We start from the raw sequence: 128,396 nt of genomic DNA on the forward strand, positions 1-128,396 counted from the left end.
GCGTTTGGAGGAGTGAGTGAGAGACTGTGTGTGAGCCCCAGGTTTGTTTTTAGCACGGGCTCGGATCACTCCTCTTCCCAGTTCCCCACCCCCAGACAGGCCTTTTCCTGGAGCCTTGGGGGTGGAGGAAGCTGCAGCAGCCATGCCTCTTGGTGGAGGCCTGGTGCTCTTGACACCATTTCCTCTTTGAACCCCAGGGAGAAGACTGAATGGAGGCGAAGCACCCAGGGAGATAGATGCTCTCGTTTCCAAAGGCACCCCCATCTCAGAAGCCCCTGGGCGGTTCCAAGCCTGTCTTGGAGATCCTAACCCAAGACCCGCTGCCTCCCCAACCCTGCTTCAACTTCCCTGAGACCACCAGCCTTTGTTCCAAGACTCAGAGGCAGTCTCTTCACTTTCGAAGCCATGAGACCCAACAGCTTCTTTCCATCTCCAATGTTATTGTTTCGTCGGTGGTTTTTGCTTGTTTGATTTTGATGGGGAGTGTCATGGAGTCCAAGCTGGTCTCCAAGCCACTATGTGGTGGAGGATGACCTTGTAATCCTGATCCTTCTGCTTCCACCTCCCAAGGGCTGAGATTACAGACAAGCATCCCCATGCCTGGCTGATAAAGACTTTGCATTGTTGGGAGAGTGGCCACAATACTCGCCCCAAAAATATCCACCTTGACTCTGCTATTATACGCCCACAGCACCATCCAGATGCCCCTACAGGCACTGCTGCCTGCCAGAGACGTGCTCGGGTGTGGAGTGGGAGACAGGGGCTTTGGCCTCTCACTGGGTGGATCACAGTAGATCTCTGGAAAGCAACTCTAAAGCATACTCAGTGTGGCCGCTTCCTTAGACCTTTCTGGGAAGGGAGAACCAGGGGAAGGAGGATGTTAGAAAGAATTAGGCAGGCTATGCATTACCTCATGTGACAAGATGGTATTACTGCACTACTGTGTATTCACAGAAGCAGGGAGGGTGGTGAGGGAGGTTTGCCTGGGTGAGGGGAGAGGGTTCAGCTTTCTGTTTCACCTCGACCCAGAATCTTCTAACCACTAGAAAAAAGGGGATTCCCAGAACAACCCCTTCCCAAACCTCCCACCCATAAGGCACAGACAGTTACAGAATTTTACAAAAATATAAAATCTTAATCTCCAGATCGAGGTGGTAAAACTCTAGGAATTTTGTACAGCTCCCCCCCCCCAAAAAAAAGAAAGAAGAAAGAAAAGCCAGCTTCTATGAGCACCACCTTTCTCCAGCTGAGAGAGCTAGAGGGATTAGAGCTTGGCACTATCATACACCCTAGAAAGATCAAGCCAGGTGTTTGCCTCGATGAGTGGTATCATTTCTGCCCAATAGAGCAATCAGAAAAGCTCTCTCAGCTTAGGAAATAGGCCAGAGGATGGACGCCTGCAGGCCCAGCCTTCCAGCAACCAGTAACCTGGCACTTGGACTCCCAGCTGCCTGTGCAGATGGGGGCTGTGGGTGAGGGTTGTAGCTGGGGTTTCAAGAATCCAATCCAGGGCTGGAAGTGTAGCTCAGTGGTAGAATGCTACCTCGGATATGTAAAAAACCCTGAGTTTGATTTCTACTCCAAAGCATGAGTACACACACACACACACACACACACACACACACACACACACACACACACACACACAGGCAGAGCTGGCTTAAGAGGGGCAGGGATGTTCTAGGGAATGGAGAAGGGACAGATGCTTGGGGTGGCTGATGGGTGACAGCTGAGTCTATGGCTACTCCTTCTTGGTACTAGGACTTCAACCAAGAGACTATTGCCATCAGTAGCCCCAGAAAGGTAGTTCTAGGTCAGGTGGCTCTCCCCACCCCTGCCCCCCTTCACTGGTGGCCTTTCCCCCTCTTCCCTCTCTTCTAGCTCCCTCCCACTGGGCAAGCAGCAGCAGACCATGTAAGCACCTTGCTTGTGTCATTCATCACCCCTCAGGGAGTCAGCATCCTAGCTCAGTATTCTGGCCACCGCCAGTCCTCCACCTTTATCAGGAGGCCTCCAGCCCCGGTCCCTGCAACCTCCTCCTCAGGAGGGGACATTTACACAGATTAATCTCAATGTCAGCGGGCAGGTGGAGGAGGCCCAAGGCTTTAGCCCAGACACCTCAGGTCACCACCCAGCCAGAGTGTGGCAAACGCCAGGGTGGAAGACTAGGTTAGGAAAACTCGGACGCATTTGCCCCTCCCCCACTGGCCCCTAGATGTAGACCTGCAGCAGCTGAGGCTGCCTCCCAGCCTCCATGGGTCCCATTAACCAAAACAGCTTCATTATGCCAATTTCTAGCTTTCAATGTGTGGCTGATAGCTGTCAGCAGAAATAAGAATTAATCTGGAATTACTCACATTCCCTGAGCTCCCTGGCTCTGAGGACGCGATAAAGCTTTGGTATAAAAACAGAAGCCCCCACTGCCCAGCCCTACCAGGCACAGGGTCCTCTTCTCCCCAGGCTGGCTGGGGAGGTGCCAGGATGGAGCCCTCCGTGGTGGGGCATTTGAGCTCCTCCTCTCTCAAGCACACAGCTCACACATACCAATGCACACACGCTCGACACACACAGGCACCCCCTACACACACAAAGGCAGTCGCAATTCTCCCCGTACCCCCCACTCCCCATGGCCATCTGAACACACCTACCTCTCCATCCCCTTTACTTTTACTTTGGACTGTGATTAACTTTTTATTTTGGAAAATTACTTTATTTTATATAGATATATAGATATATAGATATGTATGTATATATAAAAAGGTTCCATTTCATTTGCAAAATCTTGGTTTTTTTTTTTTATCTTTTTCTCTTTTTTCCCCCTACAGAAAACGATGACGAGGTTAAAGGAGAAAATAAGTTACATGACAGTTTCCAAAATGGTTCTCCCTTTCCTCTGAAGATGGGGCCACCGTTGGGTTGTAATGCACTCACGGTCCCTGCTTGTGCTTTACAAGAGGAGGGAGTATAACTAGACTGGTTATTTTAGGTTAAAATAGCCAAGAGACAGACGCCTTCGCCTCAAAAATATTCTGAGACACATAAAAGTAGAAGGAAACAAGTCTCTTCAGTCACAAAATGTCGTACATCCGGCATATACTAGATTCAATTAATTTAATAAAATAGAATATACATAGAGATTCTGCACAAACGTATTGCTTTCTCCCAACAGCTCCTGGTGTCGGGAGCCTCGGCCTCGGCCACACTGGGCTTCTCCCTCTCTTTCTTCCTGGAGGCGGTGGTGCCAGGGCTGTGCTCTCTTCAGACTCTCCGGAAGTCCTGCTTGTGATCCCCCAGCCTAAAGAAGGCAGGAGCAGCGCCTTGCTGTGTACCTGTGTACTCGGGACTTGTCGGAAAGACTGCCCAGGAGGCGGAGCAAGGATCTGCACCCAGTAGAGAAAGGTGAGCGGGAGAGTGGGCGGGACTCAGGGGTCCAGGTCTGTTGGGTCAGAGGACAAACCAGAGAGACTCAGCGCGTCTTTCTTTGGGGAGGGTGAGGCAGCCGTGCTGTCAAGGGGCCGGAGGCCGAGGGATCCTTGGAGTCACTGGATGGCGCCCTCCTCCTGAGGCAGACACCAGGACTGCACGGGGGCCGAGGGCCCTGGCTCTCCGGGGGATCTATAGAGATACTGGGTGGGCTGAGTTTTTCTTAGGCCGACTCCCAGCGCCCCCAAGAGGTTGGCCCCCAGGCTTGAGGGACTTGGACATAGGCGGGGTTGGGAGCCACTGTCCAGGCAGCTGACCGCAATGGAGTGTCTCCTTTGTTCATCTAGCCAGGACCCAGGCCTGCGCCGGCAGCTCTGCGCCTCTACACTGTAGCACTTCTTCAGGTCCCGTGGGGACAGGGGTTCCTCCTGGTTACTGGGCAGGAGGTCTCCTGAAAGCCAGCTCAGCTCCGTGTCCAACTCTAAGCTGCTTCTGGTCTCTTGAGGGTCCTTGGCCCAGCCGGGTTCCAGGCCTGGGCAAGCGGCTGGCGGGCGGATGTGCTTGGAGACCTTGCACTGGCTGCGGGAGCGCCGCTGCACCTCTATGCTCGACCCGCCCCAGAAGGATGAGGATCGGGTCAGAGGGCAGGAGGGCCCACTCACCTCTGACAACAGGTCTTCCCGGCTACCCAGGCCCTGCACATCCAGGGAGTCAGTCCTTATTGCTGCCTGTGGGGAGTGGGGGCAGGGCTCAGGTCAGGGATTTCCTTTCCAACATGGATTGCCTTTTATCCTGTCAGGCTGGGTGATCCAGACCCCTGTGAAGCTCCAGGACCACCCTATTAACTTCTCTTATTGAGAGAGGGGGCCATGAGCCCTCTGAGATCCACGGTCCATGCCTCCCCCACTTCAATCAACAATCCCCCTTCCTTCTGCCCTCCGTGCCCCAGTTCCTCATACCATGCAGGAGGAGCTCTGTAGTCTTTAGGCCCTGGGAGGCCAGAAAGAACCCTGCTTCCTAAGCCGGGTCCCTTTGTGCCTCTAGCCTTTAGGGAGAGCAAGGCAACAATTCCCTTGGCCTCAAATCCCTTCCCAACAAGTGTCCCTCACTCTTCTGAGCATGGGTTTTCTGTGATGAGTGCCTGGTAATCCACTTCAAGTAAAACTAACCCTTGTCTCTTCTGGATTCCCTGCTACAACCCTCACAAGCACCTTGCAGCTATAGCCGGTGGCTGCAGTGCTCTGGTGACATGTGTGCCTCCATTCTTAGACTGAGCTCAGAGAGCAGGAACTGTGTCTCAGTATCTAGCAGCAGGAAGCTGCTGGGTGAGTGGGTGCAGAATGAGGGGACCATGCCTGCTCCCCAAGAGCATGGGACTGAGCAGATAGTCATCTATCTGTGCTCAGGAGCCACAGACATCAACACAAGGGACACAAGCCTCACGTGGCTCCATTGGTCACTCTTCTGGTTCATGGAAGGTGGATTCCAGGGTTGGCCAAAAGTACAGATACTTAAACCTGCCTTATATCCCTGAGTTTAGCCCAAAGTGTGAAGAATTGAGGGAAACTCTGGGTCTGGGATTGGGAGCCTTGGTACCTGGGTACCACATCCACTGGATGTCTGTTGCCCTGGTAACAATCAGTAAAACAAGGTATGTGCATGGGGTAGAAGGCAAACTCCTTTACCCAGTACCATGTTTCCAGTACCTAGAGCTGATGTATCACTGGCACACATTTGCTGGAAGAATGAAGTGTCAACTTTAGTCATTACCAACAGCATAGGGGTTCCAATACAGACCCCTACCCCAGGGCCCAGGGCCAGCCCTCCATACTTGCTCACCTGGCGCCTGAGTGGCCTCTGAGCCAGAGGGGAGCGTCCTGGTGGGGGTAGTTTAGGGATGGCACCCCAGATGGGAGCTCCATGAGGTTGGAGCAGATAGGGTGCATCTTTGGGAAGCTGTAGGATGCAGCTGGTGTCTGCTGGTTGGGAGTGAACAGACAAGATGGAGCCTGTGGGGAAGGGGCATGGAGGAGTGAGTACAGAGGAGTCTGGGAGGCAGCCCTTCCAACCTTCCTACCCCTCACTTCCCTGGGATGAAAGCTACTTCTTCCAGTTTGGGTAGCTTCCTTTAGCTTAGGGTTTCTTCAAAACAAGAAACACATCTTTTGTTGGTCTTAGGCAAGGTTGGTCTCCCTGTGTGAACTAAGCTGGTTTGCCCCAGCCTTGGTACCTGACTGGGCTTTGGGGAGCCCCCAGCCCCTGTTTCCTAGGGATCTCTCAGCAGTGCTCCCATTGCGGCACATGTAGCTGTCATTGGGCAGAGAGTGTGTCCGGCTGACGCCAGACTTCCTCACGGTCAGCAGGTCTGGTCCCAGGGGGACTGGCACCTCCGCAGGATGGGGTACCATCTGCAAAAGGATTGGGGGACGGAGTGAAGAGCATGCAGTTGGCTTTGATGACTGAGGGAAAGCTAGACAGCAAGAACTAAGCCCACAGACCCACAGTCCTCCCCCCACCTACCCACACCCCCCTCCGCACCCTCCTAGGCCAAGGTGGTAGGCATGAGCATGGTAGGAGATGGGAAGACATACGAGGAGTTTCTACATACAGGGAAGAAGGATTGGAGAGGCCCCACCCTGAGAGCATACCCACAGGATCACCTGTGTGCCTCTGGGCTGGGGGTGTTGGAGGACTAGGAGGGACGAGAGAAGAGAGAGCAGCCCCCAGCACTGAGTGTGGTCCTCTTAGAGAATCTGAACGTTACCCCAGGGATCAACAGGGGGCAGGCCTGAGCGAGACTCATGCAGGTTAAATAGCAGGTGAGCACAAGGGGCGTGTCCCAGCCTGGTCTCCCGTTCTTTCACCACACAGAGACTCAGGAGGGTGGAGGTGGGTAGCAAGGCCTGAGCACTGGGGACTCAGTACCCCCTCAGTGCACAGACTTGAGGTGGGAGTGGGTTTGGGAAACCTGTTTCAAAGAGAGGCAGCGATCAGCCCTGGGGGGAATAGGAAGCCAAGGCCAGCTAGAAAGAGTTTCTGTCCCCCTTTAAATCCCTTTTCCTGGACCACCGATTCCCAGTTCGCAGGGAGGCTCTTCTCCCACACGGGCTCGGCTGGTTTCAGTCCCAGCAAGTGGAAGATGGCCGTGCTGAGTATAATCTGAGTCTTTCCCTTCTATGCTCAATCCCAGGACCCGCTGCTTCCAGCCAGCCGCAACCTCTAGAGACCCTCCCAGCCTTTGATCAAGATCCTGCTTCAGCTGGCCCTGCTCACACAACAGAAGGCAAATGATAAGACAAGGGGGCTGCTCACTGTCAGAGGGACAGAGGGAAACTGAGGAAGAGTAGAAAGGTCAAAATACCAAGAAACCCCCAGAGCTTGTTGAGGACAGAGCACAAGGACACACAGGGACAGAGAGAGGAGACGGGAGCAGTCCCCCAGAGGGGAAGGGCATGGTGGTAGCAGCAAAGATGTGACTCTCACCCAGGACGACATGAGTCTTGTGAGGGAGAGGCGAGAGGAGGGGGGCAGGGAGGGAGGGCTGGCTGGCACAGGGCTCCAAACACAGAAGCCGGCTCCCAAGCCACTTCTGTTTGGGGCTGTCATTCCTGGAATAACCCCGTCACCAATGATGTCCCTGTAACCCTCCGAACAGGGCCTTGGCTTTATCTTATCTAATTCAAGGAAGAATTCACGCGGTGACAGCAAATCCTGGGGCACCTTGTGCCCACAGGTGAATGAATGCCTCAGAGCAGGACCTGGGCACAGAGGGAAAGTGCATCTGGAACCCTGCAGCCAGCCTAGCCCAGGCTGGGGGGAGCAGCAAGGGATGTGTGCATGTACATTGCTCTCCAGGGCACTAAGTAAGAGTGTGTGAGTGTCATCAGGCAAAGAGTCATCCGTCAGAGCTAGAGAGCAGGACGGTTCAGACACAATCTCTGACGTCAGAGACAGAGCCTCCATCTCAGCTAGAGGGATCTAGACAGGAGAGAGATGAGCAGGCATGAGAAACCAGGACACACACGAGGCACACTCACAGCCCCCACTTCCCCTTTCCACATGGCAGGGAGGAAGGTATCCCGTTTCGCTCCCCACCCACCCCTTGCCAGATAGACCCACAGCACCACCCCCTCCCACTTCAACCCCCTGCTCTGATCAGAGAGTCTGCAGCAGGCACCAGAGAGACAAGAGCAAACACTGGCAAAGCAAAGAGACCGAGAGACACAGAAACACATTCTAAAGATACCCCAGGCATCTTAGCAGCCCCCTCCCACACCACCACCACCCAGAGAGAGCGCAGAGGAGAGGGCTTCCACTCTCATAAAGATGATACCAAACAAAAAAAGAAGGAAGAAAGGCCAGCAAAGCCCCGTCTCCTCTATGCAGACAGAGCAGCATGGGGGGCGGGGGTGCACTGGGGACAATGCCGACAATCTGACGGCTGTTTTCTGCCTATTCTCTTTGCTTCCAAAAGCCTAGCAGGACTTGGCCTGCCCCCAGATTCTGGCTTATCCCCTCATGGGCCTTCCTCCGCCTGCCTGCCTGCTTGCAACCTGCTCCCCTTCTCCAATGTGGGTCTTGAGAAGTGTTCTCCCAGCTAGTCTGAAGGGGGCGCACTCTGGCCACCACATCATCTGGCTGGCTCACCTAGGAACTCCAACACCATTCTTTGCTGGGTGAGTGGTGTTCGGGTGAGTGGGCTGCTCTTATCATTGTCCTGTGCCAGCCTCCTCCCTCCATCTTCCCTGTGGGCCTAGTTTAGAATGGGGGAGCCTGGGGAAGGGCCTGGCTGTATTCCTTTTCCCACTGATCATTCTAGGCCACTGCCAGGTCTGAGGCTGAACCCTAGCAAGAAGCACCGGTCTTTTATCATGTGAAAATCACTGTCTGTTTTCTACCAGGCTAAAAGCTGCCTAGGAACCTGGGGGGCTATCCCTTCTTCCAGCAGGCTTTGACTCCTGCTGGAGTCAACATCCATCTCCTTGGTCCATTTGAGGCCTGTTGTCCCTGACTTGGGGTGGGAGTCTGGAAGGGATACTGGGCTAAGGGGAGGAGAGCAGGGCTGGAGGGACCAAGAAAGCAACAGCTCAGGGTAAGCTGAGTCTGCAGAAGAGCACCCTAGGTGTGCAGGAAGGGATGGCATTTGGCGAGGGAACCAAGCCTGCGTCATGTTTATGTCCCAGAATTCACTTCCATTTCCTCGGGCCAGAAAACTGCCTACAACAGCCCTTATCCGGTCCAGTGGGTTCTGCACTTACAAGGCCACCAGAGGAGTGGGGATGGACTGGCTAAAACAGGCCCCTCTATGGGTCGCACAGCCATGTGCACTAACCTCAGAGGCCCTTCTCCCTGGGACCTGACACAGCCTCCTTTACTCCTAAAGTAAAGGTACTCCACGGTCCCCTCTCTTCTCTCTTCGAGATTCTTCCTTAGGATCTCCATGCCCATCCCCCATCCCTTCCCTCCCCTGAAAGGGTAATTTCAGCCTCTCTACCTTCCAGAGCCTGGAGCATGACCCTCCCCACCCCACCCCACCCCGACCGGCCAACTGCCTCCTGCCAGGTGCAGTCTTCAACTGTGGCCCTATAGTTGCTCTTTCTCTAGATACCCACCTATTGGGCAGGCAATACCCCCAGCCACCCCAGAAGCACAGCATAGCATGGCACAGCTTGGCACGGTCAGAGGATGGGGCACATGACAGGACACAGTAACCTGTGGGTCGGATCCGCCCGGGCTGGGGGTGGAAGGGAAGGCAGAGGGCTGGCCCCCTGGGCCTGCCAGCTCGTCCATCAGCTTCAGCTCCCCGTCCAGGGAGCCCTGGATCAGCAGGGAGATGGTGTCAAACATCTGTCTGTCCTGGGAGGACCAGCCCATAAAGGGAGCCGGAGAGCCAGGGGAGCAGGGATCGGAGGGGCAACAATGAGAAGTGTCGGGGCAGGGGATTGGAGAGGGGTAGAAAGAGCAAGGGAAACCCATGTGGCAGGTGCACAGAAAGCGCCAGTGGCATGCATGCACGCACACACAGACACACACACACACAGACAGACACGCGCACACACACACACAGACACGCACACACACACACACAGACACGCACACACACACACACAGACAGACACGCACACACACACACACAGACACGCACACACACACACACAGACAGACACGCACACACACGCACACAGACACACACACAGACACAGACACAGACACACACACACAGACACAGACACGCGCGCACACACACACACACAGACACAGACAGGCACACACACACAGACACAGACACGCGCGCGCACACACACACACACAGACAGGCACACACACACACACAGACACGCACACACACACACACAGACAGACACACACACGCACACAGACACACACACAGACACAGACACAGACACACACACACACAGACACACACACACACACAGACACAGACACAGACAGGCACACACACACAGACACAGACACGCGCACACACACACACACAGACAGGCACACACACACACACAGACAGGCACACACACACACAGACAGGCACACACACACAGACACAGACACGCACACACAGACACAGACACGCACACACACACAGACACACAGACACAGACACGCGCACACACACACACACACAGACACAGACACGCACACACACACACACAGACAGGCACACACACACACAGGCACAGACACACACACACAGACAGGCACACACACACACAGACACACACACACAGACAGGCACACACACACACAGACACACACACACACAGACACACACACACAGACACAGACATGCACACACACACACACACAGACAGGCACACACACACAGCGACAGAGAGATGAGAAAGAGGAGGAGAATGGGGAAAAGGAAGGTGCAGGAAGGAGAGGCAGGAGAGGGGAACGAACAGGGTTCACACGGGGGAGGGAGAGACAGGAGAAGATGAAAGGACAGGGAGATGGAGGGGAGTCAGGAAGGCAAGAGGATGGGTAGGAAAGAGGTTTGACAATCAGGTAAAAATAAAAAAGAAACAGGAAGGAAACAGAGAACTTAGCCTTGAGCTTAAAGCCTCGAAGGGGAAGCCATACCAGGCTGGAGGAGCTAGCTTGTCTGCCACCATACAGTGACTATGGGCGGCCATTCTGAGAAGGGGCAGGTGACAACCAGTCCCTCAGCATCGAGGTAAGAGGGCCAGGAGGATGCAGGAGAAGCCCAGGTGCCTGCCGGGCTCCTGTATGCCCCCAGTAAGCTTTCCCTGCCCTCCCTGCCCCTCTCCTGCCCCGTGGCCCTTTGGAAGGGGCACTGTTGCTCACCGTAGGGTGCTCAAGGGAGAAGCCCGAGGCTGCTCCAATGTGGGCTGTGGTGTGTGGAGCCCCAGGGTTAGGGCTGCCAGGGCTATTGGCACCCTCTACCCCAGGCCAGAGGAAGGGGCTGCCCAGTGGGGAGTGGGGCTGCGGGCTGAGCGGCTTCATCTCCAGCTCCAGCTCCGCCTCCAGCTCCGCCTCCTCCTTGGCCTCTTTGTTGCTTTCTTCCAGGTGCTTCATCAGCACGGCTATGACCACGTTGACCAGCACGAACTGGGCCGTGAGCACAAACGACACGAAGTAGATGGGTGAGATGACCGTGTTGTAGCAGGTGGACTCCTGGTCACAGTCCCGGAGGGTGTCCTGTGGGAGGCGTCAGGGGCAGAGGTGTGAGGGTGGGAAGGGCAGAGGATGGGGCTGTCCTGGAAAATCAGAATGCTGAGGGAGAAGGATGTTTGAGGCTGCTAGGCAAGCGTGAGTGAGTCAGAGTATGTCCTGAGAAGACAGAGTCCAGAATGTCCTGACACGAGCCTCAAGGGGACACGCTTTTATTCATGGCTAACACATCTTCTCGGAGAACCTTAGGTCACAGTCTGGCGTGACCTCCCTATTGTTCAAGCCCTGGGAGGCCCTTCATCTGTGTGCTCTCACCTTCATAATGCCATTCCAGTTGTCACCAGTGGAGACTCGGAAGAGGGTCAGAAAGGCCATACCAAAGTTCCTAAAGGTGGCATGCCGGCCCAAGCCCTCACAGGGGTGTGTGTCATCACACTCTGGGGGAAGAAGGTAAAGGAGGGAAGCCATATCAGCCCCAGGACCCCCTTGGTCTCCAGTCCTGGCTCCTCCACAATCCCCAATCTCAACTCACCCAGGTCTCCAAAGAGCTCCACGCCCAGAGCTGCAAAGATGAAAAACAATAACATGAAGAGAAGTCCCAGGTTCCCCACCTGGAGAAGAGGAAAAGAAATGGAAAAGACGCTGCTGGCTCTCCAGTCAGCTTCCCTGAGGCACCTGCCCTTTGGAGGGCACCTCCTCCCCCACCCAGGAGGACCCTTCCCTTCTGCCCACCCCACCTCCCAGCTACCTGGGGCAGGGCCTGCATCACGGTGTCCAGCAGCGCCCTCATGCCCACGGCCATCTTCAGCAGCTTCAGCACTGAAGAACAGGACAGTGTCAGCAGCTGGCCCCCTTGGAGTCTCCCTTTACATAGCTGGACTGTAGCTGGTGGGGCGGTCCACCCATACCCCAACCCACTTGTGCTGGACAAGCCCAAGTGGGCTGGGGAAAAGGTCCTGGGAACCCATAGTCATGCCCATAACCCTCTCTTCACATCTCCCCCTGCAAGCTGATTACTCTGGAAGGCAGGCTCAAGCGCTACAGCCGGACCTACCTCGGGCAATGCGGAGCACTCTCATGATACGGATGATGGTGGGATTGATGGGCAACGAAGCATTGACCTCAATCTCCTCCAGTGTGATACCCATGATGGACAGCAGCACAATAGCCAGGTCCAGCTGGTTCCACCTGGAAAATGGGGAATGCAGCACCCTGAGTGGGGGAAGGGTGTGTGGGGGAGGGTGCCATGGTGGCACAGAAGAGTAGGACAGGGAAAGGCCTTTGCTTTTCATTTTTAACCATTATCCCCCCCCCATGGTTTTTTGCTGTGTTGTTCAAGCTGACCTCAAGATCATAGCAATCCTCCTGTCTCAGCCTCCCAGCATGCTGAGACTACAAGCATGAGTGACACCTGGCTTCCTTTGTCTTTGTTTGTTTTCAGGATTTGTATGTTTACTTTGCACTGAGTACTGTTTTAAGAGCTTTACGTCCATATCACAACTCTGATATGGGGAATGATAGTTTACATTTCACAGAGAGGGGAACTGAGGCACGCCCAAAGTCATCAGCCACTACGTAATGGAACTAGGACTCGAATCCAACCCAGGCAGTCTGGCTCCAAGCTCACAGTGATTTCTTGCTGCCAAAGCCCTTGTCAGATCCCTGAATCCGTCCCATCCCTTAAGCTCTGGATCCCTAACCACCATCACCATCAGTCCAAGGGTGGCAGCTGGACTCACAGAGTTAAGATAGGTCTTTAGGCTCAAAGGCTTCTGGGTATTTCCCCAGGAGACACACCTCTACTTCCTCTCAACTCTCCCAGACCTCTCTCCTCTCTTACCTGTCCTGGAAGAAACGGCGGAAGCCAAAGGCCACAAGTTTGAAAACTGACTCCAAGACGAAGATAACAGTGAAGATGTAATTGCAGATCTTCAGGGCCTCGTCCAGGATCTGGCAGGGGCAGAGGCCAAGTGCAGGGTCTCCTTAGACTCAAGGCTGAAGCATAGCCCACCCTCCATCACCATACTTCCCCAGCTGGGAAGTAGAAGCTGAGGAAGCCACTACCCCATGACAATTCAAACTTCCTCTTAGCTTCTCCTTGAGAAGTGGTGACAGACGCATGAGACCGTGCCAGAAGGCACAGAGCACCAAGACTGGAAAGAGGCTTGTACATTATCAGTTCATCCTCCCCCCTGTACAGATGGGGAAACCGAGGGCTGGAAGGTAGAGGAGAGGGATGCCTGGAAACAGACGTGTTTGGGGGCTGAGTATTTACTAGCGTCTAAGTCTTGAAAGGCAAACGTCCATCTGTCCTTTTCATTTTCCAAAGCCCAGAGTCACACATACTAGATGCTCAATAAAAATGTACTGGTCCCCTACTTCCTAGCTGTGTGATCTTAGTCAAGACAGTTAACCTACCAAGCCTCAGTGTCTATAAAACAAGGGCACACCCACCTCTAAGGAGACTGCTGCGGGTACAAGGGCCCATGCAGTGTTCCTAACACTTGCCTGGCACACAGAGGCCAGGCTGCTGCCTCATCTGGGGAGGTCCCGAGGCTGTTGGCCCGTCACTTGTTCTTACCTGGGGCTGCTGGTAATGTTCCATGGCCATAGTGACCACATTCAGCCCGATGACACCAGTGATGAAGAGGTCCAAATAATGGCTGGTACACAGGTGGTGCACAAGGAGCCGGAAGCGTGAGTAGTCTGAGTAGTAGGGCTTGCACTGGGCTTCTGCAGGGCAGGGAAGAGAGCAGAGCAGATGTCAGGCCCTGCCCCCCACACCCCTCCACCCACAGCTCCTCCCTGCCGCCAGCCTCTACGATACTGCAACATTGCGTGTCACCAGCATCCCAATCGCCCCCACCCGCTGCCCTTTGCAGGTGATGGCTGTTTTGGCCTGCCCCCAGTCAAGCATCTGTCCTACTGCCTGCAGTCAGGGGGAAACAGGATAGGGACATGCAGAGCCCCTCTCCTACATTAGATCCTGGGTGAGCCTGTATCCTAGGGCAGCCTCTAAATTGTGCCAGCTCCTTATAACACCTGTGATTCCGTGTTCAGCAGCAAGGTGGATCAATAAGATGAAAGGTTCTCTAATCGGGCTCAGAGGGAGCTCCAGCCAGAGGCGAAGGCTTCGATGCCTTCTTCACGCTGAAGGGATTACACGGAGCTGGGATTTGCGATAGGACCGGAGATTGGAAATTGAACATCTTGGCTGCCTGCTGACCTACCACAGGGCCCCCAGAGGACAATGCCCTGGACTTCCCACAGCCTTATGTGGGGACGGTAGAGGGGAGGCCCAGGGCGCTGCTCTGTTCCAGACTCAAGCTGGGAGGGTGCCACCCACAGACTCACCCAGTTTCTAATGAGGCAGTACCCAGCCTACCCTGGGTATTGGGGTGGCCTGACTGGAAGTGCTGTCTGAGATCTGTCACAGGCATAGTGTTACTCTTGTAATTAGCCGACCACTTGGAAAAGTCATAGTGACAGGTTATCCTGCCAAGTAGGCAGGAGAAATCTGAGGGCAGGTTTCAGAGGACCCTCCTCCAGGTGCAGAAGAAAGGCCAAGGTGGGGACATGCTATCTGGAAATGTGCCAATAGATTGGTCTCACAGGAAGCCACACAGAGAGAAGAGACCCCACACACACACACTCCGGAAAAGCATGGTCAGCCTCAGGTCCCAGACAGCCCTTCCCCTCTTAGGAGGGAGGTCTTGGCAAAAGCCAGCCAGCGAGGGCTACAGCCTCTGAGGCCCATTCCAGGAACCATCTGGCTCAGGGGTGGCAGAAAGCTTTGGACCCAGGCCAGCTCAAATACAACTATCTTTTCCCATGCAGAGGATTCCTTCATAGAGAAGTAAACTGAGGCAGGGAGTGGCTTGGGGGTGAGTCCCCACCAAAAGCCAAAGGAAGAAGCTTGACCAGAAGTGGCAGGTTTGGGCTTGCAAACCATTCTGCAAGCCCACCCGACCAGTCTCCACATCGGCCTTGAGGTGTGGATAACCGGGGCACAGACTCAAAGAGGCCAGGTGCACCTCAGAGGTGCATGAGGCCGTCTGTTTGTTTACAGAGATGGGCCAGCCAAGTGTGATTTTGCTTGGGCGGCACTCCTGACACCCAGGAGTATGGGGGGTGGAAAAGCCAGAGGGCAGGGGATGCTATGAGACCACAGGCCATCTACACCCGATAGTGGAGCGTGGTTGGGCCAGCCAGGGCCGCTTCCTTCCTTCCTTCCTTCAATACCATGAGAACCAGAGGGCGCTAGTCACCCTGTGTTGCTTTAGCAGCCGGAACTCTTTCTCTGCATTAATCTCCATAAATGCCGAGAACACCCGATCCCATTATGCTAAAATATGAATGGAGAATTAACTAAAATGTTTGAATACAATTAGGTTAAAAGAAGCGGCTCCTTATTAGCCCCGTTATTAGTTGAGACAATGTCGAGGGGAAGGGAGAAGGGAGGAAGTCCCCTTGTCCTCTGTACGCCAACCTGGCTATTGCAGGCACACCAGGGCCAAATAGAGGTAACAACAACATCTCTGCCCTCCAGCCTTGCTTCAGGAGTCTGAGTGGTGGTGGTGGTGAGGCTGTATTCAACCAGGGACCCTTCAGGCAACTCAGAGGTGGTGGGGGGGGGTAGGGAATGATTAAGGTATCTGTTCATGGCTACAGGTTCCAAATACCCTTCTACCCGAACCCTCAGCCCTGACTGGCAGGCATTCAGAAAACCCTCCATTAGAAGACATGTCAAAACAGCACCAAGCCAACCAGAGTGGCCTGTCCTCCAGTAGCCCCTTTGCCATTCAGAGAGACCCAGAGAGTAAGTGGCCCAGCACCAGAAGGAGACACCAAGGCCCCAGCCTGAGGCTTGATCTCCCTGCCTCCTACTAGTATCAAGTGCCTTTGGCAGAGCAGAGCTCAGAGTAAGACAGTGGGAGAAGGGTACCAGGCCCCTAGGGAGGTCCAGGAGCAAACGAGGAGAGCTGGAGGGGGCTGTGAGTGACAGTATAGGCACAGAGAGTTGGTGGAGATCACAGGGAGCCCGAGGCACAGCCAGGGTAGCAGGATTGCCAAGGACAGTGGTAGGGAATGGGCTTTTTAGCAGGGATATAGGTCCCCACAGCAAAAGCCATGCTGCTGTGGGTCCTGGCCTGGCGGGAAGAAAAGAGGGTTAGTGGAGATGGAGGCCGGAGGTGGCTGAAGAAGTGAGGCTGGTGCTGGAGGTTGAGTGTCACAGGGCTGGTCTTGTCACCCAGTAACCACAATCTCTCCCTTCAGACCTAAGTGTCTGCATAGACCTAGTGTCTCGATAATCCAACTTTTCCCTTTCATCTTTTTCTGGGTCAGGTGACACCTCCTGCTGACCACAGCAGAAGGGTGGGTGAAAGTGTTTTAGCAGGAAGCGGGGTTTGTCTGTTTGACTCTCAGAAATCCCAGACTGGAGACTTGGCTTCTCTCCTGTCACCGTGGTAGACAGACTGGCACCCCAGCACCCCAGCGTCTGGGAGTCTATTAGAAATTCAGGGCCAAGATCCCTGCGAGAGACCTTTAGGGTGAGCCCCAGGAAGCCCTGTCTTGTCTCTCCACGTAAATCTTATCCACACTGAAGTTTGGTAAAGTTCTGACATAGACCCTGATGAGATCCAGGCCCTAAGAAGGGGGATGTTAGATGTTATGGGGCCCAGTTCAGAGTCTAGGTCGTTGCTACAACCAAAGAGAGTGATGCATGTGCCAGCAGGAGCAAGCCAGGGCCCCGGGGTAGGGGTGCAGGATGAGACGGCCAGTGTGTGCTGTGGCGTTGGTGTGGTGTGCCTTGATGGCTGTGCCTGCACACATTGATTAATGGGACAGTCCCCAGGGAGCTCAGTGGGCCAGCCCTGTGTTTGGGTGGTGTTTAGGGGTAAAGGTGAGTGTGTGAATTCTTCAGTCTCCACACCAATCTGCTGCCCAGTACCTCAGAAGGGTTAAGCTAAAGGCCACTTCCTCCCACCTTCCCCACATCCCCTCCCAGGTCAGAAATTTGGAAAACAATTCAACCCAGAGACACAGGGATCCTAGCAATAGAGACACAAACCAGCCAGAGACTCCTGAGCATCCCGCTCCCCCCCCCCACAGATGCTAGTCAATGTCAACACCATAGTTCAGGACCATGGCAACAGGAGATGACAATCTGCCAAGGCTCAGAATGCCCCTTGAGTAGGTCTCCGAGCCTTCACAGACCCCACAGCTCATTCCCCCAGGATGGCGCCTGCCTGAGTTGGGCAGTGAGGAATGATACAATCGGTGGTTCCCAGGCTGAAAACCCAAGCCCTCAGCAACAGAAAAAGCAGCCGTTGGGGGCCTTTCATTCTCAATAAAATTTCTCAAGGCTTTAGCAGAAATCATTCATTTGCTCATGTGAAGACCCCATAGACTAATTTAATGGCAAAACAGTTATCTTCACCATCATTTAGTATGTGACCTTCTGCGGCTCAGAAGCTCTGATCAGCAATTAAATGTGCCTTTGATTAGTAAAAATAGTGGAACAAAGCCAGCCTGGTCCACATGCTCCCACTTCAGACAGTTTTCCAAACGGCAGCATCCATGGGAGGAGGCCATAAGGGGAATCCTGGGATAAACAGCTTGGGGACCACCAAGTGGAGACGGCAGGGGATGCAGTGAGGCTCCACAGCCCTTGCCATAGACTCTGGTCCTCCCAGCCTCCATCTGGGACCAGTATAAGGGGACTAGGAGACAGAGTGGGGCACAGGGCGAGGTTCAGGCACTGGGATGTTTTCCCAGACACACACACACAGCTTTTGGAGGTGAGGACTCAACTAGCTCTCAAACCTCTGGCTTTTGGGGGGAGAAGATTGTAGCTAACACAGTCTTTCAGTTCCCAACTCCTGGTGTTTGTAGCGATGATGCGGCCACCGTGATTACTTGACTATTAATGAGTTGGCTCAATTATTCATTGCTACATTTTTAAAACAAATCCTTCCCCTCGCTGCTCCTCTCATCCTCTCTCTTGGATCAAAGATTTCCCTTCAGACAAGAGAAGGCAGAGATTTGCAGCTTAATAATCAAATGGTGAGAGCAGGAGATCAGGGAGGAGGTGCAGAATCACAGGACCTCTACAGAAGACTTGGATCCTCCAAGAACCGTAAAGCCAGAGGGGCCAGGCCCACCTCACTTCCATCCAGCTTATCAAGGGCCTATGGGGCAGGTGGAGGGGAATGGGGTGGAGGACGACGCAGGCTCTGCCCTCTTGGGGGCCCGAGGACCCTCAGCCCTTCACCCCTAGAGGATAGAATCAATGAGCCATGGAGAGGGAGCAAACAGCACGTCCCCACACTCATGAACCCACACCCCAGACGCAGTACCTGACGCAGCGCTGGCTGAGCTGCCGGAAGCAATTACATCGTCCAACATTAGATCTAAAAGAACGAAACACGACATTGGTCATTGACCGGACCAGGTGCGCTGGGCAGGGCCCCTTAGCGGCTCGCTCCCCCTCAGCTCCAACCCTCACTCTGTCTACAAATAGGGTATGCCGAGCACTAGTGATTGGTTCTGAATGCCCAACCCCAGACTTGGACACCTGAAGAAGACAAATGTTTCAGCCAACTCTCCAGGGTTACAAGGGTAGGAAGGTACTGGAAGGGGGCAGGCAGGCTCATCAGAACAGATGTCCACTCCTACCCCCACTGTGGCCTCAGCTGCGCCTGAACAGCTACAGACCCCAGAAGCAGAGCCAGCTGGTCAGGCAGGGGCCACAGTGCCTCCTGCCAAAAAAAACCCATCTGCAGATGCCTTGTTGAAGCAGCTCGCTGCAAGGGACGTGCGGTGGGTGGAGCCGACGTGGGAGCGTGGCCCTGGGGACAGGGTACCTGCTCAGCTTTAGAATCTACAGGGAAGCCAAGGCCAGACCCCAACCCAGAGCCGGGAAGAGGGGTGATGGGTGTATGTGAGAGCTGGGTAGCTGCACCCGCTCATGGCTACCTGGGGGCCAGAGTCCCCCTCCACATCCTCCTGGAGCAAGTCTGGCCTCATCCCACCCTTACCCTTGTCTGCAGCTTCGAACTCTCCCCTTTCTCCAAGCACCTGCCCCCCAGGCAGCGGAAGACGCAGCTGAGAGCACAAGGGGGCAGAGGCACTGAGCCCCTCACTCATTTGGTGGTACTCACATTTCCACACACCACAGGGAAACTCAGAGCGCGCGCGGCACACGTCTGATCGGCGGAAGGCAGACAGTTTGTGAGAGGGTGGAGAGGAGGGAAACCCACAGACCAAACAGGGAGAGACACAGGGAGACACACGAAGGCGTTGAAGCCCACACACAGAGACACGTGGAAGGGCGTGGGCCGTGACTAAGAGAGGCACGGAGATGACAGAGCACCAGGCAGACAGGAGCCCCGAATGGGAGCCAGGTGCACACGCACCTGCACACAGGCCGCCCGAAACAAAGCAGCTACGGAGCCGCTCTCCCTCCTTCCCAACTCTGTGTCTTTCCCGTGTGTCTCAGCCTGTCCACGGCAAGGCATGCCGGTCGGTGAGAGGCGTGAAGCCTCACCCACCCTGTGCAAGAGGATGCTGGAAGCACAGCGAGGCCTGGAGGGGTTCTCGGGCCAAAGAGAGGTTATTTAGCTTTCCTATGAGCTTAACCCTTTCCAGAGACGAGAGAAGACTCTTCCTACTCTTTCCTTTCCCCCTTCTCACCCTTCCTTTCTTTGCTCGGCTTTTTGAGACAAGGCCTCACTGTTTAGTCCAACAGGGCCTCACACTCACTATGTAGCCCAGACTAGCTTTGAACCCAGGATCCTTCTGTTTCTGCTTCCCGAGTGCTCTCTCTGGTCAAAGGCTTGTGCTACCACACCTGGCTTTCCTTTCCTTTCTTCTTTGGCAAGAAAACCACCAACCATCAAGGAGCCAGGTAGTTTTGTTGGAGACAAGGAAAGGACCACAGTTCTGAAACTCATTCTCAAGCACACACTCTCTGCAGGCTCAGCTGAGCCCTGGCTGAGCAGCTAAGGACCCTGAGCAAGCACAGAGATTCGAATACTTGCTGGGCAAGCCTGTGTTGATCTGAGTTGGCACCTAGGCTAATCCCTCGGTCGCTGGACACCAACACAGGGAGGTGTAATGTCAGGTCAGGCGGATGTCCCTCCTCTGAGAGACAGCTGAGATGCTGAGTGTCAGTTTCTACCTGGCATCCTCTGGGGAATAGGAGGCTGAGACCGAGGGAGCCTCCTGGGGGGACAGCACCTTCCCCATGGAGCTGACCTGGTCTGCTTCATGCAGGCTCTAAAGGCAGACATGCTGTTGAGGGGAGGAGATGAGGAGGGGGGCAGGAGCACTTCTCCCAGCCGCCAACCCCAGCTCCCAACCCCCTGCAGTCGCAAGGCCAAGGTCAAGCGCGACCCAGAGAGATGTGGAAAGGCTACCGACCGGCCATCTGTTTCTCCTTACTCCTTCTCTTTTTCTCCAGCCTCCGGAGCCGCTTCTCCTCCCGCCGCCGCGCCTCCTCTTCCTCCTGGTGCTGCCGGCACTTGTGGAAATTCTCCACCACCACGCCCACAAACATGTTCAGGACAAAGAAGGCCACGATGAGCAGGAACGAGATGAAGTACAGTAGCATCCAGGGGTTGTGGTTCATGATGGGCTGGTGAGGGGCAGGAAGGCCATGTGGTCGCATCAGCCTGATGGGAGGCCGTCTCAGGTGACGCCCACCTGGCTGGACTTGTGCAGAGTTAAATAGCTCCAGGGTCTGACTATCGGGTGGCTGGGCTGAGCTGGCCTCAGGCAAGAATAACTATTCTCTATCTAGTAGCTGTTCTTTGTTCTGGCTTGACTCCTGCCCTGGGGGGATGGGAGCCCCGTGTTCTCAGACCTTCAGGCTTTTCATGCCAAATTTACCAATTTTTAACAGTTCGCCCATCACTTGAGAAAGAATTAAACTTCTTGTAGGCCCACAGATGCAACCCCGCAGGAAGCTGCAGCATGCTCTTCTGACCCCTGCTTGCCCGGTTACTCTCAGCAACCACCCCAGGCTGAACCCAGAAACGGTCTTTCTCACCCCCACCTTACCTGCTGGTCCACACCCACAGCATCCAGTCCATCATACATGATGTCAACCCAACCATCCTTGGAGGCCAGCACAAACAGGGACATCAGAGCCTGGGGGTGGGGGTGAGGGCAGGAGAGGAAATAACAGACTGTTTGAAATCTAGATTGTGTCACCGAACTACCCACCACATGCCACCAAAGCACCTCCTGGCAATATCTTGGGGTTCCTACTCCAGGTCCCAGGAGAACACTCTGTCCCAGGGTCCCCCATGGTTGGTCAGAAGCTATGAGAGATAACTAAGTCTCTGGCCTCATCTAGGATGGGAGGCTCCTAAGGCCCTAGAAGATTAGAAACAGAAACAAACCAGCAAGAACCAGCCGCTTCATTTTCTTTCTTTCTTTCTTTCTTTCTTTCTTTCTTTCTTTCTTTCTTTCTATTTTTTTCAGTAATAGGGATCAAACCCCATGAACAGTAGGCAAGCTCACCACCCGGACTACCCCAGCCTGGCTACTTCACTGTCTATGTGTATCTGTTCCTACAGATGGGGAGGAAAAGGGAACCTCTGGAAAACATGAACTCTCATCACCTAAGCATTTCATTTCACTTACACACAAACCCCAAGGAAACCGTAGCACAGACTATTCTCCAGATGAGAAATTGGAGGTCCCTGTAGGTCAGCTGCCCAAAGTCACTGAGCTCACAAAGATGGTACCAGGACTCATATTGAAAATACCCTGCTCTCAACCTCACATATGTTCTCTGCCCAGCCCCCTACCTTCTTGGAGTCTCCACCCCTTTACCTTCGGAGAGCTACAGGGCTTTGGGGTCTGTTCACTGGTTTACTAGCTCTGGGACACAGTGGCGGTGAGCCAGCTGAAGGCCAATCTCTGTGGTTGTCCACTCCAGCTGACTTGGTACACATTACCTACGATGGATGGACGTCCACCCACCCCCTCCAGGATCCCCAAACCTGTCACTCACCTGGCCCAGGTTGTCAAAGTTGTACTTGTGCCGGACCCATCGGTAACTGGCCTCAGCACAATCAGATTTGTTGGTGATGTTCCTGGTGTCCTCACCCTGACACACGAAAAACTTCCCTTTGAAGAGCTAGGCACACACATGTGGGAGACAGAGAGTGAGCCCGGGGCTTCCAACCCTACAGTAGCTCTGAGTCCAGGGATGTAGCATACCCTGGGCTGTTCACCTCTGAGGTCCGTCAGAAACCCTGACAGGAAGCTCTCCTATAGGTACCCTCTTCCTGCTCCCAGTGGAAGGACAAAGAGGAAGGAGGGAGTTAGCCATTCCCCTTCTACTAAGAGCATGGCCAATGGTGCTCTGGATGGAGGAGGGAGAGGCCAAAAGTCACCTGAGAACAACGAGCCTTTAGCCCACCCAGACTTACTGAGCCAGCTGGCTAGGGTGGGCTCCACAGCCTTTTAACAAGAAGCCCCAGTGATTCTGACAGAGGCTCCAGTTGGAGGGCCACACTTAGCTAGGGCATTTAACTCTCCCGGTAACGATGAGATGCCTAGATTATGAGCCCCACTTTAAAGAGAGAAAAGCTGAGGCCCAGGGATCTTCATTCACTCACTAAGACCTTAGCTGGAAGAAAAGGTTTTGATCTGGGTCTGTCTAGAAAGTCTATTCTTGCTCTAGGATAGTCCAGGCCATGCCTGCTGGGGTGGTAGGGAAGGGATCTGAAGGCCAGGAGGATGGGGGCCTGAGGGAACCATTTAGGGCAAGTAAAAACCCATGGGGTTGGATTCAACAATGGTTCACTCCCAAGCCAAGGGAAGTGGGAAAGGGGTGGGCACCAGACCACATGTGGGATGGGGGAAAGGCAGAGGCTCTGGTGAATGCAGCCTGGTCCTTGGGGCTAGAGAATTTCTAGGAAACCAGGGAACAGCCCCTCCCCAGGGCATAGTGGGCATTCTAGAAGCTGAAGGAGGAAGGACGGGAGTGTTAGCAGCCACCCAGGAGTTCCCACACTGCCCAAGAGCCAGCTGTCTACCCTGCAGCTGGAATGGGGGCACTGCAAGACAAAGATGGAAGACTGGCTGAGGGGCTCCCCAGTTCCCTGTGGTGTCTGCTGAACCCTGCAGGCTGCTATGGCTCTTTTTCCTCCAGAGCCAAGTTCCTTCTCTGGGCCAGAAGCCAGGTTTCTCAGGCAGCCCCCACTTCCTGCCTTGTCTAGGGTCTACACCCGCCTGCCAGCACTCCGTTAACCTGGCCCAGCTGTCTGGGCCCTGGATCCCTAGGCCTGGCACACAGCCCACCCTGCTCGGAGAAGCAAAGAAGGGAGGAGATCCCGGAGCAGACCAACATGTGTAATCAAGACACAGGGTGTAGGGACAACAGGCTACAGTTACCAATGGGCTTGAAGCCTCTGTGAAACTGGGGACTCCCCAGGCCACCCACCCCTGCACCCCTGCACACCTGCACCCCCAGAATGCCAAAAATGATGAAGAAGGCACAGCAGATGACCACAATGTTGCCAATGGGCTTGAGAGAGGACATCAGCGTCTCTACCACCAGCTTCAGCCCCTGGGCCCGGCTGATGACCCTGGAGAGCAGAGGGAGGGGGTGGTGAATATTCAAACACTCCCATAGCCTTTGCCCCATAGGACCCTTCCACCTGCCCTAACCTTAGCTTGCTGTCCCTCCTCTCTGCCCTCCCAGCATATGTGGAAGTTCTCTTTTCCCAGAGCTCCCACCGCGAGGACTTCCCCCTCCTGCAGTCTCCAAACAGGCACCCGCAGTTCCAGGCTAACAAGTGTATTTCCTCATCAGGCTGGGAGTGGAGAGGACTCCACTGGAGGCAGGCATCACCCAGGGATCAGTGTAATGAGGTGGGAGCGATGACAACCAGGAGACCGTAGTAGGGGCACGCAGGGAGCAACAGGGAAGGGGGGGATGATCATTACAGACAGAGAAGTAGCACGATTGTCTGGGTATCACCCCCAGTCAGGAGGAATTCTGAGTTAGGTTGGGACTGCCTGCCTGGGGAAGGCAGACCCCCTGCTGAGAGTTAGCAGGAGTGATCCCCGAGGGCTGCAGAAGGTGAGGAAAGACAGCTGGAGGATCCCCGTTACTCACAGGGAGGACAGAACATCACCCTGAGGGGACTCTAAGGGCCCTATGAGCCTTCCTATTGTGCTCCCAATAGAGTGAGTCCCAGCAGAGCCGGAACAGAAGAGCGCACCACACTGGAAAGGAGTGTGCAAAACAGACAGTGGCTGTGTGTCCTGGAGGGAAATGACCAGAACAGTGACTTGAGTGTCATCCAGAGTGGAACACAGAATTACCTGAGGTCCACAGCCAGGAGGTGGAGTGCACAAGGGATTTGGCTCCCTTGTGAGGGTATTGGTTATTAAAGTTGGTTATTAAAGGTGGCAGGGTGGGGGGGAGGGTCACCTGAGTGGACGTAGGGTCCGCAGCAGCCGCAGCACCCTCAACATGCCAAGGATCTTGGTGCCACTGTCGGAGACCATGGATACCAGGATGTCGATGACAGAGATGAGCACCAGCAAGCCATCCAGCACATTCCAGCTGCTGCGCAGGTAGGCCTGTTCCCCAAAGCACCAGCCCAGTGCCACCACCTGGGGACCACCATCACGTCATTGGCACTAGCCACTCTCCCTGCAACCCCCAACCCCGCCCTCCACTGTAACCAGCCCTCCTACCCCCCACTAGTTCCATTATCCCCATGCCCACTGGAGGTCAGAGGACCCAAACCAGGGCTGCCCATCCCCCCCCTACCTTCACGGTCATTTCAGCCAGAAAGACTGCAGTGAAGATGTAATTGGAGAGCGTTAGGAAGATTCGTTCCTGCAGGAGAGAGATGGCAGCAGCGGGAACCACCTATTAGGAGGCCCATCCATGGGCCAGATATGCTCGGCATGAAGAAGTCAAAACAGCTCCAGATATTTGATCCTGAAAGAACTGTCCCGTCATAGTGCCTGACTTGCAACTCTGGAAAGTTTTGCCCCTGCCCTGAACAGGCAAACCTCTGCTGTGTGCTGTAGAGGAGACAGGCTGCTATCTGAATCTCCAGTTCCTTGATTTCTTTCTTGAAACTGGAGCGGGATTGAACTTGATCTCCAACCCTGCCTGCCATTCTACCAGCTCACTTGCTTTCCTGCTGTGAGACCCAGAAACCCGCTTGCTGCGGCAGGCAGGCTCGGGAGCATGGGTACAGACTGTGCCACCTCGGGTACCACATTTATGCCGGCATTGGTGACCCAGTGCCCTGGTATTTACGGGCTGAGGTCATCTCTTATGGCTGAGAGAGGGGAGCTTGAAGGGTGAGCATGTGTGTATGAGAGAGAGTGTGAGTGTGTGAGTGTGTGTGTGTGTGTGAGAGAGTGTGTGTGTGTGTGCACGCAATGGAGGACAGGGGGACAAAGTTGGAGACAGAGAAACTGAGTGGGAAGGTAGAGATAGTGCCATGATGTATGGGGTCTTGGGTGGACAACAGACAGGCATAGGGGTGCACCACCCTGCCCACCTAGTCCTGGTGGGCAGGCCCCTCCAATTCTCAAGCTTTCTCCACCCTCCCCTGGCCTGGCTGAGGCCCACCTTGATGAAAAACAAGCGCCCGCAGCACTGACATCTGAACAGTGACAGGGAAAGCAGCAAAGAGGAATGGGGGGACCTCTGGCCACCTTTAAGCCAAGAGGGGAAATGGGGCCACCTCTGCTACCCTTCTAGAACCTGAACTGTGGCCAGTGGGAAGGACTCTGATGCCAGGCTAGGAGAGACAGCTCCTAGAGCCAGTAGGGCCCATCCAAAGAACTGAGGCTCTTGGGAAGGGTGTCTAGTTACTCACACTTCTGCTGCTCTGTGCAAGCAGAAGTGACCAGCGTACCTCCTACTCTCCTTAGGTCCCCAAAGCCTAGTTGTTTGTGACTTGGTAGGACCCAAGGAACAAAGAATAGCTTCTCCATCCCGTATCCCGCTGTATATCACCCTTGGGATGGTGTGTGTGTGTGTGTGTGTGTGGTTCCCCAACAATGTACCAGTCACAGTGACATTGAGACTCCTGGCCAGGCACAGGGAAAGCAGTACTGCTCTGCCTACACAGGATCAATCTTATGTGTCACCTCATCTTAGGACAGGGCTTGGAAGAAATATATATATATATATATATATATATATATATATTTCATATAATATAAGAAGGTAATGGAGTACCCAGTTGGGCTGTTTTGCCAGTAGAAGGGAAACTGAGGCAGGAGAGGACACAGGAGGCATCTTGGCAATGGGTCCAGAAACAAATAACAGAGTCCAGGAGTCCTAAAGGGAGCCCTGGCTTGTCCCCTTGCCATGTCTGTGATATGTGACCTTAGGCAAACTGGAGAGTTTGAGCTTTCTCGCCTCCTTTGCTTGTTCTGACTGCTAACCCAGGGAGAACTTGGCGCTCAGCAGAATTCAACAGAAGTGTTTATATCCTGGTGACTCACAGCGCTGTGGGGGTCAATTTTGGGGCGTTCCATGGCGATGGTGATACAGTTGAGAAAGATGATGACCAGGACCACATGGTCGAACATCTTGTGGGTGATGATCCGGTGACACAGGAGACGGAACCTGCTCCGGGGACAGAGGTAAAGGCTGGGAAGGAGAGGAACCTGCAGACTATCCCCGCTGCTTTGCACTTTGACCCCATGGCTAGCATCCCCAGAGAGCAACACAACAGACCTTGACTGAGGAGGGAAGATGTAGGCAGACCAGGAATCTCGCTCTCGGCAACAGGCAGGAAGCCGGGCTCTGACCCAGGCGCGCATTCGTTCCCCTTTGCTCTAGAAAGGAGCACTGAGGTGTGAGCTAATCCAGGACTCCAAGCCTTCAAAGTCTGTCTCCTCTTGAACTGCCCTGAACCTGGTTCCATCCCTCCCAACTTCTAGACAAGCCCTCTGTCCTGTTCCTTACCTTTATCTCTAAAACCACCTCTTGGTTCCCAACACACCAAGCCCCAGCATCGCCCTCCTTCATCCTCCCCCTCCTTCCCTGCATTCCCAGCCTCCCGCCTCCTGCCCAGCCCCCTGCCTTTCTTCCTCCCTCCCTGCTGGGTTTGGAAACTGCATCAATTATCAAACAATGTACCCATCACAGTTGTCTGCTCAGATACACCTGGGCCAAGGAGACACAGACCCTTCTCATGTGCTAACCCTCATCCTGCGCCCCTGTCCTTGTGCTCATCTTCAGGGTAAAGGGGGTGGTGAAGGGGTGGGGGAGGAGTAAGTGGCTAAGGACATGCTGTAAGTCAGGGCTTGTGATGAGGTTCAGATGGGAAAGGGGGACAGGCGGGGAGGGGAGACGTCAGTTTAGAGAGATGAGTGATGGGTCTTCCTGAGTCACAGGGGGAGGGCCATGAAAGATTCATACACATCTGCCTGAAACCATTCATATCCACCAAGGACAGCCGAGAGCAGCCAGCCCTGGCCACAAGCATGAGGGTTTGAGGCTCTGCAGGGTGGCAGAGAGAAAGGCTGCAAGATTGCAGACTGGGCATGTCTGGTGATAAGTCGCCTGGGCAAGACTGCCCTCTCTCAAGATCAGGGGTGAGGGGGTCACTGTGCCCCGTGGGAATCTTACCAGGTTGCCCTCATCATCACCGTCGTCCCCATCCAGTGGGGGGTCATCAGGCCTCAGGGCCCGGGCCAAACGCCCTGAAGCTGACTTGCCATTGCAGTCTTGGTGCTCAGAGGCAGAACTTCGGCCACTGGCTGTGCGGTGCAATCCTGGCACCTGCAGGGTGTCAGGCAGGTCAAAAGAACTCTTGGCCTCACGGTCCAAGGAACCCCTGTGGCGATGGTCACTGCCTGCTGGGCTGGCCCGCTCCTCCTCCGAACTCTCCCCCTCATCCTGGCTCTCCTGTCCCTCTCCTGACAGCAGGGACCTCCGCTCCCCACTCGGACTCCTCCGCTTCAGGCTGGGGGCCCGGCCCAAGCTGTTCCGGCTGGAGCGCCTGCTGGTCCAGCTGCTTGCCGCACTCCAGGGACTGTGTGGGGAGCTGCGGGCACTTGGCTGCAGGGTGAGCAGAGAAGAAATTACGTCAGCTGAGTCTGCAAGGGCCTTCATTTCTCACGTGGACCCCTACTATCCTGTGAGCCTCCCCGGAATGGACATTGGCAGAAGTGACGTTAACCGGAGGTCTGGAATCCAGTGCCTCAGTTCAGCCCTGCTTCAACCTGCCAGTAACTAAGCCTCTCGGTGCCTCTGCTTTCTCATCTGTAAAGTAGATCCAGCACTTGTTTTTCATTTAGCTTGTGAGATGAGTGTTGTCATCACTGAGAGGCAGCGTCAAATAATGGCAAGAAAGAACTCAAATAACTCATAGCAAGAAAGCCAGTGGTTCTCAACTGTGGGTCACATGACCCTTTCACAGGGGTCACCTAAAACCATGGAGAACACAGATATTTATGTTATGATTCATAACAGCAGCAAGGTTACAGTTATGAAGTAGCAACACTTTTATGGTTGGGGTCACCATGATATGAGGAACTGTATTAAAAGGTCACAACCACAGGAAGGCTGAGAACTACTGAAAAAAGTAATACAACTGATAGCTGGGTGTAATGGTGAAGACCTGCAATCCCAGCACTTTGGAGGGATTCAGAGATGGTGACCAGGAGTTTAAGATTACCCTTGCCTACACCACATCAAGCTCAATGCTAGCCTGATATGTGAGACTCTGTCTTGAAAAAAGCAAAACAACAAAAGTGAACAGAGGGCCTGAGTAAACATTTCTCAAAAGAAGACAAAAACTGCAAGCAAATAAATATACATGGAAAATGTTCAGTATGGCTAATCATCAGGGAAAAGCTAATCATTTCTTTTTCACTTTTATGTGTGTGTATATAAGATCTGTGTGTGTATACATCATATATGTGTATGTGTATATATATATGAGATCTACATATGTATACATATATATGCATGTGTATATATTTATGATATCTATTTGTGTATACATATATATGCGTGTGTATGTATATATATATATTTATGAGATCCGTGTGTGTGTGTGTGTGTGTGTGTGTGTGTGTGTCATGGTATACCTCATGTGTTGGTCCTCAGCTTCCACCATGTCTTGAGATAAGGTCTCTTATTCTTTATCACTACGTACCCAGCTAGTCTTTGAACTCCCACGATCCTCCTGTCTCTGCTCATCTCACCATAGGATCACTGGGATTACAATGAATGCCCTTGTGCCCAGCTCTATGTTTGTGTGGCAAGTGCTTTCCCTACTGAGCCATCTCCAAACACCCCAAATACAAGTTAAAACAGCAAGTGCCCCACACCTGTTGGAACAACTATGGTCCAAGTCAATGTGCAGAAAAGGGAACATTTGCACACTGTTGGTAGGAATGTAAATTAGTACAGCTACTGTGGAAAACCATATGGAAGATCTTCAAAAATCTAAAAATAGAATGATTATATAGTCCAGCAATTCTACAACTATAGATATATACAGAAAGGATTCTAAATAACTACGCAAAAAAACCAGCTCTACGCTCATGTTCATTGCGTCACTGTTCACAATAGCAAAGTATCCATCAGCCAAAAGGATTTTTAAAATGGGGTTACACACATGGCTTAGTGGTTATGAACATGCAACGCTCTTTCAAAGAGCCCTAGTTCAGTTCCTGGCATCCACACTGGGAGGCTGATAACTGCTTATGACTCTCACATAGCACTCAGCCTTTACAAAGAAGGCGGTTGGGGAGATGGCTCAGTGGGTAAGATCCCTGCCACACAAGCATGAGGGCCTGAGTTCAGATAGTCAGCACCCATGTACAAAAGCCAGGTGTAGTTGGGCACAGCTGTAACTCTAGCTCTGGGTCAGGGGTAGAGACGAGCGCATCCCTCATGTTTGCTGACCAGCCAGTCTAGACAGTCAGTGAGCACGAGCTTCAGCTAGAGACCCTGTCTGGAAAGATAGGTGGAGAACAACAGAGAAACACATCCAGCATTGACTTCTGGCCTCCACACAACGTGCATATGCGTGTGCACACACACTTAAATACAAATAGTAAAAATGGAAACAAGGAAATCCTGTCACTGCCAGTAACATGGGTGACCTTGGAGAAAAGGATACAAAGCAAAATAATCCAGACACGGAGAAACAGATTCCCCCATGATCTCGGTTTGGATTCTGAAAGGACTGGATGTATGAAGAGCTGAATGGTGGCTCACAGAGCTTGGGATGCTGGGAGCTATTTGGTCCAGGGTACAAAATGTCAATCAGAGCAAAGGAATACACCTGTAGTAGCATGGTGACTATAAACATCAATGACCTAATGTATTTTTGAATTTTCTAAGAGAGTTGACTTCAAATGTGATGACAGAAAACAAGTATGTGAGGTGTTATATTCATTAATTAACTTAATAATGTCATTTCAGCTGGGCGGTGGTGGCGCACGCCTTTAATCCCAGCACTCGGGAGGCAGAGGCAGGCGGATCTCTGTGAGTTCGAGGCCAGGCTGGACCAATAGCCTCCGAAACAATACAGAGAAACCCTGTCTCATAAAAACCAAAAATAAAAAATAATAATGTCATTTCATATTTGTATGCGTCAAAAACTGAATTTTACAACATAAGCATATACAATAGTTTAACAATTAGAAATAAAGTCTTAGCTAGCCAATGAAGTGGCACATACCTTTAATCCTAGCACTCCAGAGGCAGAGGCAGGTGGAACTCTGTGAATTCAAGGCCAACCAAGTCTACATAGTGAATTCCAGGCAGCTAGAGCTACATGGGGAGCCCCTGTCTCAGCAAAGCAAAACAAATAAATAAATAAAGCCTTGGCTGAGTGAGGCATGCCTCTTATCTTAGTACTCTGGGAGACTGAGGCAGGAGGGTCATGTGTTCAGAACCAGCATGGGCTATGTACTGAGACCCTGTTTTGAAATGCCAATTAAAATAATAACAAATCAAAGGTAAAGACTTCAAGCTAAAAAGACAGCATAAGCACAGTCTTCTGCACTATAAAAGCTGGCTTTGTCACTCACTTCAGCCACCTGAGATTGAAGTCTCCATTAGTAAAATGGAAGCAATGATGGTACCTCTCTCACAGTAGTAGGGCAGTAAAGATTACACTCATAGTATCTACAGCAGAATCTAGCATGGGATCAAGAGCTAAATAAGGATTTGTATAAAGTATAAAGGGGAAGTGTGTACCCCATCTTTGACCTACGGGAGAGGCCCAGAGAAGTTAAATCCTGCCTGGGTCACACAAGAAGAGAGCAGGGGATGCTGGGTAACAACACTGCTTCCCTAGCCCTGACTGCTCTGTCCAGTCCCAGGGGCCGTTTCCTTGGATCTGCCTGCCTCCATCCCCTCATCCTGCCACCCACTAATCTCCCACATTGGGGCACCAACTCGCAGTTCCTTACCGGCGACTTCATCTCATGATGAGCAGCTCCAGGCTCAGCAGACCCACTGCTACTGGTACGGCGAGAGCCGGGCCCCGGTGCTTCCCCCACGCCTGTGCTGGAGCTCTTGGGCAGCGACATGGGCGTAGCAGCTGTGTGGATGATGAGGGGTGGCAGAAGGCTCTTTCGAAGTTCTGGGTGTTCTCCCAAGGCCACCACTGCAGGAGGAGAGGGGAGATCCTGAGTCCATCCGGGCAGGGCCAGGGCCAGAGGCTATGCCCTCAGGACCATTACTCACAGGCCAAGCGCTTCTTCCTGTCCCCATCACCATCCACGCTGGGTGAAAAGAAATCAGGCTCTGACTCAGACTTGGTGGCATCTCCCTAGGGTCAGGGAACAGTGGGCCATTAGGACCCGGGCCAGGCAGGTGTCATCATCATGGGCCAAGGTCTCCGTCTCATCACATGAACACACCACACAGACCACAGGAACCAGAAACCACGATAGATACGAGGCATGCATGGAGACAGGCCAGACCACCCAGGCTGGGAGCCCGGGGCTTCCCATGGCTGATGCCTCTGCCTCCCACCAGCCAAACCTTACGGCACAAGCAGCCTGGCTGGCCTGGCACCAAAACTAGCTGAGGGGAGAAGGGGGTGGCTGGATGGGCAGGTGGCACAGGCCAGAGGGGTTGAGAACCAGGGTGAAGAGGTCACTACAGCCTCAGTTCCAAAAGCCTACTCAAGGTCCCTTCCCTCCTCCTCATGTTGTCCCTCCCTGAATCTCCTACCTGTGGATCTGTGAAGGAAACAGAAAGACCCAAGCCAGAGCAACTTAGCACAATGACACCTTAGTCCCTTGACCTCTGGCCTCTACCTTCCAAGTCCCAGCTTCTTCCTGGCCCCATTTCTACTTCTCTCTCTGTCTCTGGGATAGATTTTTTCCCTTCCTTCTTAGCAGGTCAGTAGGTTTCCCAGTAATTATACACTCCTCCTTAAGAAGTTATTAAAAATACTTGATTGCTACTTTTGATAAGGGCATAAATATTGGATAATTGGCATCTCAGGGGATCGTTTTCATTAACTCAGTTTACATCCCTAACGAGGCCTTTAATTATCAAGTGTGATCTCCAGGGGGCTGCTAGGGATGCACAGCACTATGGGGTCCCGTGGGAAGCCTGGCTTCGCCCCAAATTCTAGTGCCAGCACAGGGAACAGCAGAGGACAGGTTTGGCATGAGGGACCAGAAGGAGGGACATGCTCAGAGATGGCTGGTAGGATTTAGTTCAATGACTAGTGGTCAGAGACTCGAACTAGTGGGTTTAAAATTTTGTCACCGTACAGCAAGAGATGGCTGGTAGGATTTAGTTCAATGACTAGTGGTCAGAGACTCGAAGTAGTGGGTTTAAAATTTTGTCACCGTACAGCAAGAGCTACAGCCCATCCCTGCATCCTCCAAGGACTTGTACTGAGCTGAGGCATCTGTGAGGTCTCCGGTGGAGACCCGGGGCAAGGGGCGAAGGGGAAAAGAATGAGGGCGCATGTTCTAGGACCACAGGTCTTAACTCCAGTGAGGCTGGACGTTTCAGACTCCTTCAGGACCCAGGTGCAGGCAGGCACGCATGCGGCGCCCACAGGCATGTGCCCACAGAGGATTCTAAGTCCCTTCCTTCTCGGGCCCATCCACAGGCCTAGCCGGGATGGGAATTTGCCCTCTGTGGCTTGATGTGGGCAGAGGCAAAGATGCTCCTCCCTTTCGTGTCCTCAAGGTGGGGGAAGGGACTTAAAATCAAAGCAAACCTCACAACACCAATGACCACCACGGCGACCACAGGTTGCACGACAGCTGAGCATGAACAGGAGCACAGAGACACAGGGGCAGAGTGGAGAGGGCGCTGGGCACAGGGGCATGCCAACTCGTGATTGCATACCTACCCCCTGGGAGTCGACAGGCAGCTGAATACAGCTTAACTGTCCACTCGCATCTTCCCGTTTGCTGATTTCCTACAGCGAGAGGGGGAGGCAGGGGAGGCTGCTGTTCACAGGCGCTCGGGCCCTCAAAGATCAGCAATGTCCCAAGAGGATGAAGAAAAGGAAATGAGAGACACGGGGAAGGGAAAGTGGGACAGGACAGCCTTCTAGAATCCAGCCTCAGGCCCCCAGGCCTGAATGAATCCGAAGGGTGGAGGCAGAGGTCACAAAGGTAAGAAGCGTAGGAAGGATCAAGTCCTCCCATAGTCCTTGTAAGAGTAGCCACTGTGCTTTTCTGTGGAACTAGGGATCACATCCACGGCTCTTGACTTTTTGAGATAAGTCTCACTACATGGCTCAGACTGGAATGGAACTCAGGATCCTCTTGACTCTGCCTTCTAAGGGCTGGGAATGACAGGTGTGTGCCACCATACCCAGCCTTAAATTGCTTATGAACAAAAGCTCACTTCCTTACAAGGTTGGAGATGGCACCATTAGAAGCATCTCGCAGGGTAGGCACCTGAGGTCACAGAAGTTAAAGAAACTGCCCCACACTGTGCAGAGTTAGAGACTGTGGGCTGTGCCCCACATCTCCAACTGAGAACGCAGCTTCCCTCTCTCTGTTCCAAGGTGCTTGTTCCAAGGGTAGGGATGGGCAGAGAGGGTATGAAGAAGTGGATTAAAGCTGGGGACAGGGCCTCAATGAGGAGCAGAGTCTGGTCTCATCATTTCTAAGATTCAGTTCAAGTCAGAATGGATGCATATGCCCAGAGCAGGATGAGAGGTGACAAGTAACAGTGGGATGGCGGCCATGATGTTGTTTAGCAGCAATTAATGGCTACATACAGGGTGTGCTGCTTGTTCATCTAATTAAGTGCATGGATGACAAATATACAGGAATTCAGGGCACTACCCCCTGGGAATCAGGAAATCAGCAGCCAAGAAGGCTCTGTCCCCAAAGCCACCCCTACCCACTCTTAGCAGGATGTTAAAGCCAGCAAGAGGGCTACCCTTGAGGTCTCCCGCTGAGGTCTGCCAAAATGGGACAGAAGCTCCTTCCACTGAGGTGGGCTGTCTTGTTAACAAAAACAAAACAGTATTCCAGGTTATCACTACCCCAAAACTAGCCTCCCTTGCCAGACCTGACACCCCACAGAGGTAAGGACAGGTGGCTCTGGATGTGCCCAAGCCATCATCACTGAATGACACGCCATGCAGGACAGTGGAGCAGCCGGCCCAGGCCTTCAGGGCTACAGCTGCAGCCCACCCCATGGAGGAGGTTCAACCTTGAAATCCTTTCTCTATTGCATACCTTACCTGAAGCAACCCAGCCCTTGAAGGCACCAGGCCCTGGGTGACTGACACTCTCTCAGTAAGGGCACTTACACTATGAAGGTTTAAGAGGGAATCTCCTGTGAGGCCCTTGTCAATCCTTCCCATGCTGGGAAAGCTCTCAGGCCCCCAGCAGGGCCAGGGTGACCAGGCCAGACATAAGGGCCTGGCAGCTCTGTTCCCACACTCAGACATTGCTGCTGCCTAGCAACCAGGCCAGCTCAGCTGCACTCAATTTAACAAGGTGTTTGTGAAAGCCAGTTGATGGGGAAGGGGCTATCTACACCGGACACCCCAGGTCCACCACGGTAGCTGGATGAAGGGGGAAATGCCAGGGTATTTTCCACTTCCTTCAGATTTTTTTTTCCTGAGAGTAAACTCAGCCATCACAAAGAGCTTTTGGAAGGAACTGAAGAGAGCCATCCCCGCTCAGCTCTTCACTGTGGCAGGCAGCTAGCAACTACCAATCATGAGGCTCTCGGGAGAACCCTGTGGTACCTCTCAAATCTTCGGGTCCAAGGGAAACCTCAAAGAAGTGTCCTATTGCAGGGAGAGTGCCAATTGCAAGAGACCCACCCACCCATCACTAAAGCCTCCCACACACACCTCGAGCTGCCTCTGCAGCCACCCAGCGGGGAGGAAACGATAATGGTAACTACACAATTAAAACGGAAGCAGAGAAAGGCTGGTGCCCGACAGATGCTCCGGCACACCACTAGTGCCCGACACCCGCACCCCTCCTCAGCCCAACCCGGCCCAGGGGGAACAGCCCTCCCTTGCAAGGCTGGGAAAGAGTTGGAAAATAGATTTTTGTTTTTCCACCGTGTGCTGGGTATTTATAGACTAGGCCGCAGCGGGAGTTTCCATCCGGGTCACCCAGCGAGAACTGGACCAAGAGCTTCTCCAGGCCCAACCTGGTGCATTTCTAGGTTGGGTCAACCTGGCCTGTTTGAGGTGCTGGGATGATGGAGTGGGAATGAGAGCTTGGGTGGGGTGCAAGCTATGAGAGACAGGCAGAGCTGAGGGAGAAGGAGGTAGGCCTTTGGGACAGAAGCCGTGCCCTGGCGCAGCCGGGGCAGGATCAATGTGAATCAATATTAATTGATAACGCTGCCTGTGACGGAGGTGATGGAGTCTGGGCTGGAAATAGGACGCTCATCTCTGCCATGCCTGCAGCTAATTGGGCTCATTTCTCACCCTGGGCAGCTCAGCCCTGCCTGGGGCCCTGGTGGCATCTTCATCAGCTCAGCCTGTGCTCTCATAGCACACAAGCCTCCCCCTCCCCTCAGCCCAGAGGAGCCCTCCCCACATGTGCCATAAGGCCCATGCTCTGGGGTCCAGCTACATAGGTCTCCAAATTTGACTTGTCTTTCTGGGGAAGGGCCTAGCTGACTAAAAGAACCCCTGTAAGCTGCCAATGCATAACCCTCCACACAGCCATCTCCTTTCTCAAACCTGATGGCAGGTTTCAAAAGGCCCAGTACTTCACACCCCAGGCCCACCCTGGCGTAGTCCAATGGTTACTGCCTGCAGGATCTCCCAGGCCTCCCAGTCAGCAGCAGAGGGAAGAAGAGGCAGTCATTCCTCCTGGGGGTCAGGAGACTGCTCTCAGCACGCTGACATGGGCAGGGTAGGGGGTTACCTCTGCCTGGAAGCCTTCCACCAGGATGGCGACAAGCAGGTTAAAGAGCACATAGTTGCCAAACGTCATGAGGGCGATGAAGTAAAGGGCAGCCCAAGACGATGTGGAGGCCATGCCATTGTAGAGGACTTTATTCCAGTCTTCCTGTGTCAGGATCTGTGGGCAGGGGACAGGCGTCAGGGCTTGACTGGACACCCAGCCTCCCCAACTCACCCCTGCCCTGTGACCCTCCAACCTGAAAGACGGTGACGATGGCCCAGAGCAGGGAGTCAAAATTCTTCCGGTCTGGCAACGTGTCCCCATCCCGTTCAGATGCAAACTTGCAACCAAAGAGGTGCATGCCCAGGATGCTGGAGACACAGGAAGTCCCCGACAGGGTCAGGGTCCTGTGCTCCTGCCCCTAGTCCCACCCGACCCTCGGCCAGCAGTGAGCTCACCTGAAGATGAAGATGAAGAGCATGAGCAGCATGCAGAAGGTGGCCACGTTGTCCATGGTCTTCATGAGCACCACAAGCTGCCGCTGCAGTGCCGGCAGGAAGCGCACTAACTTCAGCACCCGCATCAGGCGGAAGGTCCGCAGCACCGACAGGCCACCTCCCTGCTGGCCCACAATCTCCCACACGCTGTGGGAGGCAGGCAGCCTGAGTCCCTACACCCTGGGATCCTGACCTCCCTTTCTGAGGACCCGCTGGTGACATCTGAGACCCAGCTGCCCAGCACAGCTTGGAGAAGGGTCGTGCACAGCAGGGTCACGCACAGCCCTTCTGGCTTCACAGGGGCTGGAAGTTCAGGTGACAGCTCCAGTTCGCTTGACCATCCCCTGTCAGCCAGAGATCACATCCTGGCAGTCCTCTCCCTAGATCCCACCAATGCAAGTTATGGAATATTTGCTTTATTCTCTTCTAATGAAATCTAGAGCCAATTCCAGAAACCAATAAAGTAGTTCTGGCCCTGGGCTGGGGGTGGGGGTTGGAATTCTTTCCAGGTCTTGGAAACCCTAAAGTAAGTTGCTGGGCGTCTGAGTTGGTTTCCAAGCACTTTGCAAGCAGGAAAGCTGGCTACATCTCACTCTTCCTCCACCTCCACTCTCGAGCCAACTCTCTGATCCTCACCCACCCCAGGCCTGGGTAGGGTTGAGGACAAGAGGCAGACGCAAGGAGAGCCGATGGAAAAGGGGCCCAGGCTCTAGGAAAGCAAGGTGAGACCCAGAGAGAAGGTAAAGAGATGGAATGCTGAGGCCAGGCCTCTCACTCTAAGCCATCCCTGCTGATGCTCTTTCAGACAAAAGCAGGAGGGGGCAGTCATACCTGATGACAACAATGACACCATCGAAGATGTTGTAGGGATTCTTAATGTAGCCAAAGGGACCATATACGAGCAGCTTCAGCAGCATCTCCAAGGCGAAGAGGCTGGTGAAGACGATGTTGCTGATTTCCAGGGCGTTGGTGAGCTCCTCGGGCTAGAGGGCAGCGGTGTATGTGACAGACTCATTCCCAAGCCCCGCATCCCAGTCCTCCTGAACATGGGGCCCCAGGGAGAGGAGCAGGAATAGCAACCTTAGGGAGCATCCAGAAGAAAGGCATTCAAGGGCAGCCACCCTGGGATCGTTCCCAGGACTGGGTCTCAGGTCCTGAGACTAAAGAATTTTTCAGGGGCTACTGTGTGAGTTCTGCTGTTTCTCCTAGGCAGCCTAAGATTTTTCAATTCCTATCCTTAGGCCTTGGTCACATTTGTGTTAACAAGCAGGAGGGAAATCCCCAAAATGAGGATTTGTCTGTAGCTTGTCCCTGATGATATCTGGAATAATCCTCACCCTATCCTGCCGCTCACTCTGTGACCTTCAGTAAGATTACCAAGCTCTCTGGCCAACTGTAAAACACCAGAGGTAATTCCTTTTACGTCCCTACCCAAGGTCTGGGATGGGCTCAGGGATGCGTGGTAGCAAGGCCGTCAGAGGCACGGATGACAAAAGCCATCCCCTCTGCTTGTCTCGGCTCACAATACTCTCTTCCCTCCAGTGGGATCGAAGTGCCTGCTGTATGCCTAGCAATGAGCCAGGCATCGCAAGAGCTATAAAAACACACCTCCCAGGAGCCCTGGGTCTGGCTCGAAACAAGTTGTATACACACTAAACGGCTGAATAACCACAAGGGACTTTAGAACCTGCCTTGGTGCCAAAATATATAGTCAGATAGAAAACCTGGAAGTTCAGGGGAGACAATGCCGAGAAAGGTGATTGGTGGGAGGCAGCCCTTATAATGAACTCCAAAGGTAAGTGGGTCTCCGGGGAGAGCCCTGGAGAGGAGGAGGGGTGAGTAAGCTGGGGGAGAAGGGAGGGCTGGGATGCGGGTCAGGATGTGATTAGCTCAGCCGGCTCACTGCCCACCTGACAGGTGAACAAGAAACCAAAAACCCAAGGTGCATAGCAGCTGCCCACAAAGCAGAGTTAAAAGAAACAGTCACAGCTGGGCAGTGGTGGAGTATGCATTTAATCCCAGCACTAGGGAAGCAGAGGTAGGCAGATGTCTGTGAGTTCGAGGCCAGCCTGATCTAAAGAACGAGTTCCAGGACAGCATCCAAAGCAATACAGAGAAACCCTGTCTCGAAAAAAAAAAAAACCCAAAACAACAACAACAAAAAGCCAAGATGGAAAAAAAAAAGAAAGAAAGAAAAGGGTAGAAACAGCCAAATGAGGCCCTCATTCCGTCAGACACCTCCTGTTTACCCAGATGACTCGTCTGGCTGCCCAAGCATGAAGCCAGGACCTGAGCGTAACCAAAAAAAAATTTTTAAGACAGGGTGACAGGGTTTCTCTGTGTAGCTTCAGAGCCTGTCCTGGAACTCACTCTGTAGACCAGGCTAACTTCCGAACTCACAAAGATCAGCCTGCCTCTGCCTCCCAAATGCTGGGACTAACAGTATGTGCCACCTCTGCCCAGCCAACCAAATGTATCTTAGTAGCCCTAATCTGTGTGATCAGGCTGGGAGGGAGGTTAGAGAGCTAGAAGGAAAGGGCCTCTCACTAGTGGGCTGGGGGAGGGGTCACAATAGATACACTCTCAGCCCATGCATGGGGTTCTTCCTAAAGGCAGGCCTGAGTGTCCGAGAGTCATCTGAGCCGCTACTGGGGCAACTCTTTGGGCCATCCATTGCTCCAGCAGATCTTGAGCTGGTATTTGATTCACCAGTTCTGAGCAGAGAGGCACAAGGGGACACTGCAACCTCATCTAGTTAATAGGGTCACACCGAGACCGGACCTTTGGCCCTTCCAGTATAAGCACAGTGCAGAAATAGGCCATTTAAGTGCAGATAAAGCCCAGGGCTCAGACCTTTTCTGACCTTACTCTGCACTCCAAAATCCAGTGATCAAGGAGCCATCGTCAGTGCGCCTGCCCCACTTACTCAACCTTCCTCCCTGAGACTTGAACACACAGGCAGGGTGCCTCACAGGCTCCTGGCTCTCAGCAGGCTTCTTCACCTGCCACCCACCTAACAAGCTTCTTCTGCTTATTCCAAAAGGCAGCAGAAAAAGCTAAGAGATAGTACAAATGGGTTCTAAGACAAAGGGCAGGGAGATCCAGGGAAGGGGAATCTCGCATCACCCTGACCCCGGTAACACTAAACAAGGCCACAGCCACAGACAGGGAGGCAGCCGCAGACATATGATGGGCTGAGCGCATAGCACACCTTCTAGAGGTGTAGGTGTCAAACACAAGCAACAGGAAAGCAGCATGGAGCGCAATCACAAGGGCTGGATTTTATGTCACAGAAAGTATACGGATTGAGCATCTCTAATCCAAAACCCCAAATCTGAAACCTACAACTTCCTGAGCACTGATGTGATGCCACAAGTGGGAATTCCCAGCTGACCGCATGACAGGTTACAGTCAAAAGAAGTATACTAGCTGGGCAGGGTGACACCTGCCTTCAATCCTAGCACACACCTTCAATCGAAGTACCCAGAGGTGGAGGCAGGCAGATTTCTGAATTCCAAGGTCAGCATGGTCTACATAGTAAGTTCTAGGCCAGCCAGGGCTACATAATAAGGCCCTGTTATAAAACTAAAACCAAAAAAATGAGACAAACAAAAGCACAAGTATTCTCAAAATACACAATTTTAAAGCAGGCAATGTATACAAGGAGCATATGAACCATCAATGAATTTGGACGTAGGTCTCATGACTAAAACATCTTGTTGTGCAAGTGGAAATACTCTCAAATCTAAAACACTTCTGATACCAAACATTTTGTTGTTTTTTTTCAAGACAAGGTTTCTTGGTGTCGCCTTGGCTGTCCTGGAACCAGCTCTGTAGACCTGGCTGGCTTCAAACTCACAGAGATCTACATGCCATGTACTGGCATGTGCCACCACCACCTAGCCAAAACATTTTAAATGAATACAAAATAATTCAATCTGTACTTCAAAAATGCTACTAAGAATCAAAATGTATAAAACTCCTTTAAACAGCTGAAAGCATAGTAATTTTCAAGAGTTTTTTTACATGGGGGAAGAAGGGGGTGTCCTTATGTAGCCTAGTCCGGGTAGGCCTTGAACTCACAACCTCCAGTCTCCTGAGTGCTGGGCCGCCATGCCCTGCCAGCCCCATATCTTTGATATATGTGTTTGCTCCAGTAGTGGTTCCTAACAGGACAGCTACTGTGTGTACACAGGTTTCATCCTTGTAGCCCCAGGCAATCTGCATCAGTAGCCTAGGGGCACACGCTAACACAGTTTATCAGTGCATAGGGAAAGACTCAGTGAGAAGGCAGGTGCAGGGGACTCCTGGAGGGCTGTGCCATTAATCTCCACCAGAGAGGTGGGGCAGCAAGGGCTGAAGACCCCTCCCCACCCTGCCAAGCAGCTTTGGAGAAGCTGAGGTGCCTGATACAGCCAGACCTTGTCCAGGCACTTGGCCTCAGCCTTGCCACTCTCCTGCACACACTTAAAGGCCAGGCCTCTTTTTTTTCCCAGAACCCTATAGTTCAGTCCCTGGTGATCCAAGGAAGAAGAAAAAACAAAAAAAACAAACAAACAAAAAAGAAAAAACCTTTCTTCCCCAGAAAGCCAGGTCTGTCCAAGTTACTAAATCGGAGGCTGGGAATGTTTTGCCAACACAGGACAGGACACAGACACAATCTTAGTAACACGGTTGCCCCAGGGACTGCAGCCACAATTCTGGCCACTCAAAGGGGCAGAGGTGGAGTCGCGCTCTGCTAGAATCCAGCACTGTGCCAGTGAACTAAGGACCCAGAGTTCATTTCCTCTATAATTCCAACCAAACAAGGAATGGAGAGACAGGAGACAGCCTGGAGAAACTGAGGCGTGGAGAGGTGCAGGAACTTGATGGAGGTTACGTGAGTTTCTTTGGAGAGGGCTTTGAGCACATGTCTCCTGATAACACTCCCGACACATTGTGAGAGAAAGCCCATTCAGTCCCCCAGAGAGGTTCCAGACTCCACCATTGACTTCCTGACTTCAGATCCCCTTTCTCAGGGCTCTGACAGCTGGGTGTTCCCTGCCGTTCCTGGACACGTGTAAGAGGTAACTAACACCTGAGTCTTTGCATCTGAGGCCTGGACCTCTGTGCTGATGCTGGCTAGAGTCTTTCCTTGCCCATCTCCCAGCCTGCCCCCCTGAGCATCACTGTGTAGCAAGTATAAACCGGTCAGCTGCTCGATACCACACCATCTCCCCTGACTACGCTTTCAAGTGCCCTCTGTGGACAGAACATTCTTGAGACAAAGGTGGGACTGAACCCAAAGACATTAAGCCTGCGACTCTGAACCTTTCTACCCGTGTGACCTTGGGAAAGTCGCTTAGCAGCTCAGACGTCCTGGAACCTCTTTTGTTACACAGAGAGCCACCACCTTGTGATGCTGCTGCTCTGCAGGGCAGCGAAGTTCAAGTCCGTGAAGACTCAATGCTCGGGCCCAGGCTCAGGTGGCCCTGTGGTACACAGTGGAAGCAGCCCTCAAGCGTACCAGGACAGACTATCCGCAAGCGACAGCTCAGAGGGAGCAAAAGCCAGGAGCCACATGGAGCTTAAGTCAGTGGGCCGGTCCAGGTGGAGGCATTCAGGAAGAGTATCCACGGAAAACATCCCCAGCTGGGCGCAGCAGTAGCACGAAGGGCAGAGGAGGGAATATGAATGTGTTTGGGTGGGGGTGGGGTCATACTCAGGGTCCAAAATGTATCGGGAGGGAAAGGTTGAGGCTGCAAGGCCCACAGGGAAAGTGGCTTCCAGCCACAACTCAAGCTGGACCAGCCTTGGCCCATGACGCGGCCATCGGTGCTTCTGGAGGGAGGGAGAAGACGTGCGAGCCTGTGTATTAAGAAGATTAATCTGGCTGCAGCGGTGGCAGCATGCAGATGCTTGGAGGGGAGATGAAGACCAATTAGGAGATACTGCAGCTGTCCCGGCAGGAGCCTGAGAGCTGGTTCTGATAGACAGTGATGTGCCTTTCCAGAGAAAGGTGGAGGGGCCAGACCAGAGCTAAGAAGGGGCTGGGTCAAGCTCCTCCTGTCTGCACCCCAGGCCCCAGTCCATCTCCTCAGCAACTAGCAGCTCCACCAGTCCTAAAAATTCTGCTCACCAATCTGGACTCCTCAGCTCATCTCACCCCTGCTTTCGCTGTTCCCAGCTCATGCTGGACGGATGAGGGTGCCTGAGTCAGGAGACAAGTGTTCCGGAAGGTGTGAGGAATAAGGGACCGGCAGGGTGGCAAGGAATTTCCAAACAATCTCTCAGGCCATACACAGATGATGGCTTTGCCCCTCCCTCTCAGTCTGGATATCACACTGTGCTCCCCCACTCCCCCCCCCCCCCCCCCGTGCCTCCTAAACCAGCAGCTAGCTGTATCTCCTCCACCATCTCTCCAGCCACTAGAAGTTTCCCAAGAGAATACAAGCCAGGTAGGCATAGCCCTGCCAGTGTTGGCTCAGCTTCAAGATAGCTAACCCAGGCCCCTGCCACTTAAAATTCTGGAGCCTTGAGCCTGGCATGGTCGCTCATGCCTGTAATCTCAGCACCCGGGAGGAAGAGGGATGGAGTTCAAGGTCATTCTCGGCTACAGCTACATTTTGAGTTCTAAACCAGCCCAGGCTATAAGATAACCCATCTTTCACCAAAAAGAAAAAGAAAAAAAGAAAGGGGGGGAAGGAAAGGAAAGGAAAAGAAAGGGAAGGGAAGGGAGGGGAAGAAAGGACAGGGAAGGAAGGGGAGGGGAGGGGAGGGGAAGGGAAGGAAATGAAGGGAAGGGAAGGGAAGGAAAAGAAAGGGAAGGGAAGAGGAGGGGAGGGGAGGGAAGGGAAGGGAAGGGAGGGGAAGAAAGGAAAGGGAAGGAAGGGGAGGGGAGGGGAAGAGGAGGGGAAGGGAGGGGAGGGGAGGGGAGGGGAAGGAAAAGGAAGGGAAGGAAGGGGAAGGAAATGAAGGGGGCGAGGATGTACAGCGCTTGCCTAGCATATGCAGACCCTGAGTTTGACTCCCCACCACTGTACCAGCCACACATGGTGACACATACTTGTGACACCAGTACCCAGGAGGCTGAGGCGGGAGTATTGCCACAAGTTTGAGGCCAGCCTGGCCTACATAATGAGACCCTCAAAAAGAAGTTAAAAAGGAAGGGAAGGAGGAAAGAAGGGAATGAGGGAGGAGGGGAGTCTGTCCTGCTTCTCGCCCCCCTGGTCAGCCTCTGTCCTGGCACCCATGGTAGGCTATCGAAGGCCAATCTCATGTGCTGACTTCAGAGGGCTCCTGCCGGTAAGGTCCCTGGTTCAGGCGAGTCCCTGTGTTCCCGCCTCTCTGCTGAGTAGTCAGTCACAAACAGGAGTGTGCTGACCAGACAGTCCATGCCTGCTGGGCAGCCGCAGGGTTGTGTTATGCTCAATCCACAGTTACCTGTTCCCCTGTAGATCTTCATTTTTGTCCCAAACTCGGCCACCCTTCGGTTCCTTCACAACACCCTCATCCTCCTCCCTCCCCCACCTGCGCTAGGATCCCTTATATCAGTTGTCCCTGTCGATTCTCATATGTCTGCTCTCCTGCTTTGCCCCCAAACAGCTCTCCACACGCTCACCTGTAAGTCTTCCCCGCCACCCCTCGCCCACGCAACGATCTTTTCAGTCCCTCTGGCAGTAATTGCCTTAGCAGCATCCAGCCAGGCCTGGCTCCTCCTGCCCTGCACCTGGCCTCCCTGGCCCTATGCAGCCATCTCCTGCCTCTCTAGGGGACCCCTGTCCAGCGGGTCTCCTTTCCCCTCAGCCAATATCCTATGGCGTTCACTCTCCGCTCCCTCCCTCCCCTTGATGTGGATGCCCTCACTCCACCATCACCTCCCTCCCCACCCTCCAGCTGTCACTGGAGTGTAGAGGACACTAAACAAATGCCCTCCAAGTCCCTGGCTTCTCATCCAGACGGCCAGCGCCCGCCTGATATCCCTCTCAGCATGGCCTACAGCCATCTCAGACTCAACACGTCCAAAACAAACCCTTCGCCTCCTCTTCGAACCTGCTCCTTCCTCCTCTCCCCACTCCACTGTGCCTGGGGAATTCCGACGTGGAACCTCAGAGTTATCTGGGAGTCATGCTCGCCCTTCATCCATCCCGACAGTCAGGTGCCGGAGCCAAAGACCCTGCCAGTAGGACAGCAGCCCTGCCCACCCCTGTTCCCTTTCACCATCCTCTTGACGTGAAGCTCTCACTGCCTGTCATCTGAGTGATAGAAACCACTTCCTTGCCCCTCCCCCACCAGGCCTGCCCCTACTGGCAGCTCAGGCTCCCTCGGGGCCACTCTCATTCCTGTCACTCCTGGCTTTGTCACCTTGTGCCTCCTATGCCAACCCAGGACATTTCCAAGCTAGGCTGCTGGGTGGCCCCTCATTCTGCCCCTGTCTAACGCTACCCCCCTCACCTGTTGCGGAGGTGTGAACACCTTTCCTTTGTCCCCTGGAGTCCAGCTCCTGGCACTGGGTGTGAATTGTCATTGAAAAAGAACAAGGACATACACAGTCTCTGGCATCCTGGAATTCTCCCAGTGGGCCTCCCAAGTGAAACTGGGGAGGCCTAGAGCCAGGGGATGCCAAAAATGACACAGTCTAATAGCTCTAAACAGTACCCTTTTTACTACACTCATCCAAGACCCCTTGAAAACATGGGGCTGGTTCGGCCATCAAAGAATCGTGGCCCAAAGTCTTGCTAGGTCCATAGCCCCTGACCCACAATCTGGAAACCAAGGGCCAGGCCCAGGTGGAAGGCATCCATAAAGCCTTGCCCTCAAATGCCACATTTGGAATATCTATGGGCATGTCTGTGTCTGAGGAGAGAGTGTCCTCAGCTTTCAACAGAACCCAAAAAGGAGCCTGTGATTCCCCTTCAACAGTCCAGGCATACCACAGTGGACCTCACCCCATCTTACTCTCCTTCCCTTACTGTGAACCAACCGCAATCACTTATAAATAGAAACCTTCTCTGGACACATATCTGCAGTGACAGGATGGGTCCAGACACTGGTGACAAACAGAATTGTCCCTATCCTGTCCTCTCTTGGCCTAAAAGGCCAACAGCTCCAGACTCTCTCTGTTCTTTCTTCGGCTTCCCTGACCCTATATACCGCCATCTTGCTTCTAAAATAAGTGGCTATTACCTGTGCTTGCTGGATTCAGAACCGAGAAGGGACAATTAGCCTGTGATTCCAAGACCCCAACTCATAGAGAGGTCCCAGATGGGACACAGGGCACAAACCCACTTCTTGGCCCCCAGATATCATCTCAAACCCCTGCTCCCACTGGAAGCTCAGAGTCATCCTCGCTGACCCTCTCCTAATGGCTACCTGGTGCTAAGCCTGAAGAATTGGCTACCTGTCGGCTCTCCCCAACTCCCTCCTCTTTGTCTCCAGGAACGAAAATAGAGCACTAACCACTACAGCAACCCCTCCTCTCTCCTCCCCTTTACTACCTCATGGCTTCCAGAAAGCTTCTGATAAAACACAAACCTGGTCATATGACCTGCTAAAAATCTTCGCTAAGAACCTATCAATACAAACCAAACACCTTCTTGTGCCTCTCAAGATCTGGCCTGGGTTTTTCCCAACTTAATCTCTTGTCGCTTGTTCACCTAGCCCATATCCAGTGCCCCACTCATTCTGAATGCCCACATTTAGGTTTAGTGTCTGGTACCTCTGACCCTCCCCCTTGCTGCACCCTTGGATGGCTGTGTCCTGCTGGCCCTTCAGATGCAGCCCAGGGTCCATTACTTTCCAACTCCACATCCAGGGCCTTGGCTATGGTGGGAGCATTTACACCATGGGAACTAGCAACTTAAGTTGGGATTGTTTGTTTCTGTAGCACTAGAGTTCGAAACTAAGGAGTAGGGTATGCTAGGCAAGCACTCTACTCTGGAACTATATTCTCAGCCCTCCTTTATTTAAAATTTTTTTGAAGACTAGAGAAACAATTCAGCTGTTAAGAGCACTTACTGCTCTTGCAAAGACACAGGTTTGGTTCTCAAAATCCTCACAGCAGTTCAAAATTGCCTGTAACTCCAGTTCCAAGGGATCTGACACTTCTGACATCCATGAACTCCTGCACATACACGATGCACAAACATCCACCCAAGCACACACATATACACATAAACTAAATAAGCAAATATTTAAATTTATATATACAGAATCTCAGTAAATTGTGCAGGCTGGCACTGAACTTTCAATCTTCCTACCTCAGCCTCTTGAGTAGCCGAGATGACCAGCACCATCAGGCCTGGTTTATTTTGTTTTATTGAGAGCTACTTGATAAACATTTATCAGCACCACTGCATAAGCTCAACTCTGACACATAGGGTACATGTGTAGAATGGATGGATGGGTAGGTAGATGAATAGATGGATGAATGGATGGATGGATAGGTTGATGGATGGAATGGGATGGACAAATGGATGGGTGGGTGGATGCATGGATGGACGCATGGGTGGGTGAGTGGATGAATAGAAGGAATAAAAGAGGATGGATGGATGGATAGATGGATGGGTAAGTGAATGGATGGATGGGTAAGTGAATGGACGGATGGGTAATTCACCATTCTGGACTCCCTGAATTGGCCCTTGTTGGTGGGACTCACCCCTTTCTCATCCTATAGTCACACTATGTCATTTTTCTTGCTCAGGGACTTCTCAGTGTCCTGAGACCTTGTCCCTCTCACTAATCTTTTCTGGGCACACCAATACTGCTGGCAAGTGGTTAAGGGGTAGGGGAATCAGAAGAGTATTGAAGTGAACATTGTCCCAGCCTTAGAGGTCTGGGGGAATATAACAAAATGATGTTTCCCCATCAAGAGGTAGGTGAAAGGGACAGGCACTGTCTGTCCCCAGCAACAAAACTGAACAGCAAGCAAAGTAGATGGCAGTAGGAGAAGACAGCGCCTGGAGAGAGACAGAGGGCTGCAGCTACACTCACAGCAATCCCTTCTCCAGGGCTGCCCAAGCTGATCAATACCAGACTTGATGGATGCAATCACTTCATTAAGAGCCCCGCGGGAAAGCAGAAGCATGGGGCCACCGCAGCAGCATCTGCGGAACCATCCTTCCAATCATCGCCACTTCCCTGCAGTCAGCTCCATCCGAACCCTGAGCTCCCCCTCCCTGCTCCGTCCCTGTCCTCCTTTGCATCTGGACCTCTGTCTCTGTCTTCAGTGTCCTTTCTGTCTTCCTCTGTCCCTCGAAATCTGTGCCCGTCTCGGTCTCTTACCCTGCGTCTCTGTCTTTCCTTCCACCTCTCTCTGCCTCTGTCTTTTCTGTCCCCTTCCTCCCTGGAGCTCCATCTTTCCCTCTATGCATCTGTCCCATTCCTGCCTCCCCTCTTAGCCCCCCTGTATCATTGCCTCTCTGCTCCGCCCTGCATACTCTCACTCTCCTTATCCGCCTCCCCCAGGGGCCCAGATGGTGGGGCATTCACGGCACAGTGCCTGCAAGCACAGGACCATGGCAGCTTCTGGGGGTTTTATGCCACCCTCCCTACCCTCTGAGTTTGCCAGGCAGCAACCAGTCATCTGCCCAGCCTGCTGGGGACTCCCACTCACTGCCATGGGGCCTTCAGCAACCAGGTACTAGGACAAACTTATCCCTACAGCAGATGCTGCCAGCTCAAAATGAGTGCTTCCTATTACTGAGGGCTAAGGGAGAGTTAGGGTTGTCTCCTCTTTCCTTAGAAACGTGGGTAAGGAGAAGCTGGAAGCACCTCAGCTGATGGCGTTTCTTCCCTTTCCAAAAGGGGCATACTTCTTGACATCTAACTGAAAGCCCTCTTGCTGCAGCTTCATCTGCCTTCAGCCTGTGTGACTCAGCTTCTTCCCAGTGCAATCAAAGCCTCCACCAGCAGCATCTGGCAGGGCAGGGACTACTGGGTACACCCACTCCCTCCCCCAGGAGAGAGGGGAGGGCACCAAAACGGGCTCCCTTGGGAGAGGGGGATTGGCACAATTGGCACCAAGTAAAACAGAGACGGTGGCAGTGTAGACTAGGGGATCCAAGATGGTAGAGATTAGGGACTGTCATCTCTTGGGTCACAGAAGGAGAAAGTTCTGTCCCCACTCTCCCCCAGCCACCTGGCAGAATAGAGTAGCTCTCTGCAGGAGGCTGGCAGAACCAGCATGTGCATACATGCCCACACCCCACGCAGCCCAGACACAACACGCCCACCCAGTGCCATGCATGCCCACCTACTGGCACGGCAGCCGGTGTGTGGTTTCACCCATGCACACACACCTCGCTGGCACAGGGGAAGAACAGGGCATGGCATAACTGCTCCATACTGGGTCCTTCAACAAGGGAGGATGAAGCCTATGAGATGTGATAAGCGACGGGTATGCCTGGCCAGACAGGGCAGTTTAAGTAAGAGCCAAATGCTCATGACACTTCCAGGCCAGAGGTCGGTGGGGTGAGGCTATGTGGGCTTTGGAACCCTCTGGAAAGTGAACATTCTACTGACTTCACACTCTCTGGCTACGCCCCTACTGGTTGAGACACCCCTCCAACGTCATGCTGGACGGTCACAAGCTCTCAGTGCCTCCTCTGTCTCGGCATGGGGATCTGGAATGAGGGGTACACATGCTCATTTCCAAACCAGGAAAAGAGAGGCTCTGGTGGCCAGTTTCTTCCCTGCTGCCCCAGGGTGGCAAGAGCACCCAGATGAACAGTATGAGGGAGAAAAACATGGAAGGACCTACGCACGTCACTACTGGCCAACCTCTTTAGACAGCCCAGGTCAGTGCAGTCCCTCCACTCGGCCACACTTTCCATCTGCACAGCTTGGAGGTAGCTTCCTCCTCTAAGCCCAGATCCGGAGCTGGCAGTCGTCAACCCACAGAACAAGCTTCCCTCTTCCACATGATAGTCCTTCAAATATTTGAAGACAGCTCACCATCCCTGCTGAGCCTCTTCTCCTGACTAAACACCCTGCTCCTTGGAGCAGCTCCTCAAGCGCCATGATTTCTAGCCGCCTGGCCATTCTGGGCACTCTTATCTTCCCAGAGCCACCCCAATTCACAGCAAGGCTCCGACCTGAGGCCATGCCAAGACAGCCTTGCAGCTGCACCCTGATAATCTCTCAGGCGCCGCCAATAACACAGCCAATCCCTCATCTCTACCTGAATGACCCTCCTGCCTGTCAATCACCCTCTACTTACTGAGATAACACATCTCTCCTGTCTGCCTTGCCTTCTCCAAAGACCCAAGTCTCTTCTGGTGGCTTATTGCCACATGAGATGCTCATTGCATATGCACATAAAGCCTCCCTCTTCTGGGACCCCTTCCCAGACAGAACATACCTGCTCCCGCCTGGGCAACCTCCAAATTCAGAAAGCATGTGTCAATCATTGTGCTCACCCTCTAGATGCCCCACCCATCACTTCCTCTCTTCACTCCCTTCTCCCAGACACTCCAACACTAACAGAACTCAACCCTAGGGAAGAAGCAATTATTTTGAGCCAGCCTGGGCTGCATCCTTACCTGCTCGTGGTACTCGATGCCCATGCTGAGTGTATTGACCAGAATAGCGATCATGATTCCCCGGCCAAAGTATTTGCTATCTACGATCTTCCGGAATGTGTCACAGATGAGTCTCCAGAAAGCCAGCACAGAACTAGGCTCTGCATCTGGGCCCAGGCTCCGCTGCCGCCGTCTGTGGGGGTCCCGGAGGTCACTGTGCTGAGCATCCTGTGTGAACTCATACACAGCTTCACTGTCAGAGTCAGGCTCATGGTCAGCAGACTCTGGCTCCCCTGCCCCCGTCCGGGCGCAGTAGGGGCAACTGTCTGGCCCACAGGCTCCACTGTCTGCCTTGGAGCAAGGGCTGGAGATCTTACAGGAGCTATGGCAGGTCCCTGGAACAAAAGAGTAGGGGTTAGAGGATCAAGATGCTCACCAGGAGCTCCCCTGCCCTAAGAGGATGTAGAGCCTGTGGAAAGAGGCTGGGCGTTACATTGACAGGTATGATAGGCACTTAGTGAATGGGGTATTCCTGAAAAACAAAATATCCAATGTCAATAGCACCCTATTGATGGTCACTTCTGAGGATCCTAGGATTGAGGTAGAGAGGTAGCCACCATGTCTTCTGTGATCCTGTGCAGCTATGTCCTATGGAACTATGCCCTATGTCCTAGGAGCTTTCTGCCAGGAGCCTAGACCATCTCCCCTCCCTAGAGCGTGTAGGCCTGCACCCACACAGTGCTGAGTAGCACCTCCCAGGGGATCTTTGGGACCCACCCACACACGCACACTTTTCATCACACATACCAGACTCACATACATACCCACTACATGCACATACTGTGCATATGTGTAGTGAGAACATGCAATCTGTACACCACAATACACAAACACACATGCACACACACAGCAAACACATTCATGCCATCCAATGCTTATATACCAGACCCATGTACATGTGTGCATGTGTAGGTGCCAAATCCAAGTGATTGTAAATCAGATACATGTACACACACACACACATGGAACACCCCCTCCACTTCTTTCATGCCCACAAGCACACATTGTATAACAGATGTGCTCTGAATACACACAGGGACATGTCTCAAGGCATCTCTGTCCGTCTAAATCCTGTTTGGCTCACAGAATACGAGAAATGAATGACACCTCAGATACTACTCAGGTAAAGCAAGTGCAAGGAGATCCTTGACTCAAGGTCTGACCCCTGGTAGACACAAAATGCTGTGTCCCCCTTCTGGATGTATTTGGACACCACAGGCCATTGGTAAGCCCCCACGGTAGTGATAGCCTCAATCCCACCTATTACACAGTGGGAAATGGAAGCCTGTGTGCGAGGCATGACTGGTCCACACCCATGGCAGGGCAGCGGGAGAGTTGTGGTCTACACATACACTCCCAGGGGACATCTCACATATCCTGTTGCTTTCTGTCACCACATCCTCCCTGAAACACAGGTCCCAGGCTGTGTCTGCATGGGCAGCCAGCCTACAAGCAGCAAGCATCACAATCCCCCAGGTGACCCATGTTCCACCCCCAGCTGGCGGCTTTCAGGGCTCCTGCTCCAAGTCTCTCTGTTTACAGCAGTCACCTTGTGAGGCACCAGACTGCCACAGTCACACACCATTTCCCCCCACTGAGCCTTGTGACAAAGGACATGGAGTGGGCTGCAGAGTCAGATGGTCTCGAGGTCACACTCACCAACACTCTTAGCCACCTTTTTTTCTATGCACACAGCAAGGGTGCATGCAGACTTACTACCAACCTGTCCAGAGGACTCAAGAAGATCTTGCCTGCAAAGCATGTGACAGGCACATCATCAGGCAGCAGTAGTTAGACATTATGGCCAAAGCCTTAGACTGCGGCACACGATAGGTATGCACGTATAACAACTAACATCACTCCTACAATGTAGTAATATATGTACAGTAATCGTAGTTCCCAATTTAACAGATGAAACAACTTGGGCTCAAAAGAAATAATAGAACTGGTTGAAGATGCCAGCGGTACAAGAAGCAGCATGAGAAACGAGGCTCTGGGCCCTGGATCCTCACACTCCAGACCCCCAGTCTTCTAGATTACCACCCAGCCTCCACCTGTGGGGTCCCAGCACCCCCACCCACGCTCTCACCCGTACTCTGTGTCTCCAGTAGCTTGTGCATGGAGCTGAAGGGCCCAGGTGGGATGTTGAGGCTGGTGAGGGTGGGGGGCCCAGGACTGGGGGCCGCCTCCACTAGTGCCTTATCCTTCAGCATCTCTGGTGGAGGGCTGGTGTGCACAGTGGGGTATACCTTCCCACTACCCACAGTCCTGCTAGATGCCTCCGATGGGGACCTGGGAGGGGGTGCCTGGCAACGGACTGGCTCCAAGTGGCAGTCGGCATGGTAGAAGCTGTGTACAGATTCCGCACCCCTCGGAGGGCCCCCAGAGGGAGTGGGTGTAGAGGGTGGTGGCAGCATGAGCCGACGAGACCCATTAGCATCCCTGTCCTGGATCTCTGGGCTGGCCCGGGGAACTCTGAGCGTCCCATTACCCAGGTGGTAGTGGTGATGATGGTGGTGATGGTGGTGCACCAGGTGGTGGACAGACAGACGGCCGTGTGAGCGAGAACAGCTGCCACTGGGCTGGGACTCCTGCCCACCATGAGCCACTGGGCTGCTAAGCAACCCAGCCCGCACACCTGCAGCCCTAGAGACCTGGGCCAGCCTGCGGGCTGCTTTGCGGAGGATGTACACCAGGTACTTGAGCAGCTCCTCATAGCAGCTGCCTGGCTCGGAGAAGCTTGCCAGGGTGCTGGCGTTGGACAGGAACCGTACACGCTGCTCCCGCATCAGCTGGCTCTCCCGCTGCTTGGTCTCGGAGAACTGTGTGGCAATCACCACCAGGCACAGGTTGATCATGAAGAAGGAGCCCACCTGCAGGGGTGGGGACAGAAAGAGGAGATGTCCTGAAGAAAAGCGAATCTTGGTGGCAGCTGCCACAATCAATGAATTTGTTGTGGGCCAGACATGGGGTTTGCAGCTGTCCAGGAGCCATCCCATTTTGTTGTCATGATAATTTGGGGAGCAGGCACTTTTTTACTCTTCATCAGAACACTGATGAAACTGAAGTGCAGACTGGTCAAGAAATTAACCCAGGCCGGGCGTTGGTGGCGCACGCCTTTAATCCCAGCACTCGGGAGGCAGAGGCAGGCGGATCTCTGTGAGTTCAAGGCCAACCTGGTCTACAAGAGCTAGTTCCAGGACAGCCTCCAAAGCCACAGAGAAACCCTGTCTCGAAAAACCAAAAAAAAAAAAAAAAGAAAGAAAGAAAGAAATTAGCCCAGGATCACTCAGTTAGTACAGATCAAGTTAAGTAAGACCGAAACCCGGCCCTATGCGAGTTCAGGGTGCTGCTACTGCTGGTGATAGCATACTTTGCCAATACCGTCCAGCTACCAGTCTTTAAGTGCGTGGACAGTCTAAGACATCTCCCCAGTTTCTAGCTGGAGAGAATGCTGTAGCAATTAATGCAGTACTGGGGACAGAAAACCTTCAACTTGGAGATTTACTTATAACTCTCCCACTTGATTCAAGTCTAGCTGCATGACCTTGGGGGAGACTCAACCACAGGACTTCAATATCCCCAGCTGAACAGGGGCCCCACACACTAACAAAGCCATCGTTCTGACTTGCCCATCCTTCCCCAGCCCCCAGCTCCATGCCTCAGTTTCCCCAGGACCCTGGGTAACCTATTGCTTAGACAACAAGCCTGAATGATGGAAATAAATATTTATGGTGACAAAGCGGGCTTTTTTTTTCCTCTAGCTCATGTCCTAGTAATTATGATAATTAGCTTCACTAGTGTGATTCCAGAGAGCTGTTTGGGAAGAATTTTCAGGAGGTGTGTGGGAGAGTGGAAACTAGGCCCCTGATGTCCCTGTCTACCCCTCCCCCACTCAAGCAAGCCTGAGGACAGCAACAATTATCAGATGAGCCACTACCCTGAAGTACCTGCCTCATCACTGTGGTAATGGTCGGGGATGGTAAAGGTCCCCAGTCAAGCTTTGCTCCAAGCTTGGTCATTCTTTCACCCCTGGAAAAGTCATGGTAACCTTGGGAGCATACCCTTTCCCAGAGCCTACACACTGTCTCTCTCCCCAAAAGTAGCTTCATTCTGTCCCCATCTTTCTGAAGCTTGTGCTGAGTGATCTTAATCTCATTTCTTTTTTAAGTTTTTCAAGACAGGTTCTCTATGTTAGCCTTGGTTGTCCTGGAACTTGCTTTGTAGACCAGGCTGGCTTCGAACTCACAGAGATCTATCTGCCTCTGGCTCCTGAGTGCTGGGATTAAAAGAGTGTGCCACCACACCTGGCTTTTTAATGTCGTTCTCCTTCTGTCAGCATCTGACCCTCCACCTGACTCTGCATTGGCCTCTTGGTGACGTGGGAAAACGGAAGGACTAGATTTGGAGCTGGTAACCTGGACCTGATGTCTCAGCTCTAGCCCCGACTTCCTACACGATCTTGGACCAGTGGCCAACACTTTAGAGCTCTGGCCACATCACAGAGGCATATAAGGAAAAATAGCAGCATTGTCATTGACAGAGCTCTCCAGCAAGACTGATCCGCAGCTTAGACAAGGCACATGGTGGAGCCAGACAAATGAGGGAAAGTCGTTTTCCTTGCTTGGAAACACAAAGGTGGCAATGAGATCATGGGGAGGATGAAATGCCCAACCCTCGGGGAGCAATGGCTGGCACACAGTAAGTGCTCAATAAATATCAGCTGTAAGTGGTAGCCATGAAAGCATCTACTATGACTGGTAGTGATTAAAATGATTAAATGATACTGCTTTGGTCTGTCTTCTGCTTTCAGAAAGCCTTGGAATTTCAGAGCTGGAAAGAATAAGAGATCTCACAAGTATTTCTCAATACTGATTGGAATTCTGGGTGTACGATTCTTTGCTTGCAAGTATTTCGGGATGCTTAACATCTTTCTTTCTCTTTTCCAACAGAATGTTGGCAGAGCTCCCCTAGAGCTCATGAAGTCAGAACCACACTCGGCCATTTCTGGGCACCCCTAGGGAAGGTGATGACACATTGTGGGTTGAGAACCCTCTACTTTATGGGTGAAGAATCAGAAGCCTATAGTGGGGCTAGGGCCTCGAAGAGGGTGACTTGCGAAGGTCCTAACAGTAGTAAGTGGTAGAGTCTTGGATTTCTCCTGACCCACCCGATGTCCTTCCCACAGCATGACAAATGCCACCACCTCTATAGGACCTGAGAGCTAAGAACTCGCCCTCTGTTCACTGTTCCGTCTGCATCCCCATGATCTCCCATCCCCCGAGGGCTGAAGGAGTCACTCACGATGATGAGGAGGATGAAGTAGATGAAGTTGTAGAAGGAATGAGCATCCATCACAAAGTACATGATGTCGACCCAGCCCTCCAGGGTGATGACCTGAGGAGGCAAGAGAGACAGCTGACTCTGGCCGGGGCCGCTAAAGCCTCCTTCAGTCTCCTCCACCCAGGCCATGGCCACCACCCTAGCCCAGTGGATGAGCACTCCCAGTCTACGCTGTGTCCTGGGACTGTTCTGGGGAACACTCTAGGGCCCACGTGGCCCCACCTGGAAGATGGCGATCCAGGCATAGCCGATGTTGTCAAAGTTGATGGCGCCTTTGAAGGGATTGTGCTCGCCTGCAGAGCAGTTGGTATAGTATTGGTTCCAGTTGACGCAGGTGGTATTGCTGGAACTGTTATAGGCCTCATAGTCCAGACCACAGGGTGGGCCGCCACCACCTTCCCCACGCAGCGTGGGCACGCTCCTGCAGGATCGCATGCCATTCTCCCTAGGCTGGGAGCAGATGAAGGGACTCTCATCTTCATTCTCTGTCTGATAGTAAGGCTCCAGGTCCACGCTCAAGGGGCTGCAGGGTGAGGGAGAGGCAGAGATAAGGTTGGGGAGTAGGGTTCCCCACAGAGAAGCCAAGGAAGGAAAGGCTGGTGTGTGTACACCGAGGCACAGAAAGAATAAGCCAGACCTAAAGTGGGAGAGGAGATTGGACAGAACAGGGCCTTATGGACAGGGACGGGAGCACTGAGGGACATGAGAGCTTGCTAGGGAACTCCAGAGTCCAGAGATTACAGCAGGGAAGTGGTTTTCCAACTTGGTTGCAAGTAAAGATCTTGGGAAGCGTTTTCTCCACCCCGCCCCCATCCCTTTGCCATCTCTTGCATGTTTTCCAGGCTGGCTTCCAATCTATGTAGCCACATGATTATGAATTTGTGATTTGTGTCTCTGCCTCCTGAGCACTGGGATCACAGGTGTGCACTACAACACTCGGTTTATGGGGTGCTAGGGGTGGAACCCTGGGTTTTGTGTATGCTAGGCAAATACTCTACCAACTGAGCCACATCCCTAGCCCTCAGGGAGTCTCTCCTCCTCCTCACCCCACCCCCATTTCTTTCTCTTGTGGCAGTGTCCCACTGTGTATCTCTGACTGGCCTGGAACTCACTATGTAGGCTAAGCCAGCCTGAAATTCAGATTCACTCAACCCTTTCTCCAGAGTTCTGAGATTGAAGATGTGCATCACTGTGCCTGACTTCTGGAGGGCTTTTTAAATGCCTATATCTGAGTTGAACCAAAGGTCAGTGCAATGGGGATTTCTGGAAGGCATACCTAGGCATCAGGCCTTTAAAATGTCCCAGGTTATTCCAATGTGTAGCTAGGCTTGAGAGCCAAATGCAAGTTGGATGTGAGAACATTTATATTCATAGAAACAGAAAGCTTGGGAGTAAGAGAGGTCCATACCCCCCAGGCCATCACCCACCAGGTCCACCACTCACAGGCTGAAATTCTCAGGGAGGAAACATCGGTTCCGAAGCAGCCCTGCCCACAGCTGGACACCGACGATGCCAAAGATGAAAAAGACGAAGAAACAGAGCAGCAGGACATTGCCCAGCATAGGCAAGGTGTCCAGCAGCAATGTGACGAGGATACGCATGCCTGTGGGGGCAGAAGAGCCATGCTGGGGGTTCCAGTCTGGCCCACATAGGCCGAGGGCCACAGGCCTGGCAGTCGTCCCCACGAAGGCCCACCGGGGATACTAGAAGGACCAGTTTAAGCTGGAGGGGAGACCGGCAGACAACCCTAACTCCCCCAGGCATTCCTTGAAGCTCCCTCAGTCCACCCATGCTGTATGGTACCAACACCTATCCAGAGTAACTGTGGTTTCCAAAGCCCTCTCAGGTTCTGAGTCCCACCTCACTCTCCCATTGTCACCACAGGGCTGATGATATCACCCCCAATTTACAGATGAGAAGTCTGAGGCTCCCAGAAGTGACGTGAGATGCTCAGGATAGTAGCTGCTAAATGTAGGCGCCAGGACTTAAATTTAGGTTTTTGTGCTTCCAAATCCTGCTCCCCAAGGCACAAGTGCGCACGCACACACACACACACACACACACACACACACACACACACACACACTCCCACTTCCTTCTCTCACCAGACACAGTCACCTGACCTTCCTAAGTGATGGTTCCAGGGGCCACTGGGGAAACTGAGACAAACCTGGAGGAAGGCTGGAAGGCAGCCAAGATGACCAGCACTTTACCAGGTTCCTGAGCCCCCTCCATCCCCTCTTGTTCCCTGTGTCTCTGTTTCCTGCTGGGTCTCAATCTTAAAATCAGGGTTTGAAGAGTGACAACTCTGTCTTCTTGGGACTATAGCAGTTAATGCTTCCTCCAAGGGCAAAGCCATTGCATCTCCACTCCCAAATAAAAGCCCCATTGGGGATCCATTCCCCTTCCTCACTCCAGGTCGAGACCTCAGTAGCCCAAATACTTGAACTAGCCTTTAGGAGACCTGGACCTTCTAAGTCCTTGTCAAACTGATGGACCTCTAGTGGCCCATTTGACCCCCAAAGTGCCCCGTGTGGGCCCTGCTCCCCCTGAGGTAAGGGTTCTAAACAATAACACAGCAACTGATTAATCTTGGTGACTACAGTCACCCTACACTGACCAGACCAGCCAGTCCTTGTCCCCCTCAGCTCCTCCCATCCTTCTTCAGTTCCTCTGAGCTCCAACTGAGATCAATTCCTCAGGGCTTACATTAAGGGAATTACAGCAGTGGTTAGTCTCAGGTCTATCAATCTAGCAGCTGTCACCTGGGAGAGGCGGCTAGCCACACCCCTCTCCTGGATCTCCGTTAACATCATCAACCATGCCCTCACCCTCCCCTACTCAGAAGCTTTGCCCTCCCAGAGGTAGCCAAATCTCTCCCTCCTCTCTCTCTCTCTCTCTCTCTCTCTCTCTCTCTCTCTCTCTCTCTCTCTCTCTCTCTCTCTCTCTCGTTCTGTCTCTCTCTCTCTCACACACACACACACACACACACACACACACACACACACACACACCGCTACTGCAGCATCAGGCACAGCGCCCCCTCCTGAGGCCCCAGTGGGGACCATCCACAGCTTGTGTAGGTTGAGGAATTGCAAAGGGGGCCTGCAAAGAGGGAGGGGCAGAATGTCAGGGGAGCTGAAGCTGCCAAACCTTTGCTGGCTCCAGAAACCAATGCGGTTTAATTTAGATAATGGTCTCGGCAGTCACTGCAAGAGTTGGAAAGGGGTGGGGGGGGTGGGGGAATGCAACCACAGCCGGAGGATAAGGCGTGGAGTGGCCTTGTCTTGAGAGAACTGGTATTTAGTGCCAGTACGGTTGCACCAGTGAAGACAAACGACCATTAACAATTTGTGTCCCCTCCTGCTGGTCTGATGGTCTCTCCATTGGTCCCCACCCACCCTTATTCCCCTGGAATTGGGGTCATCTGAGGTGTTTCTAAGAGTCTGACAGGTAGCCTGGCTGAAATGAGTGCAGTGGAGGTTTTCCCAGAGAGCTTTCCTAGTGATACCACCAGGGTGAGAGGCTCTGACTGGGTCCCTACTGTGCCTGTTTCCGCCTCGGCTTCAAATGGTCAGGTCATGATGCATGTGCCACATTTCCTCCGAGGGCCCTCTGTCCAGGGGTGAGGGCTAAGGGGTCACTCACTGGGCACCCGGTTAATGGCCCTGAGCGGTCGCAGCACACGGACTGTCCTGACTGCGGAGAAGCTGACGTTCTGCAGGTCCAGCGAGTACTCCAGCATCCTGTGGGGAGGGGCCGGGAAGGAGGCCCTTTGAGTTTGAGGCCAACTCCACGTGAGAGACGCCAGTAAAGAATCCTGCTGTGAGGTGGCAGGATGACCTAGGACTCTTCCCTCTCCTCCACCAAGGGAAGCTGAAGACCAACTCTCTGTCTAGGGGGCATGGACACCCCCAAGCAATGACAGTCTCTTCAGAGGGGAGCAGACCCAAAAGGAACACTGTGGGATTCAGAGGACAGACCAGAGCACTGCAAGCAGGCAGCCTTGGCAGAGTGGACAGCCGGACGGGCAGGAGACCTGTCCAATGCTCTCCCACCCTAACCCAAGCCCTCACCCAGCAATGACAATGAAGAAGTCAAGCCTGTTCCAAGTGTCTCCCAGGTAACATTTCTTCCCAAAGATGCCCAAGGCCACCATCTTCACCACCATTTCCACAGCAAAGAAGGCAAAGATGAAGTCATCGAAGGCCTAAAGTGGGGAGGAGAGGCTGCTAAAACTGAGGTGAATGGGGGACACACCCACCCTACCCAATGCCCACCAGTGGATCAGGGCTTCTGGCAGAACAGAATCCAGGGCTTTAAAATCCAAGAACCACTCACCCCTTCCTCTAACACAGACAGACAGAAACACACACACACACACACACACACACACTCACCTGCAAGATCCGGCAGCGCTGGGAGTCACAGGCAATGTCCTCACACGGCCTGAACATACCCAGAGTCACACAGTTGAGCAGAATGACCAACATGCTGATGCGCTCGAACCAGGTATCAGGTGTCAAGGAAACAGCTATCCATAGTGAGTTGAAGGTGCCTCCCATGCCACACCTAACACTTGCTACCTGTCAATTAACCTTCCAACGCCTTTGGAAACACTAGAGCTGAGATGGCCATTTTATCTCTCCGGCCCCATTTTCCTCATTTGTAAGGTAGAGGAAGCCATAAATACCCTGACTATTTGCACAAGCCATGTAGGGAATAGAATTGATTGTGCTTGTGGAAATGCCAGGCTCCATGAGTCTGCTGTGAATCTGAGCCTCCTCTCCCCACCGAACTGGGTAGATGTGAGAAGCAAGTGAGATAATGTATGCGAATGTGTTACACAAACCTACAGTCGGATTAAGCCTGCCTTACAGTTTACCACGCACTTTCACACAATGCCACGATTGCTGCTCACAACAGCCCCATGAAGCATCCAGGGTGGATCATTTTATTCCCCACAACCCAAGGACAGCAAGACCCAGAGAGCTGAAGCCAAGTCATATGCCAAAGTTGCTCAAGAAGCCAAGATGAGATTGAGGCTTCCAAGCTCTTGGTCTACTCCATTATCTTCCCGGCACTACAACTACTCAGGCAGGCGGGGACTCAGGATAGCCCTGGTACCAGAAGGAAAGCCCACATCTGTATCCCTGACCCCCTTGCCACTTTACAGGAACCCAAGGCTCTCTCTCCAACCACCAGCTCCCTGGCTTCTCCAAGTCCTCAACCTTTAGTTACATTCATACCTTTTGGAATCAAGGTCCATGCTGCGCAGAGTGGACAGTAGCACCATACGTGTGGCCGGGCAAACACTGTCACACCTCTTGTACCTTCTAACCCAGACCCAAGCAGATAGGGGCAGAGGGAATTCTGCGTGGTGAGCTCCGTTGAGAGGTTTGGCTCACCTTCAGCCCATTGGCATGAGGATCTAGAAGATGACCTCCGGATACAGAAGGTTCCAGGCCCTGGACCCCACAGAAGAACAACAAGACAGCCTAGCTTCCTCATGGAAAAACAGGAGTGAGGCAGAAAGAGCAAAGAAACCAGAAACAAGCAGAGTCTAGGAAGGAAAGAGGAAGGGCTTGTGGCAGCCTGCTACCTGCCCAGCCAGTCGACTCAGGGCCCTGAGCCCATGAACCCTTCCTGTTGTAGCCTTGCTTCTGGGATGAGAAGGCTTCCACCAGGCAGGAAGAGACAATCAGGAAGATTCAGAGACCCAAAAACCATCCTCCCAGATGGCCTCCACCACTGTGCTGAGTCTCCAAACACTTGACTTCTCCCTCAACCCCCTTGAAGCCCTCCCCATTCCTGTCAGCAGGCTCTTTTCTCGTGGGTGCACATTGGTGTCACCACCTGTGCCTAGCACCCTCGAAGTCCTAAGACATTTCCGTTTTCCTTTTTAAAAAATGGGAGTAAGAAAGCAAAATAAAATCCTAGGTTTGAAGCGGGGGCAGTAGGTGAGCGGGGGAAATGAAAGTGTTTCTATGAGGCTGTTTTCCTGAGTGTAGCCGAGGGATCTCTCTCCAGAATGGGGGTCAGCCAGGGGTCACTCTGGAAAACAGGGAGACAGGGAGGAAGCCACCACTTGGAAGGGAAAGGATACAATTACCCTTAATAACTGGTCTGTGCTCTCCAAGCTAGCCCACTCCTCTCTGTAGGAGAAGCAGCACCTAGGAGGGGCCCATGAGAACGATGGTGGGGTAAAAGGGCTCCAGGATATTCATCTGGACATCTAATGGCAGTGACTCACTCCACCGAGTTAAGCCATCCATGTGCTTGGCTCTCCATTGCTGGCTATAGGCTCCTGGCAGGTAGGGATACTCGGCTACATCCTTAACATAGCCACACTACAGAGTCCAGTGTAATACGTAGCCCGTAGCAGATGATCAGTGCGCAGGAAGAATGAATGGAAGAGTGAATGAATGACTGGACTAATGCATCAATCACTCATCTGCCAATCTAGAAGCCAGATGTGCCTCCCCATTCATGTTTTCCTGATGTTTCCCTAAGCTCTGACAAATCAATTACAGTGATGTCAGGAGTAACCGAGTTGACCCTACAAAGGACATGGCCCCTTCTTTTGACAGGCCCAGACTGGGGCCTCTGACAGTCAGAATCTGCCCCCAGATAACCCCACATCAGGCTCCTAACCAAAACTGCCTTCTCCAGGCCTCTTGGCAATCCAGCCTGCACCTAGGTAACATGCCTTGTACTCTGCCTTCCCCTTCACTGTAGCTAAGTATAAAGGGACAGGAAAATCTAGCGTAATTTAAATAGGGGAATATCTAACAGGGTCTTTCACCCTTCTCAGGGTGGGGCTTGTTTCCTTGGAAACATGGCAGTATGTCACTGTGATACTCTTCTGTTGCCATAACAACAGGAGAATGTGTCACCAGGTGGTGTCGATTTGTTGCCATGGTGATTAAAGAGACACCCCCCCCCCTTACACATGCTTTCCCCTTGCCCAGACTGCTCTCTTGTTCTCATGCAAGGAAAGATAAGCAGGGAGACCCACAGGTTATCAGGTTGGGGGGAACCATGTGACAGATTCCCATGGTAACCAAGGGAACGGGGGACAGTGGTTGCCATAGTGACTATGAGAGACCTGTGCAGTCACATGTCTACTGTTGCTATGGTGACTGTCCGGGCTGGAGTGGATCCCAAAGGGTGGGAGCAGAAAAGGGGAGGATCTTTCTCCTTCCCACAGCCCACCATCAAAGGCAGAGAAAAAGAGGATGACAGAAGAGGACCTTTCTACCATCCCTCCCCCTCCTCTCCCTCCTGGGAGAGGGAAATAGAGCATGTTATATCCACAAATGAGTCTCTCCATAGGTTTTTTTATCTAGACACAGCTTTTGCTAGCCTGGAAATTATAGATCTAAGGCCCTGGGCCTGGGGTATGAACCCAGACAGCAAGCGGACCTTCTAGCTGCCTCCCTCCCTCTCTTCCAGAAGTCTGGAAATGTGACACTAAGGAACACTAAGGAGGAAATTGGCCTGGACCCAAGAATTCTGACCTTCTAGTAAGAATTAGGGGGTGGGGGCTAGGTCCTTGCCTCACCCATCCCACAGAGAGGTTGATGTTCTATGGGGTCCAATGCTCTCTTGGGTTGAAGAAGATTCAGGAGTTCAGTCTGATGGCCTGTACTTTTTTGTTTTTGGGTTTTTTTTTCCTTCAAAAAAGGGTATTCCCCAGCAGAGGCCCCCTCCCTCTAACTAGCCTGTTTCCTATGCACCCCCAGCTTTGGTGTGTGGGTGTGTGGGGAGAGAGATTTCCAACTAAACTGAAAACTGAAGCCTGCCCGAAAGGCAGCCAGCCCCACCCAGAGACAGAGACAGGAGACACAGAGACACAAGAGAGAGGGCCACTGGAATCTTTGGGAGGGGAAATAGGCCAGAAATCTGATTCAAACGTCTGTGACTCTGTGTGTGTGTGTGTGTGTGTGTGTGTGTGTGTGTGTGTGTGCAGTATGTGTGTATGTGAGCAGTGTGTCTGTCGCCATCCCGACTAAGGCAGGCAGGGCGGGGTGAGAGCTGGGGCGGGAGCAATAGAGGGGGGCAGAGTGGAGGGGTAATCCCAGGAATGGCTCCAACTGGCACTAGGGGTGATGGGGAGTCCCCCAGCAGTGCAGCAGAGTGTGTGCAAAGGAGTCAGTGTGACCCAGAAGGAAGCAGGATCTGGGACAGATTGCCAAAGATCCCTCCCCCCCCCCCCCCGCCCCAATTCGCTGAATCCTCTGTTCTAGCCCTTCTCCCAGAATCTACTCTAGATGGTCTAGGGTTTGGAAATGGGATGAGGGCACATATGAGATTCAAACAACGTCCCCCCCACACACACTTCCTCTGAGGACCCAGTGGAGAATCCTCTAAGAATAGGAAGACTTGGGGCACTGGGACAATGGCAAGGAAGACTAGAGAAATTCCTAGGGCCTCCTCCCTTCTAGAGACACACACTCAGACACACACAGTGACACACCGCCCCACACTCACATTCACTTCTGGAAGCCATTAGGACTCCTGCCTCTCAGGCCTCCCCCTTCTCCTCCCCCCAAACTCCTGGCAGGCTCCCCTCTCCTTCACTGGCCCCCTCCCATCCCTCCTCTCTCGGCATCCCAAATGCCAGCCTGTGATTTCCAAATGAGAAAAAGCTGTGCTGGGCTCTGAGCTTGGAGAAACTCCTACACAAACTTCCAGATGTGACACAACAGCCCGAGAGGGAATGCTCAGGAACTCCTTCCCGGGAGGGGAAACGCACGCCCTCACATTGTAAGAAACACACAGCAAAGGCCAGCATTCCCTGTAACCTGGGAGGCTGTGGTCTGCCAGGGAGCTGGTTGGGGCTCAAGTCCCTGCTCTCCCCAGTATAGGAACATATAATTTTGTGTCCCTTCTTCCTCTTATTGTCCTTCCTCCCTCCCCAACACACACACACACACACACACACACACACACACACACACACTTTTACCTGAGTCTAGATCTCCACTCTAGGAATGTGGCCTCTTAATGAGGCTGTAAGAGGAAGGGACCAAGAAAAGTACAGTAAGAAAAAAAGACTAACTTCGGTTAACTGGAGGAAGGGGATAAGACTGTCCTCAAGTCCCTCATGACCAATGTCTTCATGACCTACATTGGGGACTCCTGCAGCCAACAGAAGCCTCACAGAAACCAAAAAGAGGGAAAGGGGAAGGGGCAAGCTATAGGGGGCGGTTCAGAGTCCCTCTCTCGAAGTGGAAATACAGCTGCCCTTGTCACTTGGATAGGACTGGAACTGGAATGATGGGGGGCACAGTCCAGGCAGCCCACTTTACCAAGAAATTGTTCTCGGCACACCCTCAGTAGTTCTGCTAGCTGTTCTAGATATAGGGACATAAATAGGATCTACACACCCAAGACCACCACCACCCCCCAAGATTGGGCCCATTTCCCTAACCTCAAGATTAACTCTAGACTCCCACCTCTCTTCCCTCTTATAAGCCTGGTCACTATCTCCTTCCAGGAAAGCATTTACCTCCGGATCCTCCACCTGGAGATAGAGCCAGTGGGCAGAGATATTTGCCAAGAGGTCTGTTTTTAGGGGATATGGAAAGGGAGAGGAGACAAGATCTTCCAGGCACTCCAGGATCCCCGAGGAAGTGATGACAGGCACTCCTGGGGTTTTCTCATTCACAGTGTGGTTAGGAGCGTGGGGGGGGTTCTTTTCCCATTTCCATCTCGGTCACAGACAAGTGGACCTTAGGATAGAGGCTCACCATTAAAGATGTGTCTGTTAGCAGTTAGAGAGACCACAGACCTCAGAGTGCCCTGCTCTCCTTTCTTCGGCTCAGAGAGCAAGAAAGGAAGGGACAAAGTATCGGGAGGGATGACTAGGGGAGCGCCTCAAAGACTCAGAGTGTAGAGCAGGGGGTGGGGGACGCAAGCTTATATCCTGCTTTGCGCACTAGAGGCAGCGCGCTGCAGAGGGAGGGCGGCACCACTGCCCCTGTTCTCCAAAGCAGAGCCCGCCTTGGGCTCTCAGGAACTACAAGGTGGAAGCGGGGTCTCCCACCCTGAGTCCCAGAGAACCTCTGGGCTGGAAGGAGAGAGTTAACAGAGGCTTTCGGTCACTGGGATATTAGTACAGCTAGCCCCCATTTTTCTGGCACCCAAGAGCTGGGCGTCAGTCAAGCCAGTGCTTTGTGCTAAGGATTTTAGAGGAGTAGGGGCTCCCTACCGCTCCAGGCTAAGCAGAGGTGAGGGTGGGGAGTAAAATTCATCTGCCTGGAATGTGGGGCATGCACTTCCAAAACCCAGCCACAGAGTAGGCTTGGGGTGCCCGACCTCAGTCCTTCTTAGCAAACACACTGACAGTCCCCCCAACACTTTCAGAGGACTGCGGTTTCCCATACCTGGTCTGCCATCAGCTGGAACACTCTGATTTGTGAAAGGGGAGAGGCGTAGTGTGTGAACGAGCTTAATCCCATCCCCCACTTTCCGGAGCTCTTGTCAGTCTCCTCCCCCCCCCACGGGAAAAAAAAAGCACAAAACTCCCCAACCCAACCTTAGGCACCCGACATCTGATAAAGAATTGAGGTGGGGAGGGCGCTGGCCGCATTGGGCTCTCTCTGAAAGGGGCTCCAGTCCAGCTCTGGGGGCAGACAGCTCCCCCTTCACCACATCTTGTTCTCATTCTGCACCCCTGACATCAGCCGCCGCCGAAATCTCCTTGTTGTGCCTCCAACCCGCGGACTGGGAGGGCGTGGGGGGGGGGGACAGGACCTGCCCCCCCCACCTCATTTCCCGCTAGGTCAGTAAAAACCTCAGCCCTAAGGATGAAGTCGGGGGACTGGACCCTAGAATCCGCCGCAAACTTTGGGGCGGGGGCATAAGGAAACCCCAGGAGATTGCGGTCTCCCCTCCTCCGTCCCCGCAGCTTCCTCTCCACCCCTGCCCCCAAACTCGAAAACCAAACCCAGATCGCTAACCCGCGGCGGGCGAGCTGGAGGAGTAAAAAGCCCAGGCTCCTGAATCTGCCCACATCTGGAGGATGACGACCCTCCTCTGCCCACATCTGTAGAGCATCCAGCTGCGTACCAGAGGGTCACGTCTCCTCTCTTTTCCTAGCTTGGATTTCAATCCTCCATCCCCCCACCCCCGCCCAAGGAAGACTGAGGTGTGTGTATTCGGAGGTGGGACTCGTCTGGGGTACCCACCAGACCTGCTCCAGTCTCCGCTTCTATTCGGACGCCCCCTCCTCTCCTCAGCAGTCCCCTTCTCAACTGTCCACAGTCCAGGCTCACTTCTCGAACTCACCTGGCTTTCGGTTCCCTCTGGCAACACGACCCGCCCCCCTTTGGACCCCCTAGTCCGGCCCATCGAGGTGCCCCGAAGGATATGGGTTACAGACCGTGCGGAGACACCAGCTCCGCGGGCGACTGTCCTGGCTCAAGTAGAAGAAAACCACAGGGGCCAACGCCGGGTACGGTAGCCCCTCCGCCTCGGAGTCCGCGCTGCCGGGGTCCTTTTCGGTCGACCCCGGCCCCTGCCGGCCCCCGGCCCCGGACAGGTCGTTGAGCTGCGAGAAGCTCCGGGGCTGTCCCGACTCCTCGGCGCCCGCTCCATCCTCCTCCTCGTCCATCCTCTGGCCAGCCGGGGCCCCGGGGGGGTCCGAAGAGGGGCGAGCGGCGCCCCTCAGAGGAGGTGTCCTCACGCAACCGGGGGACCCCGGCGGGGGAGCATGTGGGGGGGCTCTAGAGAGCTCGCTGAGCCCCCAGGCGGGCCAGTTCAGCCCTGTTCCCCCTGCCCGCAGGGGCATGCTGCCCGCGGGGCGCCGGGTCGCAGGGAAGCCCCGCCTGGCGAGAGTCCCGCTTCCCCTGGGTTCCCGGGGGCTCCCCGACTAGCCGGCCGGCTTCCCCTCACTTTGTTCCGGCTTCTTCGCTTCGCGCCCAGGCTCCGGTTGCCGGAATCGGCACTACCTTCGGCGAAGCAGCCCCCGAGAGAGGGAGGAAGAAAGGGGCCACCCGGTAGAGGGCAAGGGTTCGGGGAGGGGCGCCCCCTCTTCCCTCGGCGCAGCTGGAGCAGGATCTAAGGGGTCAGCATCGTCCCGGCTCCGCGCCAGAGGCAGCCGGGGGGAGGGGAGGAGGGATCTCTTTGGGGGTGGGTTTGAAGGGGGTGGGGGCCGGCTCCTTCCTCCGCCCCGCGGCGGGCTAGAGAACCGGGAGGGGCGGGGAGACGGTGGGGGGCCGTCCCGGGCGGGGGTGGAGGCGGAGATGTCGCCACCGCCGCCGCCGCCGTGGCTGCCGTTGCCGTAGCTGTCGCCGGCGCCACTGCCTCCTCCTCCGGCCGAGACGCGAAGCGAGCTAGCGAAAGCGGCGGCGAGCAGCCGGGCGCACACCACAGCTGGATCCCTCACTCCAACTTCAAGCCTCGGCCCCGCCTCTCCCCAGCTAACCTCACAGCCAATAGCCGTGCGTCACCGGTCCAGAGCCGCCCTTCGATTGGTCAGCCGCCGTGCCAGTGCGGGAGGGGGACAGGGGGGAGAGAACCACAGCTGGAATCCGGTTCCCACCCCAAAAGCAGGGCTGCCTTTTTCCCCTCCTCTTGCCCCTGGGTTCGCTCCCGAAGCCTGGGGCCAATCAGACAGCTGCCCAGACCGAACCCACTTTCCTATTGGTCTCTGGGGTCTTTGGGACTCCCCTGGAGGGAGCCTTTATAACTCAGAGTATTTGGCATCGAGTCCTGGGGTATCCCTTACGGACCTCTGACATCTTTTGTCCAGGACCCCCGAATTGGACAGCAGCCAGAAGGCAGAACTTAGCTCTAAACAGGTCTGGAAAAGGGAGACATGAGTCACAGGAGTTAGGAGTGCTACCGGGGTCCCACGGCGAAATTCGACTCTCCACCTGGTTAATCACCCACTCTGAGCTTCAACCAGGGGCCAGACTGGGGAAAGGAAAGGAAAGTGGAACTCACGGAGTTCCATGCTGGAAGGTGACTGAGGGAAATAGGCCACGACAGAAAGGTAGAGGTGGGTGTGGTCTGAACGTGTCCTCCACCAGCCTCTTAGGTTTACTGGTCCAGATCCCTGGTCCACTTCTAAGACGTTGACCCTGACCTAACCTTAACCCTTCTCGCTGATGCTCTGAACGAGACCCGTGCTCTCTGAGCATCATCTCCTGCTTCTAGAGATCATTGCAAGGGTGGAGACTGCTCTCAGGGGCTTCATGCTGGAAAAGTGAAGCCCACAGGAGTGCCACCAGACAGCAGAGCCTGGATCACCTGCAGCCCCAAAGTGGAAACTGCCTGTGAAGGTCACTGTGGGCCTTGAGTGTTGTGGAAGGAGATGGCATTTAGAGCTGAGCTTTACCAACTTCATCCTGCAAAGCTCCACTATGTGCCTCAGTTTCTCCCTTTTCTCAGATTCTCAATATGGCCTAAGGGAAGTCTGAGAGATAACACTCGATGCAGAGATACTCTCCTCCACCAATCTACTGGGAGTGGTACTTGCGCTTGTGTGCTTCCCAGGCGTGTACACACAAGCAAAGACCCTGGCTTTTGCCTCGCCTCATCTCCCTGTGTTCACAGGCTCAGTCAGTTCTAGCTCCCTCACACCGCCGGTGCCTCCAAAAGGCTGTGGGTGCCAGAAAACCAAGTGCCACCCAAGTTCTGAATGGGGGGGGGAGAGAGAGAGAGAGAGAGAGAGAGAGAGAGAGAGAGAGAGAGAGAGAGAGGAAAGCGTTGAGGTTAGACGTAGGGAAACGTCTCCACAATCTGCATAGGGTGTGTACCATGGAACAGACAAGATCCGTAGTCCTGGTAGACTCTGGAAAGCACAAGCTACTGCGGAAAAGCTGAGGAATGGACCGGATCACCTCCTGCAGCCCCCAGGCGGTCTTCCCTGGTAAAGCTAAACACCGCCCACGCATCCTCCAGAGACCTCTTGGCACCACGACATGGGTTTGGGGCCATCACAGCTTCCACTCCGGCCAGTTGCCAAGGTGGGGTGAAGAGGGCAGAGCTGACGCTGCTGCGCGGTCCCCTTCCTGGTTGCCCTTTCGCCAAATCCCAGCGTTGAGTTGTGCAAATGAGGCCAGGCCTATTTGCATTTCATGCTAATGAGCAGATCCCCTAGGTGCCTATGTCTCCTGGAGGGAGTCTCTGCTCTCGTCTTGAACCTGGGCCTCTTCTGGGAGAGGGGAGCTATTCGTGGCTTGCTCTTACAACCTGACAACTCCTTATCTCCCTCCTGTGTGCTCTGTCTATCAGGTGGGCTTGCCCTTCGGCCACCATTTTGAAGCCTTAGGTCAGCAGCTAGACGTACAGACTCTCATAACCCAGTCTCTGCGACTAATACATCAAGCCACAAACTTGCCCAGCCCCACAGTTCTGCAGTGGTCAGAAGCTCTACATCTTCATCCTTGGACTGCCCTGTTATGGAACATACCAAGATAAGAGACAAGCAGACACCAGCTGGAGAAATTGAAACCTGCTTCCCTGGGTTTGTAAGTGGGGGGTTCTGCCATCTAGGAGATCTATTTTTTAATGTGTTTGATCTGCAAGTCTGTGGGAGGAATCGGATCCTCTGGAACTTGAGTTACAGTTGTGAGCTGCCGTGTGAGTGCTGGGAACTGAACCCAGGTCCTCTGGAAGAGCAGCCAATGTTCATAACCACTGAGCCATCTTATCTCCCCAGCCTCCTCTTTCTGGAAGGGTCTTACCAGTAGAAGGGGCTGAGAACACAGTGCTGAATCAGTCAAAGGTGGGAGCCCTCAAAGTATGAAGTCTGGTCAGAGATGATGAGTGTAGACTTATTTCTGCCCCTAGGCTATGTTCCCTGAGCCAAGCCCTAGCCTAATGTTTGACACATACTTAGTGGACACCTAGTGAATTTCTTTTAGATGAATGACCCCAAACCAGGAAGTGGAGGAGAGAAACAAAAAGCTCCTTTATGAACCTGGTGGTAGTGGTCCCTGCCTTTAATGCCAGCACTCGGAAGACAGAGGCAGGCAGATCTCTGTGAGTTCAAGGCCAGCTTGGTCTACAGAGCTAGTTCCAGGATGGTCAAGACAGCTAAGGCTACACAGAGACACACTGTCTCAAAAAGAAAAAAAATGCTCCTTTGTTTGTGCCTTGGTTTTCCTACCAAGCTAGACTGATATGTTCCAAACTCTCTTCTGAGTTTGCTAGAGTGCCCCATATCAAGCCCCTCCAGGCTCCTGCAGCTTCTGGGTCACCTCTACATCTCTGGGGGTTAAAGGGGACCCCCATTTCTCAGTTAAAGAATCTGGGTCACCTCTACATCTCTGGGGGTTAAAGGGGACCCCCATTTCTCAGTTAAAGAATCTGGGTCACCTCTACATCTCTGGGAGTTAAAGGGGACCCCCATTTCTCAGTTAAAGAATCCGGGACTCAGGGAAATGAAATGGCAACTCCCAAACTGTAACGTCATGTGTATTGTGACCCTAGGCCACAGCTGCCCCAGTAGAGTCCTGCTGACAGAAAAGGGGACACAGAGGGGGATGGGGTGACACTGCCCAAGAAAGAAGAAGAGATGGTGTGGGACTTTTAAATCAACATCACACCCAGTAAAGGCTGTGTTCCGCCTGTGCTCTGGAAAGCCCAACCTTCCTGGGAGAAATACTTCCTTTCTCTGAATCTATTTACAGGATGCTGCAGCCCCGTGCCCACCGGATAGCAGAAGGGAAATGAGAGCTGCAGAAGGAAGGCAGAGTGGGGGGAGCACCCAATGCACTCCCCTTCACAGCCAAGCCTCAACAGCCTGCTAGAAAGAAGCCTCAGCAATCTTGGTTGCCATCCTGAAGACCCCAGGGAGAACCTGGTATTCTCAGGGGTGTCAGCTAGACTCCTACCAACTCTGGCCCTCCAATAGCTAGCCCTAGAAAGGTAAAGGTCCCTGCTTCGTCATCTCATTCATGAGGCTCGCTGGGACCCCAGTGGCAAGAAGACTACATGAACTGCCCAGATTTGTTCCAAATCCAGTGCTGGGGCTGCCAAAAAGGCCACCTGTGTCTCACCATGTTGTATTCTCCCTTCCTGCTGCCCCCAAGGCAGGCTCCACGTGTCCAGTCTTGGACTTGCTGGCATGACGGAGAGGGATCTATCAAGAAAGGGGCCAGCTGACCTCATTGGCTGGAGTGCTAATCCCCTCCAGATGGGCTGGTGGCTTGCACCAAGGGCCTGCTGCCCAGACTGAGACAACTCTGGTCTCAGTGGCCATGTGTAGCTGTGTGTGTGTGACAATGCCCTGTCTCTATTTCTCTCCTGTTCTTTTCTGCTCCATTCATTCCTCTCTGCTGCTGACATTCCCCTCGCAGTGTGCCCCACCCCCACTTCATCCATCCCTGTCTCTCTGGCAGCTTCTTCTGGATATCTGTGTTCTTTGCCTTGGAGATTAGGGTGATGGTCAAACTCAGCAGACCTCAAAGAAATAATTTCTCCACAATCTCACAACCCCGTCATTCTACACCTGCCCATCCCAAGCATGTCTCCAAGCTCCCTTCCCTGATGGCAGCTATGTGGAGTTTTCTGTGAAGATTCATTGGTCAAGGATGGGATTCAAGAGCATCTCCCAACATTGAGAGGACAGAAGGAGGTCCCAGGAAGGTGCCAGCTTCCTCTGCAGCAGGAGTCAGGTGGATCTGGGGAAGGGCTTCCAACACAACAGATGCTCCCCATGCAAGAGAGCCCTTTCCCAAGCCATCCTGCAGGAGACAGAGGATGACATGACCTCCTGCGCGGATGCTAGTGTTGAGTTGGTACCCCCAAAGAAATGCTTTGGTTCTGGCTGTAACAGTTTCTACAATACACTACAGTGCATGGAATCGCCTTTCTGTTAAACATTAAAGCCTATACTGAGCCCCCTATCCCTTCCCTAGCTTTAAATGAAGGGACCAGGGGAAGATGGAAGGCCACTTACTAACGGGGCCTTCTCCTTCCTGGGCCAGTCCATACCTTGTCCTTACTCTGGTCCCTTTACTTGCTTTTGGTCCACTGACTCAGTTACATCCAAGCTTACTAATCATGGGCAGAGACAAGATCAGTCTAGTGACCCATGGAAGGGGCAATGAGAGGAAACAAAAGAATCAGCTGGGGACTTTCAGAGAAAGGGCTGGTCCCAAGCCAAAGCAGAGGGCCCTCCCTCATAAGAGAGGCTAGGGCCTCAAGGTCACCACAGGACACTGTTAGTTTTATTTCATGGTGTGTAGGTGCCCAGAGGGGAGCCGCAAGGATGGCTATGATCACCTGGTGGCAGGGTTCCCAGGGGTGTTTATAGGTTTGACATAGTCTTGCAAGGCCTGAGTCAGCTGGTAAGTTCTGCCTTCGGGCCCAGCTCAAAGAGTTCCGGGCAGTCACTGGTGTAGAAGCTTTCGTAGTTCACAGGGCTCAGTGATAGGCATAGAGCAGGCTTGGTTTTCAAATATGTAGGCTGTGGCCCGGTCGTCTACTCGTCGAAGGGTGCTCAGGAAGGGCAGCTGTCGGGACAGGAAGCTCGATGGGTCTCCATCAGCCAGAATCAGCACCTGGGATAGTGGCAGAGCACAAAGTGTCACCTGGGAGAAGCTAGTCATTCCTTGCAGAGTCCAGTGGGACATGACCTCTCCCCCAAGCCTCCAAAGGAAGGATGTTGGGAACTGAGTAGGGAGATGCAACTAGGGAAGGCAGAGGGTGAACCCAACTTTACAGGGATGTGCACCTTGTTAGGGACGTAGATGGAGTGGACGCACTGCAGCAGGGCCTTGGTGTCCTTACCCTGGGGGTCTCCACAGATCACGATCTGGCCAGCACAGAAAGTCATTCAATGTCAGAAGGGGAGAAGCTGGGTCCCAGACCTGCCGGGGCCTCCCCATCCTTCCTCCACCCACCCAGTATTCCTAAAAAGGGAAAGGACTCACCTGAACCACTAGGAGGATTGATCAGATTTAATGCTTGGCAAATGGAAACATGCAAACCACACACACACACACACACACACACACACACACACACACACACACACGAATGCACACAAGTGACAACGTCATACATTGTGGCGGATATACATATATGGGGGGAGGGTGCTCAGAAGACTCGATCCACTGGATGACACACAACACACAAAGAGGCACAGAGTAGTTACATACACACATAGTAGATGCTCATAGAAGTGAATGCCACACATATAAATACACACAAACATACTTGTGTATAGCACACACACACACACAGGTACTCATAGGTATTCATAGGCAAACTCTCTGACCCACACCAGTCCATAAACCAGGAATGTGTGAGTGTGTGTGTGTGTGTGTGTGTGTGTGTGTGTGTGTGGTGTACACTAAAGAGTTGACGTAACAATAAAGCACGTAGGAACAGAATTAATCAGACCGACATGCAGAGCCTTACAGAGAAACATGTCATCCTACCAGAAACCCATATAGAGCCCCTTTCATTTTGCCTTTATGCACAGACAGCCCAGTGACAAGCCCTCACAGGCATGTCCCTGGGCCAGAGGCCTGTCTTCTCTGACACTACCCTCCCACAGATACCTCCACTCCACAGAGAGAAGACCCCTGACCTTATAAGCAACTACACGCATCTAAGCAAGCTTTGGGACCAGCCCTGGAACTCCACTATTGACTCCCATACCCTGTTACGTCACCAAGATCCCTCCTGGCCCGGGTCTCAGTCCAGACATTACCACCTCCCTACCTGCTTGAGAGTCTCCTGTTGAGCTGAGAGGGCACGGACCATCTCAGGTAATGCCACTGGGACACGGCGCATGCGCTCAGAGAAGGCTGTCAACAGGCACACACACTTGTCCATCCAATCCTTGTGGCCAGTGAGGCCATGCAACCGAAGCAAGTTGTGGGCAGACACGGAGTTGGCACTGGGCTCGGCACCATCCTGGTCTGCAAAGGTCAGGAAGCAGTCAGGGGAATGGGCTTAAGGACTCTACCCTGAGACTCAATCTGGGTTATGAGGTCCAGGGATAGGATGAGGAAGTGCATGTATTGTTGGCCTGATTATTGTTTTGTTTACATTTTAAGATGTATTTATTTAGTATACAGTGTCTGTCTGTATGCCCGCAGGTCAGAAGAGGACGCTAGATCTCATTACAGATGGTTGTGAGCCCCAATGTGGTTGCTGGGAATTGAACTCAGGTCCTCTGGAAGAACAGTCAGTGCTCTTAACCCCTGAGCCATCTCTCCGGCCCCTGATTATTGTTTTTTTTTTTCTACAGACCCCTTTATCCTGCCAAGCTGTGGGTATCCAGGTTTCCTCACTACTGATGCCTTTGTCAGAGAGGCATCACCCACTCTTTTTTTTTTTTTTTTTTTGGTTTTACGAGACAGGGTTTCTCTGTATTGTTTTGGAGGCTGGCATCACCCACTCTTTCATCTCGTCTAATCCATATACACATCCATCCATCTAGGCTGCTGCCTCAACAGGCTCCAACCCCTCCCTGCTCCTACCTCAGGTGCTACCCCTGACTGCTTTCAGTAGTGCCTCCAGGACTAAACACCAGTGTCCTCTTAATGGGTCACCCTGATTTCCCTGTCCCTATTCTTCTCTACCACTGTCAGAGTGACCTCGTTACATTCAAGCCGGAGCAGGTCAGAACCCTCCTCCCCCTGAACCCTCACTTCCGTACCCCAGCATCCTCCTCTTGTTCCACTCCAGTGTCTTGGTCTTCCATCCCTCAACCTATCCCCACGGGCTCTTTCAGACTGTCTCCTCTGCCTCAACTCTTTCCTAAGTGCCTCCATGACCACACAGCTCCTCCTGGTTGACACCTGCCACAGATTTGCCATGATCTCAATGCCCTGGTGGGGCTACATTTTACATGATTGCTGGTTATCAGCTCTCATCTCTACCACACGCTGTAAACATCCTACAGGCAGAGACCAAGGCATTCTTGTTTAGCAAATGAGTCTGTGGATTTCAAAGACCACTGCATGTTCACGGGACAGCTAGAACCTGAGGAATGACTGCTACAACACGCATCCATATATTAAGGAGTAGGTTCAGAAATATCAGGAAGACTACCAAAGTCACAAAGAATAAAGACAGGAAGCCAGGAGCCCCACGTCAGCTTTTTACTGCAAGACTGCACAAATGTCTCCTTCATGCCGGGTGTTGGTGGCGCACGCCTTTAATCCCAGCACTCGGGAGGCAGAGGCAGGCGGATCTCTGTGAGTTCGAGGCCGGGCTGGACCGATAGCCTCCAAAACAATACAGCGAAACCCTGTCTCATTAAAAAAAAAAAAATGTCAGCCGGGCGTTGGTGGCGCACGCCTTTAATCCCAGCACTCGGGAGGCAGAGGCAGGCTGATCTCTGTGAGTTCGAGGCCAGCCTGGTCTACAGAGCGAGTTCTAGGACAGCTTCCAAAGCCACAGAGAAACCCTGTCTCGAAAAACCAAAAAAAAAAAAAAAAAAGTCTCCCTCAGGAAGTGCCCTGACTAGAACCAGGACCCAGAGCTGGCCTACAGTCATACTGACCATCCTTCAGTCGAAGAGGCAGGTCTGACCCCAGCTCAGCCTCACTGCAGAAGTAGCCACCACCTTGGGAGTCCCAGAAGAGCCTGTCCTGTGTGTCCTGTAGGCGCAGAGCCCACTCCAGCCAGGAGCTCTCCTGTGAGGCCTCGTACAGGTCCAGCAGGCCCCGTACTACGAAGGCATAGTCCTCCAGGAAGCCCCAGCAGGGTGGGTTACTGGGGGTACAGGAGAGAAGGCAAGTCTGAGGGCAGGCTCAGGAATATGCAGACAGAACACTTTTCATGGTTTCTCTTGGTTAATCCTCAAACCCACCTCTCCTGTGGCTCCAGTTAGCCCAGTTCCCAAAAGAGTCAAGGGGTCCAGGAATATTGACTACGCACAAGGCTAGTGGTGACTGATCAGTCAACGGAAGGAGAAGAACAGGGCTTGAAATCACACAATAAGACGATCTCTTGGTCTGCCCAGCCCCTACCTGTGCTCCACTGCTCCCCCGGCACCGCCATAGCATGTCCGTTTCAGGCGACCACTGGCCACATCAAACATGTGCCGCTTGAGGAATTTGGCGCCATTGGTGGCCTGGGTGACCAACTTATCCATGCCCAGGACAGCCCCCGTCACAGCAAAGCCAGACACCATCAGGCCTGTGGGAAAGAGAGGCCAGAGGTAGTAAGAGGCCCACAGAGCTCTCCAGGGACACCCACCCCACACCTGAGACTCCAAGTGCCAAGCCCGGGCATATTACTTGGCCTCTAAATCTCCATTTATTCTTCCCTAAATCAAAATAAAGAAGCCTATGAAGGAAGAATGGGCAGACAAAGGGTCTTGGCAATAGGATCAGGCCTCAGAGAGGGTCACCCCACCGTTCCAGGCAGCCAGCATCTTGCTGTCCACGTGTGCTTTCGGTCGATGTTTCCGAGCCTGGAAGAGCTTCTCCAGCCCGGTGTTAAGCAAATTGCTCACAGCCTCCACATCCAGGCCAAAGCGGGCTGCAGTCAGCTCCAGTGAATATCGCACTGTTAGAACGTTCTGGCCCTGTAGCTCCCCCTTGGGGTCCTGAGAAAAACAGTCTTAGTCAGAAGGAGCCCATGTACTTGGTGGGCCTGGGGTCCTTCTCTTGTGTCCCCAGAAGTCCTCACCTGAGTGGAGTTGATATTGCCTGCTTCACTGAGTCCATAATGCTTCATTAGGAGCTGGCCTGAGGTCAGTGGCTCACTGGCGCCTCCCACAGGCTCTGGGAGCAGCTGTTGGACCTCTTTGACTGTCCATACATAGAAAGCACCCTCCTTGGGCTTCATGCCCCGCTCTGGGGGGGCATCTGCATCCTCCGCACTGTAGAAACCTCCAGACTGTGGGGATAGGAGAGTTGGCTGGTCACCGTCTAAAAGGCAGCGGAGGCCTGGAGCCCTCCTGCAGCCAGGTCGGCCTGCCTCAGTAGACACATACCCTATGGCTCAGACTCCGGGTCACATACTGCAGGATGCCTTTGGCAACATCAGAGTAGAACTCATCACCAGAGATCTGTGGGAGATGGAGACTGTAAATAGAGGTCTCTGGGGTAGCTCAGATTCATAGAGGATATTCTCCCAGGAAAGTGAGGGGAGGGACATCCAGGTATCCAGGATGTTAGAAGTAATTATGGGTTGAAATTTGTAGGAAGTCACAGTTACCTGGAAAGCCTTGGGACTGGCAGTCAGGGTTGAGATTAGGGGCAAAAGTCACCTGGAAGGCCTGAGAATAGACCACCGATAGCTGTGCCTGGTCGTAGAGCATCTTCTCAAAGTGGGGGATGTGCCACTGGCGGTCCGTGGAGTACCGGTGAAAGCCCTGTGCCAGGCAGGATTAGGGCCAGACTGATCTGAGCCTCTGTCACCAGTCCTGCTGCCCCTCCAGGGAACCTGGCCTCCCTCTCACCTGTCCCACATGATCCCGGATGCCCCCGTTGGCCATCATTTTCAGAGTGTGCAAGGCCATCTGCTGAGCCCGAGAACCATCCTGGGCAACCCGGTGACTGAGCCAATAGGAGAACAGGAAGCTCAGGATCACTGTGGACCAGGAAGAGGAGGGTGAGAGGGTCAGGCAGTCTCTGGTCAGTCAACCTGTGTCAATGGAAGATGGAGCCTCCACCACCCACTCAGAGGACACAGAGGTCAGAATGCCATTGGTCTACAGGGGACCAGGAAGGAAGACCAGGGTCACTAGCTCTCTTAACTAAATCAAGACAGTCGTTACATAGGTCAGAGATCACTGACCAGGTGTGGGGAACTTGGGGGTCTCAGCAAAACCACCATACTCCTCGTCATAGCCTTCATCCAGTTGCTGGAAGCAGCGGGTGTTCATGGTAGCAGCGGAGGGTGGCAGCTGTCGGTCACCCACATTGATCTCAGATCTGGCCAGGAGGGCTGTGGTGACACGCTCGCTGTTTTCCAGAAGGGTGTTCTTGTTCTGCTTCCACTGCAGGTGGTGAGCACACACGTGGAGGTCAGCATGTGCTGTGGTCCCTTAACCTGGACTCTGGCGCCCTCCCTCCCTGACACCCACCAACCTGGTCGCGGATTCTCGTCAACACTGTTCGGAAGCCGACTCGAGTCAAACCATCCTCTGCGGGGAAGTAGGTGCCCCCGACAAATGGCTGGAGGCTGGGGGTCAGCCATACATTCATCGGCCAGCCCCCCCCACTGCTGGTGGCCTAAAAGAGGGAGGGAGGGCCAGGATGAGGGGAGCTTCCATGTATGGCTGTGACAAGGCTGCCTCAAGAGATGGCTCACAGCCGGGTGGTGGTGGCGCACGCCTTTAATCCCAGCACTCGGGAGGCAGAGGCAGGTGGATCTCTGTGAGTTCAAGGCCGGGCTGGACTGACAGCCTCAAAAAAAAAAAAAAAAAAAAAAAAACAATACAGAGAAACCCTGTCTCGTAAAAAAAAAAAAAAGAGATGGCTCACCTGCACAAAAGTCATGTACACTTTGTCCACATCCGGCCGCTCCTCTCGGTCCACCTTCACACTGACAAAGTCCTCATTGAGCAAGCGCCCAATCTCTTCATTCTGGAAGGACTCCTCTTCCATCATGTGGCACCAGTGGCAGGTGGAATACCCCACTAGGATGTAAGAGGGGCATGAGGGCAGGAAAAGGGCCCTGGGACCCAGAAGACCTTCCCCAACCTGCCGCCTGTCACCGAACGCCATGCTGAGAAGGTGGGCATATACCTGAGAGGAAGATTGGCTTGTTTTCCTTCTTGGCTTTGTCGAAGGCTTCCTGTCCCCAGGGGTACCTAGGCCGGACAGGAGGAGGCATCACTCAGTAGCCCAAGGGAGTCTCAGAGGAGCTTGGGATCACAGCTGCTTCGAGGGCAGCCCTGGAACAGTACTCACCAATCCACCGGGTTGTAGGCATGCTGCAATAGGTACGGTGATTTCTCATGGATCAGGCGGTTGGGGGCTTTCTGAGGCGCAGCTGGAGGACAGCTGGCCCGGTTAGCCTTTCCTCCAGCAGGCATGGGCACTGAACTACTAACTGTAGCACTTCGGTCCTTGTCCCGGGAGGAGCTACCCCTAGGATGGGCAGGGAGGTCACAGAAATGAGGACTCCTTCTCCCTTGCCCACCCCAATCAGCGCAACTCCACCCAGCCTCAGGAACTCCTATTCCCAGCCCACCTTTCAGAACCACGGGGGAGACCGTGGCCTTTGTGCTCCCCCTTATGTTTTGGGGGTGGTGAGGAAAGGTGGCTCATTGGGGGCTCCCTGCCAGGTTAGGCTCCCCAAGCTTCTCTGACCTAGCGGTAGGTAGGGTGTCTGTGAAGTCAGGGCGGGTCACAATGAGTAGAATGATCCTTCAGCTCAGTTCTATCACCCCCTGCTGGACCCCTCCCTGGGGTGGTCACACTGCAGGCATCCCTAGCATGCACGTGGGTGACTAGTGCGAGGAAGTGACTACTGCTGGTGTCTGGAGGTCAAAAAGAGTTAGATCTGGGACTGGACCAGTGAGGGACAGCCAGAAGAAGTAGGCAGGGACTACTAGGCCAACAACCAAAACCAGAGTACAGGACACTCTGTGGGACCAGGTCTTGTACTGTATACACACACAGAACACCTAGCGAATCGAATAGGCCTAATCTCAGGGAGATCAACCTGAGAGAGCCGCCCCGGCAACACGGCTAAATGATAACACGTCAGTGCAGCAACGTAGGGGAAGGGCTTTTAGACAGCACAGCATAATAGGAAGGCTTCCTGGAGGTGGTGGTAAGGTACTCCCAGAGCTAGCCTGAGCTAGCCCTGCATCAGATAAGGGGAGACAAAGAAAGCCTTCCTGCTGGTAGCAAGGAACTGACGGTTTTGGGGAGGGCCAGCCATGCAGGAGAATCTGAGCAGATGCCACAGACCAGGTGCCTGAGAGACAGATCACGGACTCCACAGGCGCAAGGCATGTTACAATGATCTGCTCATACCAGAGGCCAGCGGTGAGGCCCAGCCCCACGTTGGGAGACCAGGAGGCTGGGACCCAGTTAGGATCACATTCCCAGTCCAGACTGCGAGGGACGGACCCAGAGCCCCGGTCCTCGCCAAGTCTCGGGTCCTGTGACTGGTCTCCGAGCGCCGCCAGGCGGTAGAGCTCAGAAATACAGACCTGCCTGGTTTTTGAAGAGCCATCAGACTCGGCAGCTAAAATTAGAATAAAATGGGTGAGATTTAAAGTGCTGGCGGGAAAAATTACCCTCGCCCTTGGGAGCACGTGAGATCTCAGAGCATCCGATCATTTTGCCTAACTCTTATCCCTCTTACGAGCGAGAAATGAGGCTCCATCAGAAGGATTTGCTCCGCTAGCAAAATTTGCTTGGTTCAGCCTGTCTGTCTCAAGGCCCTACTTAGAACCCACCCATTCCAGGAAGCCTTCTGTGAATGCTGACGCTAAGCCAAATGCCCGAATGCATGCTCTATGCACTTTCTTCATCCACTTAAACCAATGTCAAGCCCACGGTTGTCTACAGTGCCAGGCACTGGACACCAGTGTGCTCCTCCTTACCCTTGATTCACAGACTATATAGGCTAGTAAATATTCAGCGACACACTGTGACAAGCACCATGCGTGGGTATAATCTAGCAAGAGACGGGACAAGGAGGAAGGCTCTGCTGAGGAAATCCTACTGTGCAGTAGCTATAAAGAATGAGCGAGAACTCGCAGTGAGTGAGGAGTAGCAGAAGGGACAATGTGTAAAGGTCCTGTGGCATGGAGTTGGGATTGAGGAACAACAGAAGGCCAGCGTGGCTGGAGGGTGAAGAGTAAAAAGACAGGTAATAGACACGGACCGGAGCTAGCTTAATTAAGTTTCTATTGCTGGGGCGAAACACCATAACCAAAAGCAACTCCGGGAGGAAAGGGTTTATTTCATCTTATACTTCCGTATCACCGTCCATCATCAAAGGGAAGTCAGGTGTCTTAGGGTTCTTATTGCGACAAAACACAACGACCAAAAGGCAAGTTGGGGAGGAAAGGGTTTATTTGGCTTATATTTCAGCATTGCTGTTCATCACTGAAGGAAGTCAGGACAGGAACTCAAACGGCAGGAGCCTGCAGAGGCCATGGAAGAGTGCTGCTTACTGGCTTGCTTCCCCCTGCTTGCTCAACCAACCCACCTTTTTTTTTTTTTTTTTGGTTTTTCGAGACAGGGTTTCTCTGTATTGCTTTGGAGGCTGTCCTGGAACTCGCTCTGTAGACCAGGCTGGCCTCGAACTCACAGAGATCCACCTGCCTCTGCCTCCCGAGTGCTGGGATTAAAGGTGTGCGCCACCAATGCCCGACTCAACCTACCTTCTTACTGAACCCAGAACCAGTAGCCCAAGGATGGCACCACCCACCAGGAGCAGAGCCCTCCCCGATTGACCACTAACTGAAAAACTGCCTTACAGCTGGATCTCAAGGAGGCATTTCCTCAATTGCGGCTCCTTCCTCTGATGACTCTAGCTTGTGTCCAGTACATCAGGACTGGAATCCAAGGCAGGAACCTGGAGACGGGAACCACAGCAGAAGTCACAGTGGAATGCTGCTTACTGGCTTGCTCTCCATAGATTCCTCAGCCTGTGTTCATATAGCACCCAGGACCACCACCCAGGGGTGGCATCGCCTACAGTGATGAGCCCTCAAACATCAATCATCAGTTGAGAAAATGCTCCAAGCTGGGCGGTGGTGGCACACACCTTTAATCCCAGCACTAGGGAGGCAGAGGCAGGTGGGTCTCTCTGAGTTTGAGGCCAATCATCACTGTCTTGAGTCAGGGTCTCATTAATCCCCATGGTTACCAAAAGGATTGCCTTATTGATTGGCATGCCTTGAGTTTGACCCCTAGATTCAACTACTGCTCACTTCTAGCAAGTGCTATTGAAAGGATTCTTCTGAAATATAGATGACCACAGCACACCACTGATAGTTCACTCCAACTCAAGTTCCAGGACAGGTTCCAAAACTACAGAGAAACTCTGTCTCAAAAAAAAAACAAAAAAACAAAACAAAAAGCTGGGCGGTGGTGATGCATGCCTTTAATCCCAGCACTTGGGAGGCAGATCTCAGTGAGTTCGAGACCACCTTGGTCTACAAGAGCTAGTTCCAGGACAGCCTCCAAAGCCACAGGGAAACCCTGTCTCGAAAAACCAAAAAAAAAAAAAGGGGGGGGAGGAAAATGCATCACACGCTTGTCCACAAGTCAATCTGGTAGGTACGTTTTCTCGGTTGAGATTCCTGCTCCCCAAATCATAAAACCAGTCAGCATGAGAGGTTAGGGAGGTGGGTAGGACCAAGGCAGGGGGATGCTAGGGATGGAATTCAGGATCTTGCACATGCTCCACGGGTTATCCAGCCCAGAGTCACATCTGCAGGAGACAAAGGAGTTTTGATGACAGAAGAAGAAAGCTGTTGAGGAGAGCAGCCCCTTAGGTTCTGTCTGATAGGGAATGCCCTGGAAGGGAGAGAGTGGAAGCAGGGGTGGTGACGTCATGGCAGCACCCAGGGGAGACAGGGGACTTGTGGGGGGTGGGTAAAGCTATAGAAGAAGGGGTCAGACTTTGACAAGAAAGGGTATCAGAATCAACATAAAGGATAAGCATTTCTCTGAAGAGTATGGAGCTAGAGGAGGCCATGGGGTCACTTTGGGCCTATTGGTCTGGATGTCTTTGAGATGTCCACAGAAAATGGAGGTGACAGGTCTGATGAGTAGAAGGGAGGCTGTTGGGAGAAAGGAAGGGATTTTCCATGTGGGGAGCCTCTGAGGAAATAGCATATCTGGAGCCGAGAGCTCAGGCCCATACACCTTGAATGTTGATGACACAGACAGGCGCGGCCCATGCAGAAACTCGGGAGAGGTTGCTAACCGGAAGCATGGCCACAGAGATCTAAAGAGCAGCTAGGCATGGTAACACACACCTGAACGTCTCAGTGCTTAGGAGGCTAAGGCGAGAAGATGAGGCTGGAGGCTGAAACAAAAGGGACATGAGTTCAAGGCCAACGTGAGCTGCAAAGAAAGACCTTGTCAGGAAAAGTTGATGCGGAGAGCATGGTGGAGGGGTGGCTCAGTGAATAAAGTGCTTGAGGACCTGAGTCCCATCCCCAAAACAAAACAAATGCACTGAATAAAAACAAACAACAAAAACAGCAGCATGTGCTTGTGGTCTCAGCAATGGCGAGAAGGGAGGTAGACATCCCTCAGTTCACTGACCTTCTAGCCTGATCTACTTGGCAAAATTCCAGACTGGTAAGAAACTGTGTCTCAGGCTAGCGAGATGGCCTAATGGTTGCGAACACTGGCTGTTCTTCCAGAGGACCCAGGTTCGATTCCCAGCATCCACATGGTGGCTCACAACTCTCTGTAACTTATGCATGTAGCGCACAGCCATAAGCAGGCAAAACACCAATACATATTTTTAAAAGAAAGAAGAAACCCTGTCTCAAAAGGTGGAAGGTGCCTGAGGAATGACAAATTTAGGCTGTCCTTTGGCATCCACCCACATACATGTGCCCATATGTACACACACACACACACACACACACACACACACACACGCACGCACGCACGCACGCACGCACGCACGCACGCACACACACAAGAACAGAACAAGGTTCCTACAGAGAAGACAAATGTCCTCTGGCTTTAGCAAGCTGACCCTTGGCTGGAGCTGGTGAGTGTAGGTCCAGTGACACCAGGCTGAGAGCAGGCAGCCCACCAGCTAGGAGAGGGAAAGAGGAAAACAATAGGTTTGATTTCAAGAGGAATGAAGCCAAGGATGGTATGTATTGGTGGTCAGGATCTGATTGGAAGAAAGTGACTTGAAGACCTAGAGGAGAGACAGGGTTCCGGACACTGAACCTGAGGGTGAGGGCAACAGATGGGGGGGCAGGGGGATGCTGCCCTATATGACATGTTCCAATACCAGAGGAGCAGTTCCCAAGGGAGAGCAAGAGCCCTGTCATGAGTGCCAGGGATTTGGGGTGATGGCAGCGTGAATATGGATGAAGAGGTTCGAATGAGGAAGTTAATATAGAACCAGGATGAGAGCTGAGTCATGAGGAAAGAATGCTGGGAATGGGGAGTGCCCCATACAGGGCAGAGCAGAATGCCAGCCTTGGGCCAGAAGGTGAGCCTAGTAACTTCAGGAAGCAAGGCCACCAACCTGTTCTTTGGGCATTGGGGAGGGTGGAGAGGCAGAGGTATGGTGGGCAGCAGAACCCTGGGGCCAAGAAGCATTGAATCTTCTAGGTTTGGGTGGAGCAGAAGACAGAAGGGGACAAATAGTCATGGGTCTGGGAGTATCGGCATAGCAAACCCACAAGGAAGTCTTGCAAGTAAGGAAACAGAGACATAGACACAGGGAGGTGAAGTTGTTTACTCAAGAGTGCCTAACCACTTATTACCAAGCGATTATTAAGTTCAGCCCTGGAGTAGAGTTTGGCAGGCCCTGCTGACGTCCAAGCAGCTGCTCCTGCCCTTCCAGCCTGCAGCAGCCTTGGGGCCTCCCTCCCTCACAAGCAGAACAGCTCCTGCCCATGCATCCAGGAAAGACAGTGATATTGTGCCGCCTCCACCAACCGTGGTACTTCAGGCTGAGGAAGCCCACTTTGAGCACTCAGTGACCCCAAAGAGAGTGGGGTCAGCACCAGGCTGCCTGCCAGGCCAGACCCTGAGTCCTGAGAGCAAATGGATAACTATGTAACCCCCAGGGCTGAAGCCCAGGGCTTGCCTATGTTTGGTTTTCTAAATACTGCAACAACCTTCCAGAGGGCCAGACCTCTGGTGGTCAAGGTGGCTCCCTTCAGCCCTGGTGAAAGGGGCAGGGGCAGAGTTGGATTTAAGAAGATGACAGATATAAGAGAAGGGGACTTCCTGTGGCTGGCTATGCTGCAGCCACATCCAGGGACGCCCTACCAGCTCCTGGACAATGTGGGTTCAGACCTCCCTGGGTCCCCCTGGGTGAACCCAGAATTTTGTTCAAGACAGTCAGTCAATATTTGTTGAATTAAATCTGGTTCAGCTCAGAGAGCCAGACTGTCTGAGTTTGAATTCCAGCCCCATGTCACTTCAGCTTTGCGACTCTGAGCATACCACTGTACCTCTCAAATCCTCAGCTGGCCGTTAAACAGGAGTAGCAAGAAAGACAGGTGCCATCTCACTTAAGAGCGTTGGGCCTTTAGGTTATTGTTCTCCTATCCTTGTCTTAAACAAACAAAAAAAAAGTGAGCCCAGGCTGGCCTTGAACTCGGGATCCTCTTGCCTCAGCCTCCTTAAAGTGCTGGGATTACAGGAATGTGTCACCATATCCATCCAAGTCTGTTTTGAAATTCTTAACCCAGTTTTGGACAAGGAGCACTGCATGTTCAGCTTGGGTAGGGCCCTACAAACGCTGAAGTCCTGAGTAACAGTGTAACTGCGGAGGCTCCCTGCAATATGATTACATGACATTGTCTGCCTAAGGTACACAGCGCATCGAAGAATGGGCAAATGCTGTCTGTCGGAGCAGCCCATGTGTGATAGCGAATGAATGCCTGAATGCGGGAGAGCGCAGGGAAGGAAGGCACCAGGCCTACAGGAGATGGGAATGCGGGGTTGAGAGGGCTCTCTGAGGGAATTCACTGCCAAGTAGTTTCCGCCTTAGTTGGTAAGCAGTGCTGTGGTGCAGACCCAGCTGCCACATCCCTCAAAAAGTCCACTTGGTAAGAGCTGAGGACGTAGATTCCAGTCTTTATTAGGCGGGTGTAGTCTTCGTCCCCTAGACGTGGTCATTCTCTGGCTAGTTCAGAATTTGTCAGGGGTCCACAGAAGCCTGGATCAACGCTCAACCTGCATGACCGCCCTCGAGGAGGGCGGGGCCTCGCGCGCAGGCGCCGAAGCGTCTCAGAGGAAGGGATTGGTGCCAGCCTGCGGGGGCAGCGGCCCCATCGGGCCGGGCGTGGGCAGCAGCGGCTGAGGCAGGCTCGCAGGCTGCGGGGCGAAGGCTCCGGCTTGCGGGAAGACGCTGACCGAGGCGGGGAGGGTCGCGCCGACCGGCACGCTACTGAGCGGGAGGGGCAGGGAGGCGCTGTAGGTCATGGAGCCCATGGGCACCACGACGGGGCCCCCAGGCGGCAGGCCCAGTGCGGGCGAGCCGGTGCGCATCTGGTTCAGGGTCGGCCTGCTCTGCTCGCTCGCGCCAAACGGGTTAGTGGGGGACGGAGCACCCAGACCTGCGGACGAGAGAACAGAGGATAAGGGCTTTGCACGGGCGGGAGTGGGGCCGGGACAAACAGGGTTCCCAGACGCCAGACCAGGTGTTCTACCTGTCAGGAAGGGGTTCCGGGTTCTTGCAGCCAGGGGTGCCTTGACTAGTGAGTCCAGGTTGACCAAAGAAGAGGCGGAGGGACCCAGAAAGGACTCCGGAGTCCGGCAAGGGCGCGCCTCCTTTCCTGGCTGCAGAGCCTCCCCTAGCACATTCAGGTCAAGGGCTTCAGAGTCCTTCATGCCGTTTTGCTTGCAACTGGGGCTGGCGTCTCCAAATGGGTCTAGCTCTGAAAGAAAGATGATCAGTTCAGTGGTGGGGAAGGAAGAGGGCAGAGGCGCCCCCCAGGGTCCCCCCTAGACCAAACAGCTGTATCCCCCAGCCTCTTGCTTACCCACAGGGCTGCTGGACTTCCCCGTGGCCAGGGCCGGGGCACTGTCCAGGCTATCCTTGGGCTCTGTGGAGTCTAGAGGTTTGGCAAATGGGTCGAAGGACGAGGCACCACCTGGAGCTAGCCAGGAGAAAAAGGGAAATGGAGTGAGCTAGAAGAAAGGGCACAGATGGGTCCTCTCTCCCTAGACTGTCCTCCGTATTGGAGGGAAGGGGACCCAGAAGTCCCCAGCTTCTTAGCTCTGTGCCCTCCACTTACCAGAGGTGTCAGAGGTCCCCACAGAGGCCCCCCAAGGGTCTGTTCCAGCGCTGGGGAGTTTGTGGTTCGGGGAGCCTGGTGCCCAGGGGTCTGCCGTGGAGGGTCCAGCAGGCAGCACTGGGGTCCTGCCCCAGGGCTCAGAGGAAGAAAGAGTAGGAAGCAAATCCCATGGCTGGCTTCGGGACAGGGCATGTCCAGAGGGAACTGGAGACCAGGGGTCTGCTGAAGGTCCCCAAGAAGAGCCACTTGGCTCAGTGTTCGACCTGAGACCTGGAAAGGAGAGATAGCACAGATGTTATCTCCACACTCCCCCACCCTTTGTCCAGGGCCCTGTCCATTTGCCCAGCCCAGGTTAGGTGGTGTGGTACCCACTTCATAAGTGGGATGCTAACTTGGAAGTTTGGCACTCTCAAACTCATGTTTAACAAATAAGCCCAGGAACTTGGACCCCAAACCTGGGTGTACTGACCTCATCAGGGCTTGGCTAGCCAGTAAGGTCAACTAGGCCTTCTGCTGAGCTTCCCAGGAACTAAGATCTGCAGATCTGCTCCCCTGACCCTTACTGCAAGGCCCTATCCTAGAGGCAGCATAGTGACCTTCCGTTATGGAGAGGAGGTGATTTGCCAGCAAGTGGCTGGAAGGAAGGGGTGCTTAGGGGCCAGTCTGGGGGCCTCTTGAAGCCCTGCACGCCCACCTGGGATGTCCCATGGGTCAGCAGAGCAGTGTGTGGAAGGCAGACCTGGGGCAGGTGCGAAGACGTCAGCCAAGTCCAGGATGGAGGACTGTGGAGGGGAGAGGCAACCGTGGCTCAGAAGTGGGTGGGGCCAAGAGGGAGGGGAGGCCTGACCAGAAGCCAGGTCACTCCCCTCCCTAGTTCATCCCACAGGCATCTTTTAATGACCCCTCACCTCTGGTCAGCACTTCCCATTTATAAAATGTTTCCTCATCCATTTATTGTCCCATTTCATAACATCCCTGTGAGGTAGGTAATGTACCTATTTTACAGATGAACTAACTAGTTGAATCCCAGGGAGAGGAAATGATTTGCCTGAAGTTACATAGTCAGAGCGAGGCAGAGCTGGGTTAGATCCCAGGCCAACAGAAAGGGGTAGTCAAGACTTGTTTCTGCAGCCACCTGCTCCCCTTCCCAGGGAACCTGAGATATTTTCAGCCCCATGACTTGAACAAGCTCCTAGTCCAGACCCACGCTATCACATGACCCTACAGCATGAGAGCTGGAACTGTCCCAAACACCCACTGTGCAAAAAGGGAAACTGAGGCCAGTAATATGTCCAAGTCATTGAGTGGCAGGAAGCCCAGAGAGTCTCCATCATGTCCCAAACACCCACTGTGCAAAAAGGGAAACTGAGGCCAGTAATATGTCCAAGTCATTGAGTGGCAGGAAGCCCAGAGAGTCTCCATCATGTCCCAAACACCCACTGTGCAAAAAGGGAAACTGAGGCCAGTAATATGTCCTAAGTCATTGAGTGGCAGGAAGCCCAGAGAGTCTCCATCATGACTCTCATATCCCACTTCAGTTCAACTTAGTCACCAGCCCGTGCTGCGGGCCACTTAGTGCTTGTGATGAGCTCTGCTCTGCACGCCTGCCAACCCCGTTACATCCAGTCCTGATCGAGTCACACTCCTCAGCCCACTGACTACCTGACTGGTTTTCAGCTTCTCCTCCTCCTTTCTCTCTTCTCTCCTAGGCTCTCTGTCCCGTCGACGCCGGCCAGCAGGTTCTGTGCCATTGGCCACTGGAGAGTCATCTTCCTTCCGGGACCTCACGCCCTGCAGAAGGGACAGGAAGTGCATGAGCAGGTGGCTGGGGTCAGCAGAGAGCAGGTGGGAGGTACCCAGGTTAGCGCAGTAGAGAAGCTGATTAGTGCCCCTTGATCTGCCAGCGAAGCCTTCACCAGCACCAAATCGTGGTCAGCACCTGTGGCCCGGGTGACTCCGCCCCTACACTACCTTCTCATGCTCCTGCCTGCTCAGGGTTAGAGCCAGCTGCAGCTGAAGGTCCTCATCCCTGTGGGAGGCTGGGGGGACTGGCTGTGAGGGAGGAAGACAGGTGTGAACTTGGTCCGGTGTCCCCACCCCAGGGCTAGAGGGCCAGCATAGTCCTTCCTGGGCATAGTGATGGAGACAGAGATGCCCCTTACTCAAGGGGATGGGCTTTGAATGGGTGGCTGTCTCCCTGCCTGGGTCTGAGATGCAGCTTAAGAATCAGCCTCCCGAGTGGCCGGTGAGAACCAAGCTTCCTTTCCTCCTCAATAGCCGTCCTGTGCAGTCTCAGGTCTCACCTAATTTTTCCTTCTGGCTACCCTGAGAACTTCTCTAGCCCACCCGTGGGAGAGGCATAAATGTTTCCTGCCTGGTCTGCCTGGATGTATGGAGGTAATGGCAAACATGATGAGGTATCAGATGTTGATCCTGTCCTTCCAAAGGACAGCTGGTGGGAGGGAGCAATAACAGTCCCAGTCTTTTCTCAGAATGTGTTGTCAGCACACACTTCTCCCTAACCACAAGGAGCAAGCAGGCCCCTAAGGTATATCACAGACCCCCCCCCCAACTTCATACCACCTTTTCTGGGCGCTGCCTGAGAACACCAGAAGTTGGAGTCCATGTCTGGGACAGATCAGGAACGCTGGCATGCCCAGTGCTGTCTTGGGAGCTACAGTGGGTCTCCAGGCCCAAAGGGGACAGCCCAGGTGGAGGCTACTGAGTACCAGACCCCATTCCTTCCTCCACAGGCACCCTGTACAGAAACAGGTCTCACCTTCTCAGCCTCTTCGCGGCTCATGGCCAAGGCCAGCTGCAGCTGCAGCTCCTCTTCTCCAGACGTCTGGGGCCGTGCCTGCTCCAGGTCTGAGGCATAGCGCGGGGATGAGGATGCAGCTGCAACAAGTGTGGCCCCCGTGAGCACACCAGTGCCCGTGGTCCCCACACTCCTCTGCCTGCCAGGAAGCTGGGACGCACAGAGAGCGATCCAAAGGAGACTGGCTTGTCAGGCACCCATGAGGAGTCAGGCCCTGGACACCCCGCTGTGGATTTCCCACTGTACTGCTGAGGCAGATGCCAGAGCCACCTTGGCAAGGAATAGACAGTGCAAGGTGGTGCCTGACCACGGTCCTAAGTCAGGAATTAACGCAGGTCCCTGACTTCAGCTCTTGAACTCTTCCAATAGGACCCTAGCCTGCTTAGGGCCATGGGGATTAGGAGAAAGGGATCTGCCAATCAAACAAAATCACAGCCTCGGAGTCCCAAGCAGGCCATCGTGGGCTGTATGGAGGAAGGCCTCTACCACTGTGACAAGCAAGCCATCAGGAAGGATGTTTCATCATCAGCCACCCTTGTTTTCAAAGACAATACTCTTGAGTGGTGGGGGTTTACAGAATGTCAGGTGTCTGAGCCAAAGGGCCAAGGGCATTCTTGGGCCTTGTCTCATTCAGTTCTCGGATCAAACAATAGAGGGAGGTAAGTGTCGCTCTGTTTTACAGAGCACTGGTTGCTCAAGCCACGCAGCTTGGAAGGAACAGAATGAATGGTATGCGACGCCAGAGCCTGCACATCTACCTCCAAGCCACCCTCTCGACAGATAACTAATAACAACAAGGATAAGCTGTTGATAATGTCACTATTTCATCTGAATTTCTGAGCACCTACTACGTGCAGGTATTGTGCTTTTCACACTCCCATTTTTTATCTGGATGTGTCCTCCCAACCTCCTTTCTGAGGTAGGAACTATCTGTCATTCATGTCTCCTGGCTGCAGAGCCAGGAGTGCGACTGGGCCACCACTATCTCCACCACCACCCTCTCCAGCCATACCGTTAAGGTCTACTCACAGGTGTAGGAAGAGGGGGAGCCCCGAGATCTTCGGCTGAAGCCTAGCTGCCCGCTGCCGATGCCCATGCCTTCCAGGGCCATTCGCTCTTTGGTCTTGAGGGCATGAGTTCGCTCTTGCCGCAGGCGCTCCTCATCCTTGAGCAGGGCCATCACCTGCTTGACCTTTTCACGAACATTGACGCCTTGGTCCTTGCCATCACGGTCTATGTACTGGAAGTCCTTGAGTGTCTGGATGGTGTAGAGGTTCTCACGACACTGGTGGGCCACACGGTCCGAGCCCGTCTTGAGCAGGTAGTCCAACAGTGTCAGAGCCTTGTATACATGCCGCCAGTTCTTACCGCTGTCATTGAGTCGCCGCCACAGCATGCCCATAACCTCGGCAAAGGCCACTGTGTTGAAGGTCAAGTCAGCAATCTCTGACATGAGAGAACTGGGCGGGCCCCAGGGGTCATTGCTGGTGGCCTCACGCACCTTGATCTCGGCCTCAGAGTAGTTGTGAACAATGTTCTTCACCTGGCGTCGGAGCGCAGAGGTTGTCATGGTTGGGGACTTGGAGGTGGGCAGTCCCTGCCCCCGCCGGAGGTAGAGGGCTGAGGGCCACTGTCTTGAGGTCACGGTCTTGAAGGATGGGCCACCTTGCTTTCAGCAGGGCGGCTGTGTCCTTGGGTTCCACATGGAGCTGAGAAAAAGAAGACCTCAGGATCAATGGCTTCCTCGTTGTTCTTTCACTCACCAAGCATGGCCTGGCCAGAGCGTCCCGGCTGCCAGGAACACCTTTGGCCAACGCTTACTTTTATTCTTCCAATTGTACTCACTACTCAATGAACCCTGTTTCTTTGGCATGCTCCTCTATCCATCCACCAGACCAAGAGGTTGAAATCCATTATCTCTACTGACATCCAGGGACAGTGGGACCCAGAGAATCAACCCATGGTTCCTCTGAGATCACAGAGCTAGCAGGTGGGTGCAGCCCTCCCTCCTCCTCAGTGTGTGGCTTCAGGGATCACAAAGTGACCACCAGGAATGTCACTCTCCAGCCTCACTCATGCTTGTCTCCTCATCCATTTGTGCTGTAACCTTTCCAGCTCAGCCCTTCGCTCTTTCCTCTCAGATGGCCAGCTTTCGGAATTTAATTCACTCAACCCCTTCTTCCTGAGGGTCTGTTCCAAGCTTGAGATATGCTTGTAGAATACCAACATCCAAGTGAAAGAATACAGACAATCACAGCCCAGTGTGGGCATGCTCAGGGGGAGAGCAAGTAAAATAGTAGGCAACTCCCTGTGGAAGTGACACTAAGTTAGAGACACAAAGAGGAGGGTGAGGAGGTGGAGGGAGCTGGCAGAGTAAGGAATCTGTGAGATGTGGAGTACACCTGCTGGCCTCTATCACATATGCACGGGAGTGCTGTGACCTGCCTACGTCATAGGGCATGTAGGTGGCAGGGCTGAGACTGACAACACCTAAGTCTTCTTGAGACTAATTCAATACCTATTGTCAGTGTCACCTAGTTCATTAATGAATTAATCTAATTACTTGTCTCAGAACCACCTTTTCAGCCAGAATGCAAGTTCCCTGAGGGCAGGAGCAGTCCAAGCAAACTACCAAGACCTTAGGCACACAGAAGACTCTGATAGTCAAAAAGAGGCAGGCTCAAGGGGACAGTCAGCCACGTCTTTCCACAGCCTCAGAAGGCAGAAAAGAGTCCCCCAAGGCCTTGCCAGAAACCCAAAGTAGGAGCCTCCTGCCATCATCGTGGCACTAATAGAGTTTTACACATGAATGCATGTGCACACACACACACACACACACACACACACACAAGCTGGGTCAGCAGAGCCTCCACTTTCTCCATGAATCCCCCATACCACCATAGAGATCACGCCTCCCCAGATCACCCTCCAGCCCCTACCTCAGCTGCTGTACCTCAGCCGTCCCAGCCTCCTGAGGGGTAGGGGTAGGGGTTGCAGTATAGGAAGTTTGTCCTTCCGGCACCCGCAAGTGAATGATTTACTCAGTTCAAAGTACCCACTGGGCCTTGGCAGGTCCCAGTCTTGGGCCGAAGGATGGGAGTCTGTGGAAATTGGATCCCTTGGCCCATAGTGCTGCCTACCTTATGTCTGTCTGTCCAGCCGGCCTTCTGTAAGAATGCCACAGTCACTACTTGTTTGACTCCTGCCCTCCCCCTGGCTAGTGACTCAGACCTGTGCTCACCTCCCCAGTGGGAGGGCAGGCTGGCAGTGGGAGAGTCGAGATGGGGAATAATTGAGCACGAAGCCCAGCCCGCCCTGGTGTCATGCTCCTCCCTGCTGACTGCTGGAATAGGCAGAACCAGTCAGGTCAGACATCCTGACTCTAACAGAGCCCTACCTGGGCCTGGCTTCCCAGGCCTTCCTACTTTGCTGGGATGGGTACAACCAGTTGCCATGGAAAGGAACCCCCTATGTAGGCTCCAAGGCCCTGTCTGGATTTTTCTCCTAGGAACAAGGTGGACATTGCTTGCACACCTTTGTTGGAGCTGGGGAAAGGAAAGGATCCGAAACAAAAGGAGAAGCCTTGAGCCTCCACCCCGGCCATTCCTCTACTCTCGAGGAGTTTAACACAGTAGGGACACAGTAAGGAGCAAGAGGGGCAGGGCGGGGTCCCAGAGCAAGCATGAAGCTGAAGCTGAGAGGAAAGGAAAGGAAAGGAAGGCGGGAGGAGCGGCTGGGAGCCGGGCCAGCGGTGTTACAAGCAGAAGGTTTTATCGAACACAATATGCCCAGGAATAAAAGGGAGTGAAACACAAACCCAGCTGCCGATAAGGCAGTGCGGCAGCGGCAGCCCAGGGCAGCGGGTATGGAATTACTGCAGTGACCTTGAGCCGGACCCTGCCAGGTGGAGGGAAGGACACTGAGAAGTTAGAACCTGGGGAGGCCACTTCAGAGATGGCAAGAAGGCAGGAGGGTACTAACAGGGAGCACAGGCTGCCCTGGGGGTGGGGGCAGAGAGTGTACATTCCCTCCTCTACTCAGGTCCCCAAGGAGGAATTGGAGTGGTGGGTGCCAGGGTGGGGGATGGAGAAATTCCTAAAAGTCAGCACCGAGGAAGCAGATGGCATCTCCAGGGTGGAGGTTCAGAGAGATGGAAGGAACCAATCACAAGCACGAATTTGCCAAAGTGTGTGTGCACCCCCACCAGCCAGCACCCCTCCCCATCTTCTGTCCCCATCAAGTGAGCAACGGGGGAGTGGCAGTGTCCTTTCTGATGCTAGAGGGATGTGGGACTGGATGGTAGCTAACCCTAGGCTTTATCAGACCTGAATTGGCTGCGTCCCTGCGGAGCACGGGAGTGGATTAGAGGGCTATTCTGAGGTTAGAGGTGCAAATACAGAGATGTGCCAGGATCCGAGGGGACCGCCACCAAGAACCTCGGTCTGGCCCTGTGTTCCTTTCTGAAGGAAGGTAGAGGGTTGCAGGTGAGAAGCCTCCAGGTCCTCCACAGCCCTGCCTTGCCTTCTCTCAAGCCTGGGGAGAGAGGCTAAGTCCTGAGCCCTCTCTAGCCCCCGCCCTCATTCAGGGCACCACCGCGGCGCGGGAGGGAGCTTACCTCCAGCGTGGGCTCCCTCGCCCCAGCCCCAGCAGGCTCTGCAGTGACCCTCTGACTGGTGGGGGTTGGCACAGCCTCAGGAGCAGCTCCAGAGCCATCCACCATAGACCCTGGTCTCGGGAGCCCCACCCTCGACCGAGAGGCACTGGGCCCTCTGAAGGGCAGCAGGGTACCCCCAGCGGGTTGCAGCTCAACCCCTGGCGGCAGCCTCCCCGACTCCTGCCGGCCAGCACTCTCCGGAGGAAAGTTGTTCAGCTGGCCAGGCAGGTCTGCCTCAGCAGTAACAGGACACAGGATGACGGGCGGGCGGGCGTGTTTAACCCCTTCCTGCTGCCTGCCGGGCGGTGCCTCCAGGGAAGGAGGCCTGCCTGTCCGTCTGCCGGGTGACCTCAGGGGTACAGACGTGGAGCTGACCCACTCCCACCCTGCAGTGAGTTAACCTTTCCACTACCTCCTCAGCTAGAAGGGGGGAAGGGGTGGGAGTGAAGGCAACCCCAAACCCCCCCACCACGCCCTACCCCTGCTAGCCAGGAGGATATTAAAACAGAAGGCAGAACACCCCCTGGGGTTTGCCTTTTCCGGCTCCCAGCTGGCGTCCCCTAGCCGCCACAAGGTGCCTGAGGACTCTGCCTCTCCAACTCTGGGAGGGCCCTGCCGGCTCTGAAACGCCTTCCATTGTCACCTGGAGAGTGCCTAAGGCTCATGAGGTCAGTGTGAATCCCACAGGATTTGGCTACTCCCAAGCTACCGGCTGCCCTTAATCCTCCATTGCACCTAGGGACCCCCAGCACAATTGTTTGCAGTTGTTACAACAGAAACCCAGGATGACTTGCAGGCTTGGCCTTCCTTTCCCCGCTGCTCCTTACGGTACCCCTCACCCATTCCACAGTCCCACACTCCTTTGTTCCAGGAAGGAGGGGGAATTCTCAAGGCCGGTTTTTTTTTGTTGTTGTTGTTGTTGTCTTGCTTGAGATATCCTCTTCTCCCCGTGTAGCCCAGGATGGCTTCAGAGTCACTATGTAGCTCAGGTTGGTTTTGAATTTACAACCTTCAGTGTCCCACTGAGATTACATTTTTCACCATAGCAGAAAAATGGCTCAGGGCCAGATGGGTTGACTGGCGGAAAGCATGAAGCCCCAAATACTGACTCCTGGCTTAGGACAAGGGTGCTAAAGAGAATAAAGGGTGCTAAAGAGAATAAGTGGGGAGAGGAAAGTGCTTGTGGGAGTTTCCTGGATTATTGCAGATCCATGTCCTTTAGTTTTGCTTCAAACCTGGGGTGGGTCCGGGCTCAGCCCCAATTCCTCCAGGGTTTAAAAAGCTTAGCAAATACCATCCTGAAGGATGAGTAGAGCTCAAGCAGGAGATGCCAGAGAGCCAGATCCCGTTAGCTCTCCCCCTAGTCTCTCACGTGGTCATACTATGTGATGCCACTTGAGTTGGCTCCGGGAACTGTGACCCTGAAAGTGTGGGCCTGAGGAGGGACTGCTGCAGAGACAAGGCGGCCTGCCCTGCTACCCACTCGCTGTCCTGCTTGTTATCTGCACAAGGCCTCTCTACATGTGGGTGGCTCCCAGGACCCCATGTGGGCAGGTGGGATCAGGACCTAGACGTCACCTGACAGTTGATTTCCAGCATCCCTAGAGGCACAACGAGAGTGGAAGGAACCTAAAGATTCTTTATTGACTTTTCCTAACCATTCTCCCAGGAGGCAGCCCGGGCCCAAGAATCAGCTGCAGAAACGCAAAGGCTCTTCAGTATTCTTTAGGGGGCTGAGCTCATCAGCCAGGACCATCATGTCAGTAATCAGGCTATCCAGCAGCCCATAGACCTGGAAGAATGGGACAAACATCAGAGGCCAAGTTTCGCTCTGCACAAGGCACTTGCTAAAAGAGAAGATATGGAGAGGGGAATGCCAAAGTTATACAGTGTATTGCTCCATGTAATTGTTTTTCAGATCTGGAGTGAGCCTGGGCGCAGTCCCAAATCTGTGTTGGTTTTCCAGTAGCCAACTCTCCTTCCTGTAAGATCATAGATCTACATACTGAAGCTTCCAAAACTGAGACTGGGCTCTCTTCTGCAGCAGGACCACACAGCCTAAAAAAACTGACTCTTAGTACCATAAAATCAAAGAAGGGTTTGTACCCCCAAAGTCCCCAGAGCCCTATAATTACTTTCTAGATCCCCATCAACCATCAGAAAACTCAATGATGTCATAGGTGGCAGCAAACAGAACTTCTGGTCAAATGAGACCCTGGGGTGGTCCCACAAGGAACAGTAATGTAAGCCAAGATTCACAGTGCCTTATCAGAGAAAGATGAGGCATCCCTGTTACTACCTGTGTGGTTTTGTAACCTTCCCCCATGCCTCGAAAAAGCCATAGTAACCAAAGACCAGGATGACCTGGGGGCGCCTCTGAGGATCTGTTGCTTTAGGCCAGATCATGATGAAGCTTGTCAGCACATTTGCTACCCTTTGAATGTACACTGCCCTCTCCAGAGCTCCTGTTAAAATGGGCTTCCCATGTGAGTGTTGGGAAATCTGGGGACCTTTAAGAGGTCTTTGAGTCATGAGGGCCCACTCTCACAGAGCAATTAATACCTTCACCACAGTGAGTTCTAGCAGTTGTCAGAAAGCAAGGCTGGTCTCTTTGTGTACCTTCCACACAAGCCCAGTTGCCCTTCTGCTTTTCACCACACGTTGAAGCAGCGTGAGTCCCTCCCCAGTGCCCCACTCCTGGGCTTTTCTGGCCTGAAAAGCCGTGAGCCTAAAATCAATTTTTCTTGTAAGTCACCTAATCTGTTGTATTTTGTTATAGCAACAGGAAGAGGACCAAGACAATCCTACATGCTAGTCTCCCAAGAAACATACCTGCCTCTGTGTGTGTATGTGTGTGTGTGTGTGTGTGTGTGTGTGTGTGTGTGTGTGTACCTGTGGGGAGGCGGGGAGGAGGAAGCAGCCCTAAAAAGGTAGAAAGGTAAGGGCTTCACCCCTGTTATGTTACTGGGAGTCTTGTTTTCCAAAGGACAGCTAGAGGCACCCTAAGTCCAATCACATCACACTCAATGAGGAACTCTGCATGACTTGTGGGGTCACTCAGAGAAGACCTCAAGGCCTCACACAGGCCAGCAGCGAGTCCTTCTTGACCAGCTGCATGCTCTGTGTGCAGCAGCTCTTCCTCGCCACTCTGCTGCTCCCTCAGCAGCAGCTGCTCCTCTGCCTAAGGCACCCTTCCTTGGCCAACCTTCATTTCTCTCTGGTTTTGGTTTGGTTTTTTTTAAAGCAGGTGCTCCTTGGTGGAATAAAGGAAATGAGAGATGCAGGTGTGAGGAGGGCTGGAAGGCATGGCGGTCCCCTCTTCCCTTCACCTCTGCATGCAACCTGTGGGTATATTTCTCCATGACCAGGGGGTCTATGGGCTCCTGTGAAGGGGCTGTGCTGTCAGGGGTAGGGTCTTCCGAGGAGAGCCTGTCCCGGCTAGCAGACTTCACCACTCTCTTGTCATCCTTTATCTTCTGTTTCTTGCTGTTCAGGCGGTCCTGTTTTGAGAAATGCAGAGGCACATAACCTCAACAGCTCCTGAGGGAGGTCTAATGTCCTCTCCAGAGGCTCTCCTGGAGCCACCGCCCCCCTCCCATGGCCCCTCCAGGGCTCTCCCTGGCCCCATCCAGGGTGCAGGCCACACCCATACATACCTCTTTCCCTGGCATCTTGGCCCCCTTTTTTTCCTCTTTGTCTCTGATACCTGGCACTCTCTTTTCCTGGGTGGCCCCTTTACGCTCCTCCTTCCCAACTTTACTGACTGATGCCTTCATTTCTGTGACTGGAGGGGACTTTTGACCTAAGAGGGGAAAAGTGGGAGACATACAGAAGGCCCCCTATGGCCTGGCCTACAATGCAGGCTTATGCCAAGGCACGCTGGGAGATGAGGAAATCTGAGAGAATCCCTGCAGGCTGAGAGCAGAGAGAGCTAAGGAAGGGAGCAGGGAGTGCTCCCTTCAGCCTCCCATGTGACCTCATGGAACAAGACTGTGTGGCAGGGGCAAGAGACAGGGGGGGTCCCAGTTCCACTATATTTAAACTCTCAGTGATTCAGCGTGCTAAACAAGGGAACTCCACCAATGTAGGATCCGAATCTCAAATGCTGACAACAGATATAAAGATGGATGAGCCCCCCATCCTCCCACCCCCGCCCCCAACCATGGGCTCAGTCAAGTACCTACCATAAGGGGATAAACAGCCAAGGTCCTACTGCCTTCAGGGCAGAGGACTGAGGAAGACTACACAGAGGTGAGACCTCACAATGTCTGACCTTGCTCTTCTGGAACATCCAAATAAACTGTCTCCTTCTCAGGCAGACCCAAAAGAGCCCTTAGCCACAGCGACTGGCTTACCAAGCTGTCAATCACATCTCGCCACAGCTGCAAACTAGAGGAAAAGACACACTCCTCATCTGTCCTTGAACCTGCTGAGGCTCGGATGCCTCCCTTTAAGGACTCCAGGGGGGGGGGGGGGGGACGACCCTGAAAATGCCATGTTACCAAGCAACCAACCCTCCCTGACGCTATGCAAGTGTTTACAGTGGAATCTGGCTTCCCTGTGGCGCCAACCAAGAAACAAGGTCTAGGATTAGTGTTAAGAAGCCTGAATCGAAAAACCAAAAAAAAAAAAAAAAAAAAGAAGCCTGAATGAACTCAGTCTTGCTTCGGAGTCTGAATTCCTGCTTGGAGTGATGGCTGGACTTGGTTGGGCTCCACAGAGAGGGCTAAGCCACACACACAAGATTCCCAGCATAAGGCTCCTGAGACTGTGTTCTGGGCCCTGCAAAAACCTGTCCACATGAGTCCAGACGGGCGATGGGTGGCTGACAACAGAGAAGTGGAGAGGCTCCCTCTCTCAAGTGTCCCCTGCTTACCACCCCCCACAATTCTGCTCATTGAGAAGGAACAAGACAAGGGGAAGAGGGAGGAAAAAAAAGGCAAACTATTTGTTCTGCTGTGACGGATCACCAGAGAAGCAACTGGCAGCTGTGGGCTGCTGTGGCAGGTCCCAGAATATGAGGTGTTTGCAGCATTTCCTAGCATCCTGAGCTCAAGGGAAACATAGCCTTCTGGATTCCACAACTCCGTTCCCAGGCCCAGGCAGGTGCTACCAAGAGAACGCGATCTGGGGTGGTCCCTTGGAGGGTACCTACCACATCTGGTGCAGGAGGTCAGACTGCAATGGCTTCTGCTCCTGGCACAGCTCCACAGCTGCCTTGTTAAGCCGGATAAGGGCATCCTCTCTCTGGATCTCCTCAGGGAAGGTCATCACCACCTGGTTAGGATCATGGACACCATGGACAACCATTCTGGACCAGAACTCCAAGGGTCCCTGTGTTCTCTAGCAATGGACCTGGTTACACAGAACAGGACCCCAACTAGAAGCTATGGAGTCTATGAAAGAGCCTTCTACAGAAGGCTGTGCCCTCTCTCAAAAACCGATTCCTGCGAACCCCAGCTCCTGGTTTAAAAAAAAGTTCTGACTCAAGACACTGCTTTTTCTGGGCCCTCAGGTTTCATCTATATGCTCTTGGGGCAAAGGAAGTTGCTGGAGCCTCTCCAGCTGGTTCCAGGAACGAGTAACATGCTCAGGGATATTCTCTACCAACCCCTTCAGAGTCTTAGAGGCACCTTTCTGAAGTCCTCCAGGCAAAGGTTCCACTTGGGTAGGGGAAGGCTTTCCGGCTCCCAGGGGCTCCTGGTAGTCTCCCTGTCAGGACTCTCCTCCACCAGAATCTCCTCCATGATGCTCTTCCTTGGAAAACTCTTGGTGCCTATGCTAGTCTTCTGATGCGGGAAGGGATCTCGTGGTTCCTTTAGTGTATCCATCTCCTGCTTCGGTTGCAGGGGTGAGGCCTCCAAGACCTGGCTCTTGTTGCTCATCAGGTGATTGGAGTCTGCCAGAGACTTCTCGACAAACAGAAATGGCGCTGGAGCAAGCCGAGTTCGCGACCTGAGGGCATCCTCCTGCCCTGCTCTGGCCTCCTCAGTCTTCAGAGGCACAATGGAGTATTGTTGCCACAGCTGGTGCAGGCTTTGCACTATTTGATGCTGGTAATGCAACTGCAGCCAAGATGAGGGAAGACACACACACACACACACACACACACACACACACACGGTTGGGCCTTCCAAGAAAGGCGAGGTTTAAATGAAGAATTATATGATGTTCTCGTCTTACTAAGCATCCACCCACTTGTAAACTATTTTGGGTACGTTCTAACTTCTCTGGGCCTTCATTTCCCGTATTTACATCCCGTAAGGATATAAACCGAACTCATTATCTCTTAGGATTGCCGTGAGGAGGTGAATTACTTGTGGAAGACACCCAGCACAGGCTCCAGCATGTGGGAAGGGTGTGCTGCTACAGTCACCTGAGTGCACAGGGCCAACTCATACCCGAGGATTCCTGTAGTGGAACAAGTCCTCCTCGGTGAGATAGACGTCCACAGGGGACGGTACGCGCTCTGGAGTTGAGATGCCCCTCAGGACCTCCTGCAGCATGCTCTGTGCGATGGTGACAGCCTCATGGGCAGCCAGCTTATTCTGAGGAAAAGAAAGATGGCCCAAGATGGCAGCCCAGGCTCTCCACTGCCCGTGTATCCTTAAGGAGAGAGTCAGAGTACTCTAGAGTAGGGTCTGAGCTCCTGCCTGGACATCAGTCCCTCCAGACACCTCTTATTTCAAGACTCAAAATTCTTTAGGCCTCGCCAAACATCCATGTTCCCCTCAAAAAGGTAAAAGGTATCCAGCAGAAGCCAGTCCCAGAGGAGAGAAACCTCTGAGCAGCATTTGGACCCTCCAATACCCCCATTGGAAGAAGGGGTACAGACAGAGTGTACAGTTTGGGCACTGTTAAGAACGGTCGTGACCTTTCCTCTGGCCTGGCCACAAAGTGAGTGTCATAGAAACCCAGCAGAAGGGCATCTGTGTCTCCATACACAGGTCCTAGAGTCATCAAATACAGCAAACTTGGCCTTTATCAAAGTCACAATCGATCAAAGTCACAATCTGACTGGCACTGGCCAAGCCCCAGCCTGAAACAGGTAACTGTGTGTAGGACACCACGCAAAAGTCCAGCTTTCCACAGGAAATCCACAAAGCATGGCATAATAAAGCCACACTCATTGAACAGGGACAGAGAGCCCCCAGCTCTCACCTTGCTCTCTCCAGGGAGGCTGATGATGGAGAAGGGTACTGAGGCTGCTCATTTAACTCGTCTCTGGGTTAGAAGTGTTGTCTGTTCACTCCCACTCCACTGCGCAGGAGCAGGCGGCAATGGACAAAACACAGCCCAACCCTAAAGTCTCCCGTTTCTATCTGGGACTCAGCCCCAGTGTGAAAGCTCCTACGAGGGACTCTGTATGGACTTCTGTGAAGTCTGAATCTCAGGGTTTCAACTTGTTCCCTTCTAACTAGGGGCTACAAGATAGGGTCATTTGCTGTCCTGCCCTTGCCTGCCCTTCCAGCTTTTACATCATAAAGGCCTGGGTAGTATTTCCTAAGCAAGAGTAGTTACCTGTCTGTGTGGTGAGAAAAATCACCTCTCAAGATAGGAAAAATAAAGATCCCTAGAGGCACCCCTGAATGGTCCAGCCTCACGTGCTGTCCCCGTGGCTGCGGTTCTAAGTCTCTTACCTCCAGCAACTTCCTCTCATCCATAAAAATGTCCTGGGTGAGTGAGATAGCATGGAGAGTGACCTGAAGGACAGCACCTCCCAGGAGGGTAGGATGGGTCCCAAATTCCCAAGACTCCCTGAAGATGCCAGCATTCAGAGACTTGAAGAAGAAGGTAAAGTGTTTGCTTTCCCCAGGCAGAATCACGCCTGAGAGAGACAAGAGACAAGAGGCAGAGGCTGTGATGGAAGAGCTCACCCGGCCACCAGTCTGCCTGTAGGAAGCTCACTGCAGTCCGCATCAGCCCGCCAGGTCTGTGTCCCCCTGAACGGCTACTCCCTCTCTGCATCCTCAGGGGTTCTACTGTTTTCTCAACATATGTGAATAGATGACCACACGCTTCATGAGAGAAACGAGAGGGTCCAGGCGGAGGGAGGGGATGGACTCATAGGTACTAACTAAACACTGGGGTGTCCCAGTCACTGAGACAAATGGAGGAGGGCAGCTTTGGGGTACCTTCCCGGTTGTTAAAGTAAAATCGCTGTGTCCTGTTTCTCTTTAGGTCTTGGAAAAAATCCATCTGGGGCCGCCGTCGCCAGTCATACCAAATGGCCACAGTGCCATTATTGACCACAGTCAGTTCTGAAGATGTTTTCTCCCCTTCGAGGGTCTCAAATGTCAGGCGGACACCAATTCCAATGTTTTTCTGTGGGAGGAAATGGGTGCAAGCATTGTCTTGGCTAAAGATCTTGCCCTAAGGTGACCAAGTTGTCCCTGTTTCCTATGACTTCTCTGGAAGTCTAGCATTCACACTGGTCCTCTGGGCTTGGTCTCCCTGAGTGGTGTCAACTCCTATACTGGTAATTGTCTCTGAGGTTATCTCCAGTACTAAGAAGAGAAGCATTTTACACCCAGTGTTTGCTTCTGCTCCTTAGCATCTGAAGACTGTTCTAGAACTGGCATTGGAGAGGTGACTTGGAGGTTAGTTTGCAACCCAAAGACTGGAGAATCCAGGTTGAATGTGACAGCCTGCCTGCAATCCCAGCACACAGGAGGTGAAGACAGAATCCTCAGAGCAAGCTGGCTGGCCAGACTCATCCAAACAGTAGCTCTAAGTTCAGTGAAAGTCCCTGCGTCAGTACACAGGTGGAAAGCAAGAGAGGAAGATACTCTGTCAGCCTCAGGCCTAGACACTTATGTTCCCACAAGTGATGTGCTCCGCACCCACATGTGTGCTCACACATATTTGAACATGCACATGTACACAAGCCTGCACACATATCACATACATATACATATACAAAACTATAATAATTATTAAGCACTAACCTAAAACCTCCATCTAGCCCTATCGATATAAAAGAGTTTATTTGAGTGCTTGAGGGCTAGGTAAAAAATAGGTATTATCAGTAATACATCCCCCCCCCCCAGGATTTCTTTGTGTAGTCCTCGCTGTCCTAGAACCAGCTCTGTAGACCAGGTTGGCCTCTAACTCACAGAGATCTTCCTGGCTCTGCCTTCTGATTGCTGGAATGTAAGGCATGTACTATCACCATCAGCGTTTTTAGCCTTGTGATCTCATTTTTGCCTAAGTTAGTGCTCCTGCTTCCATTTTTGGGCATGTGGAATGTGCGATCAGATAAAAACACATATCAGAAACTGTGTGGACTCCTTGTGACTGTCACGGTCACCTTGGGGCCTGGCCCTTCCTGAAAATTCATGAGACTAAAAAGGCAGTTTACCTTGTCATCTGCATTACTGCCTCTGATCCAGCAAGCTGGCTTCCCACAGAAGAGCAGTGAAGGGCCGAGAATAGGCATGGGGACCATGTCGGAGAGGTTGGTCAATGAGTCTCTGTAAGGAAAGCCGAGTATTTATTTTCCTGGAGGCTGAGCACTAACACCACTTGGAACTGTTAACACATTTGTCAGGAATCTAGAAAATGGATCAGACTTGCTGTGTCTCCTCAAGTGTCCAGGGCCACTCCCTGTGCGTAGCTGTGGAAGGCTCTGGGGGTGGGAACTTTAAGTAGCACAGTAATATATGGGCAATCCCCAGTAGGACCCAATTGTGGGGAAAGAGAAGAGGTGGCAGACAGCTGGCGTATATGCTGGAATGGGTTAGAGGAAAGGGAGGCAGCTACTGGCAAGGCCTGGATGAAGCCACTCTGATTTTGACTTCAGAAAGGGAAGCCTGCCCTCCAGCCTCTCTCCCCTGGGCTCAGACTCACAGGAACACCGTGTCTTCAGAGGAGCTCTTCAGACTCCTTTCCAGTGGTGAATACTCTTCTACCGTGACAGATGAGAAGGGTTTCCCATGGCCCACCACCTCCAGGCCGTCTATGTCCTAAGAGGAGCAGAGAGAAGGAGTGTGAGCTGACTGGCAGGTTATCACATGAAGCACCTTGGGATAGGCTATGGAGGCATTAGCAACCTCCTGGCTGAAATCCAGCTCTGCCATGATGCTCCGTAGCTCCTTGCGCCGGTAGATCAGAAACAGGCTCCGGTCCCAGGTGTAGCGGTACCAGGCATCTTTCTGTGTTGGTAACCCTGGAGTGGAGATGGAGGGCCTTCAGCACAGGCTGCCATTATGCCTGCTTCCCACCCTTTGCCCCAGGGTCCTTAGAACACTCATCCCAACAGCGCTCCTGAGAAGGATGGGGGCTAGAATACAGCCTCTGCGGGGTGGCTCCACTCAGTTCTCTGGTCCTCTGCCTCCTTAACAACCCTATACAGGAATCCCACAAAATAAGCTGCCAGAGAGCCAAATCGTTGGATTGCAATAACAGCAGCAACTACTTTCTGGAGCCAGGAACCCTTAATGCATATAATATCTCTTTTAACCAACCCCCACCAATGCCTACGATAGAAAATAAGGACAATGGGAGCCAAATACCTCATAGAAATTCAGAACGCCAGTACAGCTGGGGTGTAAATCTGTGCAGGCTGGCAGGCTCTAAAGATGACTACCCCATGGAAGTATAATACAAACCACAAATGCAAGCCATGTGCGTTGCTTCAAATTTTCAAGATGCATGTTGAAAAGGTAAATCTCAGGCTGGAGAGATGGCTCAGAGGTTAAGAGCACTGACTGCTCTTCCAGAGGTCCTGAGTTCAATTCCCAGCAACCACATGGTGGCTCACAACCATCTGTAATGAGATCTGGTACCCTCTCCTGGCCTGGAGGCATACATGCAGACAGAATACTGTATACATAATAAATAAATCTTTAAAAAAAAGAAAAGGTAAGCCGGGCGATGGTGGCGTATGCCTTTAACCCCAGCACTCAGGAGGCAGAGGCAGGCGGATCTCTGTGAGTTCGAGGCCAGGCTGGACCGACAGCCTCCAAAACAATACAGAGAAACCCTGTCTCGTAAAACCAAAAAAAAAAAAAAGGTAAATCTCACCAGTATAGAAATGACTACTAAAATATTGTCTTTTCAAACTGGCCTACACCGACAGTTCATTTCTATGCAGACTCGCCACATTCCAGGGACTCAACAGCTGCATGGAGCTGGTGAAATCTCTATGCCAAGGATCCTAACTTCTCTGCCTCCATTACCACTTCTACCAGTTTCTCTAAGGTAGGAACTGGATCCCAGGTAGAGTCTGGGGCTTGCTCAAAGCCAAGTGAACCAGGATTGGGACCAGAGTCATGCTGCCCACACCATACTGCCCTGCCTCCTGCACCAGACACAGGAAGTTAATGGGTTCGGGCCCTGCTTCTCACCACTCTCCACTTGGATGGAGTGGGGCTTCCTGATGTGTGTGATAGGTTCCACAAGGCCACGCTGAGTTTTTGTTTTGGTCATGAGCAGGCCTGTCATCTCATCTCCCAGGTACTCCAGTGGACTCCAGAACGAATTGGTTGCTTTAAAACCCTGACAAGGAAGGACAGAGTAGTGAGGTCACCTCTGTACCTCACCCAGAGGCTGGTGGGGCATCCACTGGGACCCAATGGCAGAAGAGTGGGCATTTAACCACTTTCTTCCTTTCAAGATGCCAGAAAGAAGGGGTGAGCTGGTCCCAGCCCAAACATTCACTGATGTGTCAAAGCACAGCACAGTGGTTTGACCTTGGTTAAACAAAAACAAAACAAACAAAAAGAAAGGAAAGAAGGAAGGAATATATATATATATATTATATATATATTATATATATATATATATATATATATAAAATCTTTAGCAGACAAACATTAAGACTCTTATGATAAACTGACCACCAGGGACCACCACAGGCTAAATTATTAAAGTGAGCAGCTTGGAAACATGAAATAATACAATAAAGATCCCAAGGGCTTAACAATGCTTGGTAATGGACAGGCTGTTTTCTCCCCAACCATGTAACTAGAGACAAACTGGCACCATTCCCCATGTGTTCTCTCTCTCTCTCTCTCTCTCTCTCTCTCTCTCTCTCTCTCTCTCTCTCTCTCTCTCTCTCTCTCTCTCTGTCTCTCTCTCCCTCCCTCCCTCCCTCTCCCCTTCTCCTCCCCCCCCACACTTGGGAGCAGTGTCCTCACTTTTCTGTCATGCTGGGTTGGAAGTGCACGGTCAATGAGTTCCCGCTCCTCCTGGATCTTTCTGTAGCTCTCCCCAGCGTGCATCAGCAGCTCGCTCACTGGCTTCTTCAGATGCTCTAGAGAGGGAGAAGGAAGGCCGTGACCACTGTACCGAAAGGGAACACACAGGCTCAGTCAGGTGACCCACTTTCAGGCTCTCTTCAGGACCCTCTGAGGCCTGAGAACCAGAGGGTCTCAGTGATGGCAGCACAGATGCTAGTCAGTGTGAGTCCAGGCTGTGGAGGGGTGGGGGAGAGGACACAGAAGGACCTCCATGCCAGATGGAGGCCTGGCAGGTCCCTGTCAGCTCAGCTCACCGCTGAGGACTTCCTGTTGCTTCTTCCACAAGGCAACATGCCGTCTCCAGTTCTTCAGGAAATTGTGCTGGAGAGGTGGGGCCCATGGAGGTCGCTTCTCTTCCTTTGGGGCCTTTGGCTTCGGCTCTTCTTTAGCTGAGATGAGGGTCATCAGACAGGGTTGGATGTGTACTAGCTTAGCTAGCTGGAACATACAAGTAGAGGAGGAAGTCAGACCTGGGCCCAGGTCCCAGCTTCGGTCCTGCTCTAAGAATTCCTCCTCTTCAGGACCATAGTGTGGCAGGAGACAGGAAACAAACCAGGGGACCTTGGGAATGCTGACAGTCCGCTCTGCCCAGAGGGTCAGCGTCCTTTAAGTTAGCTCTTCTTCACAACTTATGGTTTCCACCAGAGCAACCGACAGGACCCAGTACCCACCCTCAATTGAAGCGAAGGATCCGAGACAGAGGAGTGGTGTGTGACAGGGAGGTAGCACAAGGAACAGTGGGGGACATCTCCCTCCAGCAACCCAGTCTCCAGAGATGGGAAATGAGCTGGGCCCAGAGTTCTGCGTCTTGTGGGGTTCAGTCTGCCCAGACCCTGATTTCCACAAGGCAAGCTCTGAAGTCCTTCTAATAAATCCCCACTCCAGCTGAGGGTGGCTTAAACAGGCAACTGACCACTGAGACTTGCAACTACGTCCCAAAGGGCCACTTATCTAGGCCCAGAGACTGATCTATCTCTTATACCCATACACCCCCATCTACACACACACACACACACACACACACACACACACACACACACACCTTTGACTCTGCAGGGGAGCAAATGACTTCAACCTCATAGCTCTGGATGAACAAACCTGGGTATTCCCTCGAGCAACTGCGATCCTTTTAAAGTCCTGGAGACTCCCCAAGATCTGGTGAGGCAGGATCTGGTCACCACTTAAGAAACTGTCGCCGGGACCTGAGGAGGGAAGAGGGGTGGAGAGACAGAAGCTGTGAACTTCACAGCTGCTTGAGGGAGAGTGGGCTTTCTTCCAAGATCCACCCAAGAATGCCAGGCCTAGAGAACCCATACCAGAGTAGTCAAGGGGCTTTGTGGTGGCATCAGGATGAGCGGGATGAGCCACCAAGTGGTAGACTTTCCTGCTGGAGTCCTTGGGTTTGAGCTTACGGATGATAAATTTCTGTGTCACAACAGGCTTTCCTCCTGTCTCTGCAAACCGAGGAATGTGTTGCTAAAAAGAAACAAAGCTGAAGAAAATGCTCCCTGGGAAGAAGAGGAGGGACGTGTACACACACACACACACACACACACACACACACACACACACACTTCTTGGTAGGATTCCTGAGGACTGACTTCCCCAGTTCCATCCATACGTCCTGTTCTGGAAAAGCCTGTGTCACAGACCTGAGATTTAGAATTGACCTGGAGGGGTAACAGTGGCACCTGGCATGTCCAGACAGATTAAGTAATAGTGACCGACAGGTAAGGGGAAAGGCTGGAGTTCATCAGCCTTGTGCTCTTTTCTAACCACGCTGCTTACACCTACTTGCCCATCTGCAGAATGGGCATGGTGCTTGTCCCAAGGTACCTCACTATTTTGTGGCTCCACCAGAATCTCAAGATTGGAAAACCTAATTTCCTGTATGTTCCTTCAGATGCTAAAGTAAAATAATTTGCATTTGATGGATTTTTCCCCCATCGAATTGGTGACTCCTTGGATTGGGAAGCTGATGGAGGGGAGGATGGACCATGAGGATGGCTGGGTGTTCTAAGGGATCCTTGACCTTCAAACCTACCTTCTTCAGGTCTTCCTTCTTAATGGCCAAGGCGAGAATGTCGTCTCCTTGTAAGACATTGCTGACAGGTTCAGGCTCTTCCTGAATGGGGGGCGTGGGCTGTTCAGGTGCCTTTGCCCGCTTCTTTTCTGTAGAGAAGCAGAGAGGTATGTGTCAAGACCTCTCTGCAGAGATTCATACACAAATAAGACAGTAGACGGAGAGTTCAGGATGCAGCTCAGTGGTAGAGTGCTTGCCTAGCAATCATGTGCAAGTTAATGAGGCCCTGGGTTCAATTCCTCACACCACAAGTTCAAGGCTGGCCTTGAGCTTGTAGAGATCCACCTGCTTCTAAGTGCTAGGCTTAAAGGTGGGTACCACTGTACTTGGCCCTTTTTTATTTGATTTTTTTTTTGTGGTTTTGGTTTTTCTGAGACAGGGTTTCTCTGTGTAGCCCTGACTGTCCTGGACTCACTCTGTAGACCAGGTTGGTCTCAATCTCAAGAGATGTGCCTGCCTCTGCCTCCAGAGTGCTAGAATTAAAGGTGTACGACACCACTGTCCTGCTAATTTTGATTTTTTGTTTTGTTTTGTTTTTCAACACAGGGTTTCTCTGTGGCTTTGGAAGCTGTTCTGGAACTAGCTCTTGTAGACCAGGCTGGTCTCGAACTCACAGAGATCTGCCTGCCTCTGCCTCCTGAGTGCTGGGACTAAAGGAGTGACCACCACCCGCTGACTAATTTTGATTTTTTTTGAGATAAGGTTCCATGTAGCCCAGGATGGCCCCAAATTCACTATGTAACCCAGGATAACCTCGGTGATCCTCCTAACTCCACCTCTCAAGCAATGAGGTTACAGGTGTATGCCACCACATACAGAGGCTTCTTTTTCTCTTTTTGAGACAGGGTCTCACTATGTCATCCTGGCTGGCCTAAAACTTGCTGTGTAGACTAGGATGGCCTTAAACTCACAGAACTCCACCTGCCTCTGCCACCATGCCGGTTTTAACCATCACCATAAGACCAGCTATCTGGCACCTGTTATTCTTGCAGAGGACCCAAGTTTCCATGGCTAATACCTGCAGGCTAGCTCAAAATCATTTGTAAGCACTTGGGAGGCAGTGGCAGGCAGATCTCAGGTGAGTTTGAGGTCAGCCTGGTCTACAAAGTGAGTTCCAGAACAGTTACAGTTCTTATACAGAGAAACCCTGTCTCGAAAAAATTTTTTGTAACACCAATCCCAGGGGATCCGATGACTTCTTGTAACCCTTGGTGTGCACCAGGCATACATGTGGTACACATAAATGCACTAAGCAAAACATTCATATATATAAATAAATAAATCTTTGAAAAAGATTTCATCTTAGCCGGGCGTTGGTGGCGCACGCCTTTAATCCCAGCTCTCGGGAGGCAGAGGCAGGCGGATCTCTGTGAGTTCGAGGCCAGGCTGGACTACCAAGCGAGTTCCAGGATAGACTCCAAAGCTGCAGAGAAACCCTGTCTCGAAAACCCAATCCCCCCAAAAAAAAGACTAAATGGCCAGACCAACTGAGTGACTAAGCGTGGGATACAAGGGACCCCAACCAGGGATAGTTGGGGAATCTTTAATAAAGAGGTGGTTTTCCTACTGAGAGTGAAGGACAAAGAGAAGCCCCACAACAAAACAAACATTCCAGAAGGAACTGTGTGAAGAGGTCTAGAGGCCAGAGAGGAGGGAGAACCCTCTGGAACTCAAAGCATGCCCTGTAAAAATCACTGGAGTGCAGTGAGAGGGTGTGGGGGGGGGCAGAAAGGTAAGAGGAAGTAGCAGTCATGTCGAGCCAAGAGCTCAGTGACCCACACAAGGGATTTCCCCCTATCCTGAGAGGACAGAGGCAGGCAGGGTCAGGGACAGCCTAGGGGATTGAGATTCAGGACATGATTCTTTAAGGGTCTGTTGCAGTCAGAGATGCCAGGTGCTGGTGGCCCATGCAACTGCAGTGAAATACAGAGATCAGAGTTTATGTCACGTAAGTGACAGCCAGAGGCCCTCTGACTAGGACAAGTCTGTCTGCATTCAGAGAGGTGGTTTAACTTTTCTTTCAGATGTACACCTTGCTTCTCCAGTTTGTAATTTCACCTCCATCCCCTCTCCTCGCTTAGAAGGGTTTGATGTAAACATCTATACAAAACAATCAAAGGAGAACCTAAACTCAGTCATCAGGGGGTTTAGGACAACACTTGGGTTTTATCTATTGCTTCTCAAAATGCTCTAATCTGTAAAAGACTGTACCACTCCAACATCAAGGCAGGGGCTTTGGTTTACACAATCAAAATTTTTAAAGGAAATGTCCACATTGCAGGTGGTTTTAAAAAAATCATTCCAAACATAACTCTCAATCCTTCTCCACAGGGGAAGCAGCTCAGGGTATCTCTGCACAAAGTGCACGTGCGCGCGCACACACACACACACACACACACACACACACGAGAGAGGAGAGAGAGAGAGAGAGAGAGAGAGAGAGAGAGAGAGAGAGAGACATGCAGAATTGAGCCATCTGACCCCATTTCGGTCTGCTCTTCCACCACACCTGGAGATACAGCCTTTGGTTTTGATGTAGCTTTTTTTTTTTTTTTTTTTTTGGTTTTTTTTTGAGACAGTGTTTCTCTGTGTAACTCGCAGCTGTCCTAGAACTTGCTTTGTAGACCAAGCCATCTTCAAACTCAGAGACCTACCCACCTCTGCCTCTGAGTGCTGGGAGAGCGCTGGGATTAAAGTCATGCACGTCACCACCACCCTGAGCAAAGCTTTCTTTCTGAGACAGGATCTTCCTATTGAAGCCGGGGCTGACCTGGAATTGCTATCTTCCTGCCTCAGCCACCTGAGCACTGAGATTACTGGCCCCCATCTAGATGGACCTGGGTTCCAATTTTTAATTCTCTCCCCATCTGTAGAAACATCAAAGCAGGTGGCAACCTTCAAGGGAACTGTGGCCAGTTGAAGATCCACTGTTAGAAACATTTCCCTATTATTTATGTTTTCCAGGACACGTGTTTCTTCTACCCATCACCTCGGTTAGTCTACATCTACCCTAGGGACTAAACATCTCCAGATGTGCTTTTCACTGATGGGTATAGAATTACTGGTAGGTACATACAAACACAAACCTTCAACACTGCTGAAGACTCCCACCACACTCAGTGAGCAACACCGACTCTGACTGGTAGAGGCTGAAGCAGCCCTTGAAAGCCCTCATCTGGTTTGAACTGTCTTGAGTGTATTACAGTCAATGCTGCCATTCTGTACAGATGGGGGATGGTGCGCGTTCTGGTTAACTGTTCATTCAACTGACATATTCATTTCAAAATGAAGTCCATCTTACAGACTGTCAACAAGTACCTTCTGTTGTTGTTTTGTTTTCTTTTCAGACAGGATCTCCTTCTAGCTCAGGCTGACTTGAAACTCACTATCTAGCCCAGGCAATTGCCACACTCAGGGCAATTCTCCTGCCTCAGCTTTTTCAGTGCTGGTTTTACAGGTGTGAGCTACTGTGCCTGGCTCACCAAGCACCTTCTGTGTGTTGGCAAAAGACAGAGAAGATAGTATATGACATTGCAATGGGGTCCGTCTTGAAGGAAGCGTAAACCACACAGTGATTTTTTTCCCCATAACAGTTTCTTTGTGTAACAGCTCACACAGTCTGGGAACTCACTCTGTAGACCAGGCTGGCCTTGAACTCACAGAGATCCACCTGCCTCTGCCTTCCAAGTGCTGGATCACCACCACCCTGTGCATACAATAATCTTAATGTGAATGTCTGTGTGAAAACCGAGCTAATAGGTCTCATTAGACATTCAAAGAACAAACTACACCAGTCACAGAGTTGAGGTCCCTAAAAAGGTTCAAGGAATAGCTGCAGGGACAGCTACTCAGCCTGGAGAAGCCGAAGGGGACAAATGCTTTGCAGAGGTGGATCTGCAAATGTTGATATTACAGGTAAGGCCACAGTGCGAGCAAGGCTGAATGTGGCAGGTGGGTGGAATGGTGACATGGGAAGCTTGCTGGGGAGGCAGGGCTGCTGATCAGGATAAGAGGAAACAGTGCTGTGGCTTTGGGACCTCAGCCCCAAACAGAAGAGCAACAGCAACAAAGGTGTTCAGTGACTATTCTCTGTCATGCACGTGCGTGCGTGCGTGTGTGTGTGTGTGTGTGTGTAAAATCTTTGTAATGGATATTAAATGAAGTCCAGATCAGGGATCTGACCTCTGGTACAGGAGAGTAGAGTGGCATTTCAGAACGACCCATCCAATGTTAACGAGTCAGACAGACTGGAGGCAGAGTAGGCAGGAAGGAGCAATCCTCAAGCTAGGGGCAGTTCTGGTGTCCTGGAGGACCACACAGGGTAGAGGTGTGTTACTACTGAACCTGAGGCCTATGTGCTTTGTTGTGGAAATCCAAGCTGAGTGGGGCTGTTGACGAGCTAGAGAGCTGGCAGTTCTCTTTCCTGACAGGAGTCAGGCACAAGCCTCTTTGAATGGGACAGTTGGGCAATACCTCTGTAGGAGCTAAGGTAAAGGGTGGCTAAGGGGATGAAGAAGAGGGGGACCCATCGAGGGGGGAGAAGATGGGATCAGATTTTTTTCTACTTCTTACACAAACGTCATTCTTCCTCCATGTTGCTGAGAGTCTTTGGTAAACTGACTACAAGGTTGAGCTGGGGAAAACAAGCCAGGAACTGTTCCTCCCAGAGCAGAGCTGTCATTGTAGTAGAAGGGGCAGCCGGTGCTACTGGTAGCTTAGCAACAAGGCCAAGGAGAGCCACAGGACTCTGTAGGCAGTTCAGGTTTCTAAGCAGGTTCCCAGTGGGGTTTGCTTGCCTTTATGCTCACAAATCAGAGACCTCGGAGACACACAGCACAAGACTACAAGATCACATCTGTAGCTTGGACGCATGGCCCTGAGGATGCAGGCATACTACACTGGAGGCGTCTAAGCAAGTTCAAGAGAAAGGGACCTTGCATGTTAAACACTTTTTTCCCCCTCCTCAATCTAGTGCATGTTCTTAACTCAAAGACTATTTAACAAATCAAACCCTTCTCTTATTAAAAACAAATACACAGTGAAAAAACTCCTTCCTTGATCTGTTTACAGCAGAAAGTTCAAATCTGATTAAGATCACTCTGAAAGTAGGTGAGCACGAGGCAGTGGCTAGGAGAGCCCTTGGCTGCCCTTGGGGAGGGAACCAATTATTTTTTTCCTTTCTCCTTCTCAACTATTAAAAGTATGTCATGAAACAGCATCAGCTTTTTATACCATGAAGAAACATAAAAGAAAGCCAAATTCAAAGGAAGGAAGGAAGGAAGGAAGGAAGGAAGGAAGGAAGGAAGGAAGGAAGGAAGGAAGGAAGGAAGGAAGGGAAAGAAGAGGAAAACCCATTAGGGTCTTTTTAGTTCTCTGGGTCTCCCAGGGGACTCTCCTGATTCTTGGCATGCCCCTCTCTTCACAGTGTCCTGCACCAGGAGGCTGGGTGCCCTCAGGGCCTGCAAAGGCACCCAACAAGACTTTCTGACTTTGCATGGGAAGTCCTTTCATGGTCTGGCCCCTGCCCACCTGCACAGAGCCTTCCGGTTCCTGTGTTCATTGATCCATGAATTCACACTGCTCTCCAAACTCAGGAAGCGAAACCTTCCTTTTCTATTTGTCTTTTTCTTTAATCTGCCATACAAGCTATCTACTTCCCTCTAAGTCTACCAACCAAGGCCTATTCAGAAGCTCTGAGGGTCCTTAATTCCCTTGGGCATCTATATTTGCATTTATAAGTCTTTTGGTATGCCTCTGGGTCTTTGCTTGTGTCTCTGGAGGGTTAGAGTCATACAATATTGATACATCTGTGCCTACCAGTGTCTGTACATGACAGACCTCAGTAAGTTAAAACAGGGCAAGGGATAGCTCAGTACCAGAGAGTTGCTTAGCATACACATGACCCTGGCTTCCATCCCCAGCAGGACATTTTTTTAAAAGGCAGTGGGTTGCAAATGGAAACATTCGTGGTACTAGTCCATATTAGACTGGATATCTTTCATGAGGCCGGAAAGGCCAAGTGGTAGGAAATAAATGGAAATAAATGGCACTCTGAAACCAATAGAGTTAGGGTTTTGTTGTTTTTACTCAAGGATTTTTCACCAGCACGACTCTTAGGTGACCCTTGCCTCAATTCCCAAGAACCTCATCAGGTGCTCCCTGGTTCTTGGGCATCTCACCCAATTCAGGAACTCTGTCCCCTGCACCACCCTAAGATACAATTTGAATTGGAGGTCTCTTATGCCTCCTGTCTAAGCCTGCCTCCCATCACTGACCCCTGAAGCCCCCCCTTTTAGTCCCTCTTTTGTCATATCACCACCACTTAAGTCCAGAGCGCTATGTCCCCCTCCTGTGTCCTGTTCCCCATAGTCTCAGTGACCTCGCTCGAATCTGTACTATCCTAATCCCAGCCCAAGCATCCCTGTTGGGTTTTCTAGCACCCAAGGCCTTCAGCGCCAACCTTTGACGCTCTCTGCGGCCTCCAAGAACCTGCTGGTTGGAATTTTGACACGGGATTCCTTCTTGAGGGCCTTCATGATGTCGCCCCAGGTTATCAGCGTGGCGATGTGCGTCCGGCCCCCAAGATGACTGCGCAGCAAGGCACCCCTTGCAACCCCACCCGCCAGCGGCCGCCGCAGCGTCCATAACAACCAGCGCCCCGCGCGCTGGGAGCGCGCACCCACCGATCAACTTGGGCGGGGACTGCTTGTCATTAGACTTCTTCATCAGGATGCGCCCGCGCGCGCCGCAAGCGGCTCCTCAGGCTCGCACGCAGACCCCGAGAATGCCCGGGTCAGACTCTTGACGTCACAGGAGGCGCTAGAGAGCTCCAAGGCGTCATCAGCTGGTCTGGGTAGGACAGAGGGTAGCTGCAATAGTTGGCTGAGACAGAGTGGCTGAAGTGGGGACAGTACTAGGCTGCCATGTGTGATCTCCTACCCAGACTCCCCCCAGATGCTCCTGCCCTGGACCACCACTTACTGGCCGGCCTTCAGGCTTCCCTGAACACCCGCTGCCCCCCACCGCTCACACCCAGCTGCCAGCTGACCATGCCTTGACCACTTCACTGTTGTAGGTGACTCCTGTGCCCCAGGCGCCTGTCATCTGCCCTGCCCAGTTAGCAGCCACAGGGACTTCACTTCCTAGGCCAGCCTAACCCCCCCCCCCCCCCCGCACACACTTGGGGTCTTTGCATACAGATACTGCCCTTAGCTCCTCAGTGAAGATGTCCTTTTCTGTTATTTCAAATATCCTTTCTTTTCTCCTTTCCTTGTCCCCCACCCCCCATTTTTGGTTTTTAGAGACAGGGTTTCTCTAAGTATCCCTGACTGTCCAGGAACTTGCTCTGTAGACCAGGCTGGCCTTGAACTCACAGAGATCTGACTGCCACTTCTTCCCAAGTGCTGGGATTAAAGTCGTGTGCTGCCACTGTCCGGCTTTCAAAGTTTTAAGTGTATCTGCTTTAATTTTTTTTTTTAACCCAGAGCTCTACTACATTATGGAATCATCTGGTTTGTTTCTGAGGTTGGACCCCTATGCAGGGCCAGGACTTTACCACCAGCGCCTCATGACTGACATAGGCTCCAAAGGCAGCCCTCCTTTGATTTGATTAGCCATTCATCTGCACATTGATTTTTATTTTTTAATCACATTTCTTTTCTCCTCCTCCTCTTCCTCTTCTTTCTTTCTTTTCTTTCTTTTTTTTTTTTTTTTTTTGAGACAGGGTTTCTCTGTGTAGCTCTGGCTGTCTTGGAACTTACTCTTCCCAGTTCATTTATTTCTTTTTTTTTTCCATTTATTTCTTGTGTATGTATGTGTGTGGATATATGTGCCACAGTACATGTGTGGAAATCATAGGGCTACTTGCAGGAGTGAGTCAGTCTTCTCCTACTATGTGGGGCCTAGGGATCAAACTCAGGTCATCAGGCTTTATGGCAATTGCCTTTATCCCTCTGAACTATCTCACAGGCCCTATATTTAATTTTGCACATGACTTCTCTTTCAACCACAGGGATTCCCTGAAGCTCATTCATGTACTTTTGGGTTGGGGGTAGGATAAGGTCATTGTACCCTGAAGCTAGATCTGGGAGTTCTAAAACGAACTGTAACAGTCAGTGGTGGCGCACGAGCCTTTGATCCCAGCACTTGGGAGGCAGAGGCAGGCGGATCTCTGTGAGTTCGAGGCCCGTTTGGTTTACAGAGTGAGTTCCAGGACAGCCAGCGCTGTTACACAGAGAAATCCTGTCTTGAAAAAGCAAAATAAACAAACAGACAGAAAACCAGACTGTACATTCTGGGAAGAGGGCCAGACATGATCGAGTGTATCGTGAGAACCACAGGAGGAGAGCAGCTGAGCTTTAGAGGATTCAGTTTGAGGTGGGCTAAGTAGGTAAGAGTGCAGGGGACAGGACTGGTGACCGGTACGCTGGACAGTGACACCCAGGTACCAAAGCCCAGAAGGAGGAAGAGAGGAAGTGCCAGCTACAGGCACAGCAGCATCCTGTAGCCAGCGAGGCTCCTTCAGCCTCCTCCCAGGTGGCAACCCTGAGCAATTTCCTCCAGCCCAGGGAGGGGACCTGCTGACTGGGTTCACAGATGATGTAAAGGCTTGCTTCATGTCCCTGTTTATTTCCACCTGGCCAAGTGCAAAGCATTTTGTTAGCTGGTCTTTCCAGAGGGTTAAGCAGCCTCCCTGGATAGACAGCGACCCCACAGCATCACTAGTTTCCCTGGGACAATCACCTCCCAAAGCCTGAGCTGAGCTGGGGTAGCCTGGCCTCAAGCCTTTCCCAGATGGCTCGCCCTCTGGCTGCCCACTGCTGTCTCTACAGACACTTGCTCCACTCCCTGACTGTCCACATGCCTCCCTACATCTGGCCACCCACACACAGAGCTCACTCATCCTCCACATCTGGCCTCACATCTGGTTGCCACCCTCGTTAAAGTTGACATCAGGCCACCGCCTCCTCACCTTGCTTAGCTGACACTCAGTGGGAACCTTAGTCTCAGCCCTGAAGACAGCTGGACGCCGTGTCCAGAGAGAACTTACTCTGGCCTCAGAGATGACACACTGACCACTCACTACTCTCAGGCTCACACTTCTTTCTTCCCTTCTTTTTTTTTTTCTATTCCCTTAGACAAGTTTCGATATGTGGCTCCAGGATTCCCTATGTGATCCTGAACTTGCTTTGTAGTCCAGGCTGGCCTCAAACTCTGGTTTAGTTCCTCAGGACTGGGATCACAGATGAGTGCCACCTTTCCAGGATCCTGCTTCCATTCTTGAGCAGGAAGGACCTAAGAATACTTTCGGGGGGGGGGGCACCTAGAGTGAGACCTGCATGGGAGCAAAGCCTGTGTTTATATCTGCCACTATGCGGAGCTATCATCTTGAGAGCTGGGGTCATCGTCTGCCCCAAGATCGCTGGCCCCTCCTATCCCATCCCACAGGTCTGTTCTGACTTCTTATCACAAGCATTTCCATAGGTTCCATCTCCTTCCGCTGATGCAGATGCGCCAGGGAACAGGGGCCCTGCTTTCAGACCCAGTGTGACCCAGTTCCTGGAATAGGATGGCACACAAAGACCATCGTGGTGGGTGGGGTGGGGGAGGGGTGCTCAGAGAGGCAGCAGGAGGTTCCATGGCAGCTTCCCCAGCATCTGTGGGGCTGGGAAAGCTCCCCTCCCACACAGTAGTAACACCCAAGGCAAAACCATAAACCACACTGGAGTGATTATGAGAGATTCCCATTAAGTCTTTTCTAAGAAGAAGAGTGCTCCAGGCAAGCGAGGTTCCAGCCTCAGCTGCTGTGGAGGACATGCCCCAGACGGATGGACACTGAGTTCTGGGGCTCTGTGCCAAGGGTACACACACACACACACACACACACACACACACACACACACACACACACACACACACGCATGCATGCACACACGCACACACACAACAGTTTTTCTGCTCACATCCCACCCTCCAGGTTTCAAGCCTCTGCCTGCTGAGGACACATCTGGGTGGTAGGAACAGGCTCACTTTGTGGAGCTTCAGCCTCTAGGTTGTCAGGTACCTGAGGAGTCCCCCTGATGTATGGCATGCACCGAGAGCACAATGTTCTGGAAGCGGATGGGTGGGAAAACTGCATCAACGCTTCTGAAATCCTTCTAGGATAGCATGTACTGGGCTGTAAGTTTTATCTCCAGCACTGAAAAAAGAAAGAAAGAAAGGAAGGAAGGAAGGAAGGAAGGAAGGAAGGAAGGAAGGAAGGAAGGAAGGAAGAAGAGGCATCATTAATTTGGGGGGCTGAAGGTAAGATTTGGTTAGGGGAGTGCCTGCCTAAGCATGCATGAAGTCCTGGCTTCCGTTCCTGACGCTTCACAAAGCTGGTGTGCCTGTGGACTCAGCACTGTTATTCTCGGCTACGCAGTGAGTTTGAGGCTAACCTGGGCTACATAAGACTCTGTCCCAAAACTGAATAAATAAAAAGGTTCCGGAGCCAGTTGAGACGGCAGTGGGTAAAGGCAAGCGTGGCCAGGACTGAGGCCCTGAGTCGACTCCCAGAGTCCACACGGTGAAAGGAAAGAGCTGACCGCTGTAGGTGGCCCTCTGCTCTCCTGATGTGTAAGTACACATGCAGTAAATAAATGAAATTCACAAAAATGTCTATCTTTTAGAGATAAAAATTGTCTGGGCATGATGCCACAAACCTTTAATCCCAGTACTTGGGAGGTAGAGGCAGGAGAAGTTCTGTGACCTACAGAATGAGACCCTGCTTCAAAATAAATAAGTAAATATTTAAAGAAAACAAAATAATGAAAGCTGTGAACCGAGTCTCTCTGCGTCTGTGTGACCTAGCCCAGTGTGTCCCCTGAGTGCTAGTCCCTCTCTTACCGTGTAGGCTCAGTACCTCGTCGATTCCCCAGGATCAATTCAAGGAGAAAAAAAAAGTGTCATACGGAAGGATTCTAACCCTGTACAGATGAAAAGGATTAGGGTTAAGGCCCAGAACACTCAAACCCTCTAGAACCGTTCTCTTTTAAGCAGCTTGAAGACTTCCCAGAGATGTGCCTGTCTTAATTGCAGGAAGCTGTGTAATGTGTTGCAAAGGGACGTGTCAGATGGGATTAAGGAGACTGAGATATGAAGATTATCCCAGATTATTCGCTGATCCTTTAATCACAAACCCACTAAAGAAGGAGAAGAGTCAGGGTCAGAGAGGGTGGTGTGGTGATGCCCACACACTGTGGTAGCCCAGGGCCAGGAAAAACCACAGACTGAAGTTGAAATAGACCAGAGCCCCTAGGAGGAGCACAGCTCACTTGACAACTTGAGTTAACCACCACTGACCTTTGACCTCTGGTTGTTAGATAAGGCTATTTTGCTATTTTAAGCCATAGTTTGTGGGTATTTGTTATGGCAGTAGCAAGAGCTACCATAGGAAGCCAGGCAAGGTGCTGCTGGTCTGTAATCTTAGCACTTGGGTAGTGGCGGCAGGAGGGTCAGGATTTCAAAGTCATTCTCAACTACAACATAACCAACTTGAGGCTGACTTGAACCATGTGAGCCCTTGTCTCAAAATAAATAAGGTAAAATAATCTCAGGCCTGGAGAGATGGCTCATGAGTTAAGAGCACTTACTGCTGCTGCAGAAGAGCTGCTTCCCAGCATCCTCTGGGCAGCTCACAACAGCCAGCAACTTCACTTCCAGGGCCTCTGATTCCCAACTCTGGCTTCGGCTGGCTCCTGCACACACATAGTACACCAACTCATGCAGGCTCACCAGTATACACAAAAATAAAAAGTGAATGTAAAAAAATGACAAATCTTGCTGGGCGTTGGTGGTGCACGCCTTTAATCCCAGCACTCAGGAGGCAGAGGCTGGCGGATCTCTGTGAGTTCGAGGCCAGCCTGGTCTACAGAGTGAGTTCCAGGACAGCCTCCAAAGCCACAGAGAAACCCTGTCTCGAAAAACAAAAAAAAAAAACAACAACAACAACAACAACAACAAAACAAAACAAAAAAAAGGCAAATCTTTAAGAAATAACTATCTTAGACCTGGAGAGATGGCTCAGCAGTTGGGTTCTGGCTGTTCTTCCAGAGGACCCAATGTTCAATTCCCAGCACCCATGTGGCAGTTCACAACTATCTTTAACTCCAATTCCAGGGAATCTGAGCCCTCTTCTGGCCTCCAGGGACACTAGGCACACATGGCACATAGACATACATGCAGGCAAAGCACCCATACACGTAAAACATATTAAAAAGTTTTTAAATATTAAAATAATCTCTGAAGGCCACAGTCTGGCAGGATGATGCTTCTTTGTCCCTCTCTGGACCAGCCCAGGAGTCTAGAGGAGTTTACACTGAATGACTAACATTTCCCAGGGCTGACCATGGACTCAACAGCTCTATAAGCACTTTATGTGCACTGATTCTTTTTTTTATAATGGGTAATTTACAAACATTTTATATGACACAGTTCACCATTTTAAGTATATAGTTCAGTGTTTCTTTTTAGTTCATTCACGAGGCTGTACAATCGTCACTACTCTCCAATTCCAGAGCACTTCCGTCACCCCCAAAAGAAACCTTACACCCGTTAGTCATCCCCTAGTCCTCCTCCACCCCACTCTCCCCAGACCACAGTCTTTTTGTGTCTCTATGAATGTGCCTACTCTAGACATTTGATACATATGAAATTGTACATATGTGACCTTTTATGTCTTTATAATGTGTCATGGTCCCTTCACAATGTATGGACTTCATCTATCTTTTTTCAAATTACACATGTGTGTGTGTGTGTGTGTGTGTGTGTGTGTGTGTATTCCACAGCCACAGCCACATGTGGAGGTCAAAGGACAACTTGCAGGATTTCTCTCCTTCTACCATGTGGGTCCCAGGGCTTGAACTCAGGCCATCAGGCTTGGTGGCAAGTGTCTTTCCTGACTGAGCCATCTCAAAGGCCCTATTTTATCTCTTTTTGTTGCTGAATGAGATTCCATTATACGAATACACTAATTTTAATATTTGTCCACTCATCAGTTGATGCCTTGTGGCTATTACATAATAGTGCTATGAACATTTGTGCACAAGTCTTTGTGTGATTGTATGTTTCATTCTTTTGGGTGTAACCCAGAAATATGCTTGGACACCAGAAGAGGGCACCAGATCTCATTATGGATGGTTGTGAGCCACCATGTGGTTGCTGGGAATTGAACTCAGGACCTCTGGAAGAGCAGCCAGTGCTCTTAACCTCTGAGCCATCTCTCCAGCCTCCTGCAGTGGTATCTTACTGTGGTTTTGATTTCCAGCTCTGCCCAGTGATGTTGAACATATTTTCATATGTTTTTTTTTAATTTGGAGAAAAGTTTACTCAAATTCTTTCTCCATCTTTTAATGTGGTTGCCTTTATATCGAGTTGTGGGAAATCTTTGTGTGTTTAACAAAGATCTTTCCCCTTTTTGTGGTTTCCTCTTTCTCGTCTACTGCTGTTGTTTCATCTTTGACCTCAAGATCCTACTGCCTCAGCATCTCAAGTGCTGGGATGACAGATATGCAACACCTTGACAATCTTCTTACTGCGTTTACATTGGTTTGGTTTTTTTTGTTTTGTTTTTGTTTTTGTTTTGTTTTGAGACAGAGTTTCTCTGTGTAGTTTTAGAATCTGTCCTGGAACTCACTCTATAGACTAAGCTGGCCTCCAACTCACAGAGATCCGCCTGCCTCTGCCTCCCAAGTGCTGGGATTAAAGGTGTGGGACACCAAGGCCCAGCTTGTTTGAATTCTTTAGAGACAATATTTAACTGTGTAACCCTGGTAGGCATGGAACTCTCTATATAGTCCAGGCTGGCCTCAAACACTTCTACCTGTCTTGGCTTCCTATCTTTTTAAAAAATTTATTTTATTTTTAATTATGTGTTGGATGGGGTGGTTATATACATGTGAGTGCAGGTACCTGTGGAAGCCAGAAGAGGGCGCCAGATTTCCCTGGAGCTGGAGTTACAGGCAGTTGTGAGTCACCAGATGTGGGTACTGGAAATGAACTCAGGCCCTCTGCAAGAGCAGTATGTGTTCTTAACATAGGAGCCATCTCTCCAGTCCCTACTGTTCATTATCACTAATCTAGAGGACGCTGGGAGAAGGGGGATTTCCATGGCAACTTCCTTAAGGACCAAAAGCTGAGACCCACCTACCTCTAAGCTCTCCACAGTGCTGCCAGGGCTCAGGGTGCTGGCTTTTCCCTGGGGTCTTAATTACAAGAAAGCTCAGCAAAGCACTCAGGCCTGTGTGACTTGGTCAGGTTCCAGGACTATTCCAGGGCTGTTCTTTCTTGACTTTAGCTTAGACTTGTTCCCAACTAGCTCTTATAACTTAAATTAATCAGTTTCTATTAATATACATTTTGCCTCTGGCTCTGTACCTCTCCTCTGTACTTCTGACTTGCTTCTGAGTGTTGCTGGCCAACTCTGCCCTGAGCCAGATTCTAGCCAAGAGTTCCTAGATCTGCCAGGAAGTCCTGCCTAACCTCTCCTGCCTACCTATTGGCCATTTCAGCTCTTTATTACACCAATCAGAACAGTGACATATTTTTCACATAGTATGACCAAATGTCCTGAAACAGAGGGCAGCTCCAGGCTGAGTCAGAATGACCTGAAATTTCTAGAGAACCAGAAGAGGTAAAATCAAGAGGTCAGAGCCAGGCAGTGGTGGCGCATGCCTTTAATCCCAGTACTCGGGAGGCAGAGGCAGGCGGATCTCTGTGAGTTCCAGGCTGGGCTGGACCAACAGACTCGAAAACAATACAGAGAAACCCTGTCTTGTAAAAACCAAAAAAAAAAAAAAAAAAAAAAAAAATCAAGAGGTCGGGTAAAGGAAAAGTATGGCCAGAGGCACCTCAGGTATCAGGGTCTGGGAGGCAGGGGCGGGATGGTTCCTTTCTGGATTGATCTGCCATCAGAGAAATGGGGCTGTTCCTGTCAGACCTGTTGGGAGAGGGGAAGAACACAGCAGCTCTCGTGGGAGGAGTCACACAGGCAGGTGCCCTATGCCTGGAGGCTGCCGGTCACCTGGTGGCACACACCCTCTCAGCTACCCAAGAGACAACAAGTTCTCCACTGAGCCAGGAAGAAACATTTTCCAGGAGCCCTGGATCCCTGGTGACAGTGAAATGACAGATCTGTATGTCATCGGATGCCAGGAATTCCAGCTGTAGACCTGCATTCCCTAAGGCCAGCAGTACAGTGAATCAGTTATTAACATGCACCCCCCCCAAAATGTACTACTCTGCCATATTGACTGGTTTCATTTAAAGGCTTTGAAAAACAGCGGTGGAGAAGATTGCATTGACCTCCCTTGTTATTTTTAATTTGGGGTGGGGGGGCTTAGTGGGGGGATACAGGGTTTCTCTGTGTAACCATTTGGATGTCCTGGAACTCGCTTTGTAGATCAGGATGGCTTTGAACTCACAGAGATCCTCTGCCTCCCAAATGCCAGGATTAAAGGCATGCAACCTTCCTTGCCCTTAAACGTGGCAGGTGAGGGATTAGGGGGAGATAGCTCAGTGGTAGAATGCTTGTCTAGCATGCATGAGACCTGAGACTCATCCTCAGCCTTAGGAAGAAAAGAAAAAACAGTAGATGAAATTCTAGATGAGCCAAGCGTAGTGCCACACACCTGTAATCCCAACACTCTAGAAACCGACACAGGGAGATTGATCATTCAAGGCTACACAGTGAGACCTTCCTTTAAAGGATAATCCTTTAAAGGATAATCTTGTTTGAAAAATGTCCCCTCTGTCCCAGAAGGGCAGTGTCATTCTCACCCTCTAGGATGGGAGTGTGAGACCCAAGGAAACCTGTAGAAACCTTCTCCAGCTCACCCTTACCTTCCTGGTTACTTCCCCACACCGTTCACTCTTTCAACCCATGCCCTTCTAAGGCCTTATCACATCTTCCTAATTTACTACTATTGTCTCATTCAAGTCTGTGTCTTTAGGTCTTCAGGTTCTTAGGCATTCTCCTGTGCCACATTAAACTGCTATTACTTTGTATGCCTTCTCCTATTATTCTGCCTTATGTCAGCTGAATTCTCAGACCCAGCCCACAGACCCCAGGACAGTCTTCTTTTTCTCCCCTACGGCTGTAAACGGCAATGAAAACACTTGACAGTGATGTCCTCCTTACATGAGCCATGCCCATTTACACAAGGAACAGCTCTAGGCTCTTTCCACCCCTGCATCCGTCATTGTCACCCTTGCAACAGCTTTGTAGGCAGGCCCTGTGCCTGCTTCCATGAGTGAGTGCACCCAGACTCACAGGATGAGTGGCTTCGCTAAGGGGACCCAGCTGCTAAGTAACTGGACTCCATTCCAGGAGTGTGGCTGTGGGGGTCCCCAGGATTGCCAAGGAGAGGCAGTGAGAGGTCGGGGTGCTTCTCAGGCTGGATTCTAAGTAGGGGCTCCCACAAAGAGGAAGAGGTGGGGCTACCAGCTCCCAGAGCCCAGCAGTCATGGCTGCCGGTGGCTCTCACTCACTGACTACTCCCAGCCGGTGCAGGGAGCCATCGAAGATCTTGGCTTCCTGTGATGCTAAATCAGGTCTGTGCAGAAGCTTTGGGGCGGGGGAAGGGGGGTCTACACTGACTCTGTTCCTAGGTTTGGAGATCTGGATTCTTGGGATCTGACAGAGCATGTTAAGTGCATGTTATGGAGCCCCTGATGCATAGGCAGATTGGTTCAACTCCTTCATTAGCCAGGAAACCCAGAACTCAGAGAGAAGAGACCTTCCTAGCCACACAGGTGGGAAACGACAGAAGGGAATTCAGACCCAGTGGAACCTATCCATCAACAGTAGCCGTCCCTGGGAAGAGACAGACATCTTAACCTCTGGAGTTACAATGGACATCTGAAACTGGCAGAAAAAGTCACAAGGCAACAACAGATGGACTCAACTATATAAATATAGTTGAAATTTCTAGAAAACTCACTTCCAAAAGTGTAAGAATTTATGAGGGATAAAAAGAGTAGCATCGAGACAAGCAAGACTATAAATTCCAGCTCTTGGGAGGCAGAGGCGGGAGGATCTTGAGTTTAATGTCAGCCTAAGCAACACAGTGAGACTCTGTCTCCAAACAAACAAACAAAACAATATCGGCAGCATATTGAAAGCAATATTTGCAACAAGTAAGGCAGAGTTAATACATTTGTAATTGTGTATCTACCTGCCATTGTCTACCTAGCTAGACATTCCATCAATCTTCACCAAAAAAAGCATTGCTTAGGGCTGGGGGTGGGGTCCAGTCAACAGAGTGCTTGCCATCACTCACCTACAAGTCAGGCATGGTGGCCACACCTACAATCCAAGCACTGGGGAGGTGGAGACAGAATAATTAGAAATCCAAGGTCATCCTCAGCTACACGGCTAGTTTGACGCTACACTGGGTTACATGAGACCCTGTCTCAAAACCAACCAACCAAACAACCCACCCACCAACCCACCCCCGAACCACGCAGTCCAGCTCCAGTAGCAGTTGCAAAAACTCAGTTCTTCTGCTGCTCATTGTCTTTCTTTCACTTCTAGAAACACCGCCACTCAGGTGGCTGTCTCTGATATGTCACCAAAGTGTCCAATGAAATGATGATGCACAAGCCATTTGCACCAGAGGAAAGGAAAGAAACACGAGCAGTGTTCTTGTGCCTGAGTCAGAATAAGATCCTGGAGGATGGGGGGCTGGAGAGATGGCTCAGCGGTTAAGAGCAGTGACTGTTCTTCCAGAGGTCCTGAGTTCAATTCCTGGCAACCACATGGTGGCTCACAACCACCTTGAATAAGATCTGGTGCCCTCCACTGGCATGCAGGAAGAAGACTGTATACACAATAAATAAATTATATATATATATATATATATATATATATATATATATATATAGATCCTGGAGGATGGCGTGGAGGCCCTAGCAGGTGACATAGGGCAGACTGGGGATGCCCCTCCACACACACACACCTTAGTCAGGATGCAGCCAGACCAGGACTGCCACCATACTTGCCATGATGCAGCCTACAAGATTAAAGACAACAAGAAAGAGGACTTGGTGTTCACCTTTTGGTCCCCTGTAATGTACCCCTTAAGACCAAAATGCTCAACGGAGTTCCAAGGATGCCATCAAAGAGAAACTGGGCGTCTAGAGAGGTGGTACAGCGGTCGAGAGCAGGCACTGTTCTTACAGAGGACTCAAGCTAGTTCCCAGCACTCACAGCAGGAGCCTCACAATTGCCTATTACTCCAGATCCAGGGGATCCGAAGCCTCTGTCCTCCAGGGGCATCTGCACGCATGTGCTCATGCTCACATACACACAGGTACATGTGATTAAAAATAAGTAAGAGGCCGGGCGTTGGTGGCGCACGCCTTTAATCCCAGCACTCAGGAGGCAGAGGCAGGTGATCTCTGTGAGTTCGAGGCCAGCCTGGTCTACAAAGCGAGTTCCAGGACAGCCTCCAAAACAATACAGAGAAACACTGTCTGGAAAAAACAAAAACAAAAAAACAAAAAAAAATAAGTAAGAATGAAAAGGAAGAGGAGGAGGAGGGGGTGATGGAGGAGGAGGAGGTGGGGGGGGACAGCCTACAGCAACACAGCTCAAACATGAGTTACAAGTGAACTGCATCCAAGCCCTGCCTGGAGCATGGGGCAGCTCCGGACCTGCCCTTCTGACCAGACCAGAAGCTGAGGAGAGAGATCCTAGGGGATGGAGGGGGCAACCCCTTGATCCCGGTTGCCAAACAGTGCCTCCCACCCCCTGTACTGTCTTCCTCCTACTATTCTAGGTGGCTTTTGTCTTCTATTGCTTCATGGTTTGGAACCAACCATGTCTCCCGCAAGGCGCCCAGCTGGGGGTGGCTGGAGTTTTTTAAGGGTACCCTACTCCCCATCC

General features: G+C 52.4%; 4 protein-coding genes and 1 long non-coding RNA gene across 12 annotated transcripts; 1 reads left to right on the top strand and 4 right to left on the bottom strand.

Annotated features, from left to right (window-relative positions):
• Positions 1 to 3,094: 3,094 nt before the first annotated feature.
• Positions 3,095 to 67,981, bottom strand: Cacna1g (calcium voltage-gated channel subunit alpha1 G). Its single transcript, XM_040749526.1, is given in 41 exon segments — positions 3,095 to 3,511; positions 3,514 to 3,645; positions 3,648 to 3,686; positions 3,689 to 4,151; positions 5,263 to 5,432; positions 5,654 to 5,831; positions 7,267 to 7,401; positions 9,136 to 9,279; positions 10,747 to 11,100; positions 11,389 to 11,510; positions 11,606 to 11,684; positions 11,822 to 11,892; positions 12,128 to 12,261; positions 12,914 to 13,023; positions 13,655 to 13,806; positions 18,435 to 18,488; positions 20,521 to 20,713; positions 21,139 to 21,228; positions 22,100 to 22,225; positions 23,555 to 23,681; positions 24,533 to 24,717; positions 24,878 to 24,946; positions 26,581 to 26,704; positions 26,816 to 26,916; positions 27,713 to 28,144; positions 31,519 to 31,715; positions 31,796 to 31,880; positions 33,432 to 33,500; positions 36,442 to 36,597; positions 36,677 to 36,791; positions 36,879 to 37,064; positions 37,749 to 37,900; positions 50,438 to 50,811; positions 52,566 to 53,349; positions 55,781 to 55,873; positions 56,042 to 56,342; positions 57,263 to 57,422; positions 59,468 to 59,565; positions 59,896 to 60,029; positions 60,220 to 60,331; positions 67,198 to 67,981. Coding segments are annotated over 41 exon segments (7,308 nt in total). The 5' UTR covers positions 67,617 to 67,981; the 3' UTR covers positions 3,095 to 3,422.
• Positions 67,982 to 72,986: 5,005 nt separating this feature from the next.
• Spata20 (spermatogenesis associated 20) lies at positions 72,987 to 80,066 on the bottom strand. Its single transcript, XM_005075838.3, has 16 exons — positions 79,949 to 80,066; positions 79,666 to 79,845; positions 79,501 to 79,565; positions 79,237 to 79,391; positions 78,841 to 78,984; positions 78,548 to 78,749; positions 78,210 to 78,340; positions 78,018 to 78,122; positions 77,742 to 77,816; positions 77,435 to 77,644; positions 77,159 to 77,351; positions 76,771 to 76,939; positions 76,302 to 76,513; positions 74,510 to 74,709; positions 73,515 to 73,595; positions 72,987 to 73,341 (listed from the first exon to the last, which is right to left on the bottom strand). Exons 1-16 carry the CDS (start codon positions 80,023 to 80,025, stop codon positions 73,171 to 73,173), a joined length of 2,370 nt encoding a protein of 789 aa, XP_005075895.1. The 5' UTR covers positions 80,026 to 80,066; the 3' UTR covers positions 72,987 to 73,170.
• A 5,078-nt stretch (positions 80,067 to 85,144) lies between these two features.
• Positions 85,145 to 95,738, bottom strand: Epn3 (epsin 3). Of its 6 annotated transcripts, none has more exons than XM_040749527.1 (10): positions 95,111 to 95,738; positions 91,525 to 92,204; positions 90,457 to 90,575; positions 89,649 to 89,729; positions 89,337 to 89,468; positions 88,372 to 88,459; positions 87,678 to 87,947; positions 87,423 to 87,539; positions 87,090 to 87,317; positions 85,145 to 86,996 (listed from the first exon to the last, which is right to left on the bottom strand). In XM_040749527.1, the coding sequence occupies exons 2-10, from the start codon at positions 92,063 to 92,065 to the stop codon at positions 86,668 to 86,670; spliced, it is 1,905 nt and encodes a 634-aa protein (XP_040605461.1). In that variant the 5' UTR covers positions 92,066 to 92,204; positions 95,111 to 95,738; the 3' UTR covers positions 85,145 to 86,667. The 6 variants fall into 6 exon arrangements, with proteins under 6 accessions (XP_040605461.1, XP_005075896.1, XP_040605462.1 ...); XM_005075839.4 differs by having other exon boundaries at positions 89,340 to 89,468; positions 95,111 to 95,737; XM_040749528.1 differs by lacking the exon at positions 95,111 to 95,738 and adding an exon at positions 93,636 to 93,761.
• Positions 95,739 to 96,768: 1,030 nt separating this feature from the next.
• On the bottom strand, positions 96,769 to 116,271 carry LOC101842434 (MYCBP associated protein). 3 transcript variants are annotated; one of them, XM_013117593.3, is made up of 19 exons: positions 116,158 to 116,271; positions 109,436 to 109,563; positions 108,708 to 108,867; positions 108,490 to 108,593; positions 107,646 to 107,829; positions 107,290 to 107,405; positions 106,498 to 106,648; positions 105,202 to 105,317; positions 104,999 to 105,114; positions 104,511 to 104,622; positions 103,285 to 103,474; positions 102,790 to 102,977; positions 101,551 to 101,697; positions 100,783 to 101,214; positions 100,305 to 100,426; positions 99,423 to 99,538; positions 98,806 to 98,951; positions 98,479 to 98,649; positions 96,769 to 96,941 (listed from the first exon to the last, which is right to left on the bottom strand). In XM_013117593.3, exons 1-19 carry the CDS (start codon positions 116,198 to 116,200, stop codon positions 96,840 to 96,842), a joined length of 2,844 nt encoding a protein of 947 aa, XP_012973047.1. In that variant the 5' UTR covers positions 116,201 to 116,271; the 3' UTR covers positions 96,769 to 96,839. The 3 variants fall into 3 exon arrangements, 2 of the variants coding, with proteins under 2 accessions (XP_012973047.1, XP_012973046.1); XM_013117592.3 differs by lacking the exon at positions 116,158 to 116,271 and adding an exon at positions 115,935 to 116,095; XR_005878397.1 differs by lacking the exons at positions 96,769 to 96,941; positions 99,423 to 99,538; positions 116,158 to 116,271 and adding an exon at positions 115,935 to 116,103 and having other exon boundaries at positions 98,511 to 98,649.
• LOC110341961 lies at positions 102,397 to 104,427 on the top strand. The gene is made up of 3 exons (XR_005878398.1): positions 102,397 to 102,826; positions 102,966 to 103,080; positions 103,331 to 104,427. It is a non-coding gene; the product is annotated as an uncharacterized LOC110341961 (long non-coding RNA).
• Positions 116,272 to 128,396: the final 12,125 nt, after the last annotated feature.

The sequence above is a fragment of the Mesocricetus auratus genome, unplaced genomic scaffold, assembly GCF_017639785.1.
Source record: "Mesocricetus auratus isolate SY011 unplaced genomic scaffold, BCM_Maur_2.0 Super-Scaffold_100007, whole genome shotgun sequence".
Taxonomy (NCBI): Eukaryota; Metazoa; Chordata; class Mammalia; order Rodentia; family Cricetidae; genus Mesocricetus; species Mesocricetus auratus.

Excerpts from the sequence above, each read along its gene's own strand:
- Spata20 (XM_005075838.3), bottom strand. The coding sequence starts at position 80,025 with ATGAGCCACCTTTCCTCACCACCCCCAAAACATAAGGGGGAGCACAAA. Across the intron at positions 78,750-78,840 it reads TGACGAGAATCCGCGACCAG|TGGAAGCAGAACAAGAACAC; the intron begins GTTGGTGGGTGT and ends CACCACCTGCAG. Across the intron at positions 77,645-77,741 it reads CCCGGAGTCTGAGCCATAGG|TCTGGAGGTTTCTACAGTGC; the intron begins GTATGTGTCTAC and ends CTATCCCCACAG.
- Epn3 (XM_040749527.1), bottom strand. The coding sequence starts at position 92,065 with ATGACAACCTCTGCGCTCCGACGCCAGGTGAAGAACATTGTTCACAAC. Across the intron at positions 87,948-88,371 it reads TGACCCATGGGACATCCCAG|GTCTCAGGTCGAACACTGAG; the intron begins GTGGGCGTGCAG and ends TCTCCTTTCCAG. Across the intron at positions 87,540-87,677 it reads GGGGACCTCTGACACCTCTG|CTCCAGGTGGTGCCTCGTCC; the intron begins GTAAGTGGAGGG and ends TCTCCTGGCTAG.
- LOC101842434 (XM_013117592.3), bottom strand. The coding sequence starts at position 116,010 with ATGAAGGCCCTCAAGAAGGAATCCCGTGTCAAAATTCCAACCAGCAGG. Across the intron at positions 100,427-100,782 it reads GCCTGGAGGACTTCAGAAAG|GTGGTGATGACCTTCCCTGA; the intron begins GTGCCTCTAAGA and ends GATCCTAACCAG. Across the intron at positions 99,539-100,304 it reads GACCTCCTGCACCAGATGTG|TTTGCAGCTGTGGCGAGATG; the intron begins GTAGGTACCCTC and ends CTTTTCCTCTAG.